The 142,193-nt window shown below is 45.7% G+C and overlaps 2 protein-coding genes across 4 annotated transcripts; both read left to right on the forward strand.

Annotated features, from left to right (window-relative positions):
- Positions 1-6,526: 6,526 nt before the first annotated feature.
- On the forward strand, positions 6,527-92,392 carry Arfgef2 (ARF guanine nucleotide exchange factor 2). Of its 2 annotated transcripts, none has more exons than XM_069989957.1 (39): positions 6,527-6,796; positions 20,748-20,778; positions 21,334-21,457; positions 28,435-28,581; positions 30,029-30,208; positions 30,564-30,798; positions 37,983-38,051; positions 39,052-39,203; positions 41,049-41,179; positions 44,135-44,369; positions 44,867-44,966; positions 45,602-45,741; positions 47,991-48,099; positions 49,060-49,243; positions 51,964-52,075; positions 52,689-52,894; positions 55,595-55,679; positions 56,037-56,208; positions 56,762-56,913; positions 59,289-59,417; positions 60,497-60,655; positions 61,633-61,780; positions 62,545-62,644; positions 65,952-65,992; positions 66,087-66,256; positions 66,978-67,129; positions 70,580-70,752; positions 71,509-71,669; positions 75,057-75,187; positions 75,302-75,431; positions 77,429-77,564; positions 78,236-78,374; positions 78,474-78,528; positions 80,853-80,967; positions 83,455-83,585; positions 83,897-84,065; positions 85,088-85,226; positions 87,544-87,661; positions 89,015-92,392. In XM_069989957.1, the coding sequence occupies exons 1-39, from the start codon at positions 6,676-6,678 to the stop codon at positions 89,189-89,191; spliced, it is 5,358 nt and encodes a 1,785-aa protein (XP_069846058.1). In that variant the 5' UTR covers positions 6,527-6,675; the 3' UTR covers positions 89,192-92,392. The 2 variants fall into 2 exon arrangements, with proteins under 2 accessions (XP_069846058.1, XP_069846060.1); XM_069989959.1 differs by having other exon boundaries at positions 6,528-6,796; positions 39,055-39,203.
- A 13,109-nt stretch (positions 92,393-105,501) lies between these two features.
- On the forward strand, positions 105,502-140,731 carry Cse1l (chromosome segregation 1 like). Of its 2 annotated transcripts, none has more exons than XM_069989960.1 (25): positions 105,502-105,616; positions 109,248-109,343; positions 109,592-109,734; positions 111,691-111,792; positions 111,860-112,005; positions 112,311-112,401; positions 114,004-114,111; positions 115,900-115,992; positions 118,863-119,030; positions 119,140-119,269; positions 120,624-120,689; positions 123,424-123,626; positions 124,017-124,101; positions 126,823-126,884; positions 129,195-129,331; positions 130,254-130,357; positions 131,692-131,789; positions 132,242-132,392; positions 132,503-132,711; positions 133,672-133,769; positions 133,861-133,946; positions 135,159-135,240; positions 137,569-137,715; positions 138,231-138,462; positions 140,130-140,731. In XM_069989960.1, the coding sequence occupies exons 2-25, from the start codon at positions 109,259-109,261 to the stop codon at positions 140,217-140,219; spliced, it is 2,916 nt and encodes a 971-aa protein (XP_069846061.1). In that variant the 5' UTR covers positions 105,502-105,616; positions 109,248-109,258; the 3' UTR covers positions 140,220-140,731. The 2 variants fall into 2 exon arrangements, with proteins under 2 accessions (XP_069846061.1, XP_069846062.1); XM_069989961.1 differs by lacking the exon at positions 105,502-105,616 and adding an exon at positions 106,071-106,169.
- Positions 140,732-142,193: the final 1,462 nt, after the last annotated feature.

The following is a 142,193-nucleotide window of genomic DNA, read 5'->3' on the forward strand; positions in this document are numbered from 1 at the left end:
TCCCTGAGCAGAGGGGGCCTGCGATGCTGAGGTCTTGCCATGTAGTGTGTTCCAGCTGGGCGTCTATGACTCTGGTAGGCCAGGAGTGGCTGGCTCTTGAAAGGGGGGGGGGCCCTTCTATGCAGGTGGAGTGAAGGAGAAGCAGCAGGGGTGGGGCAGGGCGGGAGTTACCTAGAGACAAAAGGAGCAGCCTGGAGGAGGGAGGCAGCCTCTCGCAAGCTCCCCTGGGTGGAGGCAGGGAGGCTGTGCACTGTGGGAGGGGGTCACCCCCTTTCCTGTCCCGTGGGGGCGGGACAAGCCCCCAGGAACCTCAGTACCGGGGAGAAGGTCAGGACGATGGTGCATCCTGGGGAGAAAAGGCGGCGGGGAACGGAGTCCCGGCCCCCTTGGCCCCTGGCTGGTGCAGCTGTGCTCTGGGAAAAGTCTGCCCAGAAGAGAGGGGCCTTGCCAGTGGGTGCCAGCCCTTCCCTGCTCCTGGGGTGCCACCCATGGCCCCCTGCCACGCAGCTCAGGAGGGTGAAGCTGGGGTACCAGAGGCCAAGCCTTCCCCAGTCCCCGTGAGCGAGACACAGGCGCGCTGGCGCCATGCCGCCCTCTGGTGGCCGATGTATAAATGGTGTCCTGGTGGAGGAAGGGCTGGTGGGCCATCACTTCCTTCCCGGGTCTGGGAGGCTGGCTGAGTTTGGGGGGGACCTGGTCACCTCGGGAAGTACCCCCTTGGAGCCCGAGTCTGCAGCGTCTGTCCTTCCGAAGCCAGCTCGTCCTGGGTTCCCTGCCCTGGTCAAGCGTGTTCCTCAAGTCAGAAACCTACCTTGTTGATTCACTGGAGACAGAAGTCTCACGGACTTTCCTGCCTGGGCTGGCTTTGAACTTTGATCCTCAGATCTTGGCCTCCTGAGGAGCTAGGATTACAGGTGGGAGACACCTGCACCCACCTTCTTTCCTGTTTTGGTCTGGCACCTAGAAGAGAGGTCAAGAACCAGTTGGTTATTGAATAGAAGGAAATATACCTATTATGTGCCTATGATACCTACAATGTGCCAGGGTGTATTCTAGGTGCTTTATACACAGCAACCCATGTTATTCTCACAACAATTCCTTGAGGTTAGTACTATTTTCATCTATCCCACTGTACAGATTAGGAAACAGAGATCAGAGAGGTTGAGTCACTTACTTGGGATAGCACAGCCTACAAGTAACAAAGTCAGAATCAGGAAGCTGCTGAGATAAAGCCCAACGTGGGGACCAGGATCCCGCCAAAACAGCAGCAGCAGCAGCCTTTCTAGAATATTCTTTGTGCCATTTCTGATCCTTTCACAGCCCTCATTTTCCACCTATTTTCTGAGTCCCAGTCTCCAAGGCTCCTGATTAGTTATGAAAAGACTCACTATCATGCTAGGAAAGAGGCTTTTCTGGTTAAGTGGTGAGACATGGTGTGTTGATTTAATTCGGAGTCACACAATAGGGAAGCCTGGGATCACTGTGACTTAAGATAGTTGCTTTTCTCAGTGTGAAGAAAACGCAGGGGTCAGCAGCCTAAGGATCACAAGGTCTGCAGAGACCCAGCACCCTTGTATCTTGGTGTTCGCTGGGTCCACGTCACACATTGCCTCATGGTCTAAAATGGCTGCTCCAGCTCCAGCCACGGTGTCCAGCCAGTAAGAGAAGAAAGGGTAAAGTAGAGCATGCATCCGGGCATCTTCAGGAGGGTGTGTGACCCTTCTACAGAGTTGAGGTCCTCGAGAAGCAGCACATCCTTGGACAAGAGTTTGGATATAAATAGTTTGAGAAGTACTTCCAGAAAGCACCAATAGGGAAGTTGGGCCCCGATCTGGGACACAGATAGGGCACCTGCAGGGCTGTCTGTCCTGCCTAGCTTGACCCTCCCGGGCTGTGAACAGCGGGTCCTGTCTCTGCCTTTGCGTGGCTGAGTACACGCACTCCAGCAGCGTGTGGCAGATGTCACGGCCATCCTGTATCTGCCCACGGGCCGTGTGTTCGTGTCCTGGAGGAGGCTGCTCTCCCGGTGTCTGGACAGCCCAGGCCAGCACTCAGGCAGCTGACATGCAGGACGGAGGCAAAGACAATGTCTCCAGATGCAGCTCCAAAGATGGCCGGGGCGCAGCGTGTCTGTGTCAGCGTAGCTGGCAGGGGTCGTGGGTGGCTGCCAGGCTCCTCTCCCGGCTGCTTTCCCCACCCTTGAGGTGCCAGGGGGTCTCCCCCTGCGCCTGCCAACTCCTGTCTGGGCTGTCTCATGTGGGGCCGACCAAGATGGTAGCCCCCCCCCAATCCCTGTTGTGACGTCCTGAATATACAAAGAGAACCCATGAATGTGCATTAGTGCAGAAGGGCACCTGTGCACACACGTACACGCATACACACACGTGCACACAAGCAGAATGTAATGGACATGGATGGATGATGGATAGATGGAGGGATGGGTGGGCAGGTGGATGGACAGACAGGGACAGGCATTGGAGGACCCCCAGAATCCACACTTTCTGTTCCTTAGTTGAGGTCCAGCGAAGTAGTACTTCTGCCCCAGCCTTCCCTCCCCCCCCAGGCATGGAGGGGCTGTGTTTGAGTTGTGCCCCAGGCCCACATAAAAAGCACTCTGTGGCAGGGCCAGGAGCTGCTGGGCATTGAGGCAGGGCCATGCCGCCCAGCACAGCCTGGAGGATGAAGAGAGTCTGTGTGTGACGGGAGAAAGCGGCCCGGCCACCAGGGCCCTGAGCTGCTGGTGCAGGTCCCCACCTGGGGACAGGACTCAGAGAGAAGCAGGGAGCAGGAGAGGCCCTGGCAGCGGCCGGATTCATGACAGCGCTGGGCACAGCAGTGAGGCGAGACAATCGGAAATAGGTCTGGGTTTCTGTGTCATAGAGTGGGCATGGAAGTGGCGCGGTGGCTCAAGTGGTAGAGTGCTTGCCTTGAGCTGAAGAATGCAGAGACAGCGCCCAAGCCCAGAGTTCAAGCCCCATGACCAATGAAATAAAGAGTGGGCAGGCAGCCCCCCAGAACTGATGTGGCACCCCACAATGCTAGGGGCCTGGGCGCCTTTGCTCATCTCTGAGGACAGTGACTTTTTATTTTTGGTCAATCCTGGGACTTGAACTCAGGGCCTGGGCACTGCTCTGAGCTTCTTTTGCTCAAGGTTAGCGCTATGCCACTTGAGCCACAGCACTACTTCTGACCTTTTCTGTGTATGTGGTACTGAGGAATAGAACCCAGGGCTTCATGCATGCAAGGCGAGCACTCTACCACTAAGCCACCTTCCCGGCCTCTGACAGTGACTTCTCTTTCAAAGTTGGCTTCCTGGTCCAACTGAGGACAGAGGGGCCTGAGGTAATGCCAGATAAATTCCAGGACATACACAGCTGTATTTAAGTTTCAGCCAAACTTTGTTTTTTTTTTTTTTTTTTTGCCAGTCCTGAGGTTTGAACTCTGGGCCTAGGCACTGTCCTGAGCTTTTGTGCTCAAGGCTAGCACTCTACCACTCGAGCCTCAACTCCACTTCCAGCTTTTTGTGGTTAAGTGGACATAACGGTCTCATGGACTTGCCTGACAGGGCTGGCTTCAAACAGCAATCCTCAGATCTCAGCCTCCTGAGTACCTAGAATGGCAGGTGTGAGCCAGTGGCACCAGCTCAAACAACTCTGTGTATGTGTGTGTGAATCGTATCCCTCTCATTCTCTCATTGCAGGGGACACATGTAGGCTGACAAAAATACTTGCTGTTTATCTGAAACTTGCTTTTGATCAGCACAATCACCGGCGGAAGCCAGATGCTAGAGGAGCGCAGAGGAGGTGTACAGGCTGCGGGGGGGCGGGTGAGGTCACTTGGTCTCTGAGAGGAAGCACGATCAGGCAGATTTCCGGCTTCACTGGTGACCCCAGGCCTGTGGACCGGACCCCAGAGTGGGGATTCCTCACGGGGACCTCAGCAGGCCCCCACTCCACAGGCCCTCTCATCCTATCCCGTGTGTGTTACGCTGTTTCTGCTGCCGGAAAGGAATACGAGCCTGGCTCTATTCTGCATGTCCTCGCTCTGAGCCCTTCTCTCCAGTCACCCTGCAAGGACAGGGCTGACCCATCACGTCTGCATGACAAGGGACTGAACCCACCCCTAAGGGACAGCAGAGCCTTGCAGGGCAGACACCCCCCCCCCAACGAGAACAGTCACTTGCAGTGATAGGGCTGCACCCTGGAGCTGGGGGAGTCTTTTCCTGGGGACCCAATGGCTCCCTGCAGGTGATGACAGTGATCGCTTCTCCAGCACCCCACGCAGAACCAGAATCGTGATGACAACAACCAGGCCGCCTGTAAGCAGGAGTCCTAAACTGCGTGTGCCCCCTAAACCTAATGCTCAGCCTGCACCCCAAGGATGGCTGAAGACAATCTGAAGTGCTGGCTTCCCATGCCATGTAATCTTTCTCTGCCCTATTTCCTTCCTAACAAACTTTCCTATCACTTTAACTCCATTAGCATCTTTAAAAAACTTTTTTTTTGGTCAGTTGTGGGGCTTGAACTCTGGTCCTGGGTGCTATCCCTCAGCTCTTCAGCTCAAGGTGAGCGTTCTACCACTTGAGCTACAGCGCCACTTCCAAATTTCTGAGTGGAGATAAGAGTCTCTCAGACTTTTCCTGCCCAGGCTGGCTTTGAACCTCAATCCTCAGATCTCAGCCTCCTGAGTAGCTAGAATGACAGGCATGAGCCCCCGGCACCCCGCTCCATTAGCATCTTGCTTGAATCCTTTCCTTGCCAGACACAAGGATGGAGATAGAAAACTTCATCAACTTTCCTGACAACAGGGGAGCAGAGACAGACACACAATGATGAGAGAAAGAGAGAGAAAGAGAGAGAAAGAAAGAAAGCGCAATACAGAAGCAGCCACAGGACCCATGGAGCGCCACAGGACCCATGGAGCAGCCACAGGCAAGAGGCAGAAAGTGGCAAAGATCTGGGGAACTCAGACGATAGGGAGTGGGCCAATCAAGGCAAGCCGGAGTTCCTTCCTTGCTCAGGGGGTGAAGGGCCAGGCTTCCAAATGCAAGGAGACCACTGTGCGCAGACAGGGATGTGCAGCAGGCTGTGGCAGCATTGATTCAGGGACTGGGTTGCAATCCTCAGACATCACACACCCTTATTCACATACAAAGCCCTTCAATCAGTAACTGTCCCAAAATAAAACTCAGAGACAGTAACATCTGCTTACATACAAGCGTTAATAAAAAGAGAATGACCCAACAAAACACCGATGAACCAAAAAGAAAGGCAATGTCTAATTTACACATTTGATTTCAGTAAACAAATGCTCAGACACAAGGACTCTGGAAGGCAGAAAGAATGACATCAGAGACTGGGCCTGAAGGCAGAGTTCCCCCCACTTGCCATAGCTAGCGCTGGAGACTAATGAGGGCCGCTGTGTGGTCCTCAGATGCCAGGGCTGGTCCAGATGCCGGATGGGATTTCCAAATGGCGAAGGATGTTTGCTGACATTCTTGACAAAATATACTTTGCCTTTCCATTACCATAAGGGTCACATTTCTGGAAAATTCTGTAACATGATAGCTGTAACATTTTCTGAAAAGACCTTACATAAGATGAACACCTTGCACGTACACACTCAGTGGACTTGGGTCGTAGGCCCCAGCAGCTGTTTCTTATCACCAGGAAGGCCAACCCTGTGGCAGAGAAGGTCATGAGACTGCTTTTTTGTTGTTGTTGTTGGTCGTGGGGCCTGAGCTCTGGGCCTGGGCGCTGTCCCTCAGCTCTTCAGCTCAAGGCGAGCGCTCTACTGCTTGAGCCACAGCGCCACTTCAGTTTTCTAGTGGTTTACTGGAGATAAAGAGTCTCATGGACTTTCCTGCTTGGGCTGGCTTTGAACCAGGAGCCTCAGATCTCAGCCTCCTGAGTAGCTAGGGTGGCAGGCGTGAGCCACAGGCGCCTGCCTGGCTGCCATCTTCCCCTCTCTGCCTCCCCTCCACACCCTCCTTTCTAGTCTCCACCACCTGGGCAGGTTCCCTCTTCCTATCCCTCCTCCCTCCCAAGCCTCCCCTTCCTGCCTCTGCTCTCCCTCACCCCTTCCTGCCCCCCACCAGGGTCTCATCTCCCCCCATTTCCCTCCTCTGCCCTGCAGGCCTCCCTGCCTCTCCTCCCTTCCCTCCAATCCCCCCCCATCTCCCGCTTCCTCCTCCTCACCCCCTCCCTCCAGCTCCCCTCCCCTCTCCCCTCCCTTCACTAGTTCCCCTTCTCTTCCCCTTCCCCTCCCCACAAGCCCCTCCCCTCCTACGTCACGCGCGCCTTCCCTTCCCTCCCCTCCCCTTCCCTGCCTCGCTCCCTTCCCTCCACCCGCTTCCCTTCCGGCTTCGCCCCGCCCCCGCCAACTCGCCCCGCCCCACACCAAGGCCAGGCCCCGCCCCATCCGCAGGCAAGGCCCCGCCCCTGAGGGGGGTCACGGGGTCTACGGACACGCGGCGGACGTAGCGGCCCCGTCAGTCACGTGATCACGTGACGCGCTCCAACATGGCGGCGCCGTGGGGCCGCGGCGTCGCTTCCTGACGGGGCGGCGCGCACGGACGCGGCGGCTGCCGGCCGGGACGCCGGGCCCGCAGCCTCGCTTACTTCCTCGCTCGCGCCGCCCGCCCGCGGGGCTGCTGGCCCCCCGCCGGCCGGGGCCATGCAGGAAAGCCAGACTAAGAGCATGTTCGTGTCCCGGGCCCTGGAGAAGATCCTAGCCGACAAGGAGGCGAAGCGGCCCCAGCACTCCCAGCTGCGCAGGGCCTGCCAGGTGGCGCTCGGTGGGTGAGCCGCCCCGCCCCGCCCGGCCCGGCCCGGCCCGGCCGTTACCCCGCCCGGCCTCCCGGCCTCCCGGCCTCCGCCTCCCCCGACCTCGAACCCCACCCTCCCAGCCTCCTCCTCAGCCTCCGTGGGGGGCCGGTGCCCGGGCCGCCGGCGACTGGCCCAAGGTCACCTGGCAAGTTGGTGACAGCCAGGGCCGGTTCTCCTGCCGCCCGGCTCGGGGGCCCCCGGCCACGGCTCCTCGCTCCTGGCTCCTCCCCTCACCAACTCCAAGCCCTCCGAGGCAGTTGCCCTTGCCCCAAGTGTGTCTCTTTACCCGGACCATACTGGTGGGAGCTCCCTCGCGAACGGGGCAGGTCGCGAGAGTTGCCCAACCGGAGTTGGGTGGCCCCCGAGGCTTGCTTTGGAATTGTCCGATTGGAGTGTTTTCTCACCATTGGGGGCTTTTCCGTAGCTTTCCCCTCACAGCCGCTTACAGGGTCCTCTGCGCCTCCCTGGCATGGTACCATGCAAGACACCTGCCTATTCTGCGTGGCGCCTAAAATGCAGGGCCTGCAAAGGAAGGATACTGTCTGCTTTTTTCCCAGCTGTGTCTCTTGCACCTGGCACAGTAAATAATTTGCTGATTGAATGGACCAGCAGATTAGAAATGAGGGAGAGAAGTCTAGTTACAGTCTTGCTAGGCGATGCCCACATCAGTCGTCTTCTGGTTATCTGTCAAATGCCCACTGTGTACCAGGCCCAGCTGTAGACACTAAGGATGGGGTAGAAACCAAGACCTGCCTGGGAGAGCTCATGTGCTAATAGACAAGTTAGGAAAGTTAAGAAAACAAGTTAGGAATTTGTGTCTGTGTATACATGCCAGTATTGGGGCTTGAACTCAGCCTGGGCGCTCTGTGTGTGTGTGTGGGGGGGTGCTTGGTTGTGGGGCTTAAACTCAGGGCCAGGGCACTGTCCCTGAGCTCTTCTGCTCAAGGCTGGTGCTCTTCCACTTTGAATCACAGCTCTACTTCCAGTTTTCTGGTGATTAAGTAGAGATAGGAGTCTCACGGACTTTCCTGCTTTGAACCATGATCCTCAGCTCTCAGCCTCCTGAGTAGTTAGCATTACAAGTGTGAGCCACCAGCACCCAGCTGTCTCAGTGTTTTTTCCCCTCAAATCTAGTACTCCAACATTTGAGTCACAGCTTCGCTTCTGGCTTTTTGGTGGTTAATTTGAGATAAGATCTCACAGATTTACCTGCCCAGATTGGCTTTGTTTGTTTGTTTGTTGTTGTTTTTCGTTAGTCTGTGGGGCCTAAACTCTGGGTGCTGTCCCTCAGCTGTTCAGCTCAAGGCGAGCACTCTACCACTGGAGCCACAGTGCCACTTCCGGCTTTTTCTGCTTATGTGGTGCTGAGGAATAGAACCCAGGCCCTCAGGCATGCGAGGCAAGCACTCTACCACTGAGCCACCTTTCCAGCTCCAGATTGGCTTTGAACCTTGATCCTCTGATCATCTTATCTCAGGTGTGAGCCACCAGGATCTGTCAAATTAGGCATTTTTGAGTATTAGCAAATGCAATTCGTTAACATAATAGGAAGAAATGAGATGCAGAACTAGAGTTTTGCTTTAAGTATGGGATAGTTGGAAAAATAATCCTTTCTGAGAATGTGGCATGAGTTAAGTTGTGAAAAACAAGAAGTATTCTCCATGTGAAACTTCAAGAGCAATGTTCTGGGCCAGGAGGATGGATCCATATGACTGTTGCTATCTTCAAGCTAATTCGGTACCCCAATGCTTTTGCATTGGAATCTGTTTAAAAAAAAAAAAAGCCTGACTTTTCTAACAAATTGAATAAGTGGAAAGGCTTCAGTTTAAGATCAACTTCACCATTCTCTCTTCATCTGGTGTAAGAGAGAGAGTTCTTTTGCAACCTAGAAATTGACTTATGTACTTGCTCTTCCCTGGGAGGAAAATCAACTGTTTTTCTTAGAAGGATCTTCCTTAAAGGTCAAAAACTGTAGAGAGAGGGAGAAAGAGGTTGTCTAGATAATGCAGAAGCAGTTGCTAATCTTGTGAAATTCAGCCTTTGTGGTAGGAATTTACTGCGGTTGAGAGAGAGAGAGAGAGAGAGAGTGTGTGTGTGTGTGTGTGTGTGTGTGTGTGTGTGTGTGTGTGTGTGTGTGTGTGTGTACGTGTACACACACACTGATCCTAAGACTTGAACTCCAGGCCTAGGTGCTGCCCTGAGCTGCTTTTTGCTCAAGGCAGAACTCTACCACTTGAGCCACAGCGCCACTTTTGGCTTTTTTGGTAGTTTATTGGAGATAAGAGTTGCATAGACTTTCCTGCCTGGGCTGGCTTTGAACCCCGATCCTCAGATCTCAGCCACTTGAGTAGCTCGGATTATATGCATGAGCCATCAGTGAGGTTGAGATTGTTAAAGTTTTTCTATTTTGATAATTAAGTCTGTTACATGTTGTTTTACCTGAAGTTGAGGGTGAGCATTATTACAAAGCAGTCAGAAGCCTGATATTGGTGACTCCACACTAAAGTCTGCCTGGGCACTGTCCTCTCAAACACTACTGTAAGAGTTTTATGGAAGTTTCAAAATAGTGATTTGTTTTCATTTCTCCTTAGCACATCATAGCATAAAGTTTTCACCAAGTTTTATATCACATTATTGGAACTTAAAAAATCTCAAGGAGCTGGGTGCCAGTGGCTCATGCATGTAATCCTGGCACTCAGGAGGCTACTAAGGATTATGGTTCAAAGCCAACCCCGGGCAGGAAAGTCTGTGAGACTCTTTATCTCCAATTAACTATCAAAAAACAGAAAGTGGCGGCTCTGTGGCTCAAGTGGTAGAATGCTCACCTTGAGCTGAAGAGCTCAGGGACAGTGCGCAGGCCCAGAGTTCAAGCCTTATGACTGACACACACAAAAAAAGCATCAGGGACCATAAAATCAGAAAATTGAGACCTTATTAGGTACTCTTGGATCATATTTTTGCTCAAGAAGTTCAGATTTTTCTAACTCGAGTTGTAGGATGTGTGTCTTAAGTATTTTAATACTGGAATGTGAGAAATGGGCTAGACAGGAAGAAATTTGACTAGATTGTAGAAGTTGGAGTGGTGACCCTTCCTCTGATGAGCCATGGTTCTGATGGTGCACAGGAACTTCTGTGTGTATTGATGTAAAGTGTTCGTCCTCCAGAGAGTAATCCTGAGTCACTGCTATGAAATGGAAAGACTGCTTCTATGTTTGCTTTTACTTACAAAGCAGAGTACCTGGTGATACTTTGCTTGGTATCTTTTTTTTTTTTTTTGTCTGTCGTGGGGCTTGAACTCTGGGCCTGGGCGCTGTCCCTCAGCTCTTCAGCTCAAGGCGAGCGCTCTACCACTTGAGCTACAGCGCCACTTCCGGTTTTCTGGTGGTTTATTGGAGATAGGAGTCTCACGGTCTCTCCTGCCCGGGCTGGCTTTGAGCCGCGATCCTCAGATCTCAGCCTCCTGAGTAGCTAGGATTACAGGCGTGAGCCACCAGCGCCCGGCTACTTTGCTTGGTATCTTAAGGCCAGTCTGTGTCTAGTAGTCCTATTTGAGAAGAATGTATAAGAAGTGTGGTAATACGATTCATATCTTGGAGATGTCTTGTAGACTGTCATTGTGTGTGTGTTTGTGTGTTTGTGTATTGTGTATGTGTATTGTGCTGGTCCTGGGGCTTGAACTCGGCCTGAGTACTGCCCCTGAGCTTCTTCAAGGCTAGTGTTCTACCACTTGAGCCACAGCTCTCTACTTGGCTTTTTTTTTTTTTTTTTGTCGGTCGTGGGGCTTGAACTCTGGGCCTGGGCGCTGTCCCTCAGCTCTTCAGTTCAAGGCGAGCGCTCTACCACTTGAGCTACAGCGCCACTTCCTCTACTTGGCTTTTTGTGTGTGTGTCATTTATTGGAGATTAAAAAAAAGTCTTATGGACTTTCCTGCCTGGGCTAGCTTCGAAGTGCCATTCTCATATCTCAGCCTCCTGAGTAACTGGGATTACAGGTGTAAACCACAGGCCCCTGGCAACTGTGGTTAATTTTAATAAGAGAAATGGTGACTGGTGTAAGTTGAAACAACTTACAGGACATAGTTTCTGGCTAGGATTCCACCAGCTGAAGCATGTTGTGGGATGGGAGTCAGGGCTGTATCTCATGGAGGTTGGAAGCTACGAGCCCCGCCCCCGAGACCCAGGACTTCTGCCTTCCACATTTTTTTTTTTTTTTTTTGTCGGTCGTGGGGTTTGAACTCTGGGCCTGGGCGCTGTCCCTCAGCTCTTCAGCTCAAGGCGCGCGCTCTACCACTTGAGCTACAGTGCCACTTCCGGTTTTCTGGTGGTCTATTGGAGATAGGAGTCTCACAGTCTCTCCTGCCCGGGCTGGCTTTGAACCGCGATCCTCATATCTCAGCCTCCTGAGTAGCTAGGATTACAGGCACGAGCCACCAGCGTCTGGCTCTGCCTTCCACTTTCTATGCTAGACAGGTTACTTAATCTTATACATTCCTCACAGGGTTTCTATAAAGATTTAATTGACTTGTACAAAGAATGTGGTATGTAGTAGGTACCCAGTACATGTGATGATTATTTCTGGTGCCGGTCCTGGGGCTTGAACTCAGGGCCTGGACACTGTCTCTAATCTTTTTTTTTTTTTTTTAATTTTTTTATTGTAAAGATACTATACAGAGGGTTACAGTTACATGAGTGAGGTAATGAGTACACTTCCTCTTGAACATTGTTCTAACCTTTTTTTAAGGCTAGTATTTTATCACTTGAGCCACAGCTTCACTGCCATTTGTTTTAGTAATTAGAGTGAAGAGTCTCACGGGCTTTCTTACCCAGGCTGGCTTTGAACCATGATCTTCAGATCTCAGCCTCCTGAGCAGCTAGGATTATAGGTGTGAGCCACCAGTACTTGGTTTCTGTTAATATTTTAATATGTGGCAACAAGCCACATAAACTGCAAGTGCTCTGATTTGATGAGTTTTTATTCTATTCTTTAATTTTTGTTTGTGTGTGTTTCTGGCAGTATTAAGCTTGAACCCAGAACTTTATGCTCTGCCCTTTTTATTTTGGTTCATTTTGAGATAAGGTCTCAGGTTTTTTTGTTTGTTTTTTTCTTGTGTAGACAGAAGCTAGGTCTTCCTGTTTATGCTTGACCCACTACCACACCCAGATGTTTCTGTGGAGTTGGGATGGTGCCTGGAACCACAATGATAGTCTCTGTGTAGCTGGGAAGACAGGTGTATACCACCATACCCAGCTCCATTTGTTGTTCTTTTTTTTTTTTTTTTTTTTTTGTCGGTCGTGGGGCTTGAACTCTGGGCCTGGGCGTTGTCCCTCAGCTCTTCAGCTCAAGGCGAGCGCTCTACCACTTGAGCTACAGCGCTACTTCCGGTTTTCTGGTGGTTTATTGGAGATAGGAGTCTCACGGTCTCTCCTGCCCGGGCTGGCTTTGAGCCGCGATCCTCAGATCTCAGCCTCCTGAGTAGCTAGGATTACAGGCGTGAGCCACCAGCGCCCGGCTTCCATTTGTTGTTCTTAACATTGAGTCTCCATTTAAGAAGGAGTTACTTCTGTTTGATTTGTACATTACATGACAGAAAGGCTGTATTAACTTGCTAAGGTCAGTGAAGCCAGGGTTGTTCCCTTGTGCAGTCAGTGATAATCAAGATGGAACAGGATTGGACTAATGTCAGTGACTCAAATGTGTAAATACCAAATGCACAGGTGACTGTCCAAATGGAGTGAGAGTGGTTATCACCTTAAGTATGTTGCTCTTTGCTTTGCTAATGAAGCCTTGACATATATTAATGACTTCCAACCTTTCAGCCTGCTGTTAGGAAATATAATTACATTCCTACAATTTCCCCTTTGTAATTGTCTGATTTAAGACCCATGTTTTCCAAACATGGTGTCTCTTTAAATTACATGTCTACTTTTAAACTATATGGCATCTAAACTATATGGAGGCTTGACAAAAACTTTTAAGGTTTTTAATTAGATATGGTAGCCAGGTGTTGGTGGCTCAGTCCTATAATCCTAGATACTCAGGATGCTAAGATCTGGGGCTCACAGTTCAAAGCCAGTCCAAGTGGGAACTCTTTCTTTTCTTTCCTTTTCTTTTCTCCTTTCTTCCTTCCTTCCTTCCTTCCTTTCCTCCTTCCTTCCTTCCTTCCTTCTTTCCTTTTTTTTTTTTTTTTCCATCAGTCATGGGGCTTGAGTTCTGGGCCTGGGTGCTGTCCCTCAGCTCTTCAGCTCAGGCAAGTGCTCTACCACTTGAGCTACAGCACCACTTCCAGTTTTCTGGTGGTTAATTGGAGATAATAGTCTCTCAGACTTTCCTGCCTGGGCTGTCTTTGAACGGTGATCCTCAGATCTCAGCCTCCTGAGTATCTAGGATTACAGGTGTGAGCCACCTGCACTCAGCCAGGTGGGACTCTTATCTCCAATAAACTACTCAGAAAAAACCTGAAATGTCACTAGTTGGTAGAGACACGGAGCTCTAGCCCCAGAACTGGCACGGGAATGCGCGCGTGCACGTGCACACACCAAAAATAGATATGGAAAAAAATGTCTATAATTTAACAGAATTGTTCCAACAATTCTCTTCATGTGTGTGTACCTGCACTCACATACTAGAGATGTACTGTCTTAATATGTTAATTTGTACAAAATACTGGGTAAGGGCCAAGTGTTTACTGATTGCTGCCATCTCAGTTGTCAGGAAAATGGCAAATGTATATATTTTTCATATGCAATTGAATGACTTTCTATAATTACTGTGTGACACCTACATTTCTGAGTTCCTGGCATAGTGCCACCTATGCTTCAGGTTAGCTCTTATTATTGTTATCACGTAGGACCCAAGAGAAGTTAAGTAAATTGGCCAGGGTAACTCAGCCAGGAACCGATGGAGCTAGGGTGTTCACACAAGGTGGTATGGGTTGAGTCCCACATCTCTACCAAGTCTACCTGGCTCCATGCACGTTCTCATGTGTAAAATACTTAATGAGATCTTTGCAAAGAGTTCCTATACAAAAAGGGAAGTTTCAGTGAAGATTCCATATTTTCTGTAGCTGAATTTGACATATATTTGAAAACCACTAGTCAGAAGGTCACAACTTTTTTTTCCTCCTCTTTCTGGAGCTTTGGACTGCATATGTCCTCAGTTTACTTTAGGGACCCAGGAGAAAGGAACGTGCTGAGCTAGTTTTACCCTGGCTGTATTTGAGCTAAGTTTTCCTGATGCATGATATCTCTTCAGGAGCAGTGAATGCTATAATGTTAATCTTGGGGGGATCTCTGTCTTGGGGAACCTCTGATGTTGGAAAACCAAGGCTTGGCAGCAGTGTGCCCACAGCCCACACAACCACACAGGGACACAGCTATAGCAATTGCCTGTCCTAGTGTTGAAAGCTTTATGATGGTTTTTCAGGAGAAAGAAGGTCTGTCTGGCAGCATCAATTCAGTGTTTGTTGGAGTGTGGGTTTTTTTGTTTTGTTTTGTTTTTACCTCAGGGTCTCACACTTGCTTTGGCTTATGCACTAGCTCATGCTATACTACTTAAGCCATACCTCCATTCTGGCATTTTGAGACACTCGGACTTTTCTGCCCAGGCAAGCTGATTCCTCTAGATCTTAGCTGCCTGTGTAGCTCGTATTTTCAGATAGGAGCAACTTTCGCCTATGCTGTTGTTGATTATTGAAAAGAGTTTACTTATTGGATTGGTAGACATTTTATTTGAAGCTGAGTTTCAAACTTTGCTTATTGCTAAACCTATTTTGCTTCTTTGAGCCTTGGTTTCCTGAGATAACTGTGGGACTTCTCATGATCCAGTGAACTAGTGCGGCAAGTGACTGACACAGACCTGGCACCTGGCAGAACCTCTGCCACAGTGCAGAGGCCCTGGTACTGACTTTTTTTTTTTTTTTAATCTGTTGTGGGGCCTGAACTCTGGGCCTGGGCGCTGTCCCTCAGCTCTTCAGCTCAAGGCTAGCTCTCATACCATTTGAGCCACAGCACCACTTCCGGCTTTTTCTGCTTATGTGGTGCTGAGGAATCGAACCCAGGGCCTCATGCATGCGAGGCAAGCACTCTACCACGGAGCCACCTTCCCAGCCCAGTAGTGCCATCTTGAAGAAAGAACTGAACATGTGCCCCTCACTGCCTGGCAGTTGGCTGATGGACCTTTTTGTACATCTCCCAACACTGGCAGGTGGCTGAATGGGCTAGCGCCTGTGTGCAGCCTAGTGTATGGTGTGTGTGGGAGGGGCGCGCTCACCCTGATGTGGAGTAATCAGCAAGGCCAATCCTGATGCAGGAGAGTGAGCGGGTGCAAATGTGTACCTGAGCCGCAGGAACATGGAAGCCTCTGTATAAGTAGCTCAGAACTGTGTTTCTTCTCACCATTTTCTCCAGGCTTCGGGGCCTGCCAGGAAATGACTTGACTTTCTTTTCAGTGAAGTTATCTTAGAAAAAGAGTTTTACGTTTGCTGATTCATTCCTTGACTCTTCCTGACAGAGATTTGTTTTGGTTTACTGTCTTGGTGACATTCAGATTTTTTTAGCCTGGTATTTTGTTAGGTTTCATAGTTTAGTGGGCGAGTAGGCTTCTGGTGCTGGGACATCAAGTTCCTAAGCGTTCCCTCAGTCCAGCACAGTGGGCTGAGCATGTCTGCTGCTCTGTATTCAGTCCCTTCATGGAGCAGACCAGGGAGACCCTCATTCAGAAGAGGTTTAGTTGGGTGTGGCACCTGCTGTCAGGATGCAAGGGGAGCAAAAAAACAGACATGGACCTGGTTCTGATGGAGTGTAGTTCCCGGCTCTGCTTGGGCATTAGACAGAGGGCTGCGGGAAGCTTCCTTGCGGAAGCTGGCTCTGAGGTCTGAAGGATGGATCTGAAGTAAATAGGTTGGACAGACACGGATTGGGCACTGGGCAGGTGTTTAAGCAGAGGGAATTGCCTGAGATATGCCCCTGTGGCAGAGACAGCTGGAAGAGGTCGTTGTTGGTTAGAACATGACAAAAGGGGAGAAGTGGCCAGAGCCCCACCCAGCTGAGCCTTGGAGGTCACCATGAAAGGTGAGGTGGTTTTTTTTTTTTTGTCGGTCGTGGGGCTTGAACTCTGGGCCTGGGCGCTGTCCCTCAGCTCTTCAGCTCAAGGCGAGCGCTCTACCACTTGAGCTACAGCGCCACTTCCGGTTTTCTGGTGGTTTATTGGAGATAAGAGTCTCACGGTCTTTCCTGCCAGCTAGGATTACAGGCATGAGCCACCAGCGCCCGGCTGAAAGGTGAGTTTTAGGGCAGAAATGTGGCCCAAAGAGTTTGGAACATGGGGCTGGGAAGGTGGCTCAGTGGTAGAGCGCTTGCCTTGCATGCCTGAGGCCCTGGGTTCGATTCCTCAGCACCACATAAGCAAAAAGAAAAAAAAGCCAGAAGTGGCGCTGTGGCTCAAGTGGTAGAGTGCTAGCCTTGAGCTGAAGAGCTGAGGGACAGCTCCCAGGCCCAGAGTTCAGGCCCCACGAACCCCCCCCCCAAAAAAAAAAAAAAAAAGTTTGGAACAGGGAAGAAGGTGCTAGGATGGCTAGGTTTGCACTTTGAAAAAAAAGAAACTGAGCCACATGTGTTCACAGTATCCTAGAGGAAGAGCAGAGGGACTGCTGTCCTGTGGGAGAGGTGACAGGGAGTAGAGCACAGGTCTGGGTAGGAAGCAACACGAGAGGACATGGCGACGGGCTGGGCTGGGCGTGTAGAAAGGCTTCTGGGACTCTGTGCTTCCTGCTGGAGAATGGTGCTGAGCTGAAGGAGGAACTGGGTGGAGGCTTATCTGAGCTAGTTTTGCCTTTGAACCTTGGATTAGCCTGTACCCGGGAGAAACAACTAAAGAGAAGAAGGATTTATTCTTTTTGTTGGTGGTGGTGGTCTTGAGGCTTGAACTCAATGCCTAGGTGCTGTTCCTGAGCTTCTTTTGTTCCAGGCTAGCGCTCTGCGACTTGAGCCAAAGCACCACTTCCAGCTTTTTCTGGAGATATTTGAGATAAGAGTCTCCTAGACTTCTGCCTGGGCTGGCTTTGAACTGCAGTCCTCAAATCTCAGCCCTCTGAATAGTATTACAGGCATATGCCACTAGTGTCTGGCTAGGAAGGCTCATAGTTTCAGTCCCTCATTGGCCTAAGGTAAGGGAGCACTTCATGGAGAAGAGGTTGGGGTGGAGCAGAGCTGCTCACCTGTGGCTGCTGGAATCTGGGAGTGGAAAGCTAAGTGTTCAGGGGCACATCCCCAGAGATTTGCTCCCTCCAGCCAGGCCCCACCAGATATCCCCCAGTGCGAACTCATCAGTAGATGAAGTGGGTGCTCTCATGAGCCAATGACTTCTCCATGGGTCACAGCTGGGGACAAATGTCAGCACGTGCGCTTTTGGAGGAACACATCTCACACAAGTCACACATAGATAGCAAGCATGTGGCTGAACAGGAAGAGGAAGTGGCTGAAGAGAACTGTAGGGTAGCCGTTTCTGAGGAGGAATCATGGAGGGCAGTGGGGAGAAGGCCTGGGCCTGAGGCCCTCTGGCCTTTCCTGGCTGGGCGGAAGAGGTGTGTCTGCAATGGTGCCAGCCCTGGAGCAGAGACAAGTTGAAGTTAGAGGATAAGTTGGGGAAGTTGTGATTATAGCACTGACCAGGAGTGTGAGGTCAGCAGTCAAAGGCCAGGGAGGTCGGGGCCGATGGGGACTGCCTTCATGCCCGTCAGGTTTGGGGACATGTGATTTGAGGTGGTGTCAGCACACCTGAAATAGTGGAGGAACGGAGCCCTTGCCCGGGCCCTTCCCCTTGTCAAGAGGAAATGTTCCCTTTGTTTTTCTTCTTTGGAAGGTAGAGAAGGCTTGAGCTTGTTTCAGATGGAGGGGAGCGTCGCTCCATGGACCCTGAGAGGCGGTGGGATGGGGGCAGGTAGGGGAGAGGGAGGTTGTCAGAGGAGGGTCTTGTGCAGTAGTCGTGATGGAAGAGGGGAGAAGGCTGCAGGTGGCTGTCCACCGACCTGCCAGCCTGTCTGCCCACCCTGGTAAGTGGAGGCAGCTCTCAAGTTGGCACTAGTGTGGTCCAAGTTTGGGATTTTTCTGGAAGTTAAGACCAAAGGTCAGATGGGTTGGTGGCCATGGAAGGCCTGTCATTCTGAAAAGCCTCCTGCTGATGAGATCTCTGGTGGAGAATGCAGTGGGAGGAAGGCTGATGCCTCGGCTGTAGAAAGGTCCTCCCTGGAGCACCGCAGTGGAGGGGATGCTATAGGCAGAGACCAAGAAGGAGCCGGAAGTGTTCCTGCTTTCCATGGGGACATGATTCCCAGTGTGGAAGAGGGGATCAGAGGAGAGTTCGTGTAGTAGGGAGTGCTGTAGGATTTGTGGACCTGGATCTCTTGATGGCAGGGTTGGGTGTGGAGTTGGTGAGGATCCTTGGTGGGCTCATCCTGGAAGGAGAGGGTGAGTTGGAGCCTGAGTCATTGCTGACTGGGTCTAGTGGCCACTTCTGTAGGTGATAGGGACATGCAGCACCAAGTTCCAGGAGGACTGTGGCTTTCTCCCTGCAGCTCCATCCCAGTTTGTGCATTGGCTGCCACCCCATTAGCAGGTGGGGGAGGCACAGGTAAAGAGTAGCAGGTGGCCCACTGGGCGCCCAGAGTTCCTCCCTATGTTAGGTTGTGGCCTCCTGGGGTGAAGGCTGTGGTGAAGGTGCGGTGAGCACCAGCCATCAGTGCACCGTCTGGCACACCAATGGGTGGTCCTGCTCCTTTGCTTTTTTCTTCGGCTTGTTTCCAGCAGTGATACTAGAGATTTTACACTCTCACTGACTCCTATTTTAAGATAACAGCAAGCAACTGCTGTTTATTGACTGCCCACTGTGTGCTGGCTGCTGCCCTCTTCACTAATCTAACAGGGTTCTCTCATAGCAGGTTAGGAGTGGTGTCCTCCCCCACAGCCTCCAAAGTTTCTAGACTAGGAAATCAAGATTCCGGAGATTGAATAACACCCCCACCACCTCCACATCATTCTGCTAACAGATATACATTAGTTCTATCTGCATCGCCTACCTATAGCACAAATAGGCTAGTGGTATGGTACCCAGCACATACTTCTCCCTCATCCTTCTTTTCCTACTTATTAGTAGGGAAAAACAATTATGTTTTCCAAATTTATCCAGATGGGACCATATGACCCAAGTTCCAGCTACTTTGAACATTTTTAGACTGAATCTGCTTACAGTGGATACTTCCACCTGGCTGAGTCCTGTCATGGCTGGTCTGCAATTCTTAGTAGAAGCCACCAGCACCTGGCTGCATTGGTTATTTATTTTAATTTTTTTGTTGTTCATGGGTATTGAACTCTGGAACTGGATGCTGTCTCTGAGCTCTTTTGCTCAAGGCTAATATTCTACCACTTTAAGCCATAACACCACTTGTGGTTTTCTGGTGGTTAATTGGAAATAAGGGTCTCACAGACTTCCCTAAGTTGGCTTTGAACATTGATCCTTAGATCTAAGCCTCCTGGAAAGCTAGGATTACAGGCATGAGCCACCAGCGCCTGACCTACATTGGTTTTTTGTTTGTTTGTTGTTGTTGTTGTTTTTGGTTGGTTGTGGGGCTTGAATTCTGGGTTTGGGCGCTGTCCCTGCACTCTTCAGCTCAAGGCGAGTGCTTTACCGCTTGAGCCACAGCACCACTCCCGGTTTTCAAGTGGTTTATTGGAGATAAGAGCCTCATGGACTTTTCTTCCCCAGGCTGGTTTTGAACCCAATCCTCAGATCTCAGCCTCCTAAGTAGCTAGGATGACAGGCGTGAGCCACCAGTGGCTGGCACATTGTTATTTTTTGAGATAGTATGTTACTTTATATTTGGGCCAGCTTGGCCTGTGATTCTATTTGTGCTTCCCTGTGTCACTGTGTACAATCATTGTGCATCTCTACCCAGGAGAACAGAATGTGTATCCCTATGACCAGCCCTTGGTTGAGATGGAATTTTGTGAACTTTTATGCCCAGCTGGACTTGAACCATGGGCTCCTGATCTGTATCTCCTAAGTAGCTAGATTTCAGACTTGAGGGGCTGGTAAGTTGGCTCAGTGGTAGAGCGCTTGCCTTGCATGCCTGAGGCCTTGGGTTCGATTCCTCAGCACCACATAAGCAAAAAGGAAAAAAAAAAAAAGCCAGAAGTGGCGCTGTGGCTTAAGTGGTAGAGCACTAGCCTTGAGCTGAAGAGCTGAGGGACAGCGCCCAGGCCCAGAGTTCATGCCCCACGACCAGACTCAAAAAACAAACAAACCAGACTTGAGCCAGCACACCAACCAATTTGCTTCCCCAGCTCTTTCTGTCTGGGTCTTCTCATTGAAAACCATTGGTTCACAACAGGGGGTTTTGCTTAGGGGACATGCAGCAATCTCTGGAAACATTGTTTTTCAGTACTTCCTAACATTTGGGAAGCTGAGGTGGGAGGATCTCATGTTCCAGGCCAGCTACACATAGTAAGACCTTGTAACAAAACACTACGGAGTGTGGGAAGAGCTACTGGCCCCCGTGAATGGACATCAGGGATGTTGCTACACACCCTTCCCTGCCCAGTACAGCCCCAGAATAAGGGATTCTCTACCTCCAGATGCCAACAGCGGGGAGGCTGAGAAACGCTGATGTAAATAAGATGGAGGAAACAAGCAATACCCACTCCTAGGTCTGCTGTGTCAACTGAGCTAAACGTGTACAGCAATGCCCGTCACCTAGGAGCTGCCTGCAGTGGCTGGGATTACTGCTGTTGTAATTTAGTGGTTCACTTTATATCAAGATTTCAGTATTTCAAAATCTCACAAACATTCTTTTAATCCAAATACCGTATTTTACAGTTTTTTCCATAAATGTTGCATGCTACTAATATGCTTTTCTTTCTTCCCCACCAGATGAAATTAAAGCAGAAATAGAAAAGCAGAGGTAAGCAATAGCATTTTGTCCTTGCTGAAATAGCACGAAGGGGTAGGTCATGGTCAGGGTAACCCCTTTTTCTCTGTCCCTTTACCTGTTTTCTAATCCCCTGGCTCCGTGCTGGGCACTCAGTAGAATCTGTGTCTGACATGTTACTGGTGCAGTATTTTTGTACTTGGGGGAAGGCTAAAGAAGGTCAAGTTAAGGCCTTGTATCTCTTCTTAAGAGGAGAGATAGATCCCCTGCCTTGTGCTTGCCTAGACCCAAGGATGGCCTGCTCCACGAGTGTTCGCATTTTGGAAATACAGGTCTGGCATCGCTGCCACCAGATTGCATGTGGGACACTACAGACTCAGCGTGCAAGTCAGAGATCCTGCTCTTCACATGCAGCACTGCTTTCTTCTGTAGTTGCCCTTGTCTGCATCTATTAACTGGCCTCAAGATTGAGTTTGTAGATGCTTTTAAGTAAATGATCACAAGCAGAATGGGAAGTCATAGTAAAGAGTAGAGAAAGCAAGTTTTGTTTTTTTCATTTCCCCTCTTGGCCTTTTGCTCTTTTCCAAGGCTTGGTGCCGCAGCCCCACCAAAGGCGAACTTCATCGAAGCGGACAAGTACTTCCTTCCATTCGAGCTGGCTTGCCAGTCCAAGTCCCCCCGTGTGGTCAGCACATCCCTTGACTGCTTGCAGGTACCACATTGAAACTTGATGGTGTAATGGGGTTCCTCCCACCACAGACACCCTTGCTTACCCAGAGCCCTCTAGGGCTGGCTCATGTGCTCAGGTGCCCTGGCGGCGGTGGGGAGAGGAGCAGGCTATGTTCTTTTTGTGGAGGTCTCATGAAGGCAGGAAGACAGCTCTTCAGCTAAAACATGGATTTCCCCAAAAATACTTTTATTTGTTACTCTCTTTTCGATTTATTACCCTTTGTCTAAGTGAAACTTGTAGCATGAGAGTATTTGATTACACAGAGACTCTCTCTTGATATCATAAATTCACAGTATCACAGGTAGAAATAGTCACATCTTGGTGGTGGTGGTAGTTTTGTTCTTGAAGTTGCTGTGAGTGTGAGTTAGTGTATGCTGAACAAGAGCTACAGTACGGATTAAGTTCCTGCAATTCCCCAGTCACAGTGTTTTTGTTAGCCAATTAGTATAGACCTGTTCTTTGTGTGTTTCTATGTAATTATTTGTTATTGTTATTATTATTATTTTTGTCAGTCATGGGGCTTGAATTTGGGGCATGGGTGCTGTCCCTGAGCTCTGCTTTACCACTGTGAGCCACAGCTCTACTTCCGGTTTACTTGTGGTTAATTGAAGATGAGAGTCTTAAAACCAGCCTGGGCTGGCTTTGAACTGAGATCCTTAGACCTCACCCTCCTGAATAACTAGGATTACAGGCTTGAGCCAACAGTGCCTGACTGTGTATTTCTATTTAGAGACACCTTATATAATATGTATTGTTGGCTCATTAACATTGGACTCACGCCAACCACAGTGTTATACATACTGGAAGAGAGCTTGTGATTTCTCTGTAAGGCATATCTCTGCCTTCTTGCTTTTAAACATTAAAAAGCACTCCGGCACACACTTGGGGGCCATTTTGAAGAGCAAACAGGACAAGTGTGCAAACTGTGACACTTATTACTCTGCAAAAGAGGCATTTGTTTAGAGGGAACCAGAAAGAAGTCAGTGTCACCTTGTTAGACTTCAGCTGTAAACATGAGTGCCAGTGATCCTGGCTTCCTGCTGCTCTGCGTAGGTCCATAAATGCCTGCAAAAACTTCCAGGTTTTACTTTTGGACTGTGCAATAATTTTAGTGGATAGATTCATTTGAAATATAGAAAGTACAAATAATGGGGATTGACTGTGTTTAGAGCTGTAATAATCTCATTGTAAATGATCTTTGTTGTTGTTATTTGGGGCTTGAACTCAGGGACTGGGAGCTGACCCTGAAAGTTTCTGCTCAAGGCTCGTGCTCTACCACTTTGAGCCATAGCTCTACTTCCAGCTTGCTGGTGGTTAATGGAGATTAGAGTCTCACAGACTTTCCTGCCCAGGCTGGCTTTAAACCATTATCCTCAGATCTCAGCCTCCTGAGTAGCTAGGATTACAGGCTTTCACCACCAAAGCTTGGTGGCTGTAAATGATATTTGATGGATAAAGAAGCAGGAGATGTTGGGTGACTTGTCCATTATATATAAATAGTAAGAGGCAGAAAAAAGGACAACTTGGAGCCAGGCGCCAGTGGCTCAGGCCTGTAATCCTAGCTACTCAGGAGGCTGAGATCTGAGGATAATGGCTTAAAGCCAGCCTGGGCAGGAAAGTCTGTGAGACTCTAATCTCCAATAAACCACCAGAAAACTGGAAGTGGCGCTATAGCTCAAGTGGTAGAGCGCTAGCCTTGAGCTGAATTGCTGAGGGACAGCACCCAGGCCTAGAGTTCAAGTCCCACAACTAACAACAACAAAAACTATTTTTTTTTCTTTTTGTGCCAGTTTTGGGGTTTGAACTTGGTGTCTGTGCACCACTGTCTTATAACTTTTTTGATCAAGACTGGTATTCTACCACTTGGGTTAAAGCTCCACTTCCAGCTTTTTTATGGTTAATTGGAGATGAATCTCATGGACTTTCCTGCCAGGGCTGGCCTCATACTATGATTCTCAAATCTTAGCATCCTGAATATCAAGGATTACACATATGACCCACTGGCGCTCAGCCAAAAACAGTTATTCTTAATCTCAGTGAGCAATCCACATCAGTGACAAAAGTTTTTAAATGTATTGAAGAGATTGCACAGTTTACCAGTGCTTTCTAGTCAAGATGGATGAATAGAGTCTGTGTTATAATTGCTTAGAGAGCTATGTTCTAAAGGCTTGTGCAGATCCCATGAGAGAGAGAGAGAGAGAGAGAGAGAGAGAGAGAGAGAGAGAGAGAGAGAGAGAGACTACTGCTGTTGATTAGTTATGTCTGATTAGTTATTTCTGATTATGTTAATTCGTTATGTCTGATTATGTTGATTAGTTATGTCTGATTATGTTGATTAGTTATGTCTGATTAGTTATGTCTGATTATGTTGATTTGATATGTTGTTGATTAGTTACTTATGGGACTGTACTGTGGCAGTGGGCATACTGCATTGCTGACACTCCTTGTCTGACATTTACTCAGTCTCTTCTCTTTGATATGTATTGTTAAGAAGTGATGGCAGCATTTTCACAGAAGCGGCTCTTCCAAATGAAAAACCTTGCTCATTCAAGATAATTCTGTATACCATGTTCTCTTTATTTTTTATTTTTTTTGGGTCCAGTCGTGGGGCCTGAACTCTGGGCCTGGGCACTGTCCCTCAGCTCTTCAGCTCAAGGCTAGCGCTCTATCACCTGAGCCACAGCGCCACTTCCGGCTTTTTTCTTTTTGCTTATGTGGTGCTGAGGAATCGAACCCAGGGCCTCAAGCATGCAAGGCAAGCGCTCTACCACTGAGCCACCTTCCCAGCCCACCATGTTCTCTTTGAGACATCTAATGAGCTAAGAACTCAATGGCAGGCCAGGTCCTACACCCTGAAATGTTTGATACTGTCAATGTCTTCTGAGGACACTTGGCATAAATGTAGTTTGAGTTGTCTGCTCCCGGTTAACATTGCTGCTGTCTTGAGAGCCTGTGCTGGGTCCTGAGTGCTTTGTCCATAGTACAGTATGCAGTCCTCTCAACAAGGTATCTGAGGCTTAAAGAATAGATGGCCAGCCTAGTCCAAGGTCCCCTGGCCAGGAAGTGGCGACATGGGGGGCTGCCCAGGGCTTCCTGACTCTACATTTATGTTCTTGACATGGGTTGGCTATGATTCATGAGCCAAACTTGGCCTGCTGCCTACTTTAGTATATGAAGTTTCACTGTAACTCAGTGGCTTAACCATCAGGCATTTATTTCTCATAGTTCTGGAGGCTGGGTGGTCCAAGATGAGCTCTCCCTAACTTACACACTGCTCCATTTCCTGTGCCTTCTTTCCGGAGTGCTAGCTCTTCATTTCTTCTTCGGGAACATGCCTGGATCTTATCATGAGGCTCCCAGCTTGATGCCTTATCTAAGTATAGTCACTTCCCAAAGGCCAGCCTACTAATACCCTCCTGTCATGGGTGAACACTTCCACACAGGCATTTCAGGGAGAAACACAGTTTAGTCCAGTCACAGGTCTTCCCTGCGGCTGCTTGTGGGGATCACGTTACCTGTATGGCTCCATATGTGCTCCTTTATGAAAGAGTCCTGACCCTTATTCTTATTAAGGGTTACTCAGTGCTCTGAGCCTTTTTGACAACAAAACCTGTGGAACTTCATGCAAATGTGAGTTTGGTTTCAAATGGCTACTGCTGTGGTTAAACCCACTGGGAGTTTTGACCTGGTGTATAGTTTTCTTCTCTTTTTAGAACAGATTCTCTGGAAGTTCATAGTATACTAGGTTTTCACTGTTCGATATACATGATGCAACATTCATCATCTTTTATGACATTAGAAAGTGTCTGGGTGCAATTGGGTCACTGTCTCCTTGGTGGCTGCCCTGCTAAGCCTGTTCGACGGGAATTTCCTGGAGTAGAGAGGGAAAAGTCTTGGAAATGGAAGGCAGTGGTATCTGGTTTAGGCAGAATTGAAGCCAGCTGCTGTGCCTTGTCCTTTGTTTATCTTGGAGGGGTAAGGGGGCAAAGGTGCTTTGGGTTCGTGTGCTGGGATTCCCCTCCAAGCTAGAGAAAGCCTTAGGACTTCTGGCAGCTGCTGCTTCAGGCACAGCAGTACAGCCCCTGTGTTCTTTGCTTCAGCCTGTGTCCCCACACGCTTCTCCAAGGCAGGGCTTCACCAAGGAGGGTTAGGGTCAGTCTTGCCTAACCTGAAGTTTTATTGACAAAAGAAAACTTCTTGAGGATATCCTTCTGATATATTTATTCAGCTTAAATTATAATCATGTGCTATTGTTATTGAAGTTTTATATATTATTAACATACAGAAATGGAATTTTTGTTTTTTGGGTGCTGGTCCTGAGGCTTGAACTTGGGGCCTGGGCACTGTCCCTGAACTTTTGTGCTCAAGGCTAGCACTCTACCACTTGAGCCACATCACTACGTCTGACTTTTGGGTGGATAATTGGAGATAAGAATCTCATGGACTTAACAGCCTGGGCTGGCGTTGAACTGTGATCCTCAAATCTCGACCTCCTGGGGAAGACAGGATTAAAGGCATGAGTCACCAGCACCTGGTTTCATCTCCATCTTTGCTTTGCAGCATTGTTTTGTGTTGTACCAAACTCACTTTGTGTTTTGGCAGTACTAGAATTTGAACTCAAAGCCTTGAGCTTGCTGAGTCATGCCTTCAACCCAGTGGAACCTACATTTTTGTGTGTGTGTGGTTAGAGCACGCTGTACCACTGAGTCATGTTCCCATCCCATGGAGGTATCCTATTCAGCATTCATATTTTGGGAGTTTGTAGGCCATTGCACTCCTATCACAATGCTCAGGACAGTCTTGAGTCCTAATGTGAGGAGTAAGAGTGAGCAGTGCTAGGACCTAGAGCAGCACAGCAGCAGGCAGCCCCCATCCCCGCCCCCTCTCCCCCAGCCTCATAGGCACCTGAGCATTAGCAGGGCAGATAGAGAGCTCTGGGCTTTCTCTCACTCTGCACTAATTCTCCAGGAGTCTGGGCTTGAGCAGCAGAGACAATGCCACCTTCCGCCTGCTTCTCCACTCCATTAGCTGCTATCTTAATCTGTCTTTCTGCTTATGGAATTCTGTACTTTGTAGATGTTGATGGAGAAAAACCACTGAGAAATGGCCCCATGATTCTGCTGAGTGTTATAGGTAATGGCAGGATTCTTGCCTGCTTTCTGTGCGCAGAGGCAGGCATGTGATAGGCAGAAACCTAGCAGGATAAAGGCGTCTGTGAGTTTTCCCACCTCACCCAAGCAGAGTACCTTTAGCTGGTTGCCTTTAGATTCCCTTGCTAGTTTGGAGAAAACACTGATCAAAGCTGTCCTCCACATTTTTGGGGAGGGGGGTTGGTCATGGGGCTTGAACTCTGGGCCTGGGCTCTGTCCCTCAGCTCTTCAGCTCAAGCCACAGCGCCACTTCCGGTTTTCTAGTGGTTTATTGGAGATAAGAATCTCACGGACTTTCTTGCTCTGGCTGGCTTTGAACTATGATCCTCAGATCTCAGCTTCCTGAGTAGCTACAATTACAGGCATGAGCCACTGGCACCTGGCTATGCTCCACATTTTTTGACTGGGAACCTGGGCCTGGGTTTGAACTGACACCCCTAAGGTGGCACAGACTGAGCCAGCTTGGAACTTCTGAGGCCCCTGAGCATTCAGATTCTTCATGCTGAGAGCTGATGATGGGCAAGTGACCCCCGTGCACACCTATCTGTAACCAGGCCAGCCATCTGAGGGACAGACATTAATAATGTAGATGTGGAACTGAACTGCTTTTACTTTAAGTTCTGGATATAAAATATACTGACATTGAACATTCTAAAAGAATGAAAAGGTGGGGCTGGGATGTAGCTCAGTGGTAGGGCATTTGCCTGGCATGCACAAAGCCCTGGGTTCCATTCCCAGTACTGGAGGGAAAAAAAGCCAGGCATCAGTGGCTCATGTCACTGAGTAGCTAATACAAGCTACTCAGGAGGCTGAGATCTGAGGATTGTGGTTCAAAACCAGCCCAGGCAGGAAAGTCCTGGAAACTATTATCTCCAGTTAACGCCCCAAAAGCCAGAAGTGGAGCTGTGGCTCAAGTAGTAGATCTGTACTCTTGAGCACAAAAGTTCAGGGACGGTTCCTAGACTCAGAGTTCAAGTCTTAGAATTGCCGCGCGTGCACGCGCGCACGCACACACACACACACACACACACACCAGTGTCGAGTGTTCTAGTCTTTTTTTTTTTTTTTTTTGTCATGGGGCTTGAATTCTTGGCCTGGGTGCTGTCCCTCAGCTCTTCAGTTCAAGGCAAGCATTCTACCACAGCACCACTTACAGTTTTCTGGTGGTTAATTAGAGATAAGAGTTTCACAAGCCAAGCGCTAGTGGCTCACGCCTGTAATCCTAGCTACTCAGGAGGCTGAGATCTGAGGATCACCGTTCAAAGCCAGCCCAGGCAGGAAAGACTGTGAGACTCTTATCTCCAATAAACCACCAGAAAACCAGCAGTGGCACTGTGGTAGTTAGTCTCTCAGACTTTTCTGCCTGGGCTGGCTTTGAACTGTGATTCTCAGACCTCAGCTTCCTGAGTAGCTAGGATAATTCAGTGGTTTTGCAGGCAGCACCACACTCTACCCAGATAATTTTATCATCTTGGTCACTCCTCTGTCACCAGCACCCTCATCTGCGTTCTGGGGAAACTACTCATCTGCTCTGTCTTCAGTGTGTTTTGCACAGATGTGCATACAGATGTGTGTTGGTGAGTTCTGTGCCTATGATTGGCATTAGAGCCTGTAGTGGCAGGCTCTTTTACTACCAGGAGAGAGTGGAGGAAGGCCACATACAGTGGTAGTGCTTGCCAGGCTGCTGGGATCAGAGGCAGCTATAGATCTGGAAGGGAAGGCCATGCTCCCTGCCTGTCTTGTGCTGTTGGCAGCAATCTTGCTTCTGGGCAGGCAGAAACTCCTAATATCTGCTCATTCTGTGTTTAGAAACTCATCGCATATGGGCACATCACCGGCAACGCCCCAGACAGTGGAGCCCCAGGGAAGCGGCTGATTGACAGGATTGTTGAAACCATATGCAACTGTTTTCAGGGACCTCAGACGGATGAAGGAGTTCAGTTACAAATAATTAAGGTATTTCTGTGTGTTTGCCTGTTAGGAATTTAGATTAGAAAGCCAGCTCCTTTGGGAACCTTGGTTTCTAATTTCTTAGTATGTTAGTTGTCTCAGGTGATGCTGAACTGAGCAGAAGTTGTGAAGCATCACTCAGCTCTTTTGTTAAATATGAGAATTTATTAGCAGGGTTTGAGACAAAGTGAGGAAAACCAGGTGTGTTTTCCAACTAAACAGTTGTACTAATAACACTGTAACTCACATGTGAGTTAAATCATCTTGAAATGCTTGGTCTTTGCTGTTTCTGAGCAGGCCTTCATGGGGGCTTGTGTCATTCACTTGTCCCAGTCCTCTGGTACCCCACTTTGCTGCCCTGTTCCATGTCTGCTGCCAGGTGGCTTGGTCTGGGCTAGTAGCATCAGCTTATCAGGGAGTAGGGGCAGGATGGATTTTATTTTATTTTTGTCTTTTGGTCAGTTATGAGGCTTGAACTCAGGGCCTGCGTTCTGTCTCTGAGCTCTGTTGCTCAATGCTAGAGCACTACCACTGTGAGCCACAGCTCTACTTCTGGTTTTTGAGTGGTTAATTGGAGATAAGAGTCCCAGGGGGTCTTTTCTGCCTGGGTTGGCTTTGAACTGATATCCTCAGATCTCAGCTTCCAGAGTAGCTAGGATTATACATGTGAGCCACCCATGCCTGGTATCAGAATTGGTTTTAGACACCTTGCAGGTCTTAGGCCTTTACTGTATTAGCTTCATGACAAATGACTCCATGTCATTCACACCTTTCTCAAGGCCTTTCAAACCCATCTGCGATTGACTGCTCATCAAAAAATGTATGTTTTGTGATTCCTGTGGGTAAAATCAAGTGGGAGATTTTTCTTCCTGAGAGAAGTGTCTGCAATTTTCATTCTAGATTTTTCAGTGTTAACATTCAGAAGTCTGACATTTAAGAAACAAACCAACAAGCCGGGCGCTGGTGGCTCACGCCTGTAATCCTAGCTACTCAGGAGGCTGAGATCTGAGGATCATGGTTCAAAGCCAGCCCGGGCAGATGAGACCGTGAGACTCCTATCTCCAATAAACCACCCGGAAGTGGTGTTGTAGCTCAAGTGGTAGAGCGCTCGCCTTGAGCTGAAGAGCTGAGGGACAGCGCCCAGGCCCAGAGTTCAAGCCCCACGACCGACAAAAAAAAAAAAAAAAAAGAAACAAACCAACAGAAAACCTATTTCAGTCAACTAATTAGTTTAAGTAATTGGGTTTTCAGGGGTTAGTAATGCTTTTTTACACTCAGAACAGCAGGAAACTGGCTCTTGGTACTAATCATTCAGTTCAATTGGCAGGGATATTGTAGGGTTTGTAAAAAAAAAAAACCAGAGCCATCAAGGTCCTCTAGGCCAGTGTGGCCAAGGGATGCAGGACAGAGGTGGCTGTTTGTGAAGGTGACTTGTTTCCCCTGTGCACTTCAGGCTCTGCTGACTGCGGTGACTTCCCCACACATTGAGATTCATGAAGGCACTATCCTGCAGACTGTGAGAACATGTTACAATATCTATTTGGCCAGCAAAAACCTTATCAATCAAACCACTGCCAAGGCCACGCTCACCCAGATGCTCAATGTCATCTTCACCCGCATGGAAAACCAGGTGGTGAGTGACAACAGACCTGGCTGCTGGGAGCCGGACATCCTGTGCTGAGTCCCACCATGTGGGTTCACTAGTACTTTAAACTTTACCCCTGCTGCCCAAGGACTCTCTGTACTGGGCTTTTGCTCTCAATTAAAATCAGCAAGAATCTAGCATGCATTCAGAAGTATGCCTTAGAAGTACGTATTCAGTATGTGCTTTGAGTTTATCCCATTCCACGTTTGCTTTGAATCTGTTTCCTTTGAGAAATTGTATCTGGGTAGTTGCAGATCTTTTAAGCAATAGGCTGGTATACTTTTTTGTTCTTTCCCAAAATGCTCAGACCATCTAGATTGAGTCCCTTTCTGTTGCCTTTTAGTTGCAGGAGGCGAGAGAACTGGAAAAACCAATCCAGTCAAAACCCCAGTCCCCTGTGATTCAGGCTGCAGCAGGATCCCCAAAGTTGAACCGTTTGAAGCAGAGCCAGGCACAAAGCAAACCAACAACTCCTGAAAAAACAGATTTACCCAACGGTGAACATGCCAGGAGTGACACTGGGAAAGTGAGCTCAGAGAATGGAGACACACCCGGAGAAAGAGGCCCATCACTGCCAGGTACAGCAAGCCTTCTGAGTGGAGAGGGCATTGCCTGTGGCTGACAGCCACCCAGGTGTCTGGTAAGATCAGAAGGAAAGCTCGGAGGGCAGCTTGTCTATCCAGGATTTCCCCTTGATTCCTTCTGCTTGCCTTTTGCGGCACACAGCCAGTGAGGCCTGCAGTCTAATGGGGGTTGTCTTTGAGTCCTTCCTAGAAGGGACGTTGCCACTACTGGTCCATGGCAGCCTGTGCGCAGTAGCTCAGCTTAGGCACTTAGCTATGGGGAAGATACTCAGAAATGAATCATTCATTGTCTTTCTTAGCTGTCCTAAAGTTAATCCTGTGCACACTGCATCTCTGCCTTGCCAGGGCTCTGTACTTAAGACCCACCCAGAAGCCTCTAAAGAGTCAGAACTCTGGTGGCAGGTGGATGGGTGGTAGTTGATGGCACATTTGGGAAAACAGATATAGCTTTGTTTCCTTCTAGTCACTGGTATATCACTTATTTGGGTTTGCTTTTTTAAATAAAAAATGATCCTATGCCTGGTAAGAGCCTGAAAGTAGATGAAATGTTAAACCTGAGGTCTTGGGTTGAGCTGTCCTGTTCACCTTTGATGTTGGATCTCCTAGGCTGGAGGTAAGTCTTGGTTTTCAGGAATTTGCCTTTCCTGAATGATTCTGTCAACTTGTTGCTCACTCAGGCTGGTCGTTTACACCAAATATCTGACCTCTCTGTAACTGGTTGCTTTTATCCTCTGGTCACACAGCTGGAAAAGTCTCTTGGTAGGATTTTCCCTATTAAAGTGTGCATATTGAAGTAGCTTTTACTCCTGGGCAATTTACCAGAGTATTTAGCATGCCTGGAACAGAACAAGTTATTGGCATGTTATGCTGTCTTCATTGAACCAAGGAAAGGCCAAAAGAAAGTTACCCAAGGGCTGGGAATGTGACTTAGTGGTAGAGTGCTTGTCTAGCATGCATGAAGACCTGGGTTCAATTCCTCAGCACCACATACACAGAAAAAGCCAGAAGTGTGGCTTAAGTGGTAGAGTGCTGGCTTCGAGCAAAAAGAAGCTCAGAGACAGTGTCCAGGCCCAGAGTTCAAGCCCCCGGGCTGGCAAAAAAAAGAAAGTTACCACCAAGACTTGCTGTCCTCTCATTCTTGTTGCCATGTGTCCTAAGAGTGGTAGCTCTCTATGTCTGCCATAGTATTTGTCTTGTAGCGCTCAGGGCAAAGACCAGGTTTTCACTGTAACCCTTATCAAGCTGTGGGTGATCAATAAATATTAATATTTAAACCCACTACAGTAAATGTAGCTGTGCAGATAAAAAAAGCAGTTCTCTCTGGGCTACACAAAAGTGCTTCCTTTACACCCCACTTTCTGTATAGCAGCCAAAGTGATTTCCTAAAAGCATATTTAGATAGTGACTCTCTCCTGCTTAAACTCTTTTAGTAAGTAATTCCTCATCTTGCCCAAGAGTGAAATATATGCCAGGTCTGTTCCATGGCCTGCCTGGGCCCTAGTCCACCTCTCTGTCTCCTCCACATACCTCTTGCTTTGCCACACAAGGCACATGGCACCACTTGTGATTCTTGAAAATGCTGTGCTTGTTCCTGCCATGATGTCTTTGCACTAGCCATCCCTTCTCCACTACACACTGTCTTATCTTCAGGTCTCTTAGTACACTGAGAGAAGCTTCCCTGATTATTCTTTGCAGCTTCTCATCATACCTGTACCATTATGCTCTCTTTCTTCCTAACACATATGAGTACCTGAAATTACCGGTGTCTACTATTGTTACCTGCTTCTGCTTGGAGGCCTGGGTGGCTGTGTTCACGTTGTATTCTCAATACCTGGAATGGTGCCTGACACACGGCGCACACACTCAGAAATTTATTTATTTATTTATTTATTTATTGAGTGGTAGTGAGGCCTAAACTCAGGGCCTGGGCACTGTCCCTGAGCTTTTTTGCTTAAGGCTAGCGCTCTACCACTTGGAGCCACAGCAGCACTTCTGGTTTTCTGGTGGTTCATTGGAGATAAGAGTCTCATGGACTTTCCTGCCTGGGCTGGCTTTGAACTGCTATACTCAGATCTCAGCCTCTTGAGTAGCTGGGATTACAGGCATGAGCCACCAGCATCTGGCAATAAATGTATTTTCTGACAAAGGTTTCTGTACTTTTGTAGAAACATAGTCAGTAGAAGTTTTGCTGTAATAAAGACAGTGATTTAGAATCTTTTAATAAATTATAAGTATGTATTCCTATATTAAGATGAAATCCTTGGTTTTGTACAATTAATATATGCTATTTTTTAAAATCCTCTTTTATTATATGATGCAGATTAAGCATAATAGGACAATGGTATTGGGCACTCATTTATGAGCATGATTCGAGTCATTTCCATTACTTTGTAACACCATGCTGGTGAAATCCAGTATAAACTTTCTTCTTTTTTTGGTCGGTCGTGGGGCTTGAACTCTAGGCTTGGGCGCTGTCCCTGCGCTCTTCAGCTCAAGGTGAGCACTCTACTGCTTGAGCCACAGCGTCACTTCTGGTTTTCAAGTGGTTTATTGGAGATAAGAGTCTCACGGAAGCCAGGGTGCTGGTGGCTCACACCTGTCACCCTAGCTACTCAGGAGGCTGAGATCTGAGGATTGAGGTTCAAAGCCAGCCCAGGCAAGAAAGTCTGTGAGACTCTTATCTCCAATAAAAAAAACCACTAGAAAACAGGAAGTGGCACTGTGGCTTAAGCGGTAGAGCACTTGCCTTGAGCTGAAGAGCTGAGGGATAGCGCTCAAGCCCAGAGTTCAAGCCCCATGACTGACAAAAAAAAAAAAAAGAGTCTCACGGACTTTCCTGCCTGGGCTGGCTTTGAACCTCAATCCTCAGATCTCAGCCTCCTGAGTAGTTAGGATTACAGGCGTGAGCCACCGGCGCCCAGCTTTCGGTATAAACTTGTCTCTCTCACTAGTATTACTGGGGGGGGCTGGGAAGTTGGCTCAATGGTAGAGCGCTTGCCTTGCATGCCTGAGGCCCTGGGTTTGATTCCTCAGCACCACATAAGCAAAAAGAAAAAAGCCAGAAGTGGTGCTGTGGCTCAAGTGGTAGAGCACTAGCCTTGAGCTGAAGAGCTGAGGGACAGCGTCCAGAGTTCAGGCCCCACAACCGGACCCAAAAAAAAAAAAAAAAAAAAAACTAGTATTACTGGGGAACATACTTTTTCTCCTGTGACGCAAACAAGAAAAACATTAAGACTAAAAGATTTGAGCCCGGTGGTGGTAGCTCATGCCTGTAATCCTAGCTACTAAGGAGGCTGAGATCTGAGGATTGTACTTCAAAGCCAGCTCAGGCAGGAAAGTCTGTAAGACTCTTATTTCCAATAAACCAGTCAAAAAACCAGAAGTGGTGCTATGGCTCAAGTAGTAGAGCGGTGCTGCCTTGAGCTGAAGAGCTGAGGGACAGCACCCAGGCCTAGAGTTCAAGTCCATGACAGAAAGAAAGAGAGCAAGAGAGAGAGAGAATAAAAGAAAGAGAGAAAGGATTTGAAATATGATACAAAGAAACAGTATTTGCAGTTGACATGTTTGACTTTTTTTTTTTGGTCGGTCATAGGGCTTGAACTCAGGGCCTGAACGTTGTCCCTCAGTTCTTCAGCTCAAGGCCAGCGCTCTACCACTTGAGCCACAGCGCCACTTCACCACTTCTGGTTTTCTGAGTGGTTTATTGGAGATAAGAGACTCATGGACTTTCCATAATCCTCAGATTTCAACCTCCTGAGTAGCTAGGATTATAGGCATGAGCTACCGCATCTGGCTTTGTGGGAATTTTTTTGCCAGTATTTGGTGGCCCCGTGAGGCTCTTCCTGGGGCATGGATCAGACATCAGCCCTCTCCCACCTTTCCCTCATCTCTGTCTCTGTCTCTCTCTATATATTATACATATATATGTACATAGTCTATACATTATGAATGAAGACATATGATACTTAGCTTTTGGGGCTCAGCTTATCTTGCCCAAGATGATTCCTGCAATTCCATCCATTTTCCTGTAGAAGATACGATTTCATGTTGTTTTTGTTTTCATGGTTGTGTACTGTTCCATGATATTCATCTCACAGATGTATCTCCCATACCCTTCATCCATGTATGTGTTGGGTGTCTTGGCTGATTCCACCTTTTGGCAGTGTTTAACAGTGCTGTCGAAAACATAGATGTGCAGGTGGCTTTCTTGTTTACTGATTGGCTTTCTTTTGGATATTTGCCCAATAGTGAATAGTACTAGATCTTTAGCTTTAAGAATTGGGTTTTTTGAGCTGGGAAAGTGGCTTAGTGGTAGAGCGCTTGCCTTGCATGCATGAGGCCCTGTGTTTGATTCCTCAACACCATATAAATAGAAAAAGCTAGATGTATCGCTGTGGCTCAAGTGGTAGAGCACTAGCCTTGAGCTGAAGAGCTGAGAGACAGCGCCCAGACCCAGAGTTCAAACCCCATGACCAACAACAATAACAACAACAACAAAAGAATTGTTTTTATTGATCAAAAGAGGAAGAAATCTCAGATTGACATTTGAGTAAAACAACAACAACAACAACAACAAAATACACCCCTTCTCTTCTGTTTTTTTTTTAAATTACTTTATTGTTATTATAAAGGTGATATACAGAGAGATCACATTTACTTAAAATCAGTACTTAGAGAGTACTCTGGCTTGTTTTTTGTTGTTGTTGGTCATGGGGCTTGAACTCTGGGCTTGGGTGCTATCCCTCAGCTCTTCAGCTCTACCACTTGAGTCACAGCGCCACTTCCAGTTTTCTAGTGTTTATTGGAGATAAGAGTCTCACAGACTTTCCTGCTCCGGCTGGCTTTGAACCGTGATCCTCAGATCTCAGCCTCCTGAGTAGCTAGGATGACAGGCATGAGCCACTGGCGCCCAGCTCTGGCTTGTTGTTGACAGTCTGCCTTCCAATGAGCTTTTTAGCCCATTGGTTTACATCATTTTGTTAGCCATGTGGTGAACATGTATTTGGGAACAGTGAATTACCTAATGCGCTTCTTCTCTATAGACAACTATTTCCTAGTCAAAAGAACATGTAGGAGTGTAGCTGAGGGTTTTTCCTTTAGTATTCTCACATGTCACAGATTAGTAAGTGTTTAGAGGTGAGACACATCAAATCTCAATTCTAGAAGGTAAATATGTAATGCTTTACTGTCCCATGTGTTTATTTGCCCCTCTAGTCCTCATCTCCCTTCTCTTGCTTTTTCCCCTAGCACAGTAACATGCAGCAGCCTTCATGTAGCAGTCCCGGGGGGGCTGTGACTCACAGGAATAAGTCTTAGTGGTGTCCTCCAAATGCCTGTGACAGTGCCACACACACACAGAGCTGCTCCATTCCTTGACTGAATGCATCAGCGAGGATGTCAGACCACACCTCTCCCATCCCCGTGGTCCCTCCTTGTTGTACAAGGAACAGGGATTTTGGAAGGCCTTGAGTCAGACTCTTGTTCTTTCTTATTGTTAATGCTTGACTTTGATCCTCAAGGCCACCTTATGGGTCAGGCAAGAGGAAGAGGGTTGGACTAAAAGATTCCTTGCCAACTGAGTTACTCCCCTCTTCAAAGAGAAGCTTTTCTGCAAGCCAGCACCACCCAAGAGATTATACTTGTCCTCACTGGGTAGAATGTGATCACGAGAGCACCTGGTCTACAAGGGATGCTGGGACGGGGAGGCAATTTCTTTCCAAAACAGAATGAAGGATCTGTTAGTAAGAAAAACTAGTGTGACCTAGGTTGCTTGCAGTGCCTGGTCCAGCGTGATTCTCCTAGCTAAATTCATTCTGGGCGAGCTCACTTGGTGTGGCAAGCTGTGAAACAGCAGTGGTACTTGGTGACAGCCTCCGGAAACCAGCATGGCCAGTGTTTATGTCTCCTCTTTCACCTTTCAAGCATTTAATTGATTTGGTGGTCATCTTTACAGCATGCTTGAATCTTAATCATAGCAGATCTATTTGTGCTTGGCATGGCATCCAGCCCCTCCTGAGACCTGGCTCTGGCTCTTGTGTGTCAGCAAGGAAAGCAAGTGGCCTACCAGATGGAGTTGTGCTGCTTGCTGCTTAGGGCCACTGCTCTGTTGGGCTTTGTCCTCAACAGCAAACCCCTTTGAGAAGTAGGGCTTCCTGATCCTACCCCTTTCCTGGACTAAGAATATAATGTTTGTGGAGATTGGTTCCAGGATCCTCATAGATACCAACATCTTCCTGTGTAGTGTGTGTGTGTGTGTGTGTGTGTGTGTGTGTGTGTGTACGTGTGTGTGTACGTGTGTGTGTACGTGTGTGTGTACTTAGGCCCTCGAGGTTGTTCAGCTTGCTTGTTCAACTGGCACTCTACCACTTGAGCCATACCTCTAAACCAGCTTTTTTGCTGGTTATTGCAGAGATTGGGTATTGTCAACTTTTCTGTCCTCGAACTTGAGCTCAGAAGTGAGTAAATAGCTAGGACTATGGGTATGAGCCACTGTCTCAAGGTTTGGGAGTGAGTAAGAAGTTAGTGAGCTAGTGGCTCATGCCTATAGTCCTAGCTACTTTAGGAGGCTGAGATCTAGGATTATAGTTTGAAGCCAGCCCTGGCAGGAAGGTAATTGAGACTATTATCTTGTTAACCACCAAAAGCCAGAAGTGGAGCTGTGATACCTGGCAGGTGGCCTCAGTGGAAAGGTAGGGGGGTGGGGTAAGGGGGAAGCAGGGCTCCTCCCTGTCTAGGAGGGTGGCCTCTGCTGGTTCCAGCCAGCTGGTCCCCATGTTGCCACATTGTTGGGTTAAAAAAAACACACCTAGTTTTTTATGAGTACAGTTTATACATATTGGCAGCTGATTGAAAAGTTTAAGGATGCTATTGTACCTCAGTAGTAGAGCAACTCTTTTTCCAGGACTAAGTTTCAATAAGTAAGTAAGTAAATAAATAAATGTGGTTGCACTTCTTCCACTGAAGTGGTTACATTTTACAGAGCAATCCTGTTTACAGTGTAGTAACTCAACTCAGCAGAGGAGCAGCTGTCTATGGGTCGACTGCTGACCAGTGAGATCAGCCTTCAGAACTTATTTGTACCATTTGCAACTAAAGGGACATTGACTTAATTAACCCCTTCTCCCTTCCTTTCTTTCTTTGGAAATGTCCTTTGTTCTTGTGTGTTTGGGTATGCACAGGGGGCGAGGATGGAGCCCAGGAGGTGGTGAAGGACATCCTAGAAGATGTGGTCACCTCTGCTGTAAAAGGTGAGGACCCAAGGACACATGCCTGCCCTCGCTGCTCACACCACTGCCTGCCCACCTGTGCAGGGAGTGCCTGGCAACTCAGCCTGCCATCTCCCATTCTGCACAGGGGTTCTTAGTGATTGCTCTTCTCATCTGGCTGAGGGTCAAGGACCACAGTCTTGTCATGGTAGATGCAGAGATCTACTCCATATGCCTCCCAGGTCAGGACATTGGTCCGAATCCTGAGATCCATGTCGGTGGCTGCTGAAATGGCCCTTTAAAAAAATCTGCTTTGGGCTGGGAAGGTGGCTCAGTGGTAGAGCGCTTGCCTTGCATGCCTGAGGCCCTGGGTTCCATTCCTCAGCACCACATAAGCAAAAAGAAAAAAGCCAGAAGTGGCGTTGTGGCTCAAGTGGTAGAGCGCTAGCCTTGAGCTGAAGAGCTGAGGGACAGTGCCCAGGCCCAGAGTTCAGGCCCCACGACTGGACCAAAAAAAAAAAAAAAAAATCTGCTTTTTTTTTTCTTTCTGTTGATCATGGGTCTGAACTCTGGGCCTGGGCACTGTTCCTCAGCTCTTCAGCTCAAGGCTACCAGTCTACCACTTGAGCCACAGAGACACTTCCAGCATTTTCTACTTATGTGGTGCTGAGGAATCAAACTCAGGGTCTCATGCATGCAAGGCAAGTGCTCTACCACTGAGCCACCTTCCCAGCCCCCCTGTGTGTTTTTTGTCTAGCTGCCTCAAATCCTTGTCACAACTGGATGGGAGGTGTGTGCAGAGCTGCTGCATTGCATGATTTTGGAGGTGCCACAGCCCCTGGAGTGATTTGTGCATTGCCACATACTACCCTGCCTGACAGTAAAGCTGCGTCCTATAGATACAAACAAAAGCACACCATGGCCAAGTAGTATGGCATGATGGGCAAAGTAACAGTGGAGGGGTTGGTTGTGTGAGTAGCTCCTTTCTGGTGTCAGGCTGTCTTTGGAGCTAATAATAATTTTTGATGACTTTTGTTTCAAGCAGCAGCAGAAAAACACGGGCTGGCAGAACCAGACAGGGTCCTAAGTGAGCTAGAGTGCCAGGAATGTCCTGTTCTCCCTGGGGTTGATGAAAACTCCCAGACCAATGGCATAGCGGACGACAGGCAGTCATTGTCATCAGCGGATAATCTGGTATGTTGGCCAGCATTGCCATTTCCATTTGTATTTCCATGCAGCTGATACATACACTGTACATATGTCTGTGTGTAAAATTTTTTTCTCTCCCCAAGAACCAGTTTTTGTTCCCTTGCAGTTACGTCATCCCTGTGCGTTCAGCCTTGCAGGGCCTTGTATTGAAATGTGAAGCTGTGACTTGCTTTGTTCACACACCACTGCATGAGGGTGTTCTCCCATATCAGCACACACACAGCTAACCAAATTGTAATGATTATGTAAATTCTGTGGGGATTATCATAGTCTGTTTAACCAGTTCCCTTTTACCAGTTTTTATCAAATATCCTCCTAGGTGAATTTCATGTAGATACCTAATTCTTTCTTCCTTTTTTCTTTTTGTTGGCTGTGGGGCTTGAACTCTTGACCTAGGCGCTGTCCCTGAGCTCTTCAACTCAAGGTTTTCTGCTGGTTAATTGGAGATAAAAGTCTTGAGGACTTTCTTGCCAAGGCTGGCTTTGAACCGAGATCCTTAGTTCTTAGCCTCCCGTGAAACTAGGATTACAAGTGTGAGCCACCCATGCCCAGCTCCTAATTCTTTCTTTTTCTTTCTTTTCTTTATTTTTTTTTTTGTTGGTCGTGGGGCTTGAACTCTGGGCCTGGGCACTGTCCTTCCGCTCTTCAGCTCAAGGCTAGCACTCTACCACTTGAGCCACAGTGCAACTTCTGACTTTTTCTGCTTATGTGGTGCTGAGGAATCGAACCCAGGTCCTCATGCATGCAAGGCAAGCATCCTACCACTGAGCCACCTTCCCAACCCTTCCTAATTCTTTCTTAAGGATAAATTTCTACAAGTTGTATTTATTAGTGGGTCAAGAGTTGGAAGCTCTAGGGCTGTAGCTTACAGGTAGAACTTGCTTGGTGCATGGCCCTGTAGTTCTATTCCCAGCACTGCAAAAAACAGAAAAGAAAAGAGAAAGAAAAGGAGGGAAGTAGGAGACAGGGAAGTGAGGAAAAGGAAAAGATAAAGGAAGAGGGTGGAAACTAAGATTTTGATTCCTGCCCTGAATTAGTGTTCTGGGAAAGTGGCAGCTACTCTTTTCCCTTTCTTCATTAAAAGGACAGTAATTGATTCATACCTGGCCAGCCTGGTGGAGGAGGGTCCTGCCTCACTGCTGAGTGCTGGGTTGCTCAGGTTTGTTGCTCAATCTTTATGGATTGCTTATTCATGGTTTTTGCCTGAGAGGAAAATTTACGTGTTTTCTTAATTCTTAGAACTTGTCTGTAAATGATACCAATCCTTATTATGTTTATATATACTTTTATTTTAAATGTTCATTTTTAAGATGCCTATCTTTTTTTTTTTCCACATTTACTCTGATGCAGTATTATAAATATCCCCCTTGTTTTTGGTCGGTCATAGGGCTTGAACTCAGAATCTGGGACTTGTCCCTAAGCATTTTTGCTCAAAGTTAGTGCTCTATCACTGCAAACCACAGCTCCACTTCAGTTTTCTGGTGATTAATAGGAGATAAGAGTCTTGTGGACTTTCCTGCCCGAGTTGGTTTCAAACCAATATCCTCAGATTTCAGCCTCCTGAGTAGCTAGGAATACAGGCATGAGCCATCAGTGCCATATGTGGTAGCAGACACCTATAATCCTAGCACTCAAGAGGCTGACATGGAGGATTGTGACTTCCAGGCCAGCATGGATGTGGAACATAGACCCTTTTCTCCAATGAAAAAGAAATAAGAAAATTGCTCTAATGATTCCCCATAGCACCTCTTTTCCTAAGGAATCTCTCCGTGCAATGGGTACCTTTCTTGTATTTTGTCCGGTCAGTTTCTGTTTCATTTCTAATCTTAGGAATCAGATGTGCAGGGACATCCGGTGGCTGCCAGGTTCTCTCATGTTCTGCAGAAGGATGCCTTCCTGGTGTTTCGCTCCCTGTGCAAGCTCTCCATGAAGCCCCTTGGGGAAGGCCCCCCAGATCCAAAGTAAGCACCCAGTCGTTCACAGCATCTGTACCCCAGTGATGCAGAAGAGTGTGGCTCTGGTTTCTTCCTCCTCTGGTCGGTGTGAATGGTTCTGTAGCTTTCCAGTCTCTACAGTCCTTCCAGCCACTGTGGTCCTTCCTCGATGACTCTGCCTTTACTGCCCAGTGTTGCTTTTCTCGGTTTACATGTTAAAAAGATGACTGGTATTTAGAACACATGCCCTCAACCTCTTACTGACTAGTGGATATGATTTCCCAGTGTGTGGCAGGACAAAATGCTTGCAAACAGTGTGCCCTGCCCTGCTTGGAAACCTCTGCTTCATGGCAAGCCCCAAATTCAACCCAGAAAACCCAAATGTTTCTGTGTCCAAACAAACTAGCACAGGGGTATCAGCCTGTGCAGGGGAAGTGCAGGCGGATTGTTCCCATCTGGGCATCGGTACTTGAGAGCAGCTCCAGGGCTTGTATGAATGTCTGAACCTCATAGGAGAACTGGTAAGATGGAAAATCACCCTGCAAGATTTATTAAATGGAGTGATCTGGGTGTGGCCCAGAGCACAGGGCCTTGCACTTCATAGTCACTTTGTTACAGTCATACTCCCCACGGAGAATCCTCAACTCATCTATTCAGCATGCAGCTACTAAGTACTGGGACTCATGTAGGAAATTAACATAGTCCATTTTCCCAGCTGCCCCTCCTCTTCCTCCTCCTCTGCTTCCTCCTCCTTATCTTCTCTCTCTAATTCCTTATTTTGTATTTGTTTTGTATTTTTGAAGTCAGTTTCTTGCTTAGTAGTTCAGGCTGGCCTAGAATTTTTTTTTGGGGGGGGGCCCGGTTGTGGGGCTTGAACTCTGGGTCTGGGCGCTGTCCCTCAGCTCTTCAGCTCAAGGCTAGTGCTCTACCACTTGAGCCACAGCTCCACTTCCGGCTTTTTTCTTTTTGCTTATGTGGTGCTGAGGAATGGAACCCAGGGCCTCATGCATGCAAGGCAAGCACTCTACCACTGAGCCACCTTCCCAGCCCCTGGCCTAGAATTTAGGAACTGAAATATTCCAGCTTCCTGGGGCCCGGTGGGACTTGAAACCGAGATCAGCCAAAGGAATCACCAACACTCAGTCAATCAGGCTAGGAATCATTTATTAGCCATGGGGTCTGACCTCCACTATACCAAGACAGTGAAGACCAGCGGCTAAGTTCTCTTGTGGCAGGATTTAAAGCCACATGCAGGTGGACAGGTGGAGGTGTACATGATAGCAAGCAGGTTTCCAGAGGCAGAACTAGCAGTTAGTAAAAATAGCAATTACTGAAGCAATACATCATCGAGGCAAAAGTTACATTTCCAGGCCTCCTTTGTTTCATCCCAGATAAGGGTTTAGCTGACATTTATCAAAACACATTCCAAACTTCTTATCACATCCACAATCAAACTACCGTCCAGGTTTCCTGGCTCTTTCTGAGTTTTACTGTTATTTACCACATTTAACTTGTCTAACTCCCTAATTTTCCCTGAGCCCCTACTTCTGAGAAGTTCCTTTAATAATTATCCTGGAGTGTCTCTCTACAGAGAGGTCCTGCCTCTACTGCTTGCCCTATCCTTACAATATGTGTTGGCAGTTCGTATGGGAAGATGATGGATGATATTAATTGGGGTATGCTTGGGAGCTTGCAAACTTATAGGCTACTCAGCCTGGGGTCACACATTCCTCTCCCAGGGGAGAGAGTAAGTTCCCTGCAGCAAGAGGGACTGTCTACAGCAGAAAGGACTTCCTTGCCAGTGAACAGTAGCTCAGATACCCTAATTTTGGTAGGGGGTGTCACTTCAGGAACCTCCTGCCTCAGCCTCCCAAATGATAAGATCACTGGTGCGTACAACCATGCCCAGCTAAAATGTTCTATTTCCAGTCATTCTTGAACTCAAGGGGGTGGGGTGGGCTGTGAGGCTGGCAGACATGGAGTAAGAAGGAGGTGGAGACCTCCTCTTCCTATAGATGACCTGAGGTGATTGACTCCTGGCAGTTCAGCTGCAGAGAGCCTGCTTGCTGGACTTGGTGGACTCCCGCTTGAATCCTCCACTACCTGCTTTGTGGTCAAGAGACACAGCAGAATAGGAATTACTGCTCTCATTCTCTAAAGTCTGTGGTTTCAGGCCAGGTACCTGCTAGGGGCTCCTGCTTATAATTTTAGTTACTCAGGAGGCTGAGATCTGAGGATCGCAGTTTGAAGCCAGCCTGGCAGGAAAGTTTGTGAGACTCATCTCCACTAAACTACAGATAAATAAATAAAGCCAGAAGTGGAGTTGTGGCTCAAGTGGTAGAGCATTACCCTTGAGCACAAAAGCTCAGGGCCAGTGCCCAGGCCCAGTGTTCAGGTCCCAAGACTGGCAAAAAAAAAAAAAAAAAGGCTGTGGTTCCAGCAGGACCCAGAATGCCCTCATTTTGTTAACATCTAAGTGTTGTTATTCTCAACTCCCTGGCCTCAGAAAAAGATGGAGAAGCAAGGCCTTCTCAAGAAGCATACCATTCTAGCCAGATGTAGCAGTGTCCGCCTATAATGCCAGCATTGCAGATACAAGTCCAGAGGATCACAATCCAAGCCAGTCTGGGCTACAGAGTGAGATCCTGTCTTTAAAAACAAGCTGAGTGCCAGTGGCTCATGCTTGTAATCCTAGCTATTCAGGAGACTGAGATTTTGAGTTCTGTGGTTTGAAGCCAGCCCAGGCAGGAAAGATTGTGTGATTCTATCTTCAATTAACTTCCAAACAGCCAGAGTGAAACTGGCTCAAGTGGTAGAGTGCTAGCCCTTGAATGAAAAGGCTCAGAGACAGCCCTGGGTTCAAGCCCCAGAATTGGCACCAACTTAAACAGTAAACCACCTGCCCAGCAAGGGGAAAAACACAAAGCAGCACACTGCTTGTGCTTGACGGTCTTGCATTGTCATTGTTTCTTTTCTTCACAGGTCCCATGAGCTTCGCTCCAAGGTGGTCTCCCTGCAGCTTCTTCTGTCCGTGTTGCAGAATGCTGGCCCAGTCTTCAGAACCCATGAGATGTTCATCAATGCCATCAAACAGTACCTCTGTGTGGCATTGTCCAAGAATGGCGTCTCTTCTGTGCCTGATGTCTTCGAACTCTCTCTTGCCATCTTCCTTACTCTCCTTTCAAACTTTAAAATGCACCTGAAAATGCAGATAGAGGTATGGACTCCACATTAGTTTTTTACTTAGTGGCATTCACATCAGATGAGAAAATTGTTGGTGGTCTAGTTCCCCAAACTACTGTGACTCATTATATTTTCTGGCAACCCAGAGAGTAGTTTATTTTGTTTGTTTTTGTGACAAGGTCTTACCATATAGCTCAGTCTGCCCTGGAACTCACAGTCCTCCTGCCTCAGCCTCCTAAGCATTGGGATTACAGACATGTACCACCACACTCCAAAAAAAGAGATGAATAATGCCGTACCTTTTCATAAAAATTCAGACCCCAAGGCTCATACAACTTGCATTTTGAGGTTTACATATCTGGTGTGGCCCACCCTGCCAGCTATCCCCTAATGAGCCAGGGTCCCCGTGTTCTTCTGCAGTGGAGCTCCCCTTCTTCTGCCCAGGCTACTTCACCTGCAGGACCTCCTGGTCTCTAAGGACTTTGGATTTTGATTACTCCTGTTGTCTCTTTGTGTCTTTGTGTCATATAGGTCTTCTTCAAAGAGATATTCCTGAACATTTTAGAAACATCCACAAGTTCTTTTGAGCACAGATGGATGGTCATCCAGACCCTGACGCGGATCTGTGCAGGTGTGTGTCAGCCTGAGGGGGCTCACCACTGGACATGCACAGAACACTTCGACACTTCGTCTGCCAAAGCCAAACTCTTACCTAATGAAATGTTGAAATGTGGGGAAAATCGTGTCTCAAAAGGCTTTTGCTGATCTAATGAGAAGTCGTCTTTTAGAGGATGGCCAGCTCAGGCCGATTTGCTGGGGCTTTGGGTGTTAACAACCAAAAAAACCTAATTCTGGCAAACTGGGGCACCTGGTCACGCTGCTTACAAGCTGAGCACTGTGGATTAAGCTCAGGCTCTGAGATGCTAATGCTCCCAGTCTGGACTGGGTGCTGAGGTGAATTGGTATAACTTGTCATCATACCCAGGCCCCTGGGCAGGTGCTTCAGCTATGCCCAGCCTGTTCTCTTTGATGAGGAGACTGGACCTTGGAGAGATGGGATGGATGCCTGGGATTTCACTGAGTGCAAGAGCAGGCCTGACAGTAGCCTTTCCCCCTCCTAACTGGTATTTCCTGACTGAGATGTAGCCACCTGGGTTGGGAGTTCACTGGGAAAACTTTGTTGGCAAAGAAGTCTTGTTTAATAAGGAAATAGCTCTTATTCTCTCGGATCTCGATCTCTAATACTTGAATTTTTTTCCCCCCAAGATGCCCAGTGTGTGGTAGACATTTATGTCAACTATGACTGTGATCTAAATGCTGCTAACATTTTTGAGCGCCTTGTGAATGATTTATCGAAAATTGCTCAGGGAAGAAGCGGCCATGAGCTGGGAATGACCCCTCTGCAGGTGAGGCTATAAGACACTCGGTTGTATTTGAAGTAGGCTTCTTTTGTCGGTCATGGGGCTTGAACTCTGGGCCTGGGCCTGGGCGCTGTCCCTCAGCTCTTCAGCTCAAGGCTAGCTCTCTACCTCTTAAGCCACAGTGCCACTTTTTTTTTTTTTTTTTGGTCCAGTCGTGGGGCCTGAACTCTGGGCCTGGGAGCTGTCCCTCAACTCTTCAGCTCAAGGCTAGCGCTCTACCACTTGAGCCACAGCGCCACTTCCGGCTTTTTTCTTTTTGCTTATGTGGTGCTGAGGAATGGAACCCAGGGCCTCATGCATGCAAGGCAAGCGCTCTACCACTGAGCCACCTTCCCAGCCCCAGTGCCACTTTTTCTACTTTACTTTTTTTTATTTTTTTATTTTTTTGTCGGTCATGGGCCTTGTACTCTGGGCCTGAGCACTGTCCCTCAGCTCTTCAGCTCAAGGCTAGTGCGCTACCACTTGAACTACAGCTCCGCTTCCAGTTTTCTGGTGGTTTATTGGAGATAAGAGTTTCCTGCCTGGGCTGGCTTTGAACCATGATCTTCAGATCTCAGCCTCCTGAGTAGCTAGGATTACAGGCGTGAGCCACCGGTACCCGGCTTGTGGCTTTTTCTACTATGTGGTGCTGAGGAATTGAGCCCAGGGCCTCATGCATGCAAGTCAAGCACTCTACCACTGAGTCACCTTCCCAGCCCTTAAATTTACTTTTTACTTAAGAAATGCTACTTAGGCTAGGCACCTGTGGCCCCAGCCTATAATCCTGGCTACTCAGAAAGCTGAGATCTGAGGATTGTGGTTCAAAGCTAGCCTAGACAAAAATTCCACTAAACTATATTCCCAGTTATCGAATAAAAAACTAGACTGAAGGTGTGGCTCAAGTGGTAAAGCTCCAGCTATAAGCAAAAAAAATAGAGCAAGAGCCCAAAGAAAGATGGGGAGGAGAGAAGGAAGGAAAATGAAGGCATTCTATTTTAAAAAATCTATATTCTACTTGTGGACAGGAATGGAAGGGGGAAATGGGGTGGGGGAGGGTAGTAAAGGAAGGAAGAATATTTTCCAAAAAAGAAATGTACTCATTACCTGACTTAGGAAATGGTAACCTCTCTGTACAGCATGTTAATGATAACAAAATTATTATTATTATTTTATTTTATTTTTTTGGTCAGTCATGGGGCCTGAGCTCTGGGCCTGGGCACTATCCCTATCCCTCAACTCTTCAGCTCAAGGCTAGCACTCTACCACTTGAGCTACAGCGCCACTTCCAGCTTTTTCTGCTTATGTGGTGCTGAGGAATCAAACCCAGGGCCTCATGCATGCAATGTGAGCACTCTACCACTGAGCCACCTTCCTAGCCCCAAAATTATATTTAAAAAAAAATTTCATATACGTAGTTGGGTGCCAGTGGTTCATGCCTGTAATGCTAGCTACTCAGGAGTCTTAGATCTGAGGATCTTGGTTCAAAGCCAGCCTGGGAAGGAAAGTCCATGAAACTCTTATCTCCAATAAACCACCAGAAAACTGGAAGTGGCATTGTGGCTCAAGTGGTAGAGCACTCGCCTTGAGCAGGCCCAGAGTTCAAGCCCCACGACTGACCAAAAAGAAATTCATATTCATAGCCAGCTGCTGGTGGCTCATACCTATAACCCTAGCTACTTAAGAGGCTGAAATTTGAGGATGATGGTTCAAAGCCATGACAGCAGCAAAGACTCTTATCTCCAATAAACTACCAAAAAAGCAGGTAGTGGAGCTATGGCTCAAATGGTAGAGAACTAGCCTTGAGCACCAAAGCTCAGGGACTCAGTCTCTGAGTTCAAGCCTCAGGACTGGCGCGCGTGCGCGCATGTCCTTCTCCTCCTTCCCCCACCCAGTTGTGGGGCTTGAGCTTAGGATCTGGGCACTCTCCCTGAACTTTTTTGGTCTACCACTTTGAGCCACAGTGCCACTTCTGGTTTCCTTTAGTTAATTGGAGATAAAGAGTCTCATGGACTTTCCTGCCTTTGAACTGTTATCCTCAGATCTCAGCCTTCTGAGTAGCTAGGATTACAGGCGTGGCACCCAGCTTGGCCAGAGTTTTTGACATGTCCATAATTCCTATGCCAGCCGTTAGCCATTCCTTGAGATCCATCCTTAATGTGATTGCTGACATCCTCCCAGGATCTCTTAGGAGCCCAGTATGAGCCTGCTCTTGGTTGATGATGGTCTGTCTGTGCTATGTCACTTTTGGCCTTTAGGAGCTTAGTCTGAGGAAGAAAGGCCTGGAGTGCCTTGTGTCCATTCTCAAGTGCATGGTGGAGTGGAGCAAAGACCTGTACGTGAACCCCAACCACCAGACCAGCCTCGGTGAGTAGCTCTGCTGACCCTCCCTTCAGAGCAGCTGGGAAGTGTCTTGGAATAGAGCAAAACAGTTAGATTTGCTAATAAATACCTACAGTATTTTTTAAAGGTTCTGCTGTTTTTATTTTAATATATATATTTAATGAATTCCTTTTGGCTATACTGGGCCAAAAATTCTAGTCTTTGTGCTTCCTATGTGGGTATTTTTACTAGCCATACTTCCAGCCCTGATTTTGCTGATTATTTTTCAAGTAGAGTCTTACTTCCTGCCTAGCACGCACCTTAGTGCAGGCCACCTATGTTAGGCTCCCTGGTAGCTAGGATTACAGGTGAATGTTATCACATCCAGTTTTTCATTGAGAAGGGGTCTCATGAACTCTTTTCTGCTTGGGCTGGCCTTGAGCCTGAACTCCAGTGGTCTCAATCTCCTAAGTGACTAGAATTACAGGTATGCATCACTAGCATTCAGTTAAAGTTTTGCCTTTTAATCTGGAATGTTAAAGGAAATTATTGCTCCCAACATTTTTAGTATTCTCTCTTTCCCTCATCGGTTTGAAGTACCACCTTTAGGATACTCCACGCGTTCCTATGCTTATAAGTCTGTTTCTGGAGTTTCTCTTCCACTCAATTGATTTGTGTATTCTGGCACAAAGACTACATTCTTCAATTGATCAGAGTTGTATAGAAAGCTTGGAAACTTGCTAGGACACATCCTGCTCATTGTCTTCAAATGTCTTGACTATTCTTACATTTTTCATTCTGATGTGAGTTTTAGAATGAGCCTCTCAAGTTCCATGAAAAATTTAAGTTTCTGAGTGATACTAAATATGTATCTGCCCTTTACTGAGGCTTTTGTAGAGCACAGCCTTGCTGCTGTCAGACGGGCAGGAACTGTGAAGCTAGTGCTCACTTGGCCATGTCAGTGTGTCATCTTATTTGGCCCCTTATGCTTTTATGTCACTGCAGGTCAGGAGAGGCTCACAGATCAGGAAGTAGGGGATGGGAAAGGCCTTGACATGGCGAGACGGTGCAGTGTGACGTCCATGGAGTCCACGGTGTCCTCGGGAACCCAGACCACCATTCAGGATGACCCAGAGCAGTTTGAGGTCATCAAGCAGCAAAAAGAAATCATCGAACACGGCATTGAGCTGTGAGTGGGCTACTGCTCAGAGGGCTTTCAGGACCCTGGGGACCTGAGACTGACCCCTGTCAGGGACATACCCACAGCAGGCCAGTGCATGGGGCATTGTAATCAAGCCTGAAGGAGCCGGGCCGAGGGAGGGAGCATGGCATCTTCATGCAAGAAGAAAACATACCTGTGGCAGCTCTAGGGCTTGTCTTTCCTTTTCGGATGACAGAAATTAAGCCACTTAAGAAAGTATGAAGCAAGGCCGGGTGCCAGTGGCTCAAACCTATAACCCTGGCTACTCACGAAGCTGAGATTTGAGGACCACAGTTCAAAGCCAGTCTGGGCAGGAAAGTCGGCGAGACTCTTATCTCCAATGAACCACCTGAAAACCAGAAGTGGCGCTGTGGCTCAAGTGGTAGAGCACTCGCCTTGAGCTGATGAGCTGAGGGACAGCGCCCAGGCCCAGAATTTAAGCCCCACGGCCGACCAAAAAAAAAGAAAGTATGAAGCAGAAATGTGAAATTCACCCATAAACTCACCTCCTGTAAAAATTACTATTGGAAACATTTTTTGTATCTGTGTATTACAAAAATTCTCAACATACAGAAAAATAATATTTCCCCTGGTTGTTTTAGCTATGTATATTTTTTGAACCATTCATGGTTTGTAACCTACCTCCAGTGCAAGGATGTTGGCCATGTAGCCATGGCATCTTTGTAATCATTAGTAAGTCTTTTTTTTGTTTTTTTTTGGTCGGTTGTGGGGCTTGAACTCTGGGCCTGGGCGCTGTCCCTCAGCTCTTCAGCTCAAGGCGAGCGCTCTACCACTTGAGCTACAGCACCACTTCCAGTTTTCTGGTGGTTATTGGAGATAGGAGTCTCACAGTCTTTCCTGCCCGGGCTGGCTTTGAACCGTGATCCTCAGATCTCAGCCTCCTGAGTAGCTAGGATTACAGGCGTGAGCCACCAGCGACCGGCATCATTAGTAAGTCTTTATATAAGCATAATCTCATACTGGTTAGCTTTTAAATGATGATAGTTAAGTCATTTGTCCATTCATTCATTGTTACTGGGGATTTTTTTTTTTTTTTTTTTTTTGGTTCTAGGACTTGAACTCAGGGCCTGGGCACAGTCCCTGAGCCTCTTTGTGCTCAAGGCTAGCACTCTACCACTTAACCACAGTGCCACTTCCAGTTTTTGAGTAATTAATTGGAGAGAAGAATCTCACAGGGACTTTTCTGCCTGGGCTGGCTTTAAACCGTGATCCTCAGATCATAGCTTCCTGAGTAGCTAGGATTACAGGTGTGAGCCACCAGTGCGCAGCACTGTTACTGGGATTTAAACCTAAGGCCTCTCACATGCTAGGGCAAGCTCTACTTCTTGAGCAATATCCCCAGGCCTTATGCTTTTAGTTTGTTTTCAGATAGGGTTTCAGGATAACTTTGTCTGGAGCAGCCTTGGACCTCTTTTCCTACTCCTGTCTCCTGAGTAGCTAGGATTACAGGCAGCAGCAGTCACACATTAATGGAAGTGATGTTCTCACTTCTTTCTCCTCCTCCCTCCAGTGCATTCGGTTGTCTCCACTGAAGGTAAAGTGATCTTTTAAAAGCAGAAGTCAAGCCAGGTGTCAGTGTCTCCTGCCTATAATTCTAGCTATTCAGAAGGTTGAGATCTGAGGATTGAGGTTCATAGCCAACTGGGGCAAAAAAGTCTGTGAGACTCCCCAATTAACTAACAAAAAATCTGGAAGTGGAGCTATGACTCAAGTGGAGTGCTAGCCTTTAGCACAAAAGCTTAGGGACAATGTCCAGGCCCTGAGTTCAAGCCCTAGGATTGGCACCAAAAAACAACCAGCAGTCAAGCTGCCTCCCTCCGGCCTAAAGGATTACAGATTTTCTGTTCTGTACCAGGACCTGGCCCAGCCTTCCTCATTGACCCCAGCTGCCAGGCCCCTGAGTCACAGCAGTGTTTTAGTCCCTTGAACACCTTTGACCTTTGACTGTAGCAGGGAGCTTTCTCCTTGGGAGGCTCTTAGCTTTTTTAAATTCCCAACTTCCTCAAAGAGGCCTTCTGTAAGCACACCATCTCTGTCCTTGTCCAGATTTGTGTCTTCATGGCCCTGGTCCTTCTGGACTGGGTAGTATAAGGCTAAGTATGCATTAGGTACCTTTGCTTCCCTTCAACAGGAAATATATAGTCACAGTAACAATGTATTCTCAAGTAAAGGAAATTCAAAGCAGGCAGTCTGAGGCCGTCAGGCTGAGCCTTCCACAGAGGGACTCACTTACCTCTTATCTGTCTGCTCCACCACTACAAGCCTGTCGTTTTCATGTTCAGGGCTGCTTCATAGCTAGGATAACTGCTTGGGAGCACTAGCCATGATGTGTTTATTCTGGAGAAGAAGAAAAGGGGAAAGGGCAACAAGAGAACATGCTTTCCTGAGTCAGCCTTGGTTAAGAATCTTTCCTAGACCTGCCTGTGCCCCTCCAGCCTTGGCTGTAGTTAAGGGGTTCAGGAAGTATAGTTTTTACTCCAGTGACTGGTCAGCAGAGCACCTGGGGTTCTCTGATGAAGCAGGGAGAATGGACGGGACCAGTCTCTGCTGGTCAGAAACTGAAGGTGGAACTTGGAAGAGCTTAAGTGAATAGATTGTTCATAGTGTCATCATAATTCACCTTAAATGTCAGCTCTTTCTCTGCTCAGATTTTGAATATGCCACCTTTGTTCCTTCCCTTGAAACAGCTTCAACAAGAAACCCAAGAGGGGGATCCAGTTTCTCCAGGAGCAGGGCATGCTGGGAGCGTCCGTTGAGGACATCGCCCAGTTTCTGCACCAGGAGGAGCGCCTGGATTCTGTAAGTGCAGGGCTGGCCCTGCCCTGGGCGGCTCTCCCTGGCCGGTGCCTCCAGATAGGCAGGGCCTGCGCTCATCCTGCTCTACCCCCGCCTGTGCTGGCCAGTGTGGCAAAAGTGTGCTTGCACATGTGGAGTTTCTCAACTGTTAGGAACACAGCTCCTTCCAAGCCAGTCTGTCATCCCCTCTATCTTTTACTTTTTTTTTTTTTTTTTAGGCTGGTACTGGGCCTTGAACTCAGGGCCAGGTTGTTGTCTCTTAGCTGTTTTTTTTTTGTTTTTGTTTTTGCGCAAGCTGTACTGGTGAATTGGAGATAATAGTCTCATGGACTTTCCTTCCTGGGAAATCTTTGAATCATGATCCTCAAATTTGAGCCTCCTGAGTGGCTATGAGCCATGGGCACCTGGCTGTCCTCTTCATTTTTGGTCCTTCTGTGTCCCTCCCCTTCTTCCGCTGGCAGAACAGCCTGTGTCTACAGTGGGTGGGTGGGCAGCTTCCCTTGGGCCACCTAATGTGGGCAATCAAGGCCAGAATGTTCTGACCACCTGTTGCGGGTGTCTCTGCTGTGGGACCCTGTGGACAGCTTCCAGATGTGAGTGAGTGTGCGTGTTTCAGACCCAAGTGGGAGATTTTCTGGGAGACGGTGCCAGGCTCAACAAGGAGGTGATGTATGCCTACGTGGACCAACTGGACTTTTGTGAGAAGGAGTTTGTCTCGGCACTCAGGACATTCCTGGAAGGCTTCCGTCTCCCCGGGGAAGCCCAGAAGATTGACCGCTTAATGGAGAAGTTTGCTGCAAGATACATAGAGTGCAACCAAGGGTGAGCGCTCCACTGACATCTCTCATGGCACAAATCTTGCTTGAATGTCTCTAAAACTTGCAAGTAAAATTTCTCTTCACTGGGCACCAGGCTTTGTGCTAAGGGTTTATCTTACATAAGACTTCAGAAAACCTTATTTGTATCTCGAGATTAAGGACCAGAGAGGTTAAGTGACTTGCCTAAGCTCAAACGGCTAAAAGTCATGCTATTACTTACTCTAAAAGAGTAGTCGTATAGACTGAGAGAAAGCAGTTTAAGCACCTCTTCCCTAATAAATAACAGCTCCTTGCCAGATCTGGTTGTGCATACTTGTAGTTCCAGCACACATGAGGCAGAACCCCAAGGATCATTAGTTCAAGACAAGCATGGGCTCCACAGTGAGCTACACATAGAAACACGGTCTCAAAATGCCAAAGAGAGTGATGTAACTCAGTGGCAGAGGATTGCCCAGCTTAGAGCTGTAAAGCTTAGAGCTGTAAAAACAAACTGTGCCACTCCCTGATTTAATGGATAGCCTAGATGTTAAGGATTTTGGTTCTCTCAGATTGTGTACCAAAAAATATTATAGAAATGGTTAACAGTACAATCATTAAATACATCATTTTATTTTGTTTGTTTATTTTGTGGGTTTGTTTCTTTAGACAAGGTCTTGATGTGTAGCCTAGTCTGGCCTTGAACTCATGGTTTTTGTTATGCCTCCACCTCCCAACTGCTAAGATCACAGACTGCAATCTCTGCATGGTGTGTGTGTGTGTGTGTGTGTGTGTGTGTGTGTGTGTGTGTGTGTGTGTGTGTGTGTGTGTGTGTGTGTGTGTGTGTGTGTGTGTGTGTGTGTGTGTGTGTGTGTGTGTGTGTGTGTGTGTGTGTGTGTGTGTGTGTGTACATGCGTGCGTGCCAGTCCTAGTGCTTAAATTCAGCCTGGGTGCTAAGCTTTTTTGTTTGTTTGTTTAAGGCTAGTGCTAGGAAGTGGCGCTGTGGCTCAAGTGGTAGAGCGCTCGCCTTGTGCTGAAGAGCTGAGGGACAGCGCCCAGGCCCAGAGTTCAAGCCCCATGACCAACAAAAAAAAAAAAAAAAGGCTAGTGCTCTACCACTTGAGCCACATCTCTATCTTCAGCTTTTTGGTAGTTAATTGAAGATGAGAGTTTCACGTACTTTCCTCCGTTGGCTGGCTTTAAACTTCAATTCTCAGATCTCAGCCTGCCGAATAGCTAGGATTACAAGTATGAATCAACGTGCTTGGCTGGGTTCTTTGTTGATGGATGTTTTCTGTACTTGGTAGGAGTTGAAAAGAAAAAAAACAACAACAACTAATGTTTTCTGAGCACTTTCTGCCTATACGTCAGGAAGGCCCTGAGTTTTACCTGCATTTCCTGTCATCAGTGGGAGTAGTGTCCCATTTTACAGATTGAGCAGCCTATATAAGATTAGTCAGGGGCTGGGAAGGTGGCTCAGTGGTAGAGAACTTGCCTTGCATGCCTGAGGCTCTGGGTTCCATTCTTCAGCACCACATAAGCAAAAAGAAGAAAGCCAGAAGTGGCACTGTGGCTCAAGTGGTAGAGCACTAGCCTTGAGCTGAAGAGCTGAGGGACAGCACCCAGGCCCAGAGTTCAGGCCCCATGACCAGATCCCCCAAAAAATAAGATTAGTCAGGCCCTGGGCTGGTAGCTCATGCCTGCAATCCTAGCTACTCAAGAGGCTGAGATCTGAGGATCTCAGTTCAAAACTAGGCAGGAAAGTCTGTGAGACTCTTATCTCCAATAAGCCACTCAGAAAACCAGAAGTGGTGCTGTTGTTCAAGTGGTAGAACGCTAGTTTTGAGCTGAAGAGCTGAGGGACAGTGCCCAAGCCCAGAGTTCAAACCCCATGACCGACAAAAAAAAAAAAAAAAAGATTAGTCAAGTGGTCATAACAGAGCAGAGTGAACACGCATTGCCTGACTAAGAAGCTGGCTCTCCACTGCACATGAAACCAGAAATGTCTGGGTGTGTGGTAAACTGTGCATAGAAATGGCTGAGGAGACACCCTAGTGCTGATCTGCCACTCCATATTAACTGGTCCCAGGCCAGGAGGGCCAGCTGTCCTTGGGAGGTGGCCTGGGGTGAGGGTGGGGGAGCTGAGGCGATTAAAACTCACTGGGAAGATGGAACGGACCATTGCTTTTTGTGGGGCTTTCGCTCTGTTTCTGACAGTGAGTAAATGCTCACCCTGGTAAATCCCCCGTACAGTGTGGCCTCTCCTATGTTCCTTGGGATTTCTCACTCTCCTGGTGAAGGGGCCAGTGTGGCAGACCAGTTTTCAGCCTTAGTTCATATATTACAGCTTAGAGCGACATAACTGTTTTCCTGGTCTCTGCTGTGCAGCAGCGGCCTTTGTCCTCTCTGCCTGGCACCTGCACACACAGGAGTGGGCAGGGTGCTTAGCTTAGCAAGCCGGAGTAAGAGGCGTCACTCTCAGGGTGAGGCAGGCCAGGAGCAGCACAGGAGTGAGTGGCTCCTGACATCTTCCCATTGCCTGTCTCTAGTTCTCATCCAAGATGTTTCCAAGAAGCCTCAGATCTATTAAGAGTCAGCTTAATAGTTAGCATTCAGTGATAGTGAGGATATAAGAATGTCTCCAGCTGGGCATCCTGTGCAGCCATGAGTCTGCTGTCAGTGACACGTGTCTGGGACCCATCCTCACATCTGGCATCTTCTCTTCCAGGCAAACTCTGTTTGCGAGCGCTGACACTGCGTATGTCCTGGCATATTCTATTATCATGCTAACCACAGACCTGCACAGCCCACAGGTAAAGCCCGCTCATGATTCCTGCACCATCCTAGCTGCACAGGGGCTGGATATGCGCACTTGGATTTTTGGTGGTGGTGGTGGTGGTGGTGGTGGTGGTGGTGGTGGTGGTGGTGGTGGTGGTGGTGGTGGTGGTGGTGGTGGTCTTGGAGCTTGAACTTTGGGCTTCGGTGCTATCCCTCAGCTCTTCAGCTCAAGACTAGCACTCTACTACTTGAGCCATAGCGCCACTTCCAGATTTTTCTGCTTCTGTGGTGCTGAGGAATCAAACCCAGGGCCTCATGCATGCAAGGCAAGCTCTCTACCACTGAACTGCCTTCCCAGCATCTGATTGTTATGAAATCTTTAAAAATTTCAGGTAAAAAATAAAATGACAAAAGAGCAGTATATTAAAATGAATCGGGGCATCAATGATAGTAAAGATCTGCCAGAGGAATATCTGTCCAGCATCTACGAGGAGATCGAGGGCAAGAAGATTGCCATGAAGGAAACAAAAGAGCACTCAATTGCAACAAAGTCTTCAAAGCAGAGTAAGGTCCAGCCACAAATGGTTCTGCTAAGTCTGGTGTTTGAGTGTATCAGAATGCATGACTAATGATGCTCTTGGTAAATGAGATTTACATATCTAGGTATCTGAATAGGAATGATTAATTATGCTTATGTTAATTCTTTTATGATATGACTAGTTTCTCAATTTGTGATTAGGAACAAGAGGAATTTAAAATAGGTAATCTTAAGAGCTAAATTATCTTGTTAAAACCTTACTTTAATTCAAGTGGTGATTCTGTCAGCCTTGATTAGAGCTCCTTTAATTACCTCTCAAAGCTGTCAAAGTGTGAGAGTCACTGGATGCTGTGGTTTGGACGCTTGCTCGGGGGCAAGTCCAGCTTATTAGCTTATTAGCTGTATAACCTCTCTGCCTTACTTTTCATGGGTGAGAAATGGTAAGCATATTTTAACAGGCTCATGGCACGTTTGGTGGATTTGTGAGTTGATGATTGTGAACCTTTTGAAGCAGTGTCAGGCATGAGGCAGATGCTCCGTGAGTACTAGCCACCTTTCCGGCTCTTAACTTTCTTGTAGATGTGGCTAGTGAAAAGCAGCGGCGGCTGCTGTACAATTTGGAGATGGAGCAAATGGCTAAAACAGCCAAAGCTCTGATGGAGGCTGTGAGCCACGCCAAAGCCCCATTCACAAGTGCCACACATTTGGACCACGTCCGGCCAATGTTCAAAGTGAGTATCCTGAGAAGTTGGAACGTGGGGCTAGGCCTGATTCACAGTGGGGTAGGCAATTAGTAAGTTCCCAGGGAAGAGAGGAGAAGGGAAAGGCCAGGCTTCTTTGGAAGGAAGTCTTCACTGCATGTCCCTCAGTGACACTGAAGAAGGGTCAATGCTAGTTATGGACTCTGCTGTCAGAATGTCTGGGTTTCAATCCTGGCTTCCTGCTCTGTGTGTCTGTGACCATGGTCAGGTTATTCACCCTCTGTCTCCCTATCATCTGAAAAAAAGGTGGTCAGATCAGAGTTGGTATAAGGGCTTCCAGGAGACTGAATGACTTAATAATTGCCAGGGCAAAATATAAAAGACAAAAGGAGGAGGATACTCAGAGGAGGAACACACAGGCTCAATGCCTCTGTGCTTCTGATTGTATACAATAACATTTATTGAAATGAATCGTGTGTGTATGTATATGTACGTACGTGTGTATGTACAAGGTGGGTTTGGAGTCACTTGCCTGTAATCCCAGCATTTGGGAAGCTAAAATAGGAAGATCATAAGTTCTAGGCCAGCCTGAGCTACATAGAAAGAGCCTGTGTCCAAAACCAAAGATGAAAGGACAGTTTTATTGTGACTTTTTCACCTCAGTAGTTTCAGGGTTAGTTTACCAGGTGAGATTAGGTAGTAGAAGCAAAAGACAATAAGTAACTGAAGGCTATTTGGGAGGCGGTACTGGGGTTTAAACTTAGGACCTAGCATTTGCTAGGCAGGAGCTCTACCACTTGAGCCGTGCCCCCAGTCCTTTTTCACTTCAGTTGTTTTTCAGGTAGTATCTCGTATTTTCTCCCAGGCTGGCCTCAGACTGCAGTCCTTCTACTTATGACAGACAGGCCTCTTACATAGTTGCAATCACAAGTGTGCACCACTATGTCCAGTTTTTTTGTTTAGATAGATAGAGCCAACTTTTTGTCTGGGTTGGCTTCAATCCACTACCCTCCTGATCTCTACGTCCTTAGTAGCTGGAATTATAGCCATCAACCATTGTATATGACCTAATGTCTCTATTTTTAAACTCTTTAGAAAAGGTACATGTTTTGGGGCTGGGAAGGTGGCTCAGTGGTAGAGCGCTTGCCTTGCATGCTCAAGGCCCTGGGTTCAATTCCTCCGCACCACATAAGCAAAAAGAAAAAAGCCGGAAGTGGTGCTGTGGCTCAAGTGGTAGAGCACTAGCCTTGAGCTGAAGAGCTGAGGGACAGTGCCCAGGCCCAGAGTTCAGGCCCCACAACCAGAAACCCCCCCCCCCAAAAATAATGAAAATAATAAAAAAAAAAAAAGAAAAGGTACATGTTTTATATACTTAACACATTTTTCTCTAAATTGTTGTGTGTGTATGTGAGGGATGGTGTGGTGGTGGTTGGTTTGATTTTGAGTTGGTACTAGGGCTTGAACTCAGGGCCTGGGCACTTATCTCTTAGTTTTTTCTACTCAAGGCTGGTGCTTTACCCCTTGAGTCACAGCTTACTTCTTCCTTTTTGTTGGTTAAATGGAGATAAGAATCTCACAGACTTTTCTGCCAGAGCTGGCTTTGAACCATGATCCTCAATTCTCAGCCTACTGAGTAGCTAGGATTACAGGTGTGACTCATAGCACCCAGCTCTAGTGTTTTTATGATAACTTTTAGTATCTAATGTGACCTTTTATTTTCAAGGAATTCACAAGAAAGTTGAAAGAAAAGTAATATCTAAGTGATTCATTTATTTTTATTTTTTATTTTTTTCTGGGTCCGGTCGTGGGGCCTGAACTCTGGGCCAGGGCGCTGTCCCTCAGCTCTTCAGCTCAAGGTAGCACTGTACCACTTGAGCCACAGCACCACTTCCGGCTTTTTTCTTTTTGCTTATGTGGTGCTGAGGAATCAAACCCAGGGCCTCAGGCATGCAAGGCAAGCGCTCTACCACTGAGCCACCTTCCCAGCCCTGTCTAAGTAATTTAATATGGAGCCTTTCAGTAAACAACTTTATAGACATACCACAAGTTTTATTTTGCATCCTGACTTCTGATTACTGTTGACTCAGAGATGTGCTGTTTAAATTCAGATTCAACAGGGAATAAGACCTTTGGTTGATTAGTGATGTCTGCCATAGGCACAGGGTGATGTAGAAGTGGCACAGCAGCCACCAGTAACAGTATTTCCTTTGTGCATAACACATTTAGAGTGATTGCTTTGACCACAGTTTCAAAGGGACTGTTTATATTGTGAGAAGAACAGATTAAAATACAGGTAACAGTGAACTTGGCATCCTGGCTGTTCCCCTAGTGGCCAACAGTGTACCTCTAAGTATGCTTTTCCCTGCTGGAATTCTGGGGTTGCTGAAGCCTGCCTTCTTTGCTAGCTGGTGTGGACGCCATTGCTGGCCGCCTACAGCATTGGGCTACAGAACTGTGACGACACTGAAGTGGCTTCCTTGTGTCTGGAAGGCATCCGATGTGCCATCCGAATTGCCTGCATCTTCTCAATGCAGGTGAGTGTATGTGAACAAGGTTCCCTACTGCTGGCTTGTATTCTTTTGGACTTGGCATGACTTTAGACACTATCAGAAATCCTTAGTTAATCAAGTGTCCAACAGACTTCTAAGAAACCCATGGCTTTGTGCTGTTAACAGCCTCGTTTAGGGAAAACACTGCATTTAAAGTTTCTTTAAAGGTAAGTAGGGTTCAAGCCAGTTGCTCAGATGTGTCAAAGCAACTTTTTTGCCTATCTGACTAGCTTAGCTGCCTTAGTGCTTCAAGTATTTTTTCCTGGCTGGGAGTGGGGTACAGAGGTCTGGGATGTGATTGACAGCTCAAGGCTGGTTCCATTTCTAACATCCTGACAGTGTTTTTTTCTTCTAAAATCCATTTTTTTTAATTTTATTTATTTCCTATCCTTCTCTGGGAATAAAATACATGAATGCAAATTAATATGTCTATATACTTGTTTTGAATTTTGAAAAATGTAGCAAATTGCTAGACACTAGTAGCTCATTCCTGCAATTCTAGCTAGGAAGCTGAGATCTGAGGATTGTGGTTTAAAGCCAGCCAGGGTAGGAAAGTCAGTGAGACTTTGATCTCCAATTAACTACAAAAAAGTTGGGAAGTGGAGCTGAGCTCAAGTGGTAGAGTTGAGAGCCTTGAGCAAAACAAAACAAAACAAACAAACACAGGGACAGTGCCCAGACCTGAGTTCAAGTGTCAGGACCAGCACCAAATAAATAAATAAATAATACTACAAATCAATTACATACAGTTGTCTAGCTGTTGAAAAGTCAGAAGGTTGTGGGGGGGTTTGTCCAAAGCCTTTCTTTCTAGTCAATGAGAATTTGCTGTCCATGTCCCCATTCAGCCATTGCCTTTTGTACTGGGACCTCAGGCTCTGACACTGGACTTTCAAAACCTACTGCTGGTCAGTGATGGCCTCGCTAAGTAACCTGGGAAGGCAGATCACTGTGGATGCTAGTTTTCTTGACAATGTGGGCATTCAACAGATTGAAGCACTGGATAGTGTGTTGCGTTCATTAGAAGAGGTGAGCTAGATTTCAAATATGCTCTGCTTCTCTTTCAGCTGGAACGAGATGCCTATGTTCAAGCCCTGGCTCGCTTCTCTCTGCTGACAGCCAGCTCCAGCATCACTGAAATGAAACAGAAGAACATCGACACCATCAAGACGCTCATCACGGTGGCTCATACTGACGGCAACTACCTGGGGAACTCATGGCATGAGGTATATCTCTCCCGTTACTGTGGCACCACTCCTACCAGACAGGTTCTCTCTTGGTCAGTTCTGTTCTTCTGGCAGTTAAGCCTAGGTTTATCTTGTGAGTGAGAATGCCATGAATACACAGTTAGTATCCTCTTGACACATCAGGCTGAGAACAGATAAATAGGGATAAAATGCCCCAAAGTGGTAAGTACTAAGGAGAAATAAAGTGAGAAATAAAGCAGAGATGGGGATGTCATTAGGAGAGTCAGGCTGTTGTCTGTGGGGACATGCATGTGTGTATGATCAGTGAGGGCAAAGGCCCTGAGGTGAGCCCAGAGATGGAAGTCAAGCCTGAGGGCAGAGGCAGTAAGGCTGCCATGTTTGTGTAGAAGCAGATGGAATCCCTGGCTTCAGTTCTGTGAGTTTTTTTCTATTGAGCACTTGCTAAGTTTGCATAAACATCAGTAGGTCAAACCCCAGTGTGCCAACTTTACTTTTATTTATTGCTCTTTTTGTTTGTTTGTTTTTGTCGGTCGTGGGGCTTGAACTCTGGGCCTGGGTGTTGTCCCTCAGCTCTTCAGCTCAAGGCGAGCACTCTACCACTTGAGCTACAGCGCCACTTCCGGTTTTCTGGTGGTTTATTGGAGATAGGAGTCTCACGGTCTTTCCTGCCCGGGCTGGCTTTGAACCGCGATCCTCAGATCTCAGCCTCCTGAGTAGCTAGGATTACAGGCGTGAGCCACCAGCGCCCAGCTACTTATTGCTCTTTATTTTTTAGTGGTTAAAAAAATTACGTACAGTCATATGTCCTCAAGACCCGCATCAGAGGGCTGTGTAGCTGCAGCTGGCTACCTTTCCTCTAGCAAAGTGAGCCTAAGAGCCTCAGATTTCACTCCTGCTGTGACAAGTGTAGGTTCCTCAACACAAATGACCCAAGAGACAGTTCCTTTTCGAGCTGTAAAGTGGGTACTCATTTCTTCATATCTTTTTTCCCTTAGATCTTGAAATGCATCAGCCAGCTGGAGCTTGCTCAGCTGATAGGAACCGGGGTCAAGACCCGCTACCTGTCTGGCTCTGGGCGAGAGAGGGAAGGGAGCCTGAAAGGCCACACATTGGCAGGAGAAGAGTTCATGGGCCTCGGGCTTGGTAAGAGCCCAGCCCCACACCTGGCTGGCAAAGATTTTGCAAGAGCTGGGGGTATTCTGATGCTAGTTGAGGATGTGTAGTCCTGCAGCAGTGGGGGGACTCTCCCGGCACTGTGCTAGAATAATGAGGATCAGAAGAGGAAGCAAACTTGCCGGGCCATATGCTCAGGACTCAGTGACCCACCGACAGGGGCCTGCCATCCTACCCAGTGACTCCTGGGAAAGACCAAGTGACATGAGCAGTGCCACTCAGCAAGGAAGCCGCAGAGATGGGGTCCAGGCATAGCGTCTGAGGCTCCCAGGGCCTGCACGGTGCCAGGAATGGGAGAGTGCAGTGGGGGAAAGCCCAGGCTGGGACCTGGGGGGCAGTACCCCTCCATCAGGCTTGTGAGGATGATGAGCAACACTATGTTGCTCCCCAGGTACTCCGCAGAGGCTCAACAGCGGTTGCGTGTTTTCTAGCGCTGGACGAGTATCAGCTGATAGCAATTTGTTTTTCTAAATACAAGATCTTAGTACTGTCAGGGCTTGAAAGGCATCAGAGGCTGGCAGGTGGTTGGTATATACATACAAGGCAGCTTATATGAAAGGTGTATTTTAAATAATGCCAAAATAAAAGGGTCTCTGGGGGTTTCCTTTTGCTTTGTTGTGCATGCAGAACCTTCTCCTCCTTGTTCCTGGTCTGCATTTAGGGGCAGACGGTCCTTAGGTCTTAAGTTCTGGGCTGCGTTGGGAGTCCTGCTGATGTTGGACATTGTGTTGCAGGTAACTTGGTGAGTGGAGGTGTAGACAGAAGACAGATGGCCAGCTTCCAGGAGTCGGTTGGTGAGACCAGCTCTCAGAGTGTGGTTGTTGCCGTGGACAGGTAATGACATCATTCTCCAGAGAGCTTAGACCTGCCAGGCTTGCTGTCCTCTGTGTCATTTGTGATGTGATGGTGGCTAATCTGTTTCACTATGTGTGGCCAGCTCTAGGTTGTATGAGCTAAGAATGATTAAAGATGGCATACATGGGCTAGGAAGGTGGCTCAGTGGTAGAGCTCTTGCCTTGCATGCATGAGGCCCTGGGTTCAATTCTTCAGCACCACATAAGCAGAAAAAAAAGCCGGAAGTGGCACTGTGGTTCAAGTGGTAGAGTGCTAGCCTTGAGCTGAAGAGCTGAGGGACAGCACCCAGGCCCAGACTCAGGCCCCATAACCGGACCAAAAAAAAAAAAACCCCAAAAAACAAAAGATGGCATACATGACCCAGTTACTAACAACCTTCTTATCCCTTGAATTTTGGCCTTTAAAAAAATTATAAACTTGCCTGGCACTGGTAGCTCACGCCTGTAATCCTAGCTACACAGGAGGCTCACAAATCCAGCCCAGCAGGAAAGTCCATGAGACTTTTATCTCCAATGAACCACCAGAAAACCATAAGTGGCACTGTGGTTCAAGCAGTAGAGCACTGGTCTTGAGCTGAAGAGTACAGGGACAGTGCCCAGGCCCAGAGTTCAAGCCCCATGACCAATAAATAAATAAACAACCAAACAAATGATATTGTGACAAATTATGTCAGAATTTTGAACCAAATGCTGCTGACTCACACCTGTAATTGTAGCTACTCAGGAGGCCGACACCTAGAGGATCACAATTCAAAACCAGCCTGCGCAGAAAAGGTTGTGACGCTTTTAACTGCATCTCCAGTTATTAGCAGAATGCCAGTGTGGCGGCTATAGCTTAAGTAATATAGCACCAGGCTTGAACAAGAAGGCTTGAGGCAGAGTTTAAGCCCCAATATGGAGACCGGTATGTGTACGTGCGTGCGCGCACACAGAAATTGTAAGAATTTTTTTTTTTTTTTGCCAGTCCTGGGGCTTGAACTCAGGACCTAGGCACTGTCCCTGAGCTGCTTTTGCTCAAGGCCAGCACTGGATCCACAGTGCCTGTTTATGTAGTACTGAGGAATTGAACCCAGGGCTTCATGCATGCTAAGCAAGCACTCTACCATTAAGCCACATTCCTAGCGCCATAATAAGAATTTTTGCTACTACTGATGTTTGTGTTACCTAGTCTCCTTATTGGAAATTACTTTTTAAAAAATTGTCAAGAACAGTCAAAAAAAATTGTCAAGAACAGACTGGGTAAAAGCCTACCCAGTCTGCTTAGTGTTTAAACATCTGTCTACCTTTTTTTTCTTTTTTTGTCAGTACTGGGTTTTGAATTTAGGATCTGATGCTGACCAGTCACCCTATTACTGAGCCACTCCTTATTTATTTTTCAAATAGAGTCTTACATTTATGCCCAGGCTGGCCTAGACCTTGATACCTCTATTTGCCTTTCCTGAGTAGCTGTCAGGTGCCTGCTACCACTTCTGGTTTGTATTGATTGAGGTGGGAGTCTTGAGAACTTCCTGCCCAAGCTACACTTGAACTATGATCCCTTCCAGTCTCAGCTTCCTGAATAACTGGGTTTATAGGCTTGAACCACTCATGCAGCCTTGTTCTGTTACTTTTCTGCTTCTCTCCAGCCAAAGTGTTATCTCTTATGTACTTTCACATCTGTCTTCTCGATTATAGATTGATTTAGACAACAAATTTTTTTCTAAAGTGGCAGTCTTGCACATTCCTCATGCTGGTCCCAGACTTCTTGGTTCAAGCAGTCCTCCTGTCACAGCCTCCCAAGTAGCTGGAACCATAGACTCAATCCACCATTATTGGTTTGAACAGAATGTCTTTTCTCTCATAATTACTTTTTCCTGTTTCTCTGCCTAACTAAGTAGTAGACAATAGAAGTCTGGTTCACCTTTTTCTATTGTTTTTTTTTTAACTAATACATAATTTATATCCAATAATCTAAGACAGTTATTCATGATTGTAATCCCAGTTACTCAGGAAATCAGGAAGATGGTGATTTAAAGTCAGCCTGGGGGCTGGGAAGGTGACTCAGTGGTAGAGTGCTTGCCTTGCATGCTCAAGGCCCTGGTTCGATTCCTCAGCACCACATAAGCAAAAAGAAAAAAGCCGGAAGTGGCGCTGTGGCTCAAGTGGTAGAGCGCTAGGCTTGAGCTGAAGAGCTGAGGGACAGCGCCCAGGCCCAGAGTTCAGGCCCCATGACTGGACCCCCCCAAAAAAAAAATAATAAAATAAATAAAGTCAGCCTGGGTAAAAAAATTCATTAGATTCTGCCGGGTACTGGTGGCTCATGCCTGTAATCCTAGTTACTCAAAAGGCTAAAATCTGAGGATTGCAGTTCGAAGCTAGTTGGGCAGGAAAGTCCATAAGACACTTTTGTTTTTTGGTTGTGGGGCTTGAACTCTGGGCCTGGGCGCTGTCCCTCAGCTCTTTAGCTCAAGGAGAGTGTTCTACCACTTTAGCCAACAGCATCACTTCCATTTTCCTGGTGATTAATTGGAGATAAGAGTCTCACGGACTACTTTCCTGCCCAGCCTGGCTTTGACTCCTGAGTAGCTAGGATTACAGGCGTGAGCCACTGGTGGCCAGCTTCCATAAGACTCTTATCTCAAATAAAACTACTCAAATTCAGCTGGTATTGGCACTATGGCTCAGGTGGTAGAGCACTAGCTTTAAGCCCAAAGAGGCTCAGGGACAGCGCCCAGGCCCTGAGTTCAAATTCTAGGACCAGCCCCACCCCCCAAAAAAAAAAGTTAATTAGGTTCTGTATCAACAAACAAGCCAGGCATGGTGGCATATGCCTATAATTCCAGATTTATCGAAGGCATACATAGGGGGATCAAGATCAGAGGCTATCCCCAAGCAAAGAGAGATCCTCTCAGCTCAGTGCACTGATCAGTTCTGTCCAAGTGGTGCCTCGCAGTTTATTTTATGTCATTTACATATTATTTAAAGTGCTGGGGGTTTAACCCAGGGCCTCAAGTATCTAGGCAGGTGCTTTACCACATGAGCTGCATTTCAAAACCTTTGGTTCCCATTTAGTTCTTGAGACAGGGTCTCTCTAACTTTGCCCAGGCTTATGTGGAACTCAAGATCCTCCTGCTTCTATCTCCTGGATAGCTGGGATTACAGGCAGAAACGACTATGCCTGGCTGTCACTGTTTATTTTGGCAGAGATGCAAGACCTAAAGTATTTCCTCCTCCTTTGCCTTTTCGGATATCTGAGAAACCCCAGCTTCCACATCTAACTTTTAATATGTCTGTGATTGTCACCCTAGAATTTTTACCGGCTCCACCAGACTGGATGGAAATGCAATTGGTATGTATGTCACTTGCCTGTGACCACAGAAGCCTCACATTATGACTGTCTGACTTACTAATGGTTTGCGCATCTTGTTGGCTCTGGCCTATAGTTGACTTTGTCCGCTGGTTGTGTGCTGTGTCCATGGATGAACTAGCATCTCCCCACCATCCTCGTATGTTCAGCCTGCAGAAGATCGTGGAGATTTCATACTACAACATGAATCGGATCCGGCTGCAGTGGTCCCGAATATGGCATGTGATTGGAGATCACTTCAATAAGGTAACTTTTCATATTTAAAAGCCACTTTGTCAGAGTCAGAAAAGATAGGTAGCTAAATTAAAAAGAAATAATTTAAAGACTTGTCCCCAAACTGAACATGGTAGCACATGCGTACAGTCCTAGCTACTGAGGAGAAAAAGGCAAGAGGACACATTTCAAGTCAGCAAAACTAGTGAGACTCCCATCTCAGAAGCAAAAGAAAAAAACCAAAAAGTATACTAGCATGGCTCAAGTGGTAGAGTGTTCACCTAGCATGTGGGTGTTTCTGGGTTCAGTCATCAGGATCACCTTAAGAGAAAAGGTAGAGGAGACTGGAGGAGGCTCGAGGTGTGGCTCAAGCAACAGACCTGCCTGGCAAGCACAAAGCCCTGCTTTCAAATCTCAGTACTGCCAAGAACAAAACAGTGCTCTGTTTTTGGGGTACCATTAATTTATTTTGCCTATAGAGAAGGATAGCTTGATAGGAGTCAGGTCATACTTATGCTCTGCTAGAATTCCTGTAAAACCCATTAAAACTCCAGGAATAATGAAAATACCCAAATGCCCCACATCCCAGAAGTAGGTTCATATCACTACCTTTTGGAGGCTGTCTTCTAGGGTTCAGCGTGCATGCAGGCCGGGTATTTGTCCTGGGGTTCAGAGTGTGCGCAGATCGTGCAGGGTGCCTCATCCACAGTTGCAGCCTTCCACCTGTTTGACCTCACCTCCTGCTCCTGCTCAGGTCGGCTGTAACCCCAATGAAGACGTGGCTATCTTTGCTGTGGACTCTTTAAGGCAGCTCTCTATGAAGTTTCTAGAGAAGGGTGAATTAGCCAACTTCCGATTCCAGAAAGATTTTCTGAGGCCCTTTGAGCATATTATGAAGAAAAACAGGTAATGTGGAAAACCCTGGATCAGACTCCCACCGGGTCTAGAACTCCCTTGTAATGCTAAGCTTGGGGTTAATTTCCTCTGCCTTGTTGGTAGAAGCAAAAAGAATGTACAGGTGTGATTCAACTCACTTGGCCTTGGTAAATTAACGTGTGTGTGTGTGTGTGTGTGTGTGTGTGTGTGTAAAACACTTGGCCTTGGTAAATTAACGTGTGTGTGTGTGTGTGTGTGTGTGTGTGTGTGTAAAACCCTGGTAGAAGCAAAAAGAATGTACAGGTGTGATTCAACTCACTTGGCCTTGGTAAATTAACGTGTGTGTGTGTGTGTGTGTGTGTGTGTGTGTGTGGAAAACCCTGGATCAGACTCGTACAGGTGTGATTCAACTCACTTGGCCTTGGTAAATTAACGTACGTGTGCGTGTGTGTGTGTGTGTGTGCGTGTGTGTGTGCGTGTGCGTGTGCGTGTGCGTGTGTGTGTGTGTGTGTGTGTGTGTGTGTGTGTGTGTGTGTGTGTGTGTGTGTGTGTGTGTGTGTGTGTGTGTGTGTGTGTGTGTGTGTGTGTGTGTGTGTGTGTAGAGTCCCTATTAGGGCTTGTGCTAGGGGAGGTTGGAGAAAAAGCTGAGTTTGGTGGCCCAACCTGGTAGCTTAGTGGTAAAGAGTCACTGTGGAAATGTCTCAGAAAAGGATGAGTTCCCCAGAGAGGTGCTAATGGGGCAGGAAATGAGCTTCTCTGCAGCGGGACTCCCCAGCTTCTACTCTTGCTAGGTAATAGAGTGCAGACAATCCAACAGTAAATATTGAATTGCCCCTAATTGCACCTAGAGAATGACTACACTGATTCCTTACATCGTCCTCTCTACATTTTAGTGTCTGAAATTTTCCATAATAAAATTAAAAATGAAGCTGGCTGTTGATGGCTTACACCTGTAATCCTAGCTACTCAGGTGGCTGAGTTCTGAGGATCAAATTTGAAAGCCAGCTCAGGCAGGATCATCTATGAGACTCTTCAGTAAAGTGCCCCCAGAAAAGCTGGAAGTGAGGCTCTGTCTCAAGTAGTAGAGTGCTAGCCTTGAGCAAAAGAAGCTCAGCAAAAGAAGACAGCACATAGGCCACAAGTTTAAGCCCTAGGACTGGCATGCATACACACACACACAAATTAAAAACCAAATCATTGTTGACAATGGTGGAGGCAAGTGCTGAGAACACTGAGTGGGGTGGGGTTGGGGATTGGAATCCTTTATACTAGCCCTCAGCCATGCTCAGGAAACCAGGAAGAACGGAGGAGCAAGCCGTGTTAGGACAGGAGACAAGCAAGAGGAAAAGCCCTGTGCGAGAAGGGGCTTTATTAGCATGGATAAGGAGCTGGGGAATCTGGCATGGCTGGAGAGGTGAACAGTGTGGTGGGCACAGGTCACTGAAGCCCCTTCTGAGGGAAGAAGGTGCCTCAGCCACACAAATTGTTTGTCAGGGCTGGGAAGGTGGCTCAGCGGTAGAGCGCTTGCCTTGCATGCCTGAGGCCCTGGGTTCCATTCCTCAGCACCATATAAGCAAAAAAAAAAAAGCCGGAAGTGGTGTTGTGGCTCAAGTGGTAGAGTGCTAGCCTTGAGCTGAAGAGCTGAGGGACAGTGCCCAGGCCCAGAGTTCAGGCCCCATGACTGGACCCAAAAAAAAAAAAGAAATTGTTTGTCATTCGAGGACTTTGGCTTGCTCTCTGTAAGAGGTAGATTTTAGGTAGACACGAAATGCCCTCACCCTGCACTGACTATGGGAATGAGACATCGTAGCAGGGTGACTTAGGAGGCCCTTGCAGATGCCCAGGTTTGGACCAGAGGGAGGCAGTAGCCATGTTGGATAATACTGTGCACTTTCTGGAGGAAGCTGATAGAATCTCCTGAATACGGGCTGTGGAGCAGGAGAAGAAATTACAACCCTGTCATTTGGAGCCAGGCTTTCAGCTAGGTGTGGGCAGTTGGGGTAGGGAATACAAGGGCAGCAGAAACATTTCCCTGGCATGGCTCTCTCTTTGTCTGTCTTTCTGTGTGTCTCTCCCTGTCCCTCTTTCTTTTTTCTTTTTTTTTTTTTTTGGCGGTTGTGGGGCTTGAACTCTGGGCCTGGGTGCTGTCCCTCAGCTCTTCAGCTCAAGGCGAGCGCTCTACCACTTGAGCTACAGCGCCACTTCCGGTTTTCTGGTGGTTTATTGGAGATAGGAGTCTCATGGTCTCTCCTGCCCGGGCTGGCTTTGAACCGCAATCCTCAGATCTCAGCCTCCTGAGTAGCTAGGATTACAGGCGTGAGCCACCGGTGCCCGGCTTCTGTCCCTCTTTCTTTCTCACACTCCCCCCCCCATTCCCCTTCTCCTTTTTCCTTCCTCTTCCTCCTCCCCCCTCCCTTTTTACACACACACACAACTGAAATTAAGCCCATGCAAGCCTAGTCCTCCCTGTACCCCTAGCACATGAACAAAGCATACTCCTCCCTGTTGAGATTGTCTGAAGAGACTGAGGCAGCCTGTGGCTCAGCAGTGCGTCCCAGCCCTGCAGCGCAGAGCCCTTCCTAGCCGGACCCATGCCCCACTGCCCACTCTTGTGGTGCCCCAGCATTTGAAACTGTTGACTGGAACTTGCTATAGCATCTTAAGGAGCATTTGGGGGATGAGTCAAGACTTACTGGTTTAGTAATGTCACACTTCTACCACTTTCTGAAGGAGTTCATGGGAAATACAGTAAGGCTGGAGATGCGGCTCAAGTAGTAGAGCATCTGCCTAGTAAACGCCACCAAAAATAAGAAATAAAAGCTGCTGGACACTGGTAGCTCACACCTGTATCTAGCTCTCAGAAGGCTGAGATCTGAGGATCATGGTTCAAAGCCAGCCTGGGCAGGAAAGTCCTTGAGACTCTTATCTCCAGTTTAACTACCAGAAAACCAGAGTGGCACTATGGCTCAGGTGGTAGAGGACTAGCCTTGAGCTGAAGAACTCAGAGACAGTGCCCAGGCCCAGAGTTCAAACCCCATGACTGACAAAAGAAAAGAAGAGAAAAGAAAGAAAGACTTGGTTAATTAATTAAACATGTGTCACAGCTGGGCGCTGGTGCTTCACACCTATAATCCTAACTATACTCAGTAGCTGAGATTTGAGGATCGTGGTTTGGAGCCAGAAGGAACAGGAGAGTCTGTGAGATTTACCTCCAATTAGCCACCAGAAAACTGCAATTAGAGCTGTGGCTCAAAGTGGTAGAGCTCTAGTCTTGATTAGAAAAGCTCAGGGACAGTGCCCAGGCTCTGAGTTCAAGCCCGACAACCAACAGTAAAAAAAGGAGGGACAGAAGCTGAATGAATGTGGACCACCAGGTGCATTAGAAAACAGCCTTGTTTTCTTCGTCAGTGCTCTGAGGGAGGAGCCCTGTGTGTCTCCTCGCACTCAGTGCAGAGGATGTGACTGTTGGTCCCTCCTCAGGTCTCCCACCATCCGGGACATGGTGATCCGCTGCATTGCCCAGATGGTGAGTTCCCAGGCGGCCAACATCCGCTCGGGCTGGAAGAACATCTTTGCTGTGTTCCACCAGGCAGCCTCCGACCATGATGGGAACATCGTGGAGCTGGCCTTCCAGACCACAGGCCACATCGTGTGTAAGTGCCCCTGGTGCCCCTGTCTGGCTGAGGCCCACTGGAAGCCTAGCGAGGGAGCGCTTCTCCTGGCTGGTTCTGCTGTGGGGCAGTGACATGGGGGGTGTTCCAGCTCTTGGTGCCATGGAGGAGATGCAGTCAGTCCACCCATTCACAAATGGATCAATAGCGTGGTGCCGGGGTGCTGTGGTGCTTTGGTGATCATTTGCCAGGGCATGCACACACGTAGGAAACATAAGCCACTGAGGCACACACACTGCTTGGCTGCTCTGCTTCATTGCAGCTCTTGTACTGTAAAGCAGGGCCCCTCCTCCCATGTAGTGTCCCTGGCACAGAAAGGCCGTGGCATCCTGCCAAGGGGGTAGGCCCTGGATGAGCTCCCTTCAGGCCGCACTTGTAGCACTACTGACCGTGAGGCCAGTGCTGCTGCGTCCACAGTCACTCAGAACAAGCATTCTCGCAACAAGGTCACGTTTCCCAGTTGGTGAAAATAGATTTCACCACACTCTCAGGAACCTGTGCTTCCCTGATTGAGTGTCCAGGCACCACAACTAACAAGACCCAAGCTCACCACTGTGGTCTTCGTTCTGCCAAAGGAAACTGAGGCACAGGAAATTAGAGCAAGTAAGAAAAGCCCTCCAAAGTGCCAAGCCCAGAAGTGCCGAGCTGCTGTTGTTGGCACCGAGGCAGTCTTCCTGGTTTCATCTCAACTTCACTTCTGAATCCTGCACTTAAGTAATATGCCTTCTGTCTCCCCAGCGACAATTTTCCAGCACCATTTCCCGGCAGCTATTGATTCCTTCCAGGATGCCGTGAAGTGCTTGTCGGAGTTTGCCTGCAATGCTGCCTTCCCCGACACCAGTATGGAGGCCATCCGGCTCATCCGCTTCTGTGGGAGATACGTCTCTGAGAGGCCACGGGTACGCTGCCCTCTTGGGGCCAGTAGAGTTACCAGGCAAGCCCTTCACTCCTGCCAGAGAGCTTCCCACTGTTAGGAGTGTGTTTACTTCAAGTACAGCCCTTGTGAGGTTTGGCCTTTTCCTTCTGTGTGTGAGTTATCTTCTGAAATTTTACATAGTCTTCTACAGGTGTTTTTAGTCAAGGTAATATTGTGAAGAACAAAACCCTCCATTTTAAGAAGTGATATTCTTAGCTGGGTACCAGTGGCTCATACCTGTAATCCTAGCTACTCAGGAGGCTGAGATCTGAGGATTATGGTTCAAAGCCAGCCCAGGCAAGAAAGTCCGTGAGACTCATCTCCAGTTAACCATCAGAAAACCTGAAGTGGCTCGGGTGGTAGAGCACTAGCGTTGAGCTGAAGAGCTCAGAGACAGTGCCCAGGCCCAGAGTTCAAGCCCTCCAATCAACCAAAAAAAAAAAAAAAATGACATGTCTGAGAAGTCACATTTTTAAAAAAAATCACCTTTGGGGCTGGAGGTACAGCTTGGAGGTAGTCACTTAGCATATGCAGGGACCTGGGTTCTGTCCTCACTAATAAGAAAAAGATCATTTTGGGGGGGCGTGGGGTGGGAATGTGGCTCAGTAGTAGACTGCTTGCCTAGTATGCATGAAGCCCTGGGTTTGATTCCTCAGTACCACATAAACAGAAAAAGCCAGAAATGGTACTGTGGCTCAAGTGATAGAGCACTAGCCTTGAGTAAAATTAGCTCAGCGACAGTGCCCAGGCCTTGAGTTCAAGCCCCAGGACTGGCTAAATTTAAATTCTAAAAAATCATTATTTTCTCCTGAACGTGCTTGGGGTTTTTCTGGGCAAACCCTTTCTAAACTGCTTGGCTTAAAGGACAGTCCCAAAGCATGAAATTTTAGGGGGGCAAGCACATCTAAACTAGACAAGGTAGTTTAACTCTGGAGTATCCCAAAGTTGGAAGTCAGACCTGTCATAAGCCAAAAAAAAAAAAAAGTAATGGCCAAAGGGGACCCAGTGCTGATGGGGCACATAATACCTGTGAGGTACCTCCCAGTACACCACCTGCATATTCGTGTTGACTACTTTAGAGTCCACATCAGTCCTGTGAAATGACCAATAGCCTGAGGTTTAACAAACAAATAAAATGTCTGATATTTGATAACCAGAATTGATTTAAAAAAAAAAAAAAGGGTTGGGAAGGTGTCTCAGTGGTAGAGTGCTTGCCTCACATGCATGAGGCCCTAGGTTCAATTCCTTAGCACCACATAAACAGAAAAAGCTGGAAGAGGCACTGTGGCTCAAATGGTAGAGCACTAGTCTTAAGCTTAAGAGCTGAGGGACAGCGCCCAGGCCCAGAGTTCAGGCCCCACAAGGAACAAAACAACAACAACAACAACAAAAAACAAACAGCTGCTCTGATGGCTCTTGCCTGTAATCCTAGCTACTCTGGAGGTTGAGATCTGAGGATTGTGATTCAAAACCAGCCAGAGCAGGTAAGTCGTAAGTCTGTGAGACTCTTATCTCCAATTAGCCACCAGAAAATTGGAAGTAGAGCTATGTTGCAAAAGCGGTAGAGTGCTAGCCTTGAACGAAAGAACTCAGGAATAGTGCCAGTGTCCTGAGTTCAAGCCCCACAACCAACTTTTTTTTTTTTTTTTTTTTTTTTTGTCGGTCGTGGGGCTTGAACTCTGGGCTTGGGCGCTGTCCTTGCACTCCTTAGGTCAAGGCGAGCGCTCTACCACTTGAGCCACAGTGCCATTTCTGGTTTTCTAGTGGTTTATTGGAGTTAAGAGTCTCACAGACTTTCCTGCCTGGGCTGGCTTTCAACTGTGATCCTCAGATCGCAGCCTCCTGAGTAGCTAGGATTACAGGCATGAGCCACTGGCGCCCAGCTTTCCCACAACCAACTCTTTTTTTTTTTTATGTAAACAATTTTTTTTTATTGTAAAGATACTATACAGAGGGTTACAGTTACATGAGTGAGGTAATGAGTACACTTCCTCTTGAACATTGTTACCCCCTCCATTGTTTTCCCCCTACCATTCCCTCCCTCCCTCCCTTCCCCGAGGTTCTTTTTTTTTTTTTTTTTTTTTTGATTGTGATTAAGTGATTACTTAATTTCCGGAAATTCACAGTATTGTGGAATAATGATGCTCATTTATAGTCACAAGTTCATTCTAACTTTCCTGGAGCAAATTGTCTATCACAGTCTGTAATATATAACGGTGCTCACATGTTATATACCATATATGTGATCAGCAGCATGGGAATATTTGGTAGTGGTTCAACCAGATGAGTGGGAGTTCTTTGTTTCTTAAGTCCTGTTAGTTTTGTCATATCACCTAACATTTTGGATTTATCATCCACTTATCAGGGAGACCATGTACTGTTTGTCTCTTCGTTCTTGGCTTACCTCGCTCAACATGATTCCTTCTAGCTCCATCCATTTCCCTGCAAATGCCATTATTTTGTAATTTCTAATGGCTGCATAATATTCCATTGTGTATAGATACCACAATTTTTGGATCCATTCATCTGTGGTGGGGCATCTAGGTTGTTTCCATATCCTAGCTATTGCGAACAGTGCTGCAATAAACATGGAGGTGCACGTGTCCTTGTATATTGGTTCCTGTTGTTCAGGGTAGATGCCTAGAAGTGGTATGACTGGGTCATAAGGGAGGTCAATCTTTAGCTTTCTAAGGACCCTCCAGACTGCTTTCCAAAGTGGTTGTATAAGTGTACATTCCCACCAGCAGTGTAATAGCGTTCCTCGTTCTCCACATCCCCTCCAGCATTTGTCGTTGGCTGATTCCACAACCAACTCTTAACACCACTGTGGTTGAAGTTAGGGCAGAGTAAGAATTTCACACTCAGACTGTAGGAGACTCCCATGTCCTGGCTGCATGCCTACTTACTTAGGTCCTGAGGGCCTAAATAAACATACCATCACTTCCCCCTGCCACATGAGATTGTTGTGTGAACTATCAGTCTATGTAAAGCATTTGACCATTTCTGGCCCATAGCAATCACCCAGCAAACAATGGCTGCTCCTTTGCTATTGCTACTAAGTACGAAAGCTAACGCATTGAATCGTTCTAGATATTTGGCACTCTTGTTATGTGATCTCCCCCACTCAGACTCTCATGATCTGCCCCTTTCAGCTTACTCAAAAACTTGCAAAGGTACATAGGCCTGTAAGAGAGGTACCTCTAGTGCCCTTCCAAGAGGTAATTGGCCCTCTGTCTCAGGGATTCCACACTGTAATGACTGCAGAGAGGATTGGGGAGAGGGAAGTGCATGAGGTCAGTCTTGTCTGCTTTGTTGTTGGTTCTCTCCTCTTACTTGCTTAGTCTGCTCTGAGATGTGACTTCCATTGTAGGTGCTACAAGAATACACAAGCGACGACATGAATGTAGCTCCTGGTGATAGAGTCTGGGTCCGAGGCTGGTTCCCCATCTTATTTGAGCTCTCCTGCATCATTAATAGGTGTAAGCTGGATGTGCGGACCAGGTAACGGGGTCCTAGCATGATGGTGCCTCAGTCTCTTGTTCCCACAAGCCTTTTCCTCCCTATCTCTTCTCTGCCATTTCCTCCCTGGCTCACTGTCTCTCCTGTTTCCTCCAGAGGACTCACAGTCATGTTTGAGATCATGAAGAGTTATGGTCACACCTTTGAGAAGCACTGGTGGCAGGATCTGTTCAGAATCGTGTTTCGGATTTTCGACAACATGAAACTCCCTGAGCAGCAGTCAGAGGTAGGTTGCTTTAGGCACTGCCTGTGGCGGGGTGGAGGGAGGCGGGGGGGGGGGGGGGGGGCTGGAAGGCTTGCTGGCCTTCTGTAAGGTTGTGCCATCACCCCTCCTAGCCCTGTGCCGGGCTCACATCCTCCAACACTGCTCCTGTCAGTTCAGCTCCTGGCTGCTTGTCCTAGGAGAGTGGAGCCCTCTGGTTGTCAAGGTATATAATGAAGTTGCAGAGATGACTCCATCAAATCCCAGGCCTTGTTTACAATTGTGTCAGGAACACCATTCCCTCCCTCATTCTTGATGTGAAGTATTAAGAACTGGCCAAAAAATTCAGACTTCTACCATCCAGAAATAAGTTAAGCCTGGCACCAGTGGCTCACTCCTATGATCCCAGCTAATCAGAAGGCTGAGATCTGAGGTTGGAAGCCAGCTTACACAGGAAGGTCCCTGATAATCTTATTTCCAACTAACTAGTCAAAAGCCAAAAATGAGATATCACTCAAGTGGTAGGAGCATCACTGTTGAATGAAAATGCTAAGGGATGGTACCTAGGCCCTGAGTTCAAGACCTAGTACCAGCACCAAAAAATAAATAAATAAATAAAACAAAAAAATAAAAACAGAAACAGGTTAATGCTTCGGCAAGTTTCTCTGTCTCAACATAAAGTTTTTCCTCATTATATAACATATATATTTGTTACAGAAGAATGAGAAACTAGGCAAAAATACAAAATTTAGACATCCACAGTCCCAGTCTTCCATAGGCAACCACTGTTAACCCCATCAGTGATATATTACCATTTTTATTTATTTAGCTGTTTGTTTTACAAAGGTGGGAATTCAGCACTCCCAGATATACTACTTTCTTTTTTGTTTGGTTTTGTTTTTTTTTGGTCAGTCGTGGGGCCTGAACTCTGGGCCTGGGTGCTGTCCTTCAGCTCTTCAGCTCAAGGCTAGAGCTCTATCACTTGAGCCACAGTGCCACTTCTGGCTTTTTCTGTTTATGTGGTGCTGAGTAATCGAACGCAGGGCCTCATGCATGCAAGGCAAGCAATCTACCACTGAGCCACCTTCCCAGCCCCACACTACTTTCTTAACAGCACTATTTTCTATCATTTTTCTTTTTTGCCAGGCCTGGGACTGAATTCAGGATTGGGCAATGTCCCTGAGCTGCTTTTGCTCAAGGCTAGCTAGCACTCTTATCACTTGAGCCACAGCACCGCTTCTGGTTTTTCTGTTTATATGGTACTGAGGAATCAAATCCAGGGCTTCATACATGCTAGGCAAACACTCTACTACTGAGCCACATTCCAGCCCTCTACCATATTTTTAATGGCTGCAAAATATTCCTAGTGTAGATTTCTATAATGCATTGACACTTAGTTTCTAGGTTGGTTGGTTGCTTTCTTTGGTACCCGTCAGTACCAGGAATTGAACTCAGGACCTCAGTGTCTTTCTCAGCTTTCTTGCTCATGGCTGAGCCATGCCCACAATCTGGCTGCTGGTTAATTGGAGATGGAATCTTGCAAACTTTTCTGCCTGAGCTAGTTTTGAATCTCTGTACTCCAGATCTCAGCCCTCCTGAGTAGCTAGGATTTGAGGTGTAAGCCATTGGCCACTGGCTAACTTCTTTTTTTTTTTTGTTTTGGTAGGTTGTAGGGCTTGAACTTGAGGCCTGGACACTGTCTCTGAGCTTTTTGCTTAAGGCTAGTGCTTTACCACTTTGAGCCATAGGTGCTACTTCTGGTTTTCTGTTGGTTCGTTGAAGATAACAGTCTCCTGACTGGGCTGGCTTTGAACCACAATTGTCAGCTCTCAGCCTCCTCAGTAGCTAGGATTACAGGCATGAGCCAACAGCACCAGGTTAAGGGAACATTTTTAAGACATATATATATATATATATATATATAATCTCATTTTCCAAAGTATTTGTCATGATAATATCCAAAATTATCCATTTCAGTGCTGAAAGTGGCTTTTAAGATGATCTTTTTATCATTTTTTCAGAAGTCCGAGTGGATGACGACAACATGCAATCATGCCTTGTATGCTATTTGTGATGTATTTACTCAGTTTTATGAAGCTTTAAATGAAGTGCTGCTTTCTGATGTGTTTGCCCAGTTGCAGTGGTGTGTTAAACAAGGTATTCTCTAAGTGTTTAGCATGATGTGTCTTACACAGTGTCAGTATTTAAGTGAGAGTGTACTGCCAAAGAAGTAACAGCATACCAGTTCGCCCCAGCCCCCCTCAGCTCATAAAGCACTTCTTTAAGGTGGAATGTAGTTCTTTTTATATTTTAAAAGATGTGCCTTTGGGCATTATTCTATTTCTAGTAGTGTATGATGGAACTTTTCGATAGTAAGATGTTTTTGGAGTGGGGAGGAACAGTGTCACAGTTTATTATGCTGTGACAGAAGATGCCCCTCTGCTGCGCGCCTGGATTATTGTCTTAGGCTCAACTTAGATTTTTCAACAAATGCATCTGATTTAAAGAAAATTTCAAAAGAGTTGATAGTATTCACATGGCAAAAATTAGAAATGTAACATGAAGCATTGGTCTCATAGATCCATATTTTGCTATTTCTCCAATGTGAGCCATTTAAAGTAATGAAAAATTAGTCTTCCATCCCTAGCAATAAAACAAGATAAGTATATTTAAACTGTAAAATTTTCACCCTCTTTGAAGCCTTGATTCATTAATTAAAAGCCTACAAACCTTCAACTTCAGTCTTCTCCTCACAGTAGCAGTCCTTGGGCCCCTGGGCATCACAGCAGGAGTTAAGGTTTCATGTCTCCTAATGTTTTGTTGTGCAGATAATGAACAGTTGGCTCGATCAGGTACCAATTGCTTAGAGAACTTAGTGATATCCAATGGAGAGAAATTCAGTCCTGAAGTCTGGGATGAAACGTGCAACTGTATGTTGGATATTTTCAAAACCACCATCCCGCATGTGTAAGTAAAGTGCAGTTGTTAGGTTTGGTTCTTATGCACCAGGTGGCCTTAGCGGTTGACCTTGGATGTTCACGTTTTCCTTCTCTCTCATTCCATTAGGTTGCTGATGTGGAGACCTGCAGGGATGGACGAAGAGCCATTTGAAAAACATTTGGTAGGATGATGTTGTTGTCATCTTTTCCTTCTATTATCTCAAGAAAAGATTGAGTCAGCCTTAAGTGATTTGCACTTTCTGATGGGAAGTCAGTGAGACAGGTTGTAACATCTAGGATCAATGTTAGCTACCATTGGTTAGAAATTACAGGAACATATTTTTCTTTTTCTTTTTCTTTTTTTTTTGGGGGGGGGGTCCGGTTGTGGGGCCTGAACTCTGGGCCTGGGCGCTGCCCCTCAGCTCCTCAGCTCAAGGCTAGCGCTCTACCACTTGAGCCATAGCGCACTTCCGGCTTTTTTCTTTTTGCTTATGTGGTGCTGAGGAATTGAACCCAGGGCCTCATGCATGCAAGGCAAGCGCCCTATCACTGAGCCACCTTCCCAGCCCCAGGAACATATTTTCCAAAGAATTCTTCTTACCCAGTATAAAGCACGGTTGACTTTCTAGCTTGCTCTCTGTGTCTGTGTGTGCCCACAAACTGCATTAGCATTTGGAGCACTTGTCCACCTTCTTACTATTCTTTGAGAAATGCTTTTCCTATTATAATTTCTGTAACAAATTCTCATTGTCATAGATTCTGGGGTTAGTTTTAATGTTACACTGTTAAAGCAGCACCTTGAATGAAGGTGGTTCAATATGGTCGAAATAGATTATTTGCAACAATGAAAACAGGAAAAAAATAGTACTTGTGAGATGACCCTTTTGGTTGGAATCCTAAGTTAAAAGTGCTCTGCTGCCCACTGAAGAAACTATAGTGGTCTTTTCTGTGAGACTATATAAAGAAGTTTTAGTTTAAGGGTTGTGGGGTGGCTCAGTGGAACAGCATATGTCTAGCAAGTACAAGGCCCTGAGTTAAATAATAAAAACAAGCCGGGCGCTGGTGGCTCACGCCTGTAATCCTAGCTACTCAGGAGGCTGAGATCTGAGGATCGCGGTTCAAAGCCAGCCCGGGCAGGAGAGACCGTGAGACTCCTATCTCCAATAAACCACCAGAAAACCGGAAGTGGCGCTGTAGCTCAAGTGGTAGAGTGCTCGCCTCGAGCTGAAGAGCTGAGGGACAGCGCCCAGGCCCAGAGTTCAAGCCCCATGACCGACAAAAAAAATAAAAATAAAAAAAATAATAATAAAAACATCTGCTAGGCGCCTGTGGCTCACACCTGTCATCCTAGCTACTCAGGAGGCTGATCGCTGAGGATCACGGTTCAAAGCCAGACTGGGCAGGAAAGTCCGTGACACTCTTATCTCCAATAAACCACCAGAAAACTGGAAGTGTGCTGTGGCTCAAGCGGTAGAGTGCTTGCCTTGAGCTGAAGAGTTGAGGGATAGCACCCAAGCCCAGAGTTCAAGCCCCACAACAGACAAAAACAAATTAATTAAATAAAAACATAGTACCACAAGATAAATAATAAGAAGCTCTAATTCAAATTTCACTTTGGAATGCTTTCATTTACTGGATAGTAATAGAAAGTTGGATTAGCTTTATTCCCAAATAAGACTATAGATTTTATTTTGATTTAATTTTTGCTGGTCCTGGGACTTGATTTCAGGGCCTGGAGTCTGTCCCTGAATTGCTTTTGCTCAAGCTTAGTGCTCTACTACTTAAGCTACAGTGCCACTTTTGGCTTTTTCTGAGTAGTTTATTGGAGAAAGAGTCTCACAGACTTTCCTGCCTGTGCTAGTTTTGAACTACAATCCTCAGATCTCAGCCTCCTGAGTAGCTAGGATTACAGGTGTGAGCCACCGGCACTTTCTAGAATATAGATTTTAAAAGGCATGTAGTACACAGCAACTTAAAAGTTTGTAGGGTGGGGACTGGGAAGGTGGCTCAGTGGTAGAGCGCTTGCCTTGAATGCCTGAGGCCCTGGGTTCGATTCCCCAACACCACATAAGCAGAAAGAAAAAAAAGCCAGAAGTGGTGCTGTGGCTCAAGTGGTAGAGTGCTAGCCTTGAGCTGAAGAATTGAGGGACAGCGCCCAGGCCCAGAGTTCAGGCCCCACGACCGGACCAAAAAAAAAAAAAGTTGGTGGGGTGGCTCCAGTGGTAGACCATCTATGTAGCAACTGCAAGGCCCCAAGTTCAAACTCCAGTACCACCACTAAGAAAACAAAAACCCTAGATACCACATTGCTAATTTAATTTTGAATTTGATCTAATAAAAACTTTGTCACGCTCATCATTATATAAAAGTGTAGAAAAATATCCTGAATTGAAGTAGAAAAATGTGAAGTTTAAATGAAAGCTGGATTGTGAGTACTAAAACCTCAAATCTCTGCCTGGGGACTGAAGAAAAGTGAGCTTTATGGTTTTCTCTGGTTTACCTCTAGGACGTGGATCTAGACCGCCAGTCTTTAAGCAGCATAGATAAGAATGCATCCGAGAGAGGCCAGAGCCAGCTCTCCAACCCAACTGATGACAGCTGGAAGGGGAGACCATATGCAAGTAAGCCCTTTTCCTTCTGCTTGTCTTCATCATTGACACTTTATGGGTAAATAGGATGAACCAAGTGCCCCTTAGCCCCAAGCCCCATTCCCTTCCTGGGCCCTCAAGCAGGTGTGTTCACATTGACACACAGACATACGTATTGAAGTTCTCCTTTCCTTTTTATACAAATTATGGATTACTATGAATTTTTTTCATTTTTACAGTGCATTTAAACTCAATACATAGTGAATTTCCACATTCTGTTAGACTATTTAGGTTCTGTAATAGTCTGTTCATGTGTCTTTTTTTTTTTTTTTTGGTCTGGTTGTGGGTCCTGAACTCTGGGCCTGGGCACTGTCCCTCAGCTCTTCAGCTCAAGGCTAGCACTCTACCACTTGAGCCACAGTGCCACTTCCGGCTTTTTTCTTTTTGCTTATGTGGTACTGAGGAATGGAACCCAGGGCCTCAGGCATGCAAGGCAAGTGCTCTACCACTGAGCCACCTTCCCAGCCCCTGTTCATGTGTCTTTAACTGGGCCCCTAATAATGTTTCTTTATTGTTTAATATACATTGCTGGTCTCTTGCTGCTACAAGCAGTATTGTTTACATAAAATAATGCTTATGTCATTAGTTTACATAAGATAGTAAATTCCAGAAATAGAATTGTGGGTTGGGTGAAGAAGAGCATTTGCCAGGTGGTAGAGCACCTGTCTAGCAAATGAGAAGCTTTTGAGTTCAAATCCCATTACTGCCAAAAACAAAACACATGCCAAAACAAACACATGCCATTTTGGGTGTGAAGAGTGGAACTGGAGTATGAACCCAGGAGCTTGCTAGAAAGGCACTGTACTGCTGGGCCACGCCACCAGCGTGAGACGTATTTCCAAATGGTGGTCTGTTAGAGGTATCATGATACTCAGAAACACATAGGTGAACTTGGTCTCTTGAGTAACTTAATTTGTAGTTTTTTTTTTAACTATGATTATTGAGCAGTTTCCTGTGTTTAAGACCACTTCTATTTTCTGTGTTCACAATCTTTGCTCATTCTGTAATGGTTTTTGACCCTTTTATTGTTGTTTTGAAGTGCCCCTTATGCATTAGAAATCCTTTTTCTGGAGCTGGGTGCTGGTGACGGATGCCCACAATCCCAGCTACTCAGAAGGCTGCGATCTGAGGATCACATTTCCATCTCAGCACAGGGTAGAAAAATCTCTGAGTCTTTTATCTCCAATTAACCATCCAAAAGTCAGAAGTAGAGCTATGGCTCAAGTGATAGAGTACTAGCCTTGAGTGCAATAGCCCAGGTCCTGAGTTAAAGCCCTAGTACTGACAAATTAAAATTTAAAAAATCCTTTTTCTGGATGGATCTAACTTTCAAGTTAGTTTTTGCATTTTTGTCTCTTAATGTTGGTCTGACATCTTGTCTCCCTTTTATTTATTTATTTATTTTAAATTCCCAATCCTGGGGCTTGAACTCAGAGCCTGGGCACTATCTCTGAGCTTCTTTTGCTCAAGAATAACACTCTACCACTTGAACCACAGCACCATTTCTGGCTTTTTCTGCTTATGTGATACTGAGGAATCAAACCCAGGACTTCGTGCATGCTAGGCAAACACTCTACCACTAAGCCACATTCCCAGCCCCTAGCATCTCCCATTTTGAAAACCTGGTTCACCTGTCATGTGCCAGACAGTGTGCTGTGTTTCATGTGTGTGATCTCTTGTTACTCCTTTCAGCAGCCTTTGGGAAGGCACTGCTGCATATCTGAGTGACTGGGGCCTTGACATGTGGTCTAACTTGCCATCGTGCCCTAGAGTTGAGGTCTAGACACACTCTGGCATACTGAAGAGTGTTCTTCTGGCCTTTTAAAGTCATGCAGTCCATTGTGTCTTTGTAGCGGTCCATTCTGCCTGAGGTCCAAACACCAAGTGAAGTTCATTTCTGGAGTACCACAATAGAAAAAAATGGGGTCACCATTAGCTTCAGAAGGAATAAAAGCAATCACTCTGGATTCATTAAAAAAAAGTCCCTGGGCTGGGAAGGTGGCTCAGTGGTAGAGCGCTTGCCTTGCATGCTCGAGGCCCTGGGTTCGATTCCTCAGCACCACATAAGCAAAAAAAAAAAAAAAGCTGGAAGTGGCGCTGTGGCTCAAGTGGTAGAGCACTAGCCTTGAGCTGAAGAGCTGAGGGACAGTGCCCAGGCCCAGAGTTCAGGCCCCATGACCGGAAAAAAAAAAAAAAGTCCCTGCTGCGCCATCATTTAGAAACTGCCGCATAGCCCGTTGCCTCCAGAGAGCAGGGTGCAAGGCTCTGCTTCTTCCTCAGCCTGGTTGAGGTGGTGAGCTGGGGGGAGTGGGGACACATTTCTTCCAGTAAGAGGGCTACTCTCAGTGCCACAGGACATCTGCTCTGTGTTGCAGCTCAGACATGTGGTGGGAGCTCACTGGGCATTTATACGCTATTGGCTGAGTCATTATTAGGGTTAACCTTTATCATCTAATATAGATCAGAAACTGTTTGCCAGCCTCCTCATCAAGTGTGTGGTCCAGCTGGAACTCATTCAGACCATTGACAACATTGTGTTCTACCCTGCGACCAGCAAAAAGGAGGACGCAGAGCACATGGTTGCTGCCCAGGTAATGACCACAGGCCTGGGCCCACTGCAGGCCTGGGCCAGGGTGGCGCATCTCCCTTCCACAGAGGCTTGCTCACCGTGGAGGCCACCTTGCTCATCTCTTTCCAACCCTGCATGCAGGGACGGTACATTGGTCACTTGACATTGCCACAGTGGAACTAAAAACAAAAACTCCAAGCTTCCAGGCAAAGTCTAAGTGAGAATGGCCACAGGGACTGGGAAACTGCGTGGGCTTCATAGAGGACTGCCTCTGTCTGCCACCACAGTGCCCACACCACTCTGCCGCCTTCACTTTCCTCCCTCTCCCCCCAGCAAGACACACTGGAGGCAGAGATCCACATCGAGACAGAGGACCAGGGCATGTACAAGCACATGTCTTCCCAGCACCTCTTCAAGCTGTTGGACTGCTTGCAGGAATCCCATTCATTCTCCAAGGCCTTCAACTCCAACTATGAGCAGCGGACCGTCCTGTGGCGAGCAGGTAGCATGCAGTAGACAGTGTGGCTGGTGACCACACTGGTCCCCATCCTAAAGCATAAAAGCCTCTGGGAGATGGGGGTATTTTTAATATAACCCATTATGTTTATGAAGTAAAGAGAAGAATACATTGTTGTAGCAAAATACTTGTAAACACACAGACTCCACTTACGCTGTGAAGGCTGTGTTGATAACACAAACTTCAGCCACATGTTGGCCAAGTATTTATGAATTACTCTAGGCAGTTTTGTGCTTGATGCTAGATAGATTTCATCCCAGGTCCAGGAAAGTGCCTGGCACATGATAGAGTCTCAGGAAGTATTTGGTAGAAGTTAGAGAACTTTCACCTTTCAAGTTGTGAAATTGGACATTCAAAGTTAAATGTGATATGAAAAGATGGAAGTTGAGAACAAACCAGTCATGTGTCTCCTGAGGCTTTAGAATTCCTCACTCCTTCCTACCTCCAAAACAAATGTTTAAATCCTAAAGATAGGCAAACACTTTTATATGATACTTTTCCCCAAGGCTAGGGAAATTCTCATTATTTAAACTTCACACATAAGTATATTTATGTAATTTTTGTTAGTCTTTTCTCTAAATGCCATTTTAAAGTACAACAAAAGAGAAGATTTTTCTGTGGCTTTAAAATCCCCAAAGCTTTATGTCTGCTCCTAATAAGATTTTGTTTATGAGAGTGCTTTTGCACATCTCTTTGGCTGGCTAATAATGCTGTTCTAAGAACTATGTTCTCATGTGCTGTTTGAAGAAGAAATTGTGCAGCTTAGAAAATGTGCCAGAATTGTTAAGTGCTATTAGGTTTAAAAAGGTGAAACTCATGGTGCTCACAGCCATCCAGCAAGACTAATTGGAGAAATGGGGCGGCCCCGTGGACGGTGGCTCTGCAGAGACAGGGCTGACCTCCAGCACCACCACTGAGCTGCGAGACAGCCAGCCGAGGGGTAAAGTAGCACAGGGTTCCTGCTGAGCCTGCCGCAGGCAGTACTTTGATGACCTTCTCATCTCTAGGCTTTAAAGGCAAATCTAAGCCCAATCTTCTCAAGCAAGAAACCAGCAGCCTGGCCTGTTGTTTGAGGATCCTTTTTCGAATGTATGTGGATGAGAACCGCAGGGATTCCTGGGGTGAAATCCAGCAGCGACTTTTAACGTAAGATTGCTTTGTCATTAAGTTTTGTCTGTCACGTACAATATCTATCCCATTACTGTCAATTGAAGAATTGAAGAAAAATACAGACACCCCACAAACTGTTTTCTTTCACCATTCTCTTCCTGAGGACAAGACAGGGCCTCGCTTGCTTCTCCAAGGACTTCCTCTGGCACCATCATGGGCAGAGAAAGTGTTCTGACCATGGGGTCCGCAGGCTAGAGACCAATGCTGACTCTAGCTCGCATTCTGAGGCCTTGGGAGGAGGTCATCTTCAGGGTTGCTGGCAGCTCTGGCAGCCTGTCCTTCCTTCTTTCTGTGAAGGATGAGTTAGAGTCACATGGGTACCAGGACCTGCGTGCCTCGGTGGTGCCAACACGCAGAGACAGGGGGGCAGTAAGCACTGGTGAGAAAGGCCTGGCAGAAAAGTAGGTGTTGGCCACTGCTTCCTGGGCATTGGGCATTGCTTACTTTAGTCACATTTCATTCTTGCAGTTCTACATTTTCACTGTTTCATGTGTTATTGTTTTTGTTTGGTTGGGTTATTGCCTGGGATGGGACCCAGGGCCTCAAGTGCTGAGCTAAACCTTTGTCCTGGAGCCTCCTTTTACATCATTAAGATTTAAAACCAGGCCGGGCGCTGGTGGCTCATGCCTGTAATCCTAGCTACTCAGGAGGCTGAGATCTGAGGATCGCGGTTCAAAGCCAGCCCGGGCAGGAAAGACTGTGAGACTCCTATCTCCAATAAACCACCAGAAAACCGGAAGTGGTGCTGTAGCTCAAGTGGTAGAGCGCTCGCCTTGAGCTGAAGAGCTGAGGGACAGCGTCTAGGCCCAGAGTTCAAGCCCCACGACTGACAAAAAAAAAAAAAAAAAAAAAAAGATTTAAAACCAGTAACACTCTATAATGGCAGCCATTTAGTAAGGCAAAAATCTCCTGCCTAGCTGGTGAGAGTGTACAGTGACATGATCTTTCTGGAAAGCAGATTATATTCAGGCCTGAAAATTCTCTTTGACTCAGTAATTCCATTGTTAGGAAATCTACTATGTAAATCCCTCAGAAACACGAACCCGGACTCCCATGTAGACTTAATTTATAAATAGAAAGCGAACGAACAGCATGAGTGTGGATGGATAACTGAACTATGGTAACCACTACAATGGAATATTTATATCCATTAAATTCAGAGCTTTTCAGGGTTGACGGCTGCTGCTCAGTGACAGGATACTGGCCTCGTATGTATGAGGCCTTGGCTTCCATTCCCAGCACTGTAAAGGGGAAAAAACAAGACCTCGAAAGAAAAATATGCCAGAATGTCATCATATATCCCCTAGAATCATAACTTTTCCCTTTCCATTTTGCTTCTTTCTTGTCATTATCCTACACACTTTGCAGTTGCCTTACAAGAGAATGCATAACTAGGCATAGCTGAAAGAAATTCAGTTAAAGAGGACATGAGGGATTCATTTTTCTCTTTATTTTTTGTTTTGTTTTTGAGACAGTATTTTTAATCTTGGCTAACATCAAATGATTTGTAGGCCAGGCTGATCTCAAACTGTGATCCTCCTACCTCAGTCTCCTAAGTGTTGGGATTATAGGAGTGCACCATTATACCTGGCTTAATTAGATCAAGCCCAAAAAATAATTACCTTCATAGTCTTGTAAAGTTTCTCTAAAGGATATACATAAGTGTATATATACAACTGGTTTAAAAATACTGGCATTCCACCTAGTAGTTCATGCCTGTAATCCCAGCTACTCAGGAGGGTGAGATCTGAGGATCACAGTTCAGAGTCAGCCAGTGCAGGAATAGTCCATGAGATTGTGATCTCCAATAAACCACTTAGAAAACTAGAAGTAGCCCTGTGGCTCAAGTGGTAGAGCGCTAGCCTACCACAGCTGAAGAGCTGAGGGACAGCGCTCAGGCCCAGAGTTCAAGCCCCACAACCGACCAAAAAAAAAAAAAAAACATGGGCTGGGAAGCTGGCTCAGAGGTAGAGTGCTTGCCTTGCATGCATGAGGCCCTGGGTTCGATTTCTCAGCACCACATAAACAGAAAAAGCCAGAAGTGGCGCTGTGGCTCAAGCAGTAGAATGCTTGCCTTGAGCTGAAGAACTGAGGGACAGGGCCTAGGCCCAGAGTTCAGGTCCACGACCAGCAAAAATAAATAAATAAAATATATAATAAAAATAAAGAAACTAGGACTCAGTGCTTTGCCCGGGCCAGTCCATCCAGTGTTGGTACTCAGTAGATACTCACTGCAAGACCCAAGAGCTGTCCACTGAGTTCAGGCTTTAATCTGTTCTCTTTCTTAATTCAGTGTGTGCAGTGAAGCTCTTGCCTATTTCATCACGGTGAATTCTGAAAGCCATCGAGAGGCCTGGACAAGTCTCCTGTTGTTACTGCTAACAAAAACCCTCAAAATCAATGATGAGAAGGTATAGACGGTGGAGTTCAATGTCTACTCTAGGGCAGAAAGTTGGGGGTTTTCATTATCTTGCAAGGATGGAGCATGTCTAGCACCATTGTACAAGCACTACAGATAAACCAAAATAAGGGCCTTTGGATATGGACCTTTACTTAGAAGAACCCTAGTTGAGAAAGATCACAGTGTCAGCCACATAGGTGCTGTTGGGGACAGTTAGTGATTCTCAGTGCAGGAAGGGAGGGTTGAGGTTGTGGAGTGCTGGTTTAAGCCTGAAAACTTGCTTTACAAAATTAATTATTAAAAGTATAGTCAGGGGGCTGGGAAGTTGGCTCAGTGGTAGAGTGCTTGCCTTGCATGCATGAGGCCCTGGGTTCAATTCCTCAATACCACATAAGCAGAAAAAGCCAGAAGTAGCACTATGGCTCAAGTGGTAGAGCACTAGCCTTGAGCTGAATTGCTGAGGGACAGTGCCCAGGCCCAGAGTTCAGGCCCCACAACTGACAAAAAAAAAAAAAAAAAAAGTATAATCAGGTGTCTGGCTCATACCTATAATCCTAGACTCAAGAGGCTGAAGTCTAAGGAATGATATAGTTTGGAGCCAGCCCAGGCAGACAAATCCAAGACATGTTTACCTCCACTTAACCAGCAATAAGCTAGAACTGAAGCTGTGGATCAAGTAGTAGAATGGCAGCCATAAGTGAGCTCAGTAAGCTCAAGAAGCTAAACTCAGCCGGGTGCTGGTGGCTCACACCTGTAATCCTAGTTACTCAGGAAGCTGAGATCTGAGGATCACGGTTCAAAGCCAGCCAGGGCAAGAGAAGTCTGTGAGATTCTTACTCCAGTAAACTACTCAGAAAACTGGAAGTGGCACTGTGACTCAAGTGGTGGCTGAGGGACAGTGCCCAGGCCCAGAGTTCAAGCCCCATGACCAACAAACAAAGAAGAAAAAAGAAGCTAAGCTCAAGTCCTAGGACCAGCCCCCAAATAAGTTAAGTAGATAATAAATACAAGTATAATTAAAATTGGTTTTAATGTGGAAGCTCTTTTCTAACTAACAGGTTTCTAATAGTAAGAAAAAAGTTTCAGGGGGGTTGGGAAGGTGGCTCAGTGGTAGAGTGCTTGTCTTGCATGCTTGAGGCTCTGGGTTCAATTCCTCAGCACCACATAAGCAGAAAAAAAAAAACAGAAATGGCGCTGTGGCTCACATGATAGAGTACTAGCCTTGAACTGACAGCACCCAGGCCCAGAGTTCAGGCCCATGACCGACAAAAAAAATTTCAGGGAGGTGAACATTTTTTAAAAACTGGTGCTAAAACACTAGTGCGAAGTCTAATTTTCATCTCTGGTTCTCTCCCACCTCAAGTTCAAAGCACATGCTTCCATGTACTACCCCTACTTGTGTGAAATTATGCAGTTTGACCTGATCCCCGAGCTCCGAGCGGTGCTGCGGAAGTTCTTTCTACGGATAGGCATTGTGTATAAGATTTGGATTCCAGAAGAGCTGTCGCAGGCTCCTGCAGCCCTGTCATCTGTGTGGTAGCCTCTGCCTAGTGGAACACCCATCATGCGGTCTCGGCCTGACACGTCTGCGAGGCACACAGGAACACGCAGCTGCCCTCCTGCGCTCACAGCAGCCTAGATAAAAATGTCTTCCACCCTGGCCCCATCAGGCCCCAGCTGAGGCTTGGGGTGTCGCATTACACCGTTGCCTACCCAGGAACGTGTAGGGTGGAACACAGTGGGTGGGAGGCTTTCATCTGTCATTCCGTTTTACTGATCCAACCACCAAATCCTTCACTGCAGATGTCACCTTTTCCTAGCAAAGTCCCATGACTGGCTGTAAATGTGTTGTCAGAGAAAGTCACTCTCCTTGAAAATAGCTGTATAGGTTCATGTTCACTAGAGAGTACGTTAATAAAGTTTCTTGTAAGGCTGACTGCCACCTAAAATATGCTGGGTTTTTGTTGCTGTTTGAGTGTGTTAGAGAAGTTTGACTGTTTTGTCAATTCTGCCTCAGCTGTAGTTAGGTTAGTTTGGGGAAAGGTAGGGAAAGAAAGGGTTGTTAAGTTTTATGTTTTATTTTGTTAATGTTTGAGTGATATTTAAAATATTTTACTAGAAGATCTTATTGAAGATTTGATTGAAGGCACAGTTTAGCAATTAAATTAGCATTAAGAGCTTGCAAGGTTAAAGAAAATGTAGTGCCTCATGGCTCTGTTTTAGTAACATGGGGGAGGGGGGACAGGTCAGAGAGAAAAGCAGTGTAATAGTGACCTTCCGTGAAGTATTTGTAGATGGTGTTCAGCGAAGAGTTCCAGGGTCCTGTCTACTGCGCATGCTCACATCTCACATAGGAGGTGGGCCTTCACACCTTTTTATTTTTACCTCAGAAGAGTGACAGTGAGTGTACCGGTGGTGAGTGTCACTGATTTGCACAGTTCCCCATTAGCGGGACCTTGAGAGGAGGACAGGAAGTTTGCATGAGAAGAGGTGTTCCTGTGGCCTCAGCCACAGGTCATGAGTGGAGCTGGCCCTGCCATGGAAGGAGCAGGCAGTGTCTGGTGAGCAAAGAGCTGAATTCATTGGTGAGATGCGATTCCAGGGTCCTATGTCAATGCAGATGCGGTGTCCTGAATTGCGGAGAGAGCAATTCTGATGCAGCTCGTGTAAAGTGGGCCACACAAGGATACTGAGCTCACTTGTAGTGGGTGTGCGATCCTTCTAGCAATGGGTGTGGAAGCTTCTTTGCCCTGAGCAGCACACACTGTATTCTTTGCTCACCTAAGAAAATTGTCAGAGTGATGGAAGCATCAGACTTCCACTTGTGTCGGTCCAGAAATGGCTTGTACTGATGTCAACCCCGGTGCCTTAAGAGCTAGTAGTTTGAAAAGCTACCTGTAAAATTAGACATTTTTTCTTTGTAAGAGGATTTCTGGTGCTTTTGCTTACTAAAGGACCTTTTTTTTTCTTTAACAGCCTGAGAAATGCTTGGTTTGGGCTGGCAGTACTGTTTTTCTTTCCCCAAAAGTATTTGTCTACCAAAGGAAAAAAAAATGTTTTCTACTTTATATAGATTAGGAGAGGCTATGTAATTTGGCATACAATTTTGACCGTGGGAGAATCTTTTAGTGTGATTGGGAAATAGGAGCAGATTTGCTTCCCTTCTCCTATCACAGGTGGAAGTGGAGGCTGCGCATGTTTGTCTCCTCACCGAGCTTATGGTACCTGCAGCCACATCCCCGGGCACTGGTGGTTTTTCCTTCCCTGCAGTGCAAACCGCCATGGCATTCTCTGCTGTCTTGAAGGGCAGGGAATGTGTCCATATATTTATTACTGCAGGAAAAATTCAGGCCAGAACTCCCTTTTAATCTTGTCTTATAAAAGATACACTTTCAGAGTGAGGCATTTGAGTTGTACCCACAGGGGACCTTTAAAAAAAAAAAACTGCTGGTGACACCTTTCAGGGTAATTTTTCTTTGTTCAGTTGTCAGCGACAAATAGAAGTTCCCTTACCTCCAGTGATAGGCCATTCAGTCTAAATCCGAACCTGGTGAAGTGGGCCAGGATGCTGTTTGGGTTCCCCAGTTTGGGGGAGAATGAAGTATTTCCAAGGCCTTACTTCTTACGATGCTTTGGTGTGGATTATGTGTGCTGGGTTTTTGTTAAGAAACTGTTGCTTTGGGCAGTTTGGCCTCCTTCATCAGTGTACTAGGGAAATTCCCAGCTTTGGCATCTTAGCAACAAACAGTGGATGGGAAGTTTTATTTCTGTTTTGCACCTTTAGTCAAATACACCTTTTCCTGTATTCCTCATGTACAACCAAAGAACACACATTGTGAAAATTGTATATCTGGAAATACAACCTTTTCCTCTGACAGGTGACTTTTGTATGAAATGCAGAAAAAAAAAATCCCCAAACAACTAAACATTATGTTGTCGCTCTTCTGTGATTCGGGCTATCCATGTAGCTGTCTGCCATTACTAAAAGAGCCCCCTGACTTGCAATGTCTCTGCTTGATTCATGTTTGTTGTTTGGATGCAGAGGGGTCGGATCTGGGGTTGGGAAAAGCTGGGACCCACTCAGCTCTGTCTCACTGTTTGTGTTAGGGCAGATGTAGCGTGCATTTACAGGAAACCCACTTTTCCTAATAGCAGCTTTGCAGTGTGAGAATCAAAGAAACCAAAGCTGGATATTTTAAAGAATGAATCTATCTGGAATCCTTGCCCTCAAAAAAAGTGACACTCATCAAAGGTATAGTTCTTCGGTGTTCTAATTTTTTAAAAAATTTTATCTACATATTTGCGTCAAATATTTATGTGCAAAATGTTATGTTTTAACCTTAAAATGTCTAAAGTGTAGTTAATAGCTATTTTGATTTAATCTATACACAATGATTAAGTGCATTTAATATTGGTAATTTAATGAAAAGCATTCCTTGCCCAGTGGATGTATACATTTTTGAAAGAATAAAGCAGAATTATATAATAAGAAATGCTATGTAAAGTTTTCTATGTAAAAATATTATGTATAATACTGTTAAAATATCCCATGCTTTGATCAGGTGGTAAATCAATAAAATTGTAAAAAGTAAAGATGATTTTAATGTAGTAATTTTAAATATTTATCAAGCCATAAGTTTAGATTACTTTAAATTTCTTCTAGTGGTAGATCTAAGTTTCCAGTTGGCAGTGAAACTTGACCACTGTACTTAATAAATAAATATAATTATTAATGGGAGAATGTTAATTGTGGGTCTTCTTTCTTTTTTTTTTTTTTTTTTTTTTTTGGTTGTTGTTGTTGGTTATAGGGCTTGAACTTAGGCACATCCTGCTCTCTTTTGCTCAAGGCTAGCACTCTACCACTTTAAGCGACCAGCACCACTTCTGGTTTTCTTGGGATTAACTGGAGATATAGTCTCATGGACTTTCCTGCCTGTTCTGACTTGAAACAGTGATCCTCAAGATCTCAGCCTCTTGAGTAGCTAGGATTTACAAGTGTGAACCACTAGCACCTGGCCATTTTTATAAGTCTCTCTTCTCTCTAAATGAAAGTGGGGAGAAACTCAGTCATGACTAGATTGTTACATATCTCTGAATCAATCCATTTGGTGCTATTAATGAATTGGCTTTGGTTCATAAGAGGACAGAAGAAATATCTACTGTCTGGAGGTGAGGTGCTGGGGTAGACCAGCTACAGAGCCAGCTGGGTGCCATTGCTTGTGAGGTGTTCCAAGGCATTCTCACCTTGCTTGCATAGGAAGATGGTTCAATCAGGCTGCAATTTGCGCCTCAGGATTCCCAACCCATTCTTTCTGAAATACTCTACAGCTGTGAAGTCTTAACTACCCACTGCTGAAACTGCTGGACTGTCCTCTTTGTAGTGCCAGTCTTTAAGTCCCATGGGACTTCTACAATAGGCAGCCTTCCTCTTGGGGAAGGTTACCAGAGCCATTGTATCCAGATCACATAGGATCAGGGTTTGGTCCACAGCAATGCTCTTCAACTGCTGCCAACCAGATACTCAGTTCTGCCTCAAGGGAGTAGATGGCCCATCTGGCAGTGTCTGAGGACATTCCTTATTGTCACAAAGAGGGTGAGAGTGGCCATTGGTACCTTAGTGGGGAGAGGCCAGAAATGCTGCCGAAACAGCCCCATGATGAGGAATTTCCCAGGCCCCAAGTGTCATGGTACTCAGGCTGAGGAACCCTGGAATTAAGTCACTTTATTGCTTCTGACAAGGCTCTATCAGCCTGGTCATGGGCAGGTCTGTGAGAAACACTTTCAGCATTCTTTAGCCTTCACACACACACACACACATATGTATACATATTTTTACCATGAAATAGTTGTACATGGGAGTTGCCATTTTACAAAGCAGTTTATGATCAACATTCTCACCCTCCATCCCTTCCCTTACCTATTTTTAAAATAAATACTTCCGCTTGTCTATTTTATGAGGGAGAATATACTTGGATTACTGGTAAAGAACGGCCAAATCAATCTTGTTCAATGCCACTTATTAACTGCTGTGGTGGTGCACACCTATAATCCCAGTACTTGAAAAAATGAGGCAGGAGACTCTCAAGTTCCAGACAGCCTGGGATGAGACATGTTATAAAAATGCTCTCCAAGAAACACTGGAGTCAAGTGAAGACATGAAAAACAAAGAACAGTCTCAAAGCAATTTCTGCACAGAATGGGTACACCATTGGCCAAAATACTGGTGAGCAAGCACACACAACAGGTGAACTAATCCCTTTTTATCCCTAATGCAGCAGGCTCTGCCCCTCTGCTCTAATTGGGTAAGCTCAGGTTCACAACCTAGCTCATGATTGGCTACTTTAAAGAGAGTAAAAACTTTAAAAAAAAAAAAATAGGATGTCTTAACAGGAACAGGTTGTAACTAAAAATAAACTTGTTTATAACAGGATGTCTTAACAGAAGCAGAATAGGATATTATTTTTTTTTAATTCCCAGAAAGTGACACACTTTGATAGAAAAGACACTTTTCTCAGACACTTCACTGGATTCCATCCACAAATACTTCATGGAAAGCCACTCATCACTATTACACTGCTTGCTTTTCTCTCTGATTTGTCCTCCACCAAATTACTGAAACAGAGTCCTGAGAACCCCATGGGGTTCCCAGCCCTGCAGTGAAGCTCTGGAGCCCATTCTTAAACATTGCCTAGCACACCAGTTCCCCTTCCAGGCCCACTCTTCCACTGCAAGAATGATTCCCCCAGCCGGGCGCTGGTGGCTCACACCTGTAATCCTAGCTACTCAGGAGGCTGAGATCTGAGGATCACGGTTCAAAGCCAGCCGGGGCAGGAGAGACCGTGAGACTCCTATCTCCAATAAACCACCAGAAAACCGGAAGTGGCGCTGTAGCTCAAGTGGTAGAGCGCTCGCCTTGAGCTGAAGAGCTGAGGGACAGCGCCCAGGCCCAGAGTTCAAGCCCCACGACCGACAAAAAAAAAAAAAAAAAAAAGTCTCGCCCAGGGAGGGATCTCACTGTTAGAAATGGCTCAGGCTAGCCAGGCGCTGGTGGCTCACGCCTGTAATCCTAGCTACTCAGGAGGCTGAGATCTGAGGATCACGGTTAAAAGCCAGCCTTGGCAGGAAAGTCCGTGAGATTCTTATCTCCAATAAACCACTAGAAAACCGGAAGTGGTGCTGTGGCTCAAGCTGTAGAGCGCTCGCCTTGAGCTGAAGAGCTGAGGGATAGGGCCCAAGCCCAGAGTTCAAGCCCCACGACCGATAAAAAGGAAGGAAGGAGAGCAGACCAAGATGGCGACGGGGCAGTAGGGAAACGCCACAGCTCTCTCCAACCAAAAAGAGAGTTCGAGTTCCAACGCTTAATCTCCCCAAGAGACCGACAACAACAAAAAGACGAACACTCAGAGAAAAACCAGAGGCGGAGAATAACAAAAAAGAAAGAGGAAAAGAATTTCAAAACAGAGAAAAGCGAAGACCCCTCCCCCAACCTTTACTGGCCGCGCGGCAGCGCGCCAAGCCGCCGGCCAGCCGGCCCGGCGGGGGCTGTGGGAGCCCCAGAGAAACAGCAGAGACACAGGGGGCCACTTTCAGAACATCTGGTACTGGTTTGCAGAACAGCAGATCACCAGGAACAGAGAAACCTACCAGCCGGGAGTCTCCACGAGGATCCCACCCCCACCCCTCACTCTCCACCCGAGCAGAGAGGCTCCATCCCGCCAAAGTCGCTCGGCATCAGCAGAGTGACAAAAGGACCTGCGGCAGACCACCCGGCCCGCCGGATCGCGATCGCAACGATCCAGCACTCTCCACCCGAGCAGAGAGGTTCCATCCCGCCAAAGCGGCTCGGCGCGACAAAGGGTCCTGTCTGCAGACCACCCGCCCGCCCGATCACGATCGCAACAACCCGGCGGGGTCACTTGGGCCCCAGAGGTACCGAGAAGAAGCTGCCTGAGCGTGGACACTCTTGACCCAACAGCTTCGACAGAGGCAGAGACAGAAAAGAATCACACAGAGCCACCACCGCCCAACCCAGCCCGGATTGCAACAACAACTGACGACCTACACCACACAGAAACAACCAGCTCCAGGGTGAGTACCCCACAGGGGAAGTGTATCCCTCAAGGGAGACCAGAGCTGGAGGGAATCCCCAGACCCTGACCTAGACTCCCTACCCCAGCACCCGGACCACAGGACCCACTAAAACTGGGAACTGTTTGAGAGCTCCACCAGCCCGTGGAGCACACTCAGCTGGCCAGGCTAGAGCAAGAGCACCCCTGGAAGGGAGCTTAAATGCCCAAGCCAGGAACAGCGCCCCTGGGTCAAGACTACCAACAGTAGAAGAAATTTGAACTGTGTCCCCCAGGCTGTATAACCTAGGGGGTATACACATCAGCACAGGCCTAACAAGCGCGCTCCAGGCTGGGGCCGGAACCAAGCCCGGGGATCCGGCACCTGAACAACACAACCAACTCCTCCCAATTGAAGTAAAAAGCTGAGCATACGCCTCAACAGAGGGGAGAAAACCAGGAAACAACACTCCCCCGGGAAGCACGCCTGTGACAACAAAAGACCTGGAGGCCCAGGACAAGAGAAGCCCAAACCCCACCAAAACTCCACCCATATACCCTAGACTGGGAATTGGGCAACACAGGCTGCCAGCACCTGATAGTAAGCAGGAGCTCAGACTGTTAAGGCGGCTCAGCAATAGAGTGATAGTCTTGGATGTATGAGGCCCTGGATCTGATTCCTCAGCATCACAAAAGCAAAAAGGGTCAGAAGTGGTGCTGTGGCTCAAACGGTAGGGTGCCAGCCTTGAGCTGAAAAGCTGAGGGACAGCACCCAAACCTAGAGTTCAAGCCCACAACCAGCCCAAAACAAATAAACAAAAACACATCAGGAGCCCATAGCAGACTCCAGCATTTGGGAGAGTGCATCCAGAGCATCTGTTCTTCACAAGAGCACCCGTAGGAGCAAACACAAGCAGTCTAGGCTGCTCAACCCTTCCAAAGGCGGGAACTGTCAGCAATCTACAGCAGAGAGCTGAGAATCCTAAGTAAGTCAGAATAGCAGCTGGAAATAGGCTCCCAACAGAACCCAGATCAGGCACAGACTCTCTCTACCAATACAGAATCAGCAACCAAGCAAAGACAGACACACCAAAACAAAATTGAAGAGCAGTCTCCTGAACCTCCATGCGAAAATCACAGAGAAAAATCACAAGGTTTACTACCACCCAGGACAGCAAGCTCACCTCAAAAGCCAGCAGCCACACAGGGGAGAGCCCCAGTGGGAGCAAAGCAGGAATGGAAGACAAAGGCTACTTCCAAGGGTTGCTGGAGGCAATGACTCAAGAAATAAAGCGAGAAATTTATCAGAAATTGAAAGAGCACAAGGATGAACTATCCAAAGAGATACAGGGTATCAAACAAGAGATGCATGCAAAAATAGAAGCTGCACAAACCTCAATAAGAAGTGAGATAAACGCCAAATTAGAGGTAATGCATACCTCATTGAGAGGTGAGATCAGTACTCTGAGAACCAACATTGAATCCATAAAGGGATCCATTTCCTCCATGCAAACCACAATAGAAGCCACTGTCAACAGAGTGAATGAAATGGAAGGTCGAGTGTCAGATACAGAAGACAGAATACACCAACTGGACCAAAAAGTGACAGATATGGAAAAATTACTCAAATTAAACCAAAGGGATATTCAAGAGCAAGCAGATAATGCTAAAAAATTTAACCTTCGCATAATTGGAGTGGACGAAGGTGAGGAATTCCAGAGCAAGGGAATGCAACACCTATTTAACAAGATAATCAATGAAAATTTTCCCCACCTCAAAAACGACCATCTTAACTACATCACAAAAGCTTATCGAACACCCAACAAGCAAGACCCCAGGAGAAACACTTCTAGACACATTATAGTAAAAATGATAGATCTGAATAATAAGGAAACAATCCTGCATGCAGCAAAAATGAAGAAGGAGCTATACTACAATGGGAAAAAAATAAGAATTACTGCAGATCTCTCCACACAAACAATGAATGCAAGAAAAGCCTGGGAAAGCACCATACGAGCCCTGAGAGCCAATAACTGCCAACCCAGACTGATCTACCCGGCAAAGCTAGCATTCACATTTGATGGAGAACTGAAAACTTTTAATAGCAAAGAAAAACTAAATGAATACATAAACATTAAGCCAGCATTACAAAGAATTCTAAGAGGGGGGACACAACCTGAAGAAAGCAGCCAGGAACTGGGGCCTGCCCCAAACAGGCGTTACTCAAAGTCTAACTGAGCAAGCACAGGAGGAAAGGAAAAAAGAAAAACTTAGGAAAACGGAATGGCAGGGACAACAATGCATCTCTCTATACTTTCTCTTAATATAAATGGGCTGAATTCGCCAATTAAAAGAAAACGAACTGAGGACTGGATAAGAAAACAAGACCCATCCATCTGTTGCCTTCAGGAGACCCACCTCTCAGCCAAACATACAAACAAACTCAGAGTGAAGGGGTGGAAAAGGATCTACCAATCAAACGCCCCCAGTAAGAAAGCAGGTGTAGCTATCCTGATATCTGACAAAATAAACTTTTCATTAAAATCAGTACAGAAAGACAAGGACGGACACTACATATTAATAAAGGGAACAATCCAAGAGGAGGATATAACCATCATCAACTTATATGCCCCAAATATTGGTGCACCCAGATATGTCAAACAAATGCTCTCAAACTTACAGAATAAAATAGATCCCAATACGATAATACTAGGAGACTTTAACACACCACTCTCACCAAAGGACAGGTCTACCAACCAGAGGATTGGCAAAGAAGCTACCGAATTAAGAGAGGCCATACTTCAAGCGGAATTAACTGACATCTACCGAGTATTTCACCCTAAAACAACACAGTACACATTCTTCTCAGCAGCTCACGGAACTTTCTCCAAAATAGACCATATCATAGTTCATGCAAGGAACTTAAGCAAATACAAAGGGATCGACATAATCCCCTGTATCCTATCTGACCACAGTGGAATCAAGCTAGCTCTCAATAACAAAGCATACCGCAGAAATTTCTCCAATACATGGAAATTGAACAGCACACTCCTTAACAATGCCTGGATAACAGAAGAGATCAGAGAAGAAATAAAGCACTTCCTACAACTCAATGAAAATGAAAACACCTCACAAAGAAACTTGTGGGACACAGCAAAAGCAGTCCTGAGGGGCAAATTTATTGCCCTCAGCGCCCACATCAAGAGAATGGAGACAGACCAAGTAAATAACCTCATGTTGCAATTAAAACAGCTAGAAAAACAGGAAAAAATGGAACCTAAAGCTACTAGAAGAAGCCAGATAACCAAATTAAAAGCAGAGATTAACCAATTAGAAAATCAGAAAACCATAACCAAAATAAACCAAACAAAAAGCTGGTTCTTTGAAAAAATAAACAAAATTGATGGCCCATTGGCTAGATTAATTAAAAAAAGAAGAGAGGAAACCCATATTAATAGGATTAGGGATGCCACGGGAAACATCACCACACGTACCCAAGATATCCAAACAATTCTAACAGACTACTTTCAAAAGCTATACTCTCTAAAGGAAGAAAATCGGGCAGAAATGGATGCATTTTTAGAGAAATACAAGTTGCCCAAACTGAGCAAAGAAGAAGTTAACCAATTAAATAAGCCAATATCCTATAATGAGATACAGGAAGCTATCAAAAGTCTTCCAACAAAAAAAAGCCCAGGACCAGATGGATTCACAGCAGAATTCTATAAGACCTTTAAACAAGAACTAATACCCATACTCCTCAAGCTCTTCAGAGAAACAGAGAAGGAAGGAGCTATCCCAAACTCATTCTACGAAGCCAATATCACACTCATCCCCAAACCAGGCAAAGACCCAACCAAAAAGGAGAATTACAGGCCAATCTCCTTGATGAACACAGATGCAAAGATCCTTAACAAGATTCTAGCTAACAGAATCCAGAAACACATAAAAAAAATAATTCACTATGACCAGGTAGGCTTCATCCCAGAGACACAGGGATGGTTTAACATACGTAAGTCAATAAATGTAATCCAACATATCAACAGAGCCAAGGTCAAGAATCACATGATTATCGCTACAGATGCAGAAAAGGCCTTTGACAAAATTCAACATTCATTCATGCTAAAAGCTCTGGAGAAAATAGGAATAGAAGGAACATTTCTAAAAACAATAAAAGCCATTTATGACAGACCAATAGCCAATATTATACTTAATGGGGAAAAGCTACAACCAATTCTCCTAAAATCAGGAACAAGGCAAGGATGCCCACTGTCTCCACTCCTCTTCAATATAGTCCTAGAACCCTTAGCCAGGGCAATAAGGCAAGAAAAAGATATTAAAGGGATCCTCATAGGAAAAGAAGAAGTTAAACTATCCCTTTTTGCAGACGACATGATACTATACCTCCACGATCCCAAAAACTCCATCCCCAAACTCTTAGAAATCATAAATCACTTTGGCAAAATAGCAGGATACAAAATAAACCCACAAAAATCAGTTGCCTTCCTATACACTGATAATGTACAGGAAGAGAGGGAAATAAAGGGAGCAACCCCATTCACAATAACCTCCCGAAAAATAAAATATTTAGGAATTAACCTAACCAAAGATGTAAAAGAACTATTTAATGAGAACTATAAAAAGTTAAAGAAAGAAATTGCAGAAGACACTAGGAAATGGAAAGACCTCCCATGCTCCTGGATAGGCCGACTTAATATAGTAAAGATGGTAATACTTCCAAAACTAATATACAAATTCAACGCAATTCCTATTAAAATCCCAATGACGTACATCACTGAAATACAGAAAACAGTCCAAAAATTCATATGGAACAACAAAAGACCTAGAATAGCCAAAACAATTCTAGGGGATAAAGACAATATGGGAGGGCTATCCATGCCGAACTTCAAACTCTACTACAGAGCTATAATAACAAAGACAGCATGGTACTGGCACAAAAACAGACCCGAAGACCAATGGAACAGAATAGAAGATCCAGAAATAAATCCACAGGCCTACAGCCAGCTGATATTCGACAAAGGAGCCAAAGACATACAATGGAAGAAACACAGCCTCTTCAACCGCTGGTGCTGGGAAAACTGGGCAGCCACATGCAGAAAACTAAAAGTGGACCCCAGCCTATCACCATGCACCAACATCAACTCAAAATGGATTAAAGACCTTAACATTAAACCTGAATCTCTGAAACTACTGCAGGACAGAGTAGGAGAGACACTTGAACTAATAGGCACAGGAAGGAACTTCCTGAACAGAGTCCCAGGGTCACAACAAATTGGAGAGAGACTCGACAAATGGGACTACCTTAAAATAAAAAGCTTCTGCACAGATAAAGCTATCGCAACCAAGCTAGAAAGACAACCAACTAATTGGGAAAAAATATTTACCAGCAATATATCAGACAAGGGGTTAACATCCTGTATATACAGGGAACTCAAGAAACTAATCCCTCCCAAACCCAACACACCAATTACTAAATGGGCAAGGGAACTAAAGAGGGACTTCTCAAATGAAGAAATAAAAATGGCAAAGAAACACATGAGGAAATGTTCATCATCCCTGGTGGTGAAGGAAATGCAAATAAAGACAACCCTGAGATACCACCTTACCCCAGTCAGAATGTCCCACATCCACAAATCAGCCAACGACAAATGCTGGAGGGGATGTGGAGAACGAGGAACGCTATTACACTGCTGGTGGGAATGTACACTCATACAACCACTTTGGAAAGCAGTCTGGAGGGTCCTTAGAAAGCTAAAGATTGACCTCCCTTACGACCCAGTCATACCACTTCTAGGCATCTACCCTGAACAACAGGAACCAATATACAAGGACACGTGCACCTCCATGTTTATTGCAGCACTGTTCGCAATAGCTAGGATATGGAAACAACCTAGATGCCCCACCACAGATGAATGGATCCAAAAATTGTGGTATCTATACACAATGGAATATTATGCAGCCATTAGAAATGACAAAATAATGGCATTTGCAGGGAAATGGATGGAGCTAGAAGGAATCATGTTGAGCGAGGTAAGCCAAGAACGAAGAGACAAACAGTACATGGTCTCCCTGATAAGTGGATGATGAATCCAAAATGTTAGGTGATATGACAAAACTAACAGGACTTAAGAAACAAAGAACTCCCACTCATCTGGTTGAACCACTACTAAATATCCCCATGCTGCTGATCACATATATGGTATATAACATATGAGCACCGTTATATATTACAGACTGTGATAGACAATTTGCTCCAGGAAAGTTAGAATGAACTTGTGACTTTAAATGAGCATCATTATTCCACAATACTGTGAATTTCCGGAAATTAAGTAATCACTTAATCACGATCAAAAAAAAAAAAAAAAAAAAAAAGAACCTTGGGGAAGGGAGGGAGGGAGGGGATGGTAGGGGGAAAACAATGGAGGGGGTAACAATGTTCAAGAGGAAGTGGAAGTGTACTCATTACCTCACTCATGTAACTGTAACCCTCTGTATAGTATCTCTACAATAAAAAAAAATTAAAAAAAAAAAAAAAAAAAAAAAAAAAAAAGGAAGGAAGGAAAGAAAGAAAGGAAGGAAGGAAGGAAGGCAGGCAGGCAGGCAGGCAGGCAGGCAGGCTGGCTGGCTTAGGCTGTTGGGGTGCCCCATAAGAATTATGGACACCAAAGGAGGAGGCTACAATGCTTGATAAGAAATGTACTCATTATCTTGCCCATGTAATTGTAACCCCTCTGTACAGTATTTTCACAATAAAAAAATAAAAAAAAGAATTATGGACACCAGGTGAAAAAGTGTACCAGTGGAGCTCAGTGGACATTGATAAAGATGAACTACACAACTCATGGGTAGAGATGGGAGGGAGGGACTGTGAGAGAATGAGGGAACAGAAGACACTGTACAAAATGAAATATACTCATTACCTGACTCAGGTAATTGTAATCCCTCTGTATATCACCTCTATAATAACAAAGTAAATTAATAATTAAAAAAAAGGAAATAAGGGCACCACCTGAAAGGAACTTGGGCATGGCAAAATTTACTGCTGCAGAAGGATGCACTCACTCTGTCTAAAATCTGGCAAGTGAGCACCCAGAGTAGACAGGCTGCTCCCTTTTAATCTCTAACTCAGCAGGCGTTGCCCCTCTGCTTGGATTGGCTGGGCTCAGGTTCACAATCTGAAAAAGGACAAGGATTAATTAACAGGATGTAACTAAAATTCAAGGTGGTTTTTTTGTGTTGTTTTTTTTTTCTTTTTTTTCCTGGTCCTAGGGCTTGAACTCCAGGCCTGGGCGCTGTCCCTGAACCTCTTTGTGGTTAAGGCTAGTACTCTACCACTTGATCTACAGCACCACTTCCAGTTTTTTTGTTTTTTTTTTGGTCAGTCATGGGTCTTGAACACTGGGCATGGGAACTATCCCTCAGCTCTTCAGCTCAAATCTAGCGCTCTACCACTTGATCCACAGTGCCACTTCCAGTTTTCTGGTGGTTAATTGGAGATAGTCTCGTGAGTGCTCCTGCCTGGGCTGGCTTTGAACAGGGATCCTCAAATCTCAGCCTCCTGAATAGCTAGGGTTACAGGTGTGAGCCACTGGCGCCTGGCTCTAGCTTCAGACCATAATCATCAGATCTCAGACTCCTGAGAAGCTAGGATTACAGGCATGAGGCATTAGCACCTGGCTTCAAGGAGCTTTTTTTTTTTTTTTTTTTTGGTCGGTCATGGGGCTTGAACTCTGGGCCTGGGCACTGTCCCTCAGCTCCTCAGCTCAAGGTGAGCACTCTACCACTTGAGCTACAGCTTCCGGTTTTCTGGTGGTTTATTGGAGATAGGAGTCTCACGGTCTCTCCTGCCCGGGCTGGCTTTGAACCGTGATCCTCAGATCTCAGCCTCCTGAGTAGCTAGGATTACAGGCGTGAGCCACCAGCGCCCGGCTTTCAAGGAGCTTTTAATAGGATGTCTTAAAGTGCAGTAGGAAAGGGATATAATGAAAATGTATCTCCCACAATATAACCCCTGCTTTCATTGTATTTGATGTTGGTATAATTTGTGGAGGGGAAGGGAAAAAACAAATCCTTTAAATAGGGACACAGGTGGACCCATTGCAAGAATGAGATGTACAAGTCATTATGTCGAAAAATGAACTTTAAAACTTTGGTGGGGGGGGACGAGAGGGAAATATCGGGGGGAGAGATGGGAAGGAATGGGAAGGGAAAACAAAGGAGGAGGAAACAATGCTTGATAAGAAATGTACTCATTATCTTGCCCATGTAATTGTAACTCCTCTGTACGGTATTTTCACAATAAAAAAGAAAAAAAAAAGAAACTGTAATCAACAAGGGCTAAGCCACTTGGCCAAAGCAGGAACTTTGCTGAAAAATAATTTTCACAAGACTGACAGGAAGCAATATACTTTGGTAGAAAAGACACTTTTCTCACATCACACCAGGGCTGTTTTCGATGTGCTGGAGAACAGATGAACCAGGGTAGAAAATGGGGATCACTGTCCCCTGTGGACAGAACATACACTTAGCATAGTACTAACATCATTTTCAAGTTCCTATGCAGAAATACATAGGAACTTGGAGCTAGATGTCAGTGGCTCACACCTGTAATCCTTGTTTATCAGGAGGATGAGATTGAGGATTGCAATTTGAAGTCAGGTGGGCAGGAGAGTTGAGACTCACCAATTCACCAGCAAAAAAGCTGAAAATGGGGCTATGGCTCAAGTAGTAGAGGACCAGCCTTTATCCTATAAATATATATACTTATGCAAATAATATTCTATATTACATTGTTACATATTATGTATATGGTATATATATATTCTGCTAGAATGGCTAAGCACTGACTTAGAGGGCTACATCACCTGGTTTGCTTTTCTGGCTCAATCTAGGCCCTATCTAGTTGGGAGTTTGCCAGTCTGACCTTCAGGCAGCTGTCTCCTCGCTGACCAGCGTTGTCCTGATAAGGGCATTCCTGATCACCTGGCTTCCCTGATCACCCATTTACTTTCCAAGTCTCTGCCTATCAGAGCTGAATTTTTATTTACCTATTTTTGTGTGTTGGTTGTGGGGCCTGGTTGCTGTCCCTGCGCTTTTTCACTCAAGGATAGTGATCTACCACTTGGGCCACCAGCTCTAATTGGAGTTGAGAGTCTCATGGCTGGCTTCGAACTGTGACCCTCAGATCTCAGCTTCCTGAGTAGTTAGGGTTACCGGCGTGAGCCACCGGCGCCCGGTTTGAAATTTCTTTTGTCTTTTCTTTTTTTCCTTGGACTGGGGCCTGGGCGCTGTCCCTCAGCTCTTCAGCTCAAGGCGAGCGCTCTACAGCTTGAGCCACAGTGGTTTATTGGAGGTCAGAGTCCCACGGACTTTCCTGCCCAGGCTGGTTTTGAACCGCGATCCTGAGATCTCAGCCTCCTGAGTAGCCAGGAGGACAGGCATGAGGCACCGGAGCCCGGCTATTTCTCTTCTACCTGTAAAACAGAAGCCTAATGAGGGACCGGAAGTTCCCTCTGGCGGCGGTTCTGAGCTCGGTCCGCAGCCAGACACGGCCCCGCGGTCGGAAACCCGATCCGCCTTCCCCTCTGGAAACCCCGGGATTGAGAAGTCTGTTGGAGGTGTCAAAGGGCAAAAAAATCCTCATGACGTCAGCGCAAAACACTCTAGTTCCGATTGGTTCTTGGATCCTGGGCGGGGCCGGGGCATTCCCTGGCTCCGCCCCCCGCCGCGGCTCCTCTCGCACATGCGCTCTGGTTGCAGCCTCGCCGCCGCGCCATTTTGCTGGGGTTTGAATGTGAGGCGGAGTGGCGTCCGCAGCGGGTTGTGTCGGCTACAGTTCGCAGCTGGGATTCCCTTGTCCGTCCCCGTATCCCCACGAGGTGAGGCGCGGGGCGAGCACGGCCTCGCCGGGTGGCTCCTGGGACGCGGCTGAGGGAGGGGATATAGGAGGCACTCGTGAGCGGGTGGACGCGAGGGCCGCGCCTCTGGCGACGGCGGGATGCGGACCCGAGCTTCCGGCGGCGCGCTCAGCCCGGGCCTCGCCGCCCCTCGCGGCGTTCCAGCCTCGGGCCCGGGTGAGGAGGCCGCGGGGCCTGTGAGGGGCGAGGGCGGCCTCGGCGCGGCCTGACGCGAGCCTCCGAGCGCCCGCCCCTTCCCGTCCAGCTCCGCGCTGATTGGCGGCGCCGGCGGCCGGGAGGCCGCGCGTCTGTCCTCGGCGCGCCGGATCCCGCAACCGCACGGGCTCCGCATTGGAGAGCGGTGCGCGGCTCGTCCCTGTCGGGGCGGTCTCGGGCCTGATCCCGGTTCCCGGCGCCGTGCCTCCCGGAGCGCGCCCTTCTCTGGTCTCGCGGTGCGTCAGTCTCCCCGAATGAACTGGGCCTCGCGATCTCTGCTGAGTCGTTTGTGCACCGGGGACTTCATACGTGTCCAGTGGTACGTTGGGAGAGCCTAGGCTTTGGCATTAGGTCGCTCCAGCACCGCAATGTAGGGTTAGTCGTTTTGTCTGAGAAACTGCATTTCTTACTTTTGTTGTTGTTTTTTAGTTTGCAGTGCTGGCGCTCGAACTTGCTAGGCAAGCGCTCTATCCCTGAGATTCGCTCCCAGCCCTAAACCTCTGTTTCCCTTCCTGCAAAAACGGTGTCTTTTAATATTCCAAGCTCACTCCTACCTTAGCGCGTCGGATCGGTGCCCTTCGCCCGCCCTTTGCTCGGAAATTGCCAACTTCGGTCTTTGCAAGGCTGACACCCTCATTGTGAAGACCTTTTCGCTGGCCATCTACTCGGTCATCACACTACTTTCAGTTGCTCCTTATCATTTACCCTATCTACAATTACTGTTTATTACTTTGTCAACTGTTTAGGTATGGTTTTTGAGCACAAGGACCCTGTCTGTCTTCCTTTTGCTTATTGCAGTTTGCCATTGACCTGCGCGTGGTTGATGCACGCATATGCCTCAGTGCAGCACAGAAAGGGACCTATTTCTTGGACTCCATTGATTTCTCTCCTTCTTTCCTCACTTTGAGCTAAGGATCAGTCCTCCCCTATCAGGTTTCTGGCCTTTCTTATGTGCTTCCCACTTGATGTGTTAACTTAGTCTTGCCCCTTCCATCAGTACCCTTCTGATGACTTTGATTTCTCTAGTTGGGAGCCGGGTCAGGGAAACTCTTCTACACATGAGCAAGCACTGCTCTGAGCTTAGACTTGGTTCTTTATTCATTTAATAACTTTATTGAACATCTACTTGATTTCTGGGAATAGAGTGAAGAAACAAAAGCCTGCAAGGTTTTTTCCCTTATGAGCCTGTATTCTGGTGGGCAAATAAAAAAGCACAATGAATGAATTGGATAATTTATGACAGAGTGCTGAAGAGGTGACATTTGAGGGAGTCCATCCAGGGAGAGGTGAGAGAACAGAACATGACAGGCAGAAAAAATGAAATGTCAGTGTTCAGGGACAAAAACAAACTTGGAATATTTGAGGAACATTCAGGTTGCTCATGTGTGGATTAGGGAGACTTATTCAGAGACCAGGACTTTGAATGCAATGGATGGATTTGCATTTGACTTAAGTGGTGGATTGTTTTCATTAGAACCAGGGTAGGTTGAAGTGATGGGCTATGTTTACCATAGATGGTTTTCATGTATTGGATCTTTCCCTCTTTTAAATGGAAGGCTTCATTTGGTTCTATAAGGTAGAAGATATATATACATATGTATATATATATATACATATGTGGCAAAGCACAAATTTTGGATTATTGCATGTTATGAATGTTTGTGAGATAGTCTTGGAAAGCAAAGCTTTTATTCCAGATACTTTCATCTATAACTTAGGGCTTATAGGAAAAAGCTAGGCTTAGGTCTAGTCATTCAATCCACAAGCTTGGGGATTTAAGGTTAGAGAGATGGCTTAAGTGGTAGAACACCTGCCTAGGCTGTGAGTTCAAAACCAAGTACTACTCCAAAGAAAATAATTTTGGATTTAGGCAAATATGTATTATGGTATGTATTTTTTAGTTTTGGGTGGATTTTGTCAGTAGTGGAGCTTGAACTCCATTTTGCACTCTGGCTCAGCTGGTACTATCACTTGAACCACACCTGCACTTCTAGCTGGTTAATTGGAGATAAATCTCAAATGTGTCTATCTGGGTTGTCTCTAAACCTTAATCCTCAAATCTTAGCTAAGTGGAGTAGCTAAGATGACAGGTAGTAGCCACTGATGACCAGCCTTAAAATTGGAAAGTTTTAGATTTCAGTACATTTCAGATTGCTGGTTTTTGTATAGGAATGCTCAACTGATGTTTGGTTTTAGAGACTTTATCACTGAAAGAATATAAAAAGGGCTTTCTGATAAATACTGGTCCTTTAGCTAACATCTAAGACTAGACTCTAGTACTTTAACTTTTAGGGATTATAACATTCTTACTGATATTGTGCTTTTAGGGCTTGAGACAGAATTTTTTTTTTTAAGTGTCAGTCCTGGGGCTTGAACATAGGAACTCAGGGTCTGGGCGTTGTCCATGAGCTTTGTTGCTCAAAGTCAGCGCTCTACCACTTAAGCCACAGCTCCACTTCTGGCTTTTTTCGTGTTTAATTGGAGTTAAGTTTCATGGACTTTCTTGCTTGGGCTTGCTTTAAATCCTCAGATCTCGGCCTCCTGAGAAGCTAGTACCAGAACCTGGCATGAGACAGGATCTTACTGTGTAGCCCAGCATGGCTTTAAACTCAAACAAGATCATCCATTTTCAGCCTCTTTAAAACAGGGATTACAGGCATGTACACCTGCTATCATTAATATTTCTTTTTTTTTTTTTTTGTCGGCCGTGGGGCTTGAACTCTGGGCCTGGGCGCTGTCCCTCAGCTCTTCAGCTCAAGGCGAGCGCTCTACCACTTGAGCTACAGCGCCACTTCCGGTTTTCTGGTGGTTTTTATTGGAGATAGGAGTCTCACGGTCTCTCCTGCCCGGGCTGGCTTTGAACCGCGATCCTCAGATCTCAGCCTCCTGAGTAGCTAGGATTACAGGCGTGAGCCACCAGCGCCCGGCTCATTAATATTTCATTAGTGAAACAAATGTACCTATTAAGTGATTTATATTGCATTCATATCCTAGCTAATAGGGAGGCAGAGATTGAGGAATTCATTATTTAAAGGCAGCTAGGGTAAAAAAGAATTTCACAGAACTCTGTCATAACCAGTGACTGGGTAGTGTTGTATGCCTGCTCTCCTAGCTAGCAAAACCACAGCAGCTAGGCATGCTGGTGCAAGCTGTGTCCAGACAGAGGGAAGGTTGAGTTCCAGACTGGCCCAGAAATAATAGGAAACCACTTGGAAATTACAAATGAAAAATGAGGCTGGAGGTGTGGCCCAAGTAGTAGAGCACACACCTGGCACAAATGTATGACTTGGGGAAGGGCACAGATAATAATATAAAAGGACTAGTTTGTACGTACCACTCACTGTGCCTCTACATGACCACTCATGTGAACTTTGTTTTTTGTTTTTTTAACTTTTAGGTTCTACAACAATGGAGCTCAGTGATGCAAATTTACAAACACTAACAGAATATTTAAAGAAAACCCTTGATCCTGATCCTGCCATCAGACGTCCCGGTAAAAGAATAAATCATTTTTCTTTTTCTTTTTTTTTTTGTACTGGGGCCTGAACTCATGATCTTGCTCTGTCACTTGACTTTTTTTTGTTGTTGTTCAAAATGGTAATTTCTACTTGAGCCATACTTCCATTTCTGGCTTTTGGTAGTTAATTGGAGATAAACATCTCTCCAATTTTTCTACCCGGGCAGGAAAGCTTGTAAAACTCCAATTAAACAAGCCTTGTAACAAGGAAATTTCTTTTACAGCTGAGAAATTTCTTGAATCTGTAGAAGGAAATCAGAACTACCCACTGTTACTTTTAACATTACTGGAGAAGTCCCAGGACAATGTCATCAAAGTGTGTGCTTCAGTAACCTTCAAGAATTATATTAAAAGAAACTGGAGGATAGTAAGTATTTTGAGAATATATAATTTATTTATTTATTTATTTTGGGTGCAGTTGTGGGACCTGAACTCTGGGCCTGGGCGCTGTCCCTCAGCTCTTCAGCTCAAGGCTAGCACTCTACCACTTGAGCCAGAGCACCACTCCCGGCTTTTTTCTTATGTGGTGCTGAGGAATCGAACCCAGGGCCTCATGCATGCAAGGCAAGTGCTCTACCACTGAGCCACCTTCCCAACCCCGAGAATATATAATTTTATAACTGTGTGTTTGTAAGATTTAGCTGAACTACTACAAAAGATTCAAACACAGATTTAAAAAAATAGGTTCCATGCCGGGGGCTGGTGGCTCAAGCCTGTAATCCTAGCTACTCAGGAGGCTGAGATCTGCGAATCGTGGTTCAGAGCCAGCCGGGGCAGGAAAGTCCATGAGGCTCTTATCTCCAGTTAACCACTAGAAAACCGGAAGTGGCTCTGTGGCTCAAGCGGTAGAGTGCTCAACTTGAGCTGAAGAGCACAGGGACAGCGCCCAAGCCCAGAATTCGACCGACCAAAAAAAAAAACCAACAGGTTCCTTTTCCTAAAGTCCTCTACCACTGAGTTACACCTTCAACCTCAGATTTAAATTTTTCATAAGGGATTGACTTTTCTGTGTATGTGGCAGAGTTGGTCTTGAACCTCCTGCTTCCAACTCTTGGGTTTTTTGCTCATGAGTGACACTCTTCCAACTGAACTATTTCCCTCCAGTGTATAGCATTTTGTTCATTGATTTGAGATGGACTTATGAAGACTTCTGCTGAGTCTGGTTTCAATCTGAAATCCTTAGGATTTTAATTAAAATTTCTGTTCTATAAATCATTTGTATCTCTTAAGGGTAAAGATCAGATTTCACATGTTCTGCTTAGTTTACATAAGGATCTGAAATCTTATTTTTTCTTTTTCGGTGGTGCTGGGGATTGAACCAAGGATTTGTACAGTAGACAGTGCTCTGCCATGAACTACATACGAGCCCAGAACCGAAATTCCTAGTTGGCAGTTGGCAGCAGGAAGTCAGATAACTGCATTGATTGATTTTTTTTTTTTTTTTTTTTTTGTGTGGGGCTTGAACTCTGGGCTTGAGCGCTGGCCCTGCGCTCTTTAGCTCAAGGCTAACGCTCTACCATTTGAGGCACAGCGCCACTTCTGGTTGTCTGGTGGTTAATTAGATATAAGACTCTCACATTGGGGCTGGGAAGGTGCTCAGTGGTAGAGTGCTTGCCTTGCATGCATGAGGCCCTGGGTTCGATTCCTCAGCACCACATAAGCAATAAAAAAAAGCCGGAAGTGGCGCAATGGCTCCAGTGGTAGAACACTAGCCTTGAGCTGAAGAGCTAAAGGACAGTGCCCAGGCCCAGAGTTCAGGCACCATGACCGGAACCTCTTCCCCCCCACCAAAAAAAAAAAAAAAAAGACTCACAGACTTTTCTGCAGGAGCTGGATTTGAACCACGATGCTCAGATCTCAGCCTCCTCAGTAGCTAGGATTACAGGTGTGAGCCACTGGCGCCTGGCAACTACAGTTTTATGAGGAGAAAAGGTTTTGTGCTTTGAAGGAATCATGTAGGAGACTGAGGAATAACCTGCCTTCCTCTTTTTCAGTAAACTGGAGAATTAAAATTATTGTTTCAATATTTGGACGTAAGTATGAATTTTTTTATTTTTGTGCTAGTCCTAGAACTTGAACTCAGGGCACTGTCCCTGAACTTTTTTGCTCAAGGCTAGCATTTTATCACTTGAGCCACATCTCACTTTAGCTTTTTGGTAGTTCATTGGAGATAAAAGTTTCATGTACTTTTCTGCCGGGGCTGACTTTGAAACCAGATCCATAGCTCTCAAGCTGAGTAGCTAGGGTTCCTTGCATGAGCCATCAGTGCCTGGCTAGAATTATGAATTTGATATTACTTGCTCATTGATAATTTTGCTTTTAGGTTGAAGATGAACCAAACAAAATTTGTGAAGCTGATCGAGTAGCCATTAAAGCCAACATTGTGCATTTGATGCTTAGCAGCCCAGAGCAGATCCAGAAGCAGGTAAGTATTTTGCTTCTAAGGGGAGCTCCCTTCTAAGGCTCTCTTCTAATAATCTTGTCCTCCCCAGTTGAGTGATGCCATTAGCATTATTGGCAGAGAAGATTTCCCTCAGAAATGGCCTGATTTGTTGACAGAAATGGTGAATCGCTTTCAGAGTGGAGATTTCCATGTTATTAATGGAGTCCTTCGTACAGCACATTCATTATTTAAAAGGTATTGACAATATAGATTGATTCTTCTGACATACTATCTATTTACTTGTATTAATAGTTGTATTTTTGTGTTATTCTGAATATATTTACCTAGCCATTCAGTTCATTATTGTGTTTGTTTCTTCTCAAGAACAATGTTTATTTCATATTGCCTGTGAAAGATCCTTGATTCCTTTCAAAAGAAGACCAAGAATTTCCTTTTAATTTCAGAAATCCATATGGTCAAAGGTGTCTAATCAGCAACTGTCTTTGAAGGCATAAATAAGTAGACTATAACTTGTAAATTTACCTACTTTAATTTTCTAGATATCGCCATGAATTTAAGTCAAATGAGTTATGGACTGAAATTAAACTTGTTCTGGATGCCTTTGCTTTGCCTTTGACCAATCTTTTTAAGGTATGGAATGAATTCTTGGTGATGGTTTGAAATTACTTAGTATTTTAAGTTGCCTAAATATAAATTCTAAGAGAGTAGAGTTGAATGGCATTTCTTTGGAGGAAATTCAAAGATGGTATAATTAATTCCCTCCTGTTATACACATATTAAGTTTTTTTTTCTCTTTTTTTTTTTAACCTGCTCACATCCCCTCCTTCCATTTTTCACGTCTGGGGTTTGAACTTATTTGCTAAGCAAGTACTCTACCACTTGATAGGCACTCCCAGCCCTTTTTTTGCTTTCAATTTTTGTTGTTTGTGTGTGCCAGTCCTGGGGCTTGAATCCAGGGCCTAGGTATTATCCCTGAGATTTTGTGCTCAAGGCTAGTGATCTACCACTTGAGCCACTGCTCTACTTCTGGCCCTTTGGTGGTTGGAAATAAGAGTCTTAAGGACTTCCCTGCCTGGGCTGGCTTCCAACCTCAATCCTCAGTTCTCAGCCTCTTGAGTAGCTAAGATTATAGGCATGAGCCACTGGCTCATGGCTTCATTATTTCTGTTTAATAGAGTCTCACGTTTTGCCACGTTGCTGGGATCTTGGTCCTCCTATTTAGCTTCCATATTAGGATGTGTTGCTTTATGTAGCTTTATTAGTTGAGATGGGGTTCTCGGGAACTTTTTGCCTGGGACTACAGTCTCAGTAGCTAGAATTATAGGCATGATCCCCAGCTATATTTGTTTTTGTGAAATAGGGTCTCACTATTTAGCTCAGCCTAGCCTCAAAACTCAAGATCCTTGTGTCTCAGCTTCCCAAGTGCTGAGATTACAAGTGTGTGCTACTATACCTCTCTATATAGTTTGCCTCCTTAAAGTAATGCTTCTTAGGACCAGTAGCTTATTAATAAAAATCTGGGTTCCTAAATGTGTGGCTGTGTCATAAGTGTGCTGCCTTAGTAATGCCCTTCTAGAATCTCAAAACTTGAAAATTAGAGGCATGTACAAAGTTGTATTAGATAAATCCATCTGTTAGTGATAGAATAATGAGCAATTGGAAACAAGCTAAATACCAAGTAGCAGAGGAATCGTTTACTAAGAACATATTTAAAAGTTTTGTGTAATACACACAAACACACACACACACACACACACCCCTATACCTACACCTCACAGGTGATTGGAGTGATGATGTAGTTCAAATTATTAATGTTGAATTTTTCAGTAGTGCTATTATGGACAAGTTAAAAATACACACTAATTTATTGTTTAGGATATCTTAATAGTTGCTACCATTTGTGTTTTTGTTTTTGATGGTCATGGGGCTTGAACTCTAAGCCTGGGCGTTGTCCCTGAGCTCTTCTGCTCAAGGCTAATGCTCTACCATTTGAGCCACAGTGCCACTTCTGGCCTTTTCTGTTTATGTGGTGCTGAGGAAACCCAGGGCCTCATGCATGTGAGGCAAGCACTCTACTGTTGAGCCACCTTCCCAGCCTTAGCTGCCACTGTTTAAAAGCCACATTTTGTAGAAAATATGAGTTAACCTGAGCATAGCACAAAGCTGTTTTGCTAAGATGAGTGAGCTACGTTTATGCCACAGTAAAACCATGTTCCTAACTTTCTTCCTAAGGCTACCATTGAGTTGTGCAGCACCCATGCTAATGATGCCTCTGCTTTGAGGATTCTGTTTTCTTCCTTGATCTTGATCTCAAAATTATTCTATAGTTTAAACTTTCAGGTAAGTTTCTTTTATTTTTTTAATGTTAAATATGAGGTCCACATAACTGGTTTGCTGAACAAAAAGATTTTGATTCATATTCTTCATATCCTTATCCATGGTGTTCTCCTTCAGAGGTGAATAAATGTTTTATGAAAGACAGTCACATCTGTTTCCAGCAAGAAGGCCCTTTTTTTGGGCTTGAACTCTGGCCTTGGGCGCTATCCTTGCGCTCTTCAGCTCAAGGTGAGCAGCTGGAGCCACAGGGCCACTTCCAGTTTTCTGAGTGGTTAATTGGAGATAAGAGTCTCATGGACTTTCCTGCCCAGGCTGGCTTTGAACGGGATTCTCAGATCTCAGCCTCCTGAGTAGCTAGGATTACAGGTGTGAGCCACTGGCGCCCAGCTTGGCTCACCCTTTGAGAGTCATCCTAAACATTATTTTACTAGCAAGTACTGAGAAATCAGATTTCTGAGGCCTTCCTTTCTTTGTTCATGGATATTGGCACTGGGGATTATATTTTGGTTGAGACCCTGGATAAATTGTACACAGGGTCAACTACCAGGCTTAGAACCAAAGACACTGAATAGAAACTCTATTAGAGTTAGGAGATGTCTGGTCACCCTGCTGTCAGATAGTGACCTCCAGCCATTTTTTTCTTTTTCTTTTTTTTTTCTTTTTTTGCCAGTCCTCGGGCTTGAACTTAGGGCCTGGGCACTGTCCCTGAGCTGCTTTCTGTCAAGGCTAGCACTCTACCACTTGAGCTACAGCGCCCCTTTTTCTGTGTATGTGGTACTGAGGAATCAAACCCAGGGCTTCATGCATGCAAGGCAAGCACTCTACTGATAAGCCACTTTCTTAACTGCCTCTTTTTTCTTTTGTGTTGATTCTGGGATTTTAATTTAGGATTAAAGCACTGCCCCTGAGCTTTTTTGCTCTAGGCTAGTGCTCTAGCCATTTGGTTAATGTCTGTGGTTAAGTGTTGGCTTCAAACTTCGGTCCTCAGATCTCAGCCTCCCAAGTAGCTAGGGTTACAGGTGTGACTATTTTTATCTGATCTTGAATCAATAAGATTCAGTGCTTCTGGATCAAGAACATCATAGTAATTAACACTTATTGCTACATACACCAAGTTGCCAGAAGGAGGATTTTGCCTTTCCACTATTCATAGCCAATACCTGTACTTACTCTCCCCAATACCTGGACTCAATATCCCTAAAAGCAGATTGAGTGCTCTTAGGTAGAGCCAGAGATGCACAGCCATTTGAGAAATTCTTATGTAAATGATTGCCACTGCTTTTGCTTATACCTTCTGAGAAGTCAGGAAATGAAGCACTTGATAACAAGCCAGGGAAACCAGAGGAAGGAGGCCAAACTCTCAGTGGGTTTGTCCCTCACTAGGAACGTGATAAAGGATTAATGCTATGGGAGAGGAGCAGCTACATAGGCCATGAGTTTGAATCTGGGTGATGGTTATCTTAGGAAAGAGAAAGGAAAGAGGGTATGTTGGTAAGCACTGAGCTTTGTTATGCTTCCTGTGGTCCTAGCTGACCTTGAAGAATAAGTAGATCTAGGTTGGGACAGGAAACAGGTGGGTTGATGTGTGGTAAGACATACAGAGACCAAAGTCAAATTGACTACTCAGCTGCCACAGACCCCCACCAAAGCAAAGAATTATTACAGTGGATAGTGCTCAGATTAGTAAATTGGACTTGGCCTATAGGCATATGTAGAATATTTGGTGAAGTGGAAATTTATTATAGTACATTTTTGTTAATCAAAAGTCTCAAGTCAGTGATTATTCTTTAGGATCTTCCTGAATTTTTTGAAGATAATATGGAAACTTGGATGAATAATTTTCACACCTTGTTGACATTGGATAATAAGCTTCTACAAACAGATGTGAGTATTACAGTGCTTTGTGAGTGAGCTTTTTGCATGGGCTTAGCTCAGAGCCTAGGGTTTGATCCCCAGCACCCACAAAATTACTGTGATATGCCCTAAAAACCTAATTAAAATAATACTCTTTGTTACCAGATAAATCTCACTAATGCAAGCAGAATTTGCTTCTGTTGCTTGTTCCATATGTAGCTATACAGAGAAATTCTTGTTGGCTTTATGATAAATAGATGAAGCTATCTTATAGTTTCTGAAATACAATTAATCTTTGAAGATACTAAAATTAAACTTCTGTCACAGTAGCTTCTTTATTTACAATTTAGCATGTATTAATTGCACGAGAAATTTGTTGTGATATTTCCATGTGTGCATACAATAAATTCCCTCTCCTTCCCCCATTCTAAAAGAATTACAGCAGATTTAATTGTTATATTTTAAAATACGCAAATCAACTATTTTAACCATATTCATTCATTTGCCTCATAATGGTATTTACAGAGGTTGTTTTACTTTCTTTGTATGTATTTGTACCAAGGGGATTTGTTATGGTATTTCATTCATACATACATAAATGTATTTACATACACATATAAAACAATAAGCCTCTATTTTGATTTTTTTTTTTTTTTTTTTTTTTTTTTTTTTGTCGGTCGTGGGGCTTGAACTCTGGGCCTGAGCGCTGTCCCTCAGCTCTTCAGCTCAAGGCGAGCGCTCTACCACTTGAGCTACAGCGCCACTTCCGGTTTTCTGGTGGTTTATTGGAGATAGGAGTCTCACGGTCTATCCTGCCCAGGCTGGCTTTGAACCGCGATCCTCAGATCTCAGCCTCCTGAGTAGCTAGGATTACAGGCGTGAGCCACCAGCTCCCGGCTCTATTTTGATTTTTTATACATTTTTAATTGTAAAAATACTGTACAGAGGGGTTACAGTTACATGAGCAAGGTGTTTTTTTTTGTTTGTTTGTTTTTTTAAATTTGTCTTTTGTTGTTGATCCTGGGGCTTGAATTCAGCATGGAGCTTGTTCAGTTTGCATCAGCCGGCACTCTACCATTTGGCTTTTTTCTGGTTAATTGGAGATAATAACCTCATAGACTTTTCTGCTCAGGGTGGTCTTGGACCATGATCATCCATGATCTCAGCCTCCTGAGTAGCTAGGATTGCAGGCATGAGTTTGAAGTAGACTCTTAAAATTATTATTCACAGCTTGGGAAAAGTTCTGGTCTTGGTTTTGGATTATGTACTTTTCATCCTACAGCACTCATTTTGTTCTACTTACTTGTTTTAGGAGACAAAACCATGAAGTATTGGGAATACTACAGCACTAAAAAAATTTAATTGAGGGGCTGGGAAAGTGGCTCAGTGGTAGAGTGCTTGCCTCGTATACATGAGGCTCTGGGTTCGATTCCTCAGCACCACATAAACAGAAAATGCTGGAAGTGGCGCTGTGGCTCAAGTTGTAGAGCGCTAGACTTGAGCTGAAGAGCTGAGGGATAGTGCCCAGGCCCAGAGTTCAGGTCTCACGACCGACCACAAAAAAAAAAATTAATTGAAATTTAGATCAGGTTGTGATTTTGTCATACCTGATTTAGTGTTAAATTTGACTTAAGTATAAAGGGAACAAAAATGTAGCTTCTGAAAGTAATATTTCAGTCTTCTTGGGAAAAAAAGATACTTCTCAGAAAATGAAGCTTTTCTGTTTACTTGTTGCATTCTTAGTACTGGTATGTGAGTGACCTTTGAGTCCAGTGATTGTTTTTGGTCAGTCGAGTAGCTTGAACTTGGGGCCTGGGTGCTATCCCTGAGCTTTTCTGCTCAAGTCTAGCACTCTACCATTTTGAGCCGGTGAGCCACTTGTAGTTTTCTGGTGGTTAATTGGAGATAAGAGTCTCCAAATCCTGCCCAGACTGGCTTTGAACCGTGATCCTTAGATCTTGGCTTCCTGAGTAGCTAGGGTTACAGGCATGAGCCACCAGTGCCCAACTATCCCACAGATTTTTTATTTTTGGGAGGGGGGGTCCGGTTGTGGGGCCTGAACTATGGGCCTGGGCACTGTCCCTCAGCTTTTCAGCTCAAGGCTAGCACTCTACCACTTGAGCCACAGTGCCACTTCCGGCTTTTTTTCTTTTTGCTTATGTGGTGCTGAGGGATCGAACCCAGGGCCTCAGGCATGCAAGGCAAGCGCTCTACCACTGAGCCACCTTCCCAGCCCAGCCCACAGAGTTTTGAGAAGGGTTTCAAACTTGTGATTCCTGAGTCTCTGCATCTCAAGTGTTGGGACTGTAGTCATATGCCATCATACCTGGCAGAATTAACTTTTGCTTTACATTTACATTTAAGTAAAAAGGAAATTTTTCACAAAATTCTTATAGGTAGCTCTTTGCCTGGTTAACTTTGTGTTATCTCATTGTGTATCATCCCTTACATTTATGTTTTGAACAAGGTGTAAGGGAGTTGTTTTTCTCTCTTCTAATTTGGAATTTTTTGGCACAATTCACTGGCATAGTTTAGACTGGTGAACTTTTTCTATGATGGACCAGAGTAAACACTTGAGTTTTGTGGGCCACAGGCTCTGATTTAACTACTTTACAGTTGTGATGTGGAAGCAGCAGGTAGTACTATAATTATACACATGAAGAATGAATGAAAACTGCCCAAAATAGGGATAGGCCAGATTTGGACTGTAGTTTACTGAGCATTTATTATACCATAGTATTGTTTATGAAAATCCTGTAGCATTACCTTTGCAAGACTTGAATAGGTTGCTTTGGCACAGATGTAATTTACACTAATGGATTTGGGATTTTAGCAGAACTCTTCTTGTCTCTTAGTCTTTAAGTTGTATGTTTGAGTTTTCTCTTTTCTGTTTACATGAGGATGAAGAGGAAGCAGGCTTACTGGAGCTTTTAAAGTCCCAGATTTGTGATAATGCTGCACTCTATGCACAAAAATATGATGAAGAATTTCAACGGTACCTGCCTCGTTTTGTCACAGCCATCTGGAACTTACTAGTTACAACAGGCCAAGAAGTTAAATATGATTTGGTAAGATGATGGTGGAGACAGTCAAGAGATTCTTTGCCTATGTATTTACTGTAGATGAGCTGTTTGGTTTTTGCTTTTAAGATATTCTTATTTTTATGTTTTGTTTCAGTTGGTAAGTAATGCAATTCAATTTCTGGCTTCAGTTTGTGAAAGACCTCATTATAAGAATCTGTTTGAGGACCAGAACACGCTGACAAGTATCTGTGAGAAGGTTATTGTGCCTAACATGGAATTTAGAGGTAATTATGGCCAAGTATGAAGGTTTCAGTTTTTTAAAGGGTGTTAGCATAGAATTTCTTGTAATATGTAGTTGAATGTCATTACTAAATGAAACTTATGAATCGGATTATTGTAAATCTGCTTCCAGACAGGCAGGACAGAAATTGTGGCTTGTGTAGAAGGCATATGCTATGCAGGGTTCATTTAACAAAATTTAAATAAGACTTTTAAAATGACCTAATGAATCTGGAAAATACAGGATCTCAAATTAGGATACTTTTAGTGGTTTCTTTTGTTTGGTTCAGTGTTTCACCAAAGTGAATAGCTGTTTTGAAATAGTTGACTTCAGAATAGGTGATTTTTACATGCCAAGTTGAAGGCCACTGTGTTTGTGTACAGGTCAGGAGCAGGTATTCGTATCCATCCCTCTTCTCACAGTCACGAGGGCCAGTAGTGACTGGAGGGTGCAGAGGCTCAGGCTTCCTCCTGGAATGCCAGGACATTAACAACAGTATAGTGTGAGGTTTTGTTTACACTCATGGAGGTTGTCTTCATCTAAGTATTGTCTGCTCTGTTTTGTTGTTGAAATGACTTAACAAGTGATGATTATAGGGTTTTTTTATTGTTTTTTTGTGGGTCGTGGGGCTTGAACTCTGGGCCTAGACACTGTCCCTGAGCTCTTCAGCTCAAGGTAAGCAAGTGCTCTACTACTTGAGCCACAGCGCCACTTCCAGTTTTTACTGGTGGTTAACTGGAGATAAGCGTTTCCTTCCCAGGTTGCCTTTGAACTGCTATCCTCAGATCTCAGCCTCCTAAATAGCTAGGATGATAGGTAATAAGCCACCAGTACTTGGCTGATAATTGGTTTTCTTGTGTTCTGCTCCCTCCTCTCCCCCTTCCCTGTTCCAGTCCTGAGGCTTGACTCAAGGCCACTATCCCTGACCTTCTATTTCTCAAGACTAGCACTCCACCACGTGAGCCACAGTGCTACTTCACTTCTGGCCTTTTGTGTTTATGTGGTGCTGAGGAATTGAACCCAGGTCTTCATGCATCCTAGACAAGCACTCTTCCACTAAGCCACCTTCCCAGTCCCTGGCAGTTCTTTTGTTTTCATTGTTCTTATCTGACAAAAAGCTTTTAACAGTTGGAGTGAAAGTTGATTTGGGGGGGATACTGTCTTATGTCACAACTGTTTGATTTATCTAATAGCTTTTCATGGTGTATTAGCTTCTCTAGGGATGATTAAGAATAAAGTAGTCATAGATGGGAAAGAATGCTGTGAACAGCATTTCTATGCTCTCATGTACTACTTAGATGTGGAGTGACATGACATGTCTTTTTAATGGGTTATTTTAAAATATCAACTCTTTGCAGCTGCTGATGAAGAAGCATTTGAGGACAATTCTGAAGAGTACATAAGAAGAGATTTGGAAGGATCTGGTATGTATTTTGCTTTTGTATATGTGGCTCTTGCAAGCCAGTTTAATGTCATTCTCTTTCTGGTAAATAGGAAGGGTGGAGACTAGGATAAGAGTACTTTCAGCTGGTTGCCGGTGGCTCACGCTAGTAATCCTAGCTACTCAGCAGGATGAGATCTGAGGATCACCATTCAAAGCCAGCCTGGGCAGGAAAGTCTGTGAAACTCTTATCTCCAGTAAACCACTAGAAAACCAGAAGTGGTGCTGTGGCTCAAGCGGTAGAGTGCTCGCCTTGGGCCAATGAAGAGCTCAGGGACAGCACCCACAGCACCCAGGCGCAGAGTTGAAACCTCATGGCTTTTTTTTTTAAACGGGGGGCTGGGAAGGTGGCTCAGTGGTAGTTCCTGGGTTCGATTCCTCAGCAGCATATAAGCAGAAAAGGCTGGAAGTGGCACTGTGGCTCAAGTGGTAGAGTGCTAGCCTTGAGCTGAAGAGCTGAAGGACAGTGCCCAGGCCCAGAGTTCAGGTCCCACGACCAACAAAAAAAAAAAACAAAACTTTTAGGTTTGGATTTTGTCCTTAGCATTGCAAAAAAAGCAGGGAGGGAGTCAAAACATACTGTCTTAAAATTTTTTTAATTGTTATTATTAAGGTGATATACAGAGGGGTTATAGTTATGTAAGTCAAGTAATGAAAGTATTTCTTTTTGGACAATGTCACCCCTTCCCTTCCTTGCTTTATCTCAGTTTTTCCCTCCTGTTTTTCCCACTCATAGGTTGTATAATTCATTTTCAACCTGGTGTCTGATGAGTACCACTGCTACATTTGTGCACCCTTTCTCCTGCCATTTTTGTGCCCCCTTTTCCCTCCCCAAGACAGATCAATGAATAAATAAGGCAAAAAGGTAAAAAAAATAAAAAACAACCACAAAGCAAAAAACCTTGTTTCCATTTCCTGGAGTTCATCTCCCAAGTGTATCCTTTCTTTCTGATGGCTGAATAAACTTCCATTGGGTATAGGTGCCACATTTTTTTTGACTCATCTATTGGAGGGCATCTGGGCTGTTTACATAACTTGGTTATTGTGACTAGTGCAGCAGTGAACATAGATGTGCAAGTGATGTTCTAGATAGAGGTTCAGGAGTGGTATGGCTGGGTCATAGGGAGATCTATGTTTAGATGAACCTCCAGACTGCTGTCCAGAGGGTTGTTACTAGTTTACATTCCCACCAACAGTGCAGTAGCGTTCCTTTCCCCCCCACATCCCCACCAACATTTGTTGTTTGAATTCATGATGTTGGCCAATCTAACTGGGGTGGGAATGGGATCCCAGTTGTTTTGATTTGTGTTTTCTTTATGGCCAGGGATGTTGGGCATTTCTTCATATATTTCTTTACCATTTTTATCTCTTCTGAGAAGTCTCTCCTGCTCCTTTGCTCATTTGTCTTATTGTTTATGATATTTATATGACCTTCAGTTTGTTTCTCATTTTGTGTTTCTTTTTTTTTTTTTTTTTTGGTCGGTCGTGGGGCTTGAACTCTGGGCCTGGGCACTGTCCCTCAGCTCTTCAGCTCAAGGCGAGCGCTGTACCACTTGAGCTACAGCGCCACTTCCCGTTTTCTGGTGGTTTATTGGAGATAGGAGTCTCACAGTCTCTCCTGCCCGGGCTGGCTTTGAACTGCGATCCTCAGATCTCAGCCTCCTGAGTAGCTAGGATTACAGGCGTGAGCCACCAGCGCCCGGCTCATTTTGTGTTTCTTACATGGGAAAACATTACCTTCATCATGTGGCTGACAGCAATCAAATAATTTGGAAATTTCTTATGAATTGGTTCACTTGGTTGATGGTTGTTTTTTTTTTTTTTTTTTTTTTTTTTTTTTTTTTTTTTTTTTTTTTTTTTTGTCGGTCGTGGGGCTTGAACTCTGGGCCTGGGAGCTGTCCCTCAGCTCAAGGCGAGCGCTCTACCACTTGAGCTACAGCGCCACTTCCTGTTTGTTTGTTTTTTTAATGTCAGTCATGGGGCTTAAACTCAGCCTGGACACTGTCCTTGAGCTCAAGGTGAATGCTCTACCACTTGAGTCACAGCACTACTTCAGGTTTTCTGGTGGTTTACTAGAGATGAGTCTCACAGACTTTCCTGCCTGGGCTTTGAACTACCGATCCTCAGATCTCAGCCTCCTAAGATAGAGGATTATAGGTGTGAGGCACCGGCACCCAGCTTGATGGTTGCTTTTTTATCACAAGAAATTTTTGGGGGGGTAGGTGGGGAGTTTGGTTGTGGGACTTAAACTCTTGGCCTGGGCACTGTCCCTCGGCTCTTCAGCTCAAGGCAACCACTTGAGCCACAGTGCTACTTCCGGTTTTCTTGAGTGGTTTATTGGGGATAAGAGTCTCATGGAGTTTCCTGCCTCGGCAGGCTTTGAAATGTGATCCTCAGATCTCAGCCTCCTAAGTAGCTAGGATTACAGGTGTGAGCCATTGATGCCCAGCTTTCCCAAGAAATTGTGTGTATGTGGACATGCATGCTTGTGCATGTATGCCAGTGCCAGGGTTTGAACCTGGTGCATACACTCGTAACATACTATCATTGAGCTATACCTCTAGTTCCAGCTTTTTGCTGGTTAATTGAAAATAAGTCTCATATTTGTCTACCTGAGCTGACTGAACTGATCTTCAGTTCTCAACCTCCTGAATAGGTAGGGTTACAGGTATGAGCCACCAGTGCCTGGCCTCAAATGATCCTTTTTTATTTTATAGATATTGATACTAGACGGAGGGCTGCCTGTGACCTGGTCCGGGGATTATGCAAGTTTTTTGAGGGACCTGTGACAGGAATCTTCTCTGGTTATGTTAATTCCATGCTCCAGGAGTATGCTAAAAACCCATCTGTCAACTGGAAGCATAAAGATGCAGCCATTTACTTGGTGACCTCTTTGGCATCAAAAGCCCAAACACAAAAGGTAAATATTTTCTTCCTGAAGTTGGTAACTGTAGAATTCAAAATGACATAATCTGATAATGCAACCTTTTAATTCTGATCAGAATTTTTATATTTTGCAAAGAGAACTAATGTAAATGAGTTAAGCACTTGTTTGTTAACTAATACTATTGTTACTTTAAATGAGGCTGTGTAATTTAAATTTAATTGACTTAATTTAAACTTAGCTGTTCAGTGTAGGGATATTCTCTATTATTTGATAGTGTTGTATATGTGAAGAATTTCTGTTTGAAGTGTTTATCCTCACTTTTTGGTGTGGTATTCTAACATGCTTAAATTTCTGATATGTGTAATATATACAGGTGTTTATTTCATTACCTGTATTTTAGCCTGTTATAAATTTGCTTTTCAGCATGGAATTACACAAGCCAATGAACTTGTAAACCTGACTGAGTTCTTTGTGAATCATATCCTCCCTGATTTAAAATCAAGTAACGGTGAGTTTTTGAAAGTTACTTTATATAACTTATAACACTATTTGTGTAACTTTTGTTTTCTATTTACAGTATTGGGATTAGAACTCCAGGGCATTGTGTTTAAGGCTGGTGCTCTATCACTTGAGCCATGGCTGTAGGCTTTCTTTTGCTAATTATTTAGAGAGAGTCTAATAAACTTCTCTTCCTAGAGTGGTCTTGACTTAGGGTCCTCCAGCTAAGATCATATAGGCATGAACCATTGGTGCCTGGCAATTGTTATCTGCAGTATAATACTCTGAAATAAATAACATGACAAAAGTAGAGTTACTATGGTATTTACAAAACTGATTTCTGTCTTCCTTGCTTTTTTTTTTTAACAGAATTAAATGTCAAATGTCTTCCTCAGTTCTTTCCCAATTGAGATTAACTTTGGTGTTACTGGGGTTTGAAACTACTTTTGGTAAAGAATGTATTACTGCTTGTCATTGGTCACATCTTACACCTATAATCCTTCCTGCTCAGGAGCTGAAATCTGAGGATAGCAGTTCAGAAGCAGCCCAGGCAGGAAAATCCATGAGACACTTTTTTGTTGTTGTTGTTGTTGTCAGTGGTGGGGCTTGAACTCTGGGTCTGGGCTCTACCCTTGAGCTCTTCAGCTCACGGCTAGCACTCTACCATTTGATCCACCACACTTCTGGTTTTCTGGTAGCTTATTGGAGATAAGAGTCTTTCCCCCCCCCCCCCCCCCCCCCACGCTGGCTTTGAACAGTGATCCTCAGATCTCAACTTCCTTAGTAGCTAGTTACAGGCATGAGCCACCAGTGCCCAGTGGCCATGAGACACTTAATCTCCAGTGAACCACCAGAAAACCAGAAATGGCACGGTGGCTAACCTTGAGCAAAAAAGCACAGGGACAGTGCCCGTGCCCTGAATTCAAGCCCCACGACTAACCAAAAAACTGGGTGCAGTAGCATTTATCTGTGACCATCCTAGCTATGTGGTAAGTGTAATAGATTGTCATCCAGGCTGGCCCCAACATATGAGATTCCCTTTGAAATGAAAAGAGACAGGGTGCAGTTCAAGGGTTGAATGACCGTAGCAAGCTCAAGGACCTCAGTCCAAACTCCAGCACAGCCAAAAATGAGAAAAGTGTTTATTTGGGAAGAAGGGCTAGAAGACAGTGTGGTATGAGCTATATATGTGTATAATCAATATATATTTCTATATTACACACATACTTTAGTTCCTAAAATTTATATTTTATACAATCAGCATTAAGCATAGGATTATGTGTGCTTAAAACATATATAATAATATTATGGTGAAAGTGAATAAAACAGTAGCCCAAGCCTATAATCTGAGCTCCTTGGGAGATGGACACCATTGGAACCCAGCCCAGGCAAAACAGAATTTGCCAAACTGGTTGTGGCAGTGTGTCCTTCATCCCCAGTGACACAAGCACAAGTGGGATGGTTGCGGGCTGTGCACACCCAGGCAGAAAACAAGACCCACCTGCAAATGAATCACAGCAGCCAGGCACTGGTGGCTCAACCCTGTAAGCCTGCCTGCCCTGGAGACTGACCATCAGGGTTCAAAGCTAGCTTGACCGAAAAGTCAGACTCCATCTTCAAAAGACGAGGCAAGTCTGTTGCCAGTGGCTCACTCCTGTAATTCTAGCTACTCTGGAGGTTGAGATCTGAGGATCATGGTTCAAAGCCAGCCTGGGCAGGAATTAACCACCAGAAAACGGGAAGTGGCACTGTGGCTCCAAGTGTTACAGCACTAGCCTTGAGTGAAAGAGCTCCAGAAAGAGTGTCCAGGCCCTGAGTTCAAGCCCCACAACTGACAAAAAAGGCAAAACAGAGGGCTGAGGGCATGATTTAAATGGTAGAGCACCTGCTCAGCAAACATGAGGCCCTAAATCAATCACCAGTGCCACCAAAAAAAAAAGTAAAGAGTCTCGCAGGGACTTTCCTCCCTGGGCTGGTTTTGAACTGCAGTCCTCAGATCTCAGCGTTCTGAGTAGCCAGGATAACAGGTTTGAGCCACCGACACCCAGCAGAAGAAATTTTAAATGTGTTCCTTATATAAAGTATAAAAATAATAAATTAATCTTTGTATTTGAAAAAAAATTGAAGGATATTTCAAAGTACTTAAAACCTGACAAAGAACCATTTTCTGTTTATGACACTGCTCATCTAGATTAAGATACTTCTTTTGTAAAACAAAAACTTGGTATGAAAATTTTATATATACCCATAAGTAGGTAATGTAAGGAGCTTTCTTTCAGTTCAAGTTTTTTTTGTCAGTCACGGGGTTTGAACTCAGGGCCTGAGCACTGTCCCTGAGCTTTTTCAAAGCTAGCTATCTACCACTTTGAGCCACATCTGGTCCTCTAGTGGTTAATTGGAGATAAGAATCTCACTGGCTTTGTTGCCCAGGCTGGCTTAGATCTTAGCTTCCTGAGTAACTAGGATTACAGGTGGGAGCTACCAGCACCTGCTAAGAACCATTAACAGTTAGTGGGTGCTCAGTGTATTTTCCTGCCACTGCTTAAGGAGAGTGGTCTTAATTTAAATTGCTTCAATTTAGAGTGGCTTCAGTTCTGGGAACATATTACAACATGGTACAAGTCAATTACACTTTGATTACTTGACATTTTGGTTACTATTTAAATCTCTGAAAATGTTGGTAGTAACAGTTTTAACCACTTAAGTAACTATGATTTTTTCTTTTGAATAGTGAATGAATTTCCTGTGCTTAAAGCTGATGGCATCAAATACATTATGATTTTTAGGAACCAAGTAAGTGGCTTTTTACTTGTTTTAGGGCACTTAGGAGTTCTCCTGCACAGCTTCTCCACCAATCCACTGTGTAGCTAGCTCAGATATCACATCTTATAAAAACATTGTATTAGGTTTCTGATTTTGTCAGGCTGGAAATTAAATCCCAGACTTCACACAGTAAGCAAACACTGTGTTTTGTGTCTTCTTCATTGAACCTTCATTGAAGGTTTGCACTCTAGCACTGTGTGTTGCCCATCACAGAAATCATTGGAGGGTTTTATTCTACTTTTGGCATCACAGAAGTTATTTCTTTACACATTGCCAGAGCTGGAGGCCTGATGAGGCTTGGGTCAGTTTATTTGAAGCCCATTATCTGGGTGCTAAGGATCTCACCAGTGGTGGTTATTGGCTCTATGCTTTTTCATTGGCAGAACTAGGAAATGTATTTAGAAGAAAATCAAATAATTCCCAATTCACTTGAATACTGTGAAGGATTTTTCTTTTCTTCATAGACATCTTGCTACATAGTTTAGGCTGGCCTCAAACTTTTGAACTTCCTGCCTTAACCTCCTAGTGCTGGGATTTATAGATATATGCCACCAAACCAACTTTCCCTGCTCCCCCATTTCATTATTATTTTACATGATCAGAGGCTATCATTATACCTTTAGGTTCTTCCCCTACCGTGCTGGCTTTTGTTTAACTTTTTTTTTTTTTTTTTGATGCTGGTACTGAGTGGGTTCGGACAGGATCCCACCCAGGAAATGGGCCTTGATACAATAGTATTAACTATAACTTACTCAGTTGACCAAAGCTTTCAATTATTATTATTTTATTTGGAGTGGGGGGATGTTTTCTGGGTGTTGTGCCTTAGCTTTTTTGTTCAGGTCTGGCACTCTACCACTTGAGCCCTAGCTCTCCTTCTGGAATTTTGATGATTAATTAGAGACAAGACTTGCATAGGGCTGGGAAGGTGGCTCAGTGGTAGAGCGCTTGCCTTGCATGCATGAGGCCCTGGGTTTGATTCCCCAGCACCACATAAGCAAAAAGAAAAAAAGCCGGAAGTGGCACTGTGGCTCGAGTGGTAGAGCGCTAGCCTTGAGCTGAAGAGCTGAGGGACAGCGCCCAGGCCCAGAATTCAGGCCCCATGACTGGACCCAAAAAAAAAAAAAAAGACTTGCATAGACTTCCTACCTGGGCTGGCTTCAAACCTTGATCCTCAGATCTCAGCCCTCTTGAGTGCTAGGATTATAGATGTGAGCTACCACTGCCTGACTATTTTTGTGTTAGTCCTGAGGCTTGAACTCAGGGCCTGGGTGCTGCCCTTAAGCTTTTTTGCTCAAGGTTAGTGTTCTAACACTTGAGCCAAAGCTCCACATTTGGCTTTTTGGTGACTAATTAAAGATAAGAGTCTCAGACGCTGACTTCAAACTAGGATCCTCATATCTCAGCTTCTGAGTAGCTAGGACTACAGGAGAGCCACCAGCACTTGGCTTGCTTTACTTTTTTTTTTAATGTGTATATAATGTATAACTTACTTGATTTATAGTAAGATAGATATACATAGTTTCAAAATAACAATATTCTAATATCACTAAATATGCCTTTGTTTGTGGTCTATATTCTTAGAATATTATCCCATTAGGTAAATATAGTAAAAAATGCTTAAAATAACTTAAATTTATCAAAAGTATGATTCTTTTTAAAATTTCTTTATTGAAATTAAGTGAATATATAAACTTCACAATATTGTGAGATACTTAGCTAAAGTCACACAAATACATTTTAACCATCACAAGGTGAATTGCCATTATCATGGTCTATAAAGGTTGTGACCTGTACAAACTTTGATTGATAAATTCTGTCTGCTTCATAAAATTTTATGGTCTGTTCACATGTCCGTAAGATTTTCCCCTGCTCATAGTGTTATGTTCAGAAGAATTAGAAAAGTCGGTGGGAATGGATTAATTGAAGATGGAAGTTTTGATTGCCTAGCAATATTATCTACTGTTATAACAACTGGAAAAAGAACACTGCTGGGCGCTGGTGGCTAATGCCTATAATCCTAGCTAATCAGGAGGCTGAGCTCTGAGGATCATGGTTCAAAGCCAGCCCGAGCAGGAAAGTCTGAGACTCTTTAGTGAACCACTAGAAAACTGGAAGTGGCACTGTGGGTCAAGCATTAGAGCTCTGGCCTTGAGCTGCAAATGCTGAGGGACAGCGCCCAGGCCCAGAGTTCAAGCCGCACAACTGACCAAAACAAAAAATCACACACCATCTCTTCTGATTGTCTTTTATTTAGAACATGTACATTATTGTATTTTTCAGGTACCAAAAGAGCATCTTTTAGTCTCTATTCCTCTCTTAATTAATCATCTTCAAGCAGAAAGTATTGTCGTTCATACATACGCAGCACATGCACTGGAAAGGCTGTTTACCATGAGAGGGCCTAACAATGCCACTCTGTAAGTGTTTGATTCTAAGCAATTTCTGGAGCAAGTAGCTTGGGATGAAGGTTATACTTCATTGTCAGATTTCTCTGGATTTTTCAAATTTTCAGCATTAGTTAAAAAAAGCAAATGTATACTGTATTCATTTGTATTTTCATTCCAAAAGAACTTGAAGCAGGTTGCCAAAATAGACACTTGTAACATGAGTAAATAGAGCTGTGTGTCAGTGGTCCTGTAAAGAAATGGCTCGTTTCATTTGGAGTGTTCTAGCTGTCAACACGGGGATCCCGGCATTCATGAGGTAGCGATTAAAACAGGTCAGATTCTCAGCAGGACTGCAGCTGCCATTTTCCCATGGAGCCGTGTGCTCTCCATACTCTGAAATGTCACACCGCTGATAGAAATTGTCTGGCCTAGCCCAGCACGTGACTGAAGTGTGCAGTGGGGATCTGTGTGTTTCTCAGGCTGTTCTTCACAGAGTTAGTTCTGGAAACTGGGCTCTGAGTATGAGACAGAAAACAGTTCTAGGTTCTTTCTTCACCAAGAACTTAAGGCACAGAATACGCACAGGCACTTAGGGGCTGAAAGGACATCCTTTGAGCTGAATTCAGCCAGGACCTATGTTGAGGCTGAGAATATGGTGCCTACGGGAACAGTAGATGGCGGAGATCCTGAAGCTGGGGCCCTTGTTGGTGACACCTGAGAACCAAGGATAGCCTCTGCAGTCTTGGTGATGTTGGGTTCACCTGGGTTTTCTTCACCTGACTAGGAGCTTAACGTGAGCACATGCAAACAGTGACTTTCCTAAGCTCTGTGCCAGCTGTCGGTGGTGGGAGATGGCTTGTTTCACGCCAAGAAGTGTGATTGGTAGTGGCCAGGGTATTCCGCAGGGGCAAGCTCAGGCGGCAGTGACTGAAAGCTGTTTTTTCATCTATAGTTTTACAGCTGCAGAAATCGCACCGTTTGTTGAGATTCTGCTAACAAACCTTTTCAAAGCTCTCACACTTCCTGGCTCTTCAGAAAATGAATATATTATGAAAGGTAGGCCGTTTCCCTGGTGAACAGATCATAACCAAGTGTCTAACCTCAGGTTACCGAGGCTAAATACTCTCCAGTTGTATTTCAGGTGTGTAGTTCACGAACCAAATGTTGTTTGTCAAGAATTGCATAGGTTTTATTTTTAAGAGAAAAGTTGTGGTTTATGTATTGCTTGTTCTCTGAAATGTTTTGTGTTAGCTTGCTACAGAACCCTTGTTACAGAAACTGTAGCACACTCATTTTTTTCCTTTCCTGAGAATGGAGATTAAATCATACAAAAATGTTTGTTGCCTGCTACTCTGGGGTGTGGAAAAGTGTGGAGCATGTGGTTGACTCCACCTGCTTACTTGCCGTTGGGGTCATTTGCCAGGTGCTGTGTTAGTAGGTTCCTGTTGCTCAGTCCAAGAGCCATCTCGCATCCCAAAAGCCTAGAGGAGTGTCTTGGTGGTGAGAAATACACCCCTAGGGTGTGAGACACATGCGTGTACTGGGGTGTGCGGGTGGCTTTCCCACAACACAGGGCAGCCAGCAAGTCTGTGGTTCCTAGGGAACCCAAGAAGGCACAGTGTCATTCTTCTCTGTAATACCGTGTGCATGAAAGAACATGGTTGGACTAACTCATCCTCCGTCCCTCCTAGCCTGGGCCCGGGTCAGGGAAGGGTTTCTCTAGCAGTGTAAGGAAAGGTAAGTGGGAGTTTAGCTCCTGAGAGGGAAGAGAACGGCGCACATTCACTAAGCTTGGTGTTCTGCTTAGTCAGCACTCACTCTGGGGTTGTGGAAAGAAAACCATCCTCCATTTCGCTTGCAAATAGATTTTTCTTGCCAGATATTTCTAGGTACTAATTAAAGTGTTTTTACAATAGGTGACTTTATTCATACTTTAAAATTTTTTTCTTGGGTGCTTAATCTGGGGGAAAATGAGTAGCTGACATTCTTCTTCAGTTTCCTATAGATTGAGATTGTTTCTTTTAGACCAAGGCTAACCATTTTCTGCCTATGATTTTTGCGAGAAAGCCCTGAGACATGTCCCTCTCTGCTGCTTAACCTTGTCAGTTCGCCTCTCCCATTTGCTCCCTAGTCCAGTCCTCTGCTTGTTTGTCATTGGCTCTTTATAAATTCCACAAGCCTCGGGCCATCTAGAAGTACACGGTGTTTGCCAGTGAAATTTTGTTGCTAACCCCTCTCCTGATTTTAGACAGAAGGGAAATTGAGGTTATTTCTAAATTGAAGTTATTTAAGCATCGTTAAATTGTATTTGATCAGTATGTTTTGTCTCTAGTCACTGTTTCTTTATAAAGTTTACCAAATACTGTTTGTACTGTTTTTGTATCTTATAGCTATCATGAGAAGTTTTTCCCTCCTGCAAGAAGCCATAATCCCCTACATCCCTACCCTCATCTCTCAGCTTACACAGAAGCTCTTAGCTGTTAGTAAGGTAAGGGCTGGCCTGGAAGGTGTGCTTACTTTTCACTTACTTCATACAGTTTCCGCTCTGGAGGTGGGCCGTGTCTGACTCCATCACGTTCTCCCAGCACTGCCTACCGTGCTGGCTGGCTGAGAGCCCGCTGGGCAAAAATACATTGTACAGCTCTGGGAGATGAAGCTTGTGTAAAATTTACAAATTTCAAATAAGCCAGGCACTGGTGGCTTACACCTGTAATCCCAGCTACTCAGGAGGCTGAGGTCTGAGGGTTGCAGTTTGAAGCCAGCTTAGGCAGGAAAGTTTATGAGACTGATCTCCAATAAATCACTCAGAAAAAGCTAGAAGTGGCACAGTGGCTTAAGTGGTAGAGCTTTAAGTGTGTTCTAGAGAGGTGTGTTTTGGTTTAGATACGTTGTAGTCACTGAAATTATCAGAATAGTTAGTGGCTTTGTTTTAAATTTCAGAATCCAAGCAAACCACACTTTAACCATTACATGTTTGAGGCGATTTGCTTGTCCATAAGAATAACCTGCAAAGCTAACCCTGCTGCTGTTGTGAACTTCGAGGAAGCTTTGTTTCTGGTGTTCACTGAAATCTTGCAGAATGATGTGCAAGGTAAGCACCAAAGTTGCCTTCCCAGCACTGGGATGGAACTGCGGGGGTCTGCAGTGCTCTGCTCAGTGCAGCTCAACTCAGAGCTGCTCTGTTGTTGCCTGTGTCAACAGAATTCGTCCCATACGTCTTTCAAGTGATGTCTCTGCTTCTGGAAACACACAAGAATGACATCCCATCCTCCTACATGGCCTTATTTCCTCACCTCCTCCAGCCTGTTCTCTGGGAAAGAACAGGGAACATCCCAGCTCTCGTGAGGCTCCTGCAGGCATTCTTAGAGCGCGGGTCCAATACAATAGCAAGCGCTGCAGCCGACAAAATTGTGAGTCTGGCTTCTTTGGAAGTAACTAGGAATAGAAAATTACAGTTTTTTCCCTCCACTTAAAATAATTAAATTCAGCCGGGCGCTGGTGGCTCACGCCTGTCATCCTAGCTACTCAGGAGGCTGGCATCTGAGGACCACAATTCAAAGCCAGCCCAGGCAGGAAAATCCATGAGACTCTTATCTCCAATTAACCACCAGAAAACCAAATGTGGTGCTATGGCTCAAGTGGTAGAGCACTCACCTTGAGCTGAAGAGCTCAGGGACAGAGTTTAAGACCCAAGACCAACAGAAAAAAAAGGAGGTGTCCGGGAGGAAGTATTTGAATTGCATAGCTTTTTTGGGGGGGAGGGGGGGTCATTTGTGGGGCATGAACTCTGGGCTTGGGCGCTGTCCCTGCGCTCTTCAGCTTAAGGTGAGCACTCTACTGCTTGAACCACAGAGCCACTTCCAGTTTTCTAGTGGTTTGTTGGAGATAAGAGTCTCACAGACTTTCCTGCCCGGGCTGGCTTTGAACCGTGATCCTCAGATCTCAGCCTCCTGAGTAGCTAGGATTACAGGCGTGAGCCACCAGTGCCCAGCGAGTTTGCATAGCCTTTAGTTCGTATTTACTTACTTTTATTAGCATGCATGAGTCATGCATGTTGGGGGCAAGGCTTACTGTGACATTTCCACCCATGTGAAGTTTCCTGATCAGCCTCACCCCCTAGGGTGTCGCTCTATCCTTTAGAAGTTAGCATTTGTCTATGGTAGAAAGGGAAGTAACAACCACATAGTTCAATTTTACGAACTTGAGTGGCTTATTGTGACTGTCCAGCCTCCCATATTTCAGATAAGACTAAAGATAGAGGCTGATTATTCATTGTGGATCATTTTTCAGGACAGATTGATTATGTCTGTTGAGCTTGGGAGGGTGAGTTTGGCTTCCCTAACTTGATTATCTGCTGTGGTTTGTTGTAGCCCGGATTACTGGGTGTCTTCCAGAAGTTGATAGCATCCAAAGCAAATGACCACCAAGGCTTTTATCTTCTCAACAGTATCATAGAGCACATGCCACCGTGAGTCTCACACAACCCTGTACATTGAAACAGGCATTCACAAAGTGAATACGTACTGAATTTATATTGTTGCTTTTCTTCAATTCTTTAGTGAATCAGTTGATCAGTACAGGAAACAAATCTTCATTCTGCTCTTCCAAAGACTTCAGAATTCCAAAACCACAAAGTTTATCAAGAGTAAGTAAGTCACTGTGTTTTCATAGCAATAAAGAAGGAAAGCTAAACCCCTAAACTTCATTTACAGATAAAGTTTTTATCAGTTATAAATGTTAGAAAGGCATCTAAAATACTTTTAGATGTTTGTGGTCTCAAATAATAAATTAGTTTCTAATGTAATGTATCCGCAGGGTTGGTTGGTGTGTCTATTTAATTTCAAAAGAAATAATGAGGGTCTGGGAATGTGGCTTGGTGGTAGAATTATTGCCTAGCATGCATAAAGCCCTGGGTTTGATTCCTCAGTTCAAGTCCCAGGACTGGCAAAAAAGAGAGAGAGAGAGAGAGGACTACTGGGTGGCTCACACCTGTAATCCTTCTTAAGAAACAGATCTAAGCCGGGCGCTGGTGGCTCACGCCTGTAATCCTAGCTACTCAGGAGGCTGAGATCTGAGGATCGCGGTTCAAAGCCAGCCCGGGCAGGAGAGACCGTGAGACTCCTATCTCCAATAAACCACCAGAAAACCGGAAGTGGCGCTGTAGCTCAAGTGGTTGAGCGCTCGCCTTGAGCTGAAGAGCTGAGGGACAGCGCTCAGGCCCAGAGTTCAAGGCCCATGACCGACCAAAAAAAAAAAAAAAAAAAAAAAAAGAAACAGATCTGAGGGCCATGGTTTGAAGCCAGCCCAGACATGAAAGTCTGTGAGACTCTCTCTCTCCAGTTAATCACCAAAAAGTCCAAAGGGGAGCAGTGGCTCAAGCAGTCGTGCTAGACGCAGGCACAGAAAGCTGAGGGACAGTGTCTAGGTACTGAGTTCAATCCCCAGGATCTGCACGCAAAAGAAAGGCATGATGGCTGGGAATGTGGCCTCATGATGGAGTGTGTGCCTCGCATACATGAAACCCTGGATTTGATTCATCAGTACCACATGAACACAAAAAGCCAGAAGTGGTGCTGTGGCTCAAGTGGTAGAATGCTTGCTTGAGCAGAAGAAACTCAGTGACAGTGCCCAGGCTGAGTTCAAACCCCAGGACTGGCAAAAGAAGAAGAAGAAAGGCATAATAATAGCGATACAATTCAGCTCAGTATAAAGGTCTACAATATGAGGGCAAATTCTGTGTGCTTGTTTTCTCAGAAGGCGGCAGGTATGACGCCAGAGCTGGTCAGTGGGCTTCGGTGGGAACAGTAGTTCTCGGTGAGGTCAATTCATTCTCTTGACATTCTGCATCTTTCAACAGGTTTCTTAGTCTTCATTAATTTGTATTGCATAAGATACGGGGCACTAGCCTTACAAGAAATATTTGATGGTATACAACCAAAGTAAGTTTGTTTTTTGTTTTTGTTTTTAAAAGCAAAGGTATTTTAAAATACTTTTAAATTGTTGCATTTTATTTTTAAAAGGAAGACCTTTTGTTTGTTGGTTTTAAAGTAGACCAGTGGTCTTACAGGTGATTTCATGGTTCTATCTTGAGGGGCGTATATGTATAGTTTGGGGACTGTTTTTAGGTGTGAGTTGTAAAAGCAAGATCCTGTGATCATGATCGTTTTCCCAGCTCCCAAAGTTAGCCCACTCTCTACCTTCCCTCCACAGCCAGTGTGCACTGTGGCATGGCAGGCAGTCCATTGTGTTCTCCGTGAGCCTGCCTTGATAGGCCAGCAGAAAGTGTCTCTCCAACTGAGATACTTGGGGACCAGTAAAGCTTTGCTTTTGATTTACCCAAATGTATGCACAACGGCCATGTGGTACCATCTCCCGTTAGCAGGGGAGGGTAGGACACCTCCTAGGGAAAAATTCTTTAGGGAAAGATAAAGCGCTATTTTTGAATAATGTCCCCAAACATTCCAGATTAGCTAAAGTAAGAATTAACCGGGAGGGGGAGGGGGGACTGGGAAGGTGGCTCAGTGGTAGAGCGCTTGCCTTGCATGCATGACGCCCTGGGTTCGATTCCTCAGTACCACATAAGCAGGGGGGGAAAATGCCGGAAGTGGCGCTGTGGCTCAAGTGGTAGAGTGCTTACCTTGAGCTGAAGAGCTGAGGAACAGCGCCCAGGCCCAGAGTTCAGGCCCCATGACCAACAAATTAAAAAAAAAAAAAAAAAAAAGAATTAACCAGAAAATACCAGATTGTAGAGTTCTTAGACGTAGAGAAGACTCACAGCCCCTGCCAGTGGGGTCTAAATTGGCACCATTTCTTTTTTTTGGGGGGGGGGGTCCAGTCGTGGGGCCTGAACTGTGGGCCTGGGCGCTGTCCCTCAGCTCTTCAGCTCAAGGCTAGCGCTCTACCACTTGAGCCACAGCGCCAATTCCGGCTTTTTTTTTCTGCTTATGTGGTGCTGAGGAATCGAACCCAGGGCCTCATGCATGCAAGGCAAGTGCTCTACCACTGAGCTACCTTCCCAGCCCTAAATTGGCACCATTTCTAAAGAGCAAAATTCTGGCCAGAAGAGGAAAATAGATGTGGCTTGGATGTACTTTCTACATTTCCCAGGATTTATTGAAAGATAAAAGCTTAAGGATTTTATATCATGTATAACTGTAAAAATTTTACAGGATCTTTGCAGCTACAGGGATGGGATAAGGTTTTTTTTTCTCCTATTTTCTGGTACTGAGTTTTGAATCAGGGCCTTGTACTTGACAGGTAGGTACCCTACCATTTGAATGCCATGCTTCTACCATTTCTGAATAATTTTATCTCCAAATAATTAAAGAAGCAGTTGCATTAATGCACTTGCTTACTACTTGCAGGTATGTATGTGAAGATGGATGGGAAGTTTATAATCGAGAAATACTTGTGTGTATTCCTGGATGGTGGGATAATAGGGGTTTTGTTTAATGAAGTAAAGAATAAGTTGATTTGAATGGAAAAGGAAAGAAGCATTGAATTTTTTTCATCGTTTTTTTAAAAACCGTAGAACCCTGGCCCATATGCATATGTGCACACGTGTGTACATGTGTGTATGCATGTACACGTGTGCATACATATGCACAAAGCAGCTATGCAGTCTACTGAATCAAGACTGGCATGGTGGCTCATGACTATAATCCCATCTACTCTAGATACAGAGATGAAAGATGATGGTTTGAGGCTAGTCCAGGCAAAAAAATGAGTAGTACCCCTTCAACAACAGGCTGGGCATGGTAGAGGTTGTAGGCACGGACAACCTTGACCAAATCACAAGATGCTACCTAAAAAATAAGGAGCAAAAAAAGTGGTACGGTTCCTGCCTAGCAAACATAAGGCCTGAATTCAAACGCTAGTGCTACCAAAAGAAGAAAGATTCTCCTGAAGCAAACATTTCCAGTAACCTGAGGTGTGGGTAAGACAATGATGACAGAGGTTTATGAAGAACCTTTTTGTTTTGTCATCTCAGGTCTCTTCCCCTGGCCTGAAAAAACAGCCTTTTTTGGGGGGTGGGGGAAGGGGCGTTGGTCATGGGGCTTGAACTCTGGGCCTGGGCGCTGTTCCTGAGCTCTATCAGCTCGAGGATAGCACTATACCAGATGAGCCACAGCGCCACTTCCAAGAAACAGCCTTTTATATAATAATACATTCCATTCAGGAGTCACTTGACTATAAATACCTATTACTTAATAGATAATATCTACTTAATCTGTTTAATATTAATTGAATTCATCTTGTTTTAATAGAATGTTTGGAATGGTTTTGGAAAAAATCATTATTCCTGAAATTCAGAAAGTGTCTGGAAATGTGGAGAAAAAGATCTGTGCAGTTGGCATAACCAAATTACTCACCGAGTGTCCCCCGATGATGGACACGGAGTACACCAAGCTGTGGTAGGTGCTCCGCTCCTTCCCTGCAGCTGCAGGGGGCGGGGCATGGCGCTCTGCTCTCAGCCTCACCCCCAGAGGCAGCTTCTGCTTCTGGGCCTAGAAAGAGAATCGTGTTTTCCAGTTCTTACGGGGGAGGGCTGACTCAGAGCACCGACTGTTGGAGGACAGTCTTCGCCAAGATCACTCCAGCTGAACGGTGTGTATCGAGGACCTGGGAGCCAGGAGATACGCACATCCTCGCTCCGAGTTTCTCCTTTCTCTCTTGGCTCCACGCAGACGCCCGCTCCATGCATGATGGCTCCATGCATGATCCCTTTGCGGGAGGCCCCTTCCTCAGGGCTCTGCTGCAGGCATCGCTGGAGTCAGGAGCTGGGTGTTCTCTGGGCAGGCAGAAGCTCCAGTGGCCATCTCCAGTCCCGGTCCCTTCTGCTCTGGAAGTCGTGTGGTTTTGAGAAATTCCTGGGGTTTTTTTTTTTTTGTTTTTTTTTTTTTTAATCTCTCGCTTTCTTCCAATCCAGGACTCCTTTATTACAGTCTCTCATCGGCCTTTTTGAGTTACCTGAGGATGACAGCATTCCCGATGAAGAGCACTTCATTGACATAGAGGACACGCCCGGGTACCAGACGGCCTTCTCACAGCTGGCGTTTGCTGGGAAGAAAGAGCACGACCCTGTAGGCCAGATGGTGAACAACCCCAAAATTCACCTGGCACAGTCACTGCACAAGTTGTCCACGGCCTGTCCAGGAAGGGTGAGTGCTCGGCTATCATGCTCCGTCTGCCGATGGTAGACTGGGGAGCGGGCAGCGGGACGTTGTTCACCAACGTTCTGATCGTCACTCTGGCATGCTGCATCCCGCCGACTTCACAGAAAGCTGGGTTTTTTTGTTTGGGTCTGGTCGTGGGGCCTGAACTCTGGGCCTGGGCGCTGTCCCTCAGCTCAAGGCTAGCGCTCTACCACTTGAGCCACAGCACCCCTTCTGGCTTTTTTTTTTCTTCTGCTTATGTGGTGCTGAGGAATCGAATCCAGGGCCTCAAGCATGCAAGGCAAGCGCTCTACCACTGAGCCACCTTCCCAGCCCTACAGAAAGCTGGTTTTAAGGTTGAGCTTTTTTTCCCCCTCATATTTTGTACTAGAAGTAACATTTTACCTGACTCACTTGAAGAGTGAACAAATTACATTGAGCCCAGAACCTTCTTTTTGTATTTTAATTGCTTGTACAAAGGGTTTTCAATTCACAGCCAGTCCTTCTATTTATTAGCTGTTAAAATTTATCTTTTTTTTTGGCCAGTCCTGGGGCTTGAACTCAGGACCTGGACACGGTCCCTGAGTTGCTTCTGCTCGGGGCTAGCGCTCTACTACTTGAACCATAGCACCACTTCCAGCTTTTTCTACTTATGTGGTGCTGAGGATTGAGCCCAGGGCTTCATGCGTGCTGGGCAAGTGCTCTGCCACTAAGCCACATGCCCCACCCCAAAATTTGTTAGTGTCAAACTGCTAATCTTTTTGTTTCCACGTGCATGCAGCCAGCAAGCCGGGTCCACCACACTGCACTTTTGGGGCGCGGCACACCCACACACTTGTGCAGACAGACTTGCTTTATGCCCACACCAGCTCAGACTGTAGTTCTCTTAGTGCTCCCCCTTGAAAATGTTTTTTCCTGAGCTGGTCTCAAACTACAGTCCCCCGTGTCCACTTCCTAAGTAGCTAGGATCACAGGCTTGAGCCACTGCACCTCACTTAAGACTGGTTTTTTGGGGGGGCCTGTCATGGTGCTTCAATTCCGTCTGGGCGCTTTCCCTCAGCTCTTCAGCTCAAGGTGAGCACTCTACCGCTTGAGCTACAGTACCATCTCTGGTTTTCTGGTGGTTTATTGGGGATAGGAGTCTCACAGACTTCCCTGCCCAGGCTGGCTTTGAACTGTGATCCTCAGATCTCAGCCTCATGAGTAGCTAGGATGACAGGCGTGAGCCACTGGTGTCCAGCTCCTTTTTTTTTTGGTCAGTCATGAGGCTTGAACTCAGCCTGGGCGCTGTCCCTGAGCTCTTTTGCTTAAGGCTAGTGCTCTACCAGTTTGAGCTGCTGAGCCATTTCCGGTTTCCTGGTAGTTAATTGGAGGTGAGTCTCCCAAGTCCTGTCTGGACTAGTTTGAATCACAGTCCTCAGATCTCAGCCTCCTGAGGAGCTAGGATGACAGGCGTGAGCCACCGGTGCCCTAGACTATCCGTTCTTGAAGGTGTGAAAGCAGCTGAGTTAACTTGATACTGTGTTTGACCGGGATGAGGGACAGCTTGCCTCTCACGACCCTGTTACTCCGGGGCAGCTGGGGGGGGGGGGGGGGGGCGCAGGGAATGGTGATGAGGACCTAAGCACCTGGGCAGGGGGAACACCACACCTGTGGGCCTCTACTCCCTGCAGGTTCCCTCTATGGTGAGCACCAGCCTGAACGCGGAAGCGCTGCAGTATCTACAAGGCTACCTCCAGGCGGCCAGTGTGACGCTGCTGTGACACTTCCGAGACACCACGTAATGCTGCGGTGACCACTTACCACTCTCCACTGAGCGCAGGCCTGAGCTCAGCTGCACTGAAACGTTTTTCCATTGGACATGGCACGGATTCCCTCTTGTAAGGATATTGAATGCTGCTTTGATAAGCTGAGCCTTGAGCGAATGAGGTGGTGGTGTGGTCATCGCGTAAGCAGGGACTTGGCAGTGTGGAGGGACACATAGTAGCGGTGCAGTGTGGGCCATCTGTTTTGAGTTGAGCATTTGCACGGTTTGGATAATTTTACATTCTTGACGGACACTGACTGTGGAGACTAATTTCTGTTACTAAATCCTTTTGTTTGAAGCTGTTGCTGGTTTGTATTTTTGTCCTTTGTATGTTTTGTCTGTTTCTTTAAGTTTTTATTGGAAATGTGAGAAAGTTTAAAAAAAAAAAAAAAAGTGTATCTTGCCAAGCAGTGCACATTTCATAGTGAACGTCTGTAATTAGCAATAAAGCAAAGCCTAAAATATGTATCTAAGAACATCTAAGGACAGGTTTTTGGTGCTCTGATACTTTTATAAAAATGAAGAATTTCTTTCAATCTATTTCGCCCTCTGGACTCATAAAAATCCAAATTTCTAAATCACTTAAAACTCAAGATTAATCTGGTTTTTTTGTTTTTTTTTCCTCCAAAGGGGATGCAGAAGTTAATATGGATTGGGCTTATTTTCTAGAACTTTGTAGCCATTCCTGGGTAACAGGATGGTAGCAGGGGGGAGGGCGCCACCCTGTAATGGTGGCTGAGTCCTAGGATCCCTCCTCCTGCAGGGCTGAGGCTGGCAGCACCCTTCTTCCCTGGGTGGGGCCTGGAGAGTTCTGTCAGAGCCATTTCATGACTTTGCCAGCAAATGCTATTAGTTTTGACCAACACATTACTATTCTGCCTTACGTGGTCCTTGGTGGAAGGGCAGTTAGCACATGATGTTTCGGCAGGTTCGACATTGGCTTGCTGGGGCTGCTGGTGAGCAGTTGAGCGGCTTGGGCTGGTTAAGTAGATGCCAAGCAAGCGTGTCTGTTAAGAGACTGGCCTAGAATTCTCCATCCTCCTGCTTCAGCCTCCTGAGTGTTGGGATTATAGCCAGAAACCACTATACCTTGGCAAATACATCTTTAGTTTTTTGTTTTTGGGGTTTTTTTTTTTTTTTTTTTTTTTTTGGCCAATCCTGGAGCTTCAACTCTGCAGCAGATGACGTCTGTCCACATTACTCTTGTAAGATGTGGGTGCTAGTCACCTACAAGGTACATGTAAGAATAAAGTGAGATCATGCATGCAGATTACTTAGAACAGAGAACCTGTAAGAATAAGCACTAAAAAATGAGAGCTGCTTTGGAATTTAATGTATTTTTCTTTGAAAATATGGGAAGTAAACAAAACACCTAAATTAAAAATTCATTTATAATCCTGGCGAATTTTAAACACTGGTTCACTGGGCGTCTATGGCTCATGCCTGTAATCCTAGCTATTCAGGAAGCTGATATCTGAGGATGAGAGTTCAAAGCCAGCTTGCGTAGGGAAGATCATCAGACTTAAATCCTATAGTAAAACCACCAGGAAACCAAAAGTGGCACTGTGGCTCAAGTAGTAGAGCACTAGCCTTGAGCTGAAGAGCTGAGGAACAGTGCCCAGGCCCAGAGTTCAAGCCCCACAATTGACCCAAAAAAACCCAAAACACTTTGGTTCATTAATTTTCCCCCCTCTAAAAGTTGGGCACATTTTTGCTATACAGTTTTGTTTTTTGCTCTTAAGCTTTTAAGCTTTTGAACATTAACATTTACTCAGTAAACAAAACTATGCTTTATTACTTGGTGTATCAGACAAATTATAACCTATATGATATGCTTTCTATAATATACCAAATACCTATACAGAGTACCAATGAACCCAGGAAAATGGTTGTGCTGCTTTGTTAATTAAAGACCTTAATATATGTCTTA

This window comes from Dipodomys merriami, unplaced genomic scaffold (assembly GCF_024711535.1).
Source record: "Dipodomys merriami isolate MVZ:Mamm:240054 unplaced genomic scaffold, mDipMer1.0.p SCAF_39, whole genome shotgun sequence".
Lineage (NCBI taxonomy): Eukaryota > Metazoa > Chordata > Mammalia > Rodentia > Heteromyidae > Dipodomys > Dipodomys merriami.

Bases quoted from the DNA above. Each gene is read 5' to 3' on its own strand.
- Cse1l (XM_069989960.1), top strand. From the start codon at position 109,259: ATGGAGCTCAGTGATGCAAATTTACAAACACTAACAGAATATTTAAAG. The intron at 124,102-126,822 runs GTGAGTTTTTGA...TCTTTTGAATAG, and splicing joins TGATTTAAAATCAAGTAACG to TGAATGAATTTCCTGTGCTT. The intron at 131,790-132,241 runs GTAAGGGCTGGC...TTTAAATTTCAG, and splicing joins AGCTCTTAGCTGTTAGTAAG to AATCCAAGCAAACCACACTT.
- Arfgef2 (XM_069989957.1), top strand. From the start codon at position 6,676: ATGCAGGAAAGCCAGACTAAGAGCATGTTCGTGTCCCGGGCCCTGGAG. The intron at 28,582-30,028 runs GTATTTCTGTGT...TGTGCACTTCAG, and splicing joins TTCAGTTACAAATAATTAAG to GCTCTGCTGACTGCGGTGAC. The intron at 30,209-30,563 runs GTGAGTGACAAC...GTTGCCTTTTAG, and splicing joins CCCGCATGGAAAACCAGGTG to TTGCAGGAGGCGAGAGAACT.